Genomic DNA, 119,015 nt, shown 5'->3' on the forward strand with positions numbered 1-119,015 from the left:
CCCCTCCACGTGGGCACTCTGTGGCTCTGTGGGTGTCCTTCCCACATTTGTAGCAGCTCCATTTCTTCCAACCCTTATCTTTTTGCTCTTCCCTCATTCAGAAGGTCTTCCTCTGGGCAAAGAAGAACTGGCTAGGGGCCACTGTGTTCCTGCCAGTCGCTTGCACCCACAGCTGTCTGTGGAACTGATACTGGGTGTTTTCCACCTCTGCTGCCAGGCAGACCCCTCCTGGAGGGCCCAACTTAGGATCTCGGGTTGCAGACCACCTTTGAAGTAGTCTACTTTGGTTGCTCTGGACCAATCTAAGATCTTGCCAGCTAGGGCTTTGAACTCTATGGCATATTCTGCCATGCTCCTCTCCCTCTCTCTCAGCTGTTGCTTGGCTGTCTTTGCCCTGAGTTCTCTAGTGGGTCCTTGAAGCTCTCCCTCAGGGTTTGCACGAAGTCCTTTAGACTGTGCAATTCGGGGGGCCATGGCATCATGGAGTTGCACGTACCAATCTGCCACTGCCCCCCTTAATTTGGCCCCTACTTGGCTCACCTGTGCATATTCTGTTGGGAAGAAGCTTCCACACTCATGTAGATGAAGACATTCATCACAAAGAATGATAGCTGTTGCGGGTCTCCATTAAATTTGACTTGTAGCTCTCTAGGTGCTCCCTTCAGGGGGGTGGTCACTGGTGGTTCCGCAGTCAGGTTCTCCCAAGTCACCGATGTCGCTCTGCTCTGACAGCTCCTGACTGGCAATGCTGCCCACCAGGGTGATGCCATGGGGTGATGTCCTCCGCTGCAATTGAGCAACGTCCTTGGGGAGCAGTTGGTTGACCCCTCATCTTGCTGGAACACCAGGTAGTTGATTGCCTTGGACATATGCTGCATCATCTCCTCCATCGCAAGCATTCTTGCTTCCAAGCCCTGGACCTTCTGTGGAGTAGCCCCCTTTTTGCTCCCAGATCCCTGAGAGCTTGGGCTCCAAATTCTCACTTGGACTTCGATGGGTTGAGGGGGCTTCGCTGCCTCTTGTGTTGCAGCCGTCATGTGCACTGGGCTTAGAATAGGTATTTCAGGGGTTCGGGGTTCTGGAGCCAGGTCAAGGCTGATAAGCGTGCTCTCCAGCTCAGCCGTGTAGTTTGCCACTGTTCCCGCGCTCTCCTCGGCCCCATCATTCTCTGCCTCTTCTGACGTCTCCTCTATCTCTGCCACTGCTTTCCCATAGAGGATGGTCTTGTTGGTGTCCCCTGAAGGTGAGGACTCAGTAGTCTTCATTGTCAGGGCTTTGGACATTTTTCTGCGACTCTCAACTGGGGCTTCCCCAGGAAGAATTTTGGGTTGATGATTCGCAACTTTATTTAACTTAATCCACACGCTTGAGCATTCACTCAAGGACAGTTCTGAGACTTAGGCTCTTTTTTACTGTTTAATGAAGCGAAGCATCTGGTACAAAGCAAAGTTGCGAATGGCTTCTTTCCCACATGTTCTACACTTCAAAATTCACATTCCCTACTTTTCCCCCATTCTACCCATCAAAGCATGTACTCCCCCCTCTGCCAACAGATGGCCTGGATGGTACTCGGCCAGATGGCCTTGGGCCATAAATGCCTAGCCTAAACAACCCACTTCACACTCCAGGTCAACACCCCCTCCCTTCTGGGTTTCTAGCGACTCTCAGTCTGTTGACACGGGTTCAATGAAGATGGATCCGAGTCCAATCAGGATGTTCTGAGGAGATTGTGATTGGGGAGTATGACACCAGCTCACGTTAAGCTTGCAGTCAACAAGGGAGCCCAGATCGCTTTCACATGGAGTATTGCCAAACCACATTGCCCTCATCAGATTTCTCCAACTCAGATGCAGAACTGACATTTCTCCCCATTAGTTTCCTCCCATTCATTTCAGTCCCTACTCAGGCCCATCTAAACCTTTCAGATCTTCTCTTCCTCCTCTAAACTATGAGACTTCCATCCCAGCAAACTTGATAAGTGCCCCTCAGTTCTCTCATCCAAATCCAAAAACTATTTATTTATTTATCCAGCCAGCCAGCCATCCAAATGTGGAGGCCACCTGACTCCTTAACAGCTCTGGGTGGCTTACAAATAAAAACAATGTAGGGAGAAGAACTTCAGCAAAGGATCATTACCTTGTCATGGTGCTGGAGCTTGAGCACCTCAATGATGCCATGAGCTAAACCATGAAGGGCCACCCAAGACGGGAAGGTCGTGACAGAGAGGTCAGACTAAATGCGATCCCTGGGGAAGGTAATGGCAACCCACCCCAGTATTCTTGCCGTGAAAACTAAATGGATCAGTACAACCAGAGATATGTCGGTATAACATCGGAAGATGAGACCCCCAGGTCGGAAGATGGTCAAAATGCTACTGGGGAGGAACAGAGGATGGGTTCAACTAGCCCCAGACGTGATGATGCAGCTAGCTCAAAGCCGAAAGGACGGCTAGTGGCCGATGGTGCTGGTGGTGAACGGCGAATCGGATGTTCTAAGGATCAACACACCATTGGAACCTGGAATGTAAGATCTATGAGCCAGGGCAAATTGGATGTGGTTATTGGTGAGATGTCAAGATTAAAGATAGACATTTTGGGCATCAGTGAACTGAAATGGACTGGAATGGGCCACTTCACATCAAATGACCACCAGATCTACTACTGTGGACAAGAGGACCACAGAAGAAATGGAATAGCCTTCATAATTAATAGTAAAGTGGCTAAAGCAGTGCTTGGATACAATCCAAAAAACGATAGAATGATCTCAGTTTGAATTCAGGGCAAGCCATCTAACATCACAGTGATCCAAATATACGCCCCAACCACAGATGCTGAAGTAGAGCAGCTCTATGAGGATCTGCAGCACCTACTGGACAACACACCTAAAAGAGATGTTATTTTCATCAGGGGAGACTGGAATGCTAAGGTGGGCAGTCAAATGACACCTGGAATTACAGGGAAGCATGGCCTGGGAGAACAAAATGAAGCAGGACATAGGCTGATAGAACTTTGCCAAGACAACTCACTCTGCATAACAAACACTCTCTTCCAACAACCTAAGAGATGGCTTTATACATGCACTTCACCAAATGGATAACACCGAGATCAGATTGACTACATCCTTTGCAGCCAAAGGTGGCAGACATCTATACAGTCGGTAAAAACAAGACCTGGAGCTGACTGTAGTTCAGATCACGAACTTCTTCTTGCACAATTTAGGATCAGACTAAAGAGATTAGGGAAGACCCACAGATCAGCTAGATATGAGCTCACTAATATTCCTAAAATGAAGAATAGATTTAAGGGACTGGACTTAGTAGATAGGGTCCCGGAAGAACTCTGGACAGAAGTTCGCAACATTGTTCAGGAGGCGGCAACAAAATACATCCCAAAGAAAGAGAAAACCAAGAAGGCAAAATGGCTGTCTGCTGTGACACTAGAAGTAGCCCAAGAAAGAAGGAAAGCAAAAGCCAACAGTGATAGGGGGAGATATGCCCAATTAATTGCAAAATTCCAGAGGTTAGCCAGAAGAGATAAGGAATTATTTTTAAACAAGCAATGCGCGGAAGTGGAAGAAGACAATAGAATAGGAAGGACAAGAGACCTCTTCCAGAAAATTAGAAACTTTGGAGGTAAATTCCAGGCAAAAATGGGTATGATCAAAAACAAAGATGGCAAGGACCTAACAGAAGAAGAAGAGATCAAGAAAAGGTGGTAAGAATATACAGAAGACCTGTATAGAAAGGATAACAATATCAGGGATAGCTTTGATGGTGTGGTCAGTGAGCTAGAGCCAGACATCCTGAAGAGTGAGGCTGAATGGGCCTTAAGAAGCATTGCTAATAACAAGGCAGCAGGAGACAACGGTATCCCAGCTGAATCGTTCAAAATCTTGCAAGATGATGCTGTCAAGGTAATGCATGATATATGCCAGCAAATTTGGGAAACACAAGAATGGCCATCAGACTGGAAAAAATCAACTTATATCCCCATACCAAAAAAGGGAAACACTAAAGAATGTTCAAACTATCGAACAGTGGCACTCATTTCACATGCCAGTAAGGTGATGCTCAAGATCCTGCAAGGTAGACTTCAGCAGTTCATGGAGCGAGAATTGCCAGATGTACAAGCTGAGTTTAGAAAAGGCAGAGGAACTAGGGACCAAATTTCCAATATCCACTGGATAATGGAAAAAGCCAGGGAGTTTCAGAAAAACATCTATTTCTGTTTTATTGACTATTCTAAAGCCTTTGACTGTGTGGACCATAACAAATTGTGGCAAGTTCTTAGTGGTATGGGGATACCAAGTCATCTTGTCTGCCTCCTGAAGAATCTGTATAACGACCAAGTAGCAACAGTAAGAACAGACCACGGAACAACGGACTGGTTTAAGATTGGGAAAGGAGTACGGCAGGGCTGTATACTCTCACCCTACCTATTCAACTTGTACACAGAACACATCATGCGACGTGCTGGGCTTGAGGAATCCAAGGCTGGAGTTAAAATCGCTGGAAGAAACATTAACAATCTCAGATGTGCAGATGATACCACTTTGATGGCTGAAAGCAAAGAGGAACTGAGGAGCCTTATGATGAAGGTGAAAGAAGAAAGTGCAAAAGCTGGCTTGCAGATAAACCTCAAAAAAAACAAGATTATGACAACCAGCTTGATTGATCACTGGCAGATAGAGGGAGAAAATGTAGAAGCAGTGAAAGACTTTGTATTTCTAGGTGCAAAGATTACTGCAGATGCTGACTGCAGTCAGGAAATCAGAAGACGCTTAATCCTTGGGAGAAGAGCAATGACCAATCTCGATAAAATAGTTAAGAGCAGAGACATCACACTGACAACAAAGGTCCACATAGTTAAAGCAATGGTGTTCCCCGTAGTAACATATGGCTGCGAGAGCTGGACCATAAGGAAGGCTGAGAGAAGGAAGATAGATCCTTGTGAACTGTGGTGTTGGAGGAAAGTTCTGAGGGTGCCTTGGACTGCAAGAAGATCAAACCAGTCCATCCTCCAGGAAATAAAGCCAGACTGCTCACTTGAGGGAATGATATTAAAGGCAAAACTGAAATACTTTGGCCACATAATGAGAAGACCGGACAGCCTGGAGAAGATGCTGATGCTAGGGAGAGTGGAGGGCAAAGGGAAGAGGGGCCGACCAAGGGCAAGGTGGGTGGATGATATTCTAGAGGTGACGGACTCGTCCCTGGGGGAGCTGGGGGTGTTGACGACCGACAGGAAGCTCTGGCGTGGGCTGGTCCATGAAGTCACGAAGGGTCGGAAGCAACTATATGAATAAACAACAAAGGGAGAAGGAGCGAGTAAAAAGAACCCAGGCCAACTGGAGAAACCATACACTAGGCCATTTGACAGACATAACAAATGTAATGAATGTCCACCCGCCCCATCCCAAGGCCTGGGAGAACAACCAGGCTTTTAACAAAAATGTTGTTAAAACAGCAGAGGGTCTAGGATGGAGCCCTGCAGACTGCACTCAGAACCCCCTCCAAGCTGAAGTGGAACCAGTGCCCCCCCCACCAAATCTCAAGGCTCAGCTGGTGTTCATTGCTCAGGGTCAACTGAGTTCTCCCAAAGATAAAGGTTTGCAGTTGAGAGACACTGCTGGAGTCCTTCCTGAACAAGGAGAGCCTTGCTCCAGTGACTCGTGACCTGGGCCCCTAACTTAATACAGCTTGCTGTGGCCTGGGATTGGCATCTGCGCAAGTGTGGGCTTTGGCTGACTAGTACCGGGTCCTGGATCCCAGGCCAACTGTGAATCTACTAGATTACTGTAATGCGCTCTACATGGGGCTACCCTTGAAGAGTATCCGGAAACTACAGCTGGTCTAAAATGCAGCTGCCCAGGCGATTTTGGGTGCTTTAAGATCAGCACATATTACCCCGTTGCTGTGCGAGCTGCACTGGATGCCAGTTTGCCTCCGGGTCCAATTCAAGGTGTTGGTTATCACCTTTAAAGCCCTACATGGCATGGGTCCAGGTTACCTAAGGAACCGTCTCATCCCCGTTACATCAACCCGTCCCAACAGCTCATGCAGAGTGGGCATGCTGCGGACCCCGTCTGCACGAGAACTCCATCTGGTGGGGTCCAGGAGGCGGGCCTTCTCTGCAGCAGCTCCCGCCCTTTGGAACACCCTTCCCCTGGAAGTGAGGCAGGCCTCCTCTCTTTTGGACTTCAGGAAACGATTGAAGACCTGGCTTTGTCACCATGCCTGGAGTGGGAAGAGGAAGAGCCACTCTTGGGATTGGTTGGCTCCCTAGTCCTGCTGAAGCCAGTCTTGTTCCCCTTTGTGTGGTATTAGATCTGCCATTACTTGGATCTCATTACATTTTATATTTATTTATTGATATTGATTTTTATGGATTAATGATATTATTTATTCTTTTATTGAATTTTAAACTGTTTTATTGTGAACTGCCCAGAGTCCCCTGTATGAGGGAGATGGGCGGTAGTAAAAATATGATAAATAAATAAATAGATAGATAGATAAATTTGGAGAGCCTGGGAGTCTAAGTGCAGGCCTGCAACTAGGGTCTGTGTCACCCGGGGCAAACATGGACTCCGTGCCCATTTTGGAGCCCCCCCAGAGCTCATTTTGGCACCCCCCCAGCACAGTGCCCAGGGCACATGCCCCACTTGCCCTCCCCCCCAGTTGCAGCCCTGTCTAAGTGTCTTCAGGGGTGAGACTATGGGGTCCGCAGCCAAGTCTAATGACTGCATTTTATTGTGGTCTTGTGGTTTTACATTTTAAAATGTGTTACATTGCAATTTGAACTTAGGAACTGATTGAAGGATAGGATATAAATCATATAAATGATACAAAAGACAACAGCAGCTGTGTCCATCTCCCAAATCAAACTGTGCTGTCCACAGTCCAGCTTGGTATCAAAGTCATGTGGAAACTTTGAATTCCCAGAGTTCCTTCATCAGGCAACACAGGGAAGAAAAGAAAAACTCGAGCCAAAGGGCCCCCCTGGGAACATTCACAGTGCCACCTGACTCTTGGCTTGGCAGCAGCAGTGTTACGGGCTTCCCATCCTCCCCGCAAGAACTGAGGCCCCATAGCTTGATTGCCTGTGCTACCCCACCCTTTCATTGGATCCTCCAGCCAGAGGGAGACAGCCCAGGCGTCAAATTTAAAGCTTCAGCTCTGCTCAGAGCCTGCTTGAGGCAAGAGCCAGCTCCCATGGGTTCCTTCGTCTCCCCAGGCCGAGATGGAGGTTCCGATTCCCAAGTACTTCCTGAGCGAGCGGGCCAAGGTGCTGCAGGAGCGGCAGGAAGTGCTGGCAGGACTCCTGGCCCGCGTAGGGCCCAGCAGGACCAGCACAGTGAGTGTCTGGTGTGCCCCCCGCCTGGGAAGGGGGAAGACCACTGGCCACCGCAGGCCAAGCTGTCCCTTGCGACCTCTACCGGTGGGGGCCCTCCCAGTCTGGCACCTTGACCCACCACCTACCCCTCCCCTGACCAGACCCTCTTCTCCTAGCCCCCCCATCTGATGCTGCGAGACGAGGCAGTGAGGCTCATCCAGATGGCGGAGAGGATGCGCCAGGGCCGCCTCCGGGCACACTTCATGTGGGAGATCCGGAGGGATGAGGAGCGTGAGCGGAAAGTGCAGGAGGGAGGCCCAGCCGAGCCCAGCCGGGACCTGGCTGCCACATGCATCCAGAAGGTACAGGGCAATCTTCGGCTGCTCCAGGTGGATCCTATTGAACCTGTGCTGCAGGCAGGGCTGGGCAAACACCTGGGCCTTGCTACAGGCTCTTGGAGAAGGGAACTCATTTGGGGCATTTGCACATAGAACCAGCCTGACCATCCCAGCAAGATGCAGAAGGGGAGCAGAAAATATGTCAAGGAACACTGTTCCTTCTGAGCCCTGACCCTAACCCAATCCTGTTCCTTCCCAGCTTCTGCACACACCCACCCCTCACCCCCTGGGGCCTCCCCCCACTTCCTCATTTACAGTTGTATACCTGGGATTCATCAAGTTGCTTCAATTCCCTTCATTGCTGCCATGTAGTTGAGGCCAGCCATCCTCCAGATCCCTCCTCATTAGAATGTTTTTCCCTTAAAAATATCTCTTTTGTTCCAATGCCAATGTTTTGCCAAGGACCAAAACATCTTCTGCAAATCTAGTGGAATATTCTGCCCACAAAGCATTCATTCATTCATTCATTCATTCATTCATTCATTCATTCATTCAAAAAGATGTGTATGGCCACCCATCCTCAAGCACAACTCGTGGCAGCTCACAATAATAAAACCATAAAAACATTAAACAGAAACTAAAAACCCAGCACCTCAGTCATCCTCCTAGGATGCCTCAACAACCCCCCCATCACTCTACCCCAGAACCTGGGTGAGGAGCCAAGTCTTGATGGCCTTCTGGAAGACTAAGGGGGGGGGGGCTGCCAGATCACTGGGGGAGGGTGTTCTGCAAGGTAGGGGCTGCCACAGAAAAGGCACACTTCCAAGGTCCCAGTAGATGGCAATATTTTGGGGAAGGGACCTGGAGATGCCCACCCTATCTGATGTAGTGGGACAGGCAGTTACTCTCAGGGAGAGACATGGTCCTGTGCCATGTAAGGCTTTAAAGGAAGGTGATAACCAGCACCTTCCTTTGCCAAAAGACAGTGATAAATTCCACAGCATTTTTAAAATGAAAAGCTTTGCTCCAACATCCACTCATTCCTTTTCACATTTCATTACTGACACTGCCTATCCCTACAGTAGATTATTCCCAGCAGACTCTCTTTCCAGTCCAAAATCTCTGGGTTTGCACAGCCAAACACAAATCACCCCATTTTTGCACTTGGCACAAATGAAAACCTCCCTGTCACCAGCAGCCTCCAGCCCTGCCCAGGAGCTTCTGGGACTCCCGTGCCCAGCAACAGGCCCACTGGCATTCGCCCAGCTGCCCTCCTGAGGATGTTGATGTTGGATTATGGGGGTGTTTATTTCTATTACAAAGCAGGTTGATCTGCAGTTCTACTCTGGAGCTTTACATATAAGAAATGTAATAATGGGGTGAGTAGGGGACTTTTTGGAGATTGCAGATTTATTATCAGTATAAAGGAGGCTTGGATTGCTAACAAGGGACAGTACCACCTAGAGTGGATGCCAGATACTGCACAAAGGCATAGCATCAAGGGAGAGTGTAGGCTCCCCACCCAGCCAGTGGACACATTCCTTGGGGATCAAGCAATAATATGCTGGAGTAATTGAGTCACTTTCCTTTATGGTGCATATTCTGGGCAGAAAAGCCTTAGGATCATTTGACAGCTGCTCCTGTTTCCACCTAGATACTGAAGAGGTTGTGGTTCTCTCTTGGAAAACCTTGATATGGGGTGGGGCAGGGAACCTCTGCAGGAGGTGAAGCTACTCCCAGTCATTGACTAGGCTGGCACATCTCCCTGGGCCATAAAGAGCTGGTGGCGCCTATTGTTGCTATTGCATGTATAGCCTGTGACTTGTTGCTGACTTGCTGGTTAGGACAGGAAGCTTCCTCTGCCTTCCGCCAAAGCACCCCTCCCCCCCACCTCCCAAGTCCTCGAGGGTGAAGGGCTTTGAGGAAGCCTCTGCCCCATCCTGGGTGCCTTCTGCTAGCTGGTGGGTTGCACTGCACAGCAGCCTTCTTAAATTGATTTCTAGCTGAAAAGAAGGAGGGTTTCCCAGCCCAAGGTGAAATAAGGAACAATAGATCATCACCTTTGGTGTCCTCAAAGGGGGACAGGGCAGAAACTGGCAAGAAGTGGGGAAGGACCTGGACCAGACCCTGTGCAAAATTGGCTGCTGAATTTCACTCTTCCCTGGTTCTCCCTCAGAAGAGTCTCTTCCCTCCTTCAGAGTCCCAGGAGCACGCAAAAGTTGTCTTCCTCTTCATATGCAGCTATTCTTGACTCCCTGGTGTTGCTTCACAGCACAACTGGAGTTAGAACTATGCAAACTAAACATATAATGATGGGTGTGTGAAAACAAAAATGGGGCCAGGATAAAAACTAAGAATTCATCTACATTTAAATATAATTAAAATCAAATTCCAGTAATAGAATTATTCCCCATCTTTTAATACTTTTCCTCTCAGTCACATGACAAGTACAATCTGGGGGCAGTTTTGCAGGGCTCCAAACAACAGTTTGTGGCCAAGAGTAACAGGTTACACACTCCCACCTCGTGAGGATCCAGTGTGCCACTGATCCAACATACGGGCCAGGCAGATGAGTGCTGCACGTGCCAAAGCTTGGCTGAGACAGCCAAGTCGCCTCCAGGAGAAAGGGACCATCTTCCTGGAGGCTGAACAAAACACCTTTCCAAAGAAGGCTGCCCCTTTGCCTGTCCTGTGCCCTTCCAGAGCGGTGCTTCAGAGCGCCCTGCAAGGATGGTATTGTTGGGCTGAAACTTTCCACCTTTCTTGGCTGCCAAGGGCTTCCCATTGCCAGCCCAGCCCAGCCCAGCCTGTGGGTGCTCTGGCTCGCCTCGCTGGTGGACTTGGCGAGCACCCTTGGGCCTCCACCGCAGCGAGCAAGCGGAGGGCAGGCGGGGGCTCTAGCTGCTTTAGCTAAGTACGCCTTGGTCCAGGCTGAGTGCAGCTGGCAGTCTATGGACAGGACGGCCGACCGGAACCGAGGGGAAGTCTCTGGCCTGAAAAGGCCAGAGCTGGGTCAGGTTTGGTCCTGGATCGCGGCACCCGAACGGAAGGGGAGTCGCCTTCGGCGCAGTTGTGACTAAATCGTCAGTCTCCACCTACCGCTTTCAAGCCGCACATTCCTGGGGATCTAACAACCCGCAGGTCGGACGTTCTAAATCACTGCTCGTCCCGACCGAGCCGTTTCCATCAGGGCTCCAAGAGTGCTAAGATTCGGGATCTCCCCGGCGCCCAAGAGTCCAGGACTCGTTTTCTGGCACACCCCGCTTGACCGCAGCTCCCGCTGTCAGGAGGATCATTCAAGGGCCCGGGAAGGATTTCCGGGCCGCCTTGGCGGCAGCTACAGCCAAACTCCCCAAACCACCCCCGTTTCGGTGCCCTTCTCCGCGCAGATCTGGAAAGGCCACTTGCAGCGAAGGCTCACCCGGCTGGCGCGCCAGGCCGAGATGAACTTCATCGGCATGGTAAGCGCTCTCCCCTCCCCGTTGCCGCCGGCCTGGCGCGAAGGGGCCGCCCGGCTCTTTGATCGCCATCCCACCGGCGGGCCGCCCGGGAAAGCAAAGGTGGACCTGGTGGAAATCGGGGGCAGTAATGATTCAGGGCAAGCCTCGACAAGGCGTACTGTCGGGGAATGGACCGGGGGGGCGGTGCTTGTGGCCCCTTGCGCCGGCAGGCTGGAAACCGAGCGGAGGGCGCGGCCAGCAGCCCTTCCGCCGCGCTCGCCCGCCGGGCCCCCAGTTGCGGAAGGAGCGGCCCCTCCCGGACCGCCGCCGCCGCCGCCCCATTAGCGAGTGTTTAGTTCAGCGTTTTAAATAATTGTGTCCTCGGAATGATATTTAAAATCCATTTGGGGAGCAATGAGGCGGGAAAGTGCCTGCGCGCTGCGTCCGCTGCCGGGCAGGGAAGCGCCGCGCGGGCATATTACAAACTCATTACGGGGTAATTTACACATCCGCGCTCGGCTCCCGACTTCATTTCTCCTAATGGCCTCGCCGGCCGCCGCGCCCCGCCCCGCCCCGCGGCTGGGCGGCGTGGGCGAGAGGCGGCGAGGACCGCTGGCTGCAGGAAATGGAGCCGCAGTTGGTGGGTCCCTCCCCGGCCATGATTCGGGCCCAGCTGGGCGAAGAGCTCCGGCGCGTACGCCAGGCGGACTACGAGGCCGAGTACCGGGAGGCGCAGGACCACATCCGCGAAGCCCTCTTCGAGCTGGAGGGGCCGAACCTGCGCGAGCAGCTGCGCGAGGAGCTGCGCCAGTGGTTCATCGAGTGCCAGTGAGCGAGAGCGTGAGCGCGCCGGGGCGGCCCCGTCGGGCCATCGCCTCTCCCGAGCCTGTTGCCGGCCGGGCTGCTTCGCAGGCCGGCAAAGCCAGGGGCGAGGCGAGGCAGGAGAGGGGCTGGCGGGGCAACGTGAGGGACGGGAATGCGGGGAGGCGAGGTGAGGCCGCCCCTCCCCGGCCCTTTCCAGCTGGCGGCCGCCGGGGTAGAGGTTGCGCGCTGCAGCGCTGGACGCGAGGGTTCCCGCCACCAGCGGTTCGCCCAGGCTTCTCCAAGAGCAGAGGCCGGCCGCGGTGCCCCGCCCTGCCCTCTGACCCGAAGCTTGGCCTTTCCTGCTTCCCGCAGCGACCTGGTTGGCCGCTTCCCCGACTACCCAGAGGAGGAAATTGAGGGCTGTGAGGTCCTTTTCGCCCAAAAGACCCCAGAAGAGGTAGTTATGGGCCGACAGTCGGGGTGGGGAGCCTTGCTTGGGGCTGGCCTCCCCAGGAAGTCCATGGCTGCTCCTTGCCCAGCTGATAGCTGCTGTCTGTTCAGGTGCGGGCTGAGCTGGATCTGGCCGAGGTCAAGGTCGACACAAAGAAGAAGGAGAAGGAGAAGAAGGAGGAGAAGGGGAAGGGGAAGAAGAAGGAGGAGGAGGGCAAGAAGGGGAAGGACAAGAAACCGGTGAGAGGATATCCTTGGCCAGGCTTCTCATCTGTGAGGCTGTTGGCAGGGACAAGCCTGGCCGAAACGGCCTTTGGGCAGAGCTCAAACGGGGAGAATTAAGGGACTTGCAGTTCTCCCCAGGAGGAAGATGAAGGGCTGAAGCTGGCTCCCTCGAAGTTCCTGACCACCATTAATCAGGGATTCCTGCGGTACACGGGTGAGGAGGAAGCGGAGGCGGGGCGGGTGGGCTTCTCTGGGAGCTTGGTCCGAAAGGGCCGGGCCAGGAGACGGAGGTGGAGGTGGCCATCCCTGGAAGCGCTGTGCTTCCCAGCTCTGCATGTGGCAAGGACTGACTCCTAGCCCAGAGAAGGGAGCAGCCATCAAGGACCTTCTCTACTTGGAGGACTCAGCCCTCGCCCTCTCGCTGACATTGGTGCTACATGGGATGCCAAATTGCCCCAGGGAAGACTACCAACAGTGGGTAGGGCTATCAGACCGCTGGCATGTAGGGTCCAATGCCCACCATGGGCAGGCCAGCCGAGCAGGCTTGGGATCCTAGGACAGTTCCCTCCCCAATTTGTAAGTCTGGGGTGGTGGGCTGTAGGGATGCACATGCCTTGCCCCTTCCCTAAGGCTGCTGGAGCGAAGAGGACGAGGCCATCAACTTTGAGCAGCGCTGCCAGCTGAATCTGATCAAGGCTGAGAAGAGGAGAGAGGTGGAGGCGGAGATCCGGCTGCAGGTGGGGGCGCCTGGGTGGAGAGGAGGCCAGGCAGGGCATTCAGGCAGCGCTGGAGAGGCAGTGGGGATGCTCTTCTGGAGCCTCTCTCCCCCAGGTGGACGAACTGATGCGCGAGGAGCTTCGGCACCTGCGGCTGGCCATTGACCAGGAGGAGACGAAAACTCTGAAGACCCCCAAGTCCAAGAAGAATGCCAAGGTCAGGGGGACTGGGGTCCCTTCCACATGAGCATGGGGGGGCTACCAAGGGCACTGAAATCCTTGCCCGCCCCCTTAGGTTGATAGAAAATGTTCTCTTTGTTGAAGCAGAAAAAAGGAAAAAAAGAAAAGGACCTGACGCCAGAGAGGTACTCCCTCCCTCCTGCCTTGCTGGCATCCTGAGGGACTTGGGGTGGCAGGGTGGGGGTGGTTCCTTCCACCTCCCACCCCACAGCTCCTTCGCTGTAGCGATCACCTGGCAGCCAATGACAGCTTTGCCTGTAGCAGCTTGCCTGTCTTTTAAAGCCATCCAACCTGCAGCTTTTCTTGACCCAGGCTTTGCCCAAGAACTGGGTCACAGTACTGTAGATTAGGATTCAGGCCAGTGTGCATCGTGTAAAGAACATTAAAGATTCTGGTTGTCATCTCACCAGATAATGTTCTGTGTGTCTGATGAAGCGCTGTGTCATCTACAAGCCCATGGGGCATAATATGTTTCTTAGAAAATGATTTCTTTATGCTTTCACTACAAAAGACTAACAGGGCAGATCCCCTGGAAATTCTGGCACCCCCTTCCTTTGCTTTGTCCTGAATCCTGCAACATTTCTGAACTTCAGATCTTTTATGAATAAGTTTAAAAGTGCTGGACTCAGTACAGATCATGGTGAGACCTTTCAATTTGCATCCTTCTGTGTTAGGAACTCTGCTCGTTTCTATACTTTTCTTCTGTGGGTCAGCCGAAGAACCTTGCTACATTCCTAGCCACCATCTCAGCCATGGTCAAAGGGTTCTCTGTGGACCACCAGGTGGTCTGCAACAGCCCCCCATTCTCTCACCTCTGACAACTTTTAGAAGTTACCATGGAGCCAATTGTGAGTCCCATCCCACACAAGCAACCCAAAAGGAAAACTGAGTAGGAAAAATACTGCAGATACTAGCTTGAAATGGGACTCCATTGGGCTCAAGATATGGTCGCTCCTCGGTCCAGAGATTTCTCCTGAAAAACACTCTTGACCAGCAATTTTGTGTTAAGAGTTATGGTTGTTATGCTATGGAATATTTAAATTAATTCAAGTAGTAAATAAATACTACATTTTGGATTTAAAATGTTGGTACAATGTTTATTTTAAAAAGGTCTCTGAAAATTGAAGGCATAAGAAAACATACTCAGATGCCAAGAAAACTGTGATCTTATTCACCAAATGTGTGAACTCCTTGCTGTTAAAAATGGAACCACAGGGAGGAGGGGTTTGGGTGGGCGGCCCCTGCATCTCCCAAGTCTTTTTGTGGTGGCCTGTGATCGCAGAAGGTTTAAGAACCTGCTCTAGCAAGCCCAGGGTCCTGCTGAGACGTTCCAAGGCTCCCCTCCATCGAAACTCATCAGCAGGATTCTGATTCCACCATAGCAACAGCAGCCCATTAGAGCCTCTACTTGCCTGGTGTTGACCCTGCCCCTCACCCCCCAGTGCTTCTTCCTGTCTGCTCCAGGGGTACTTTGCTGGCCTGTGTGGGAACACCCTTCCTGTTGCTCAGGTCCACCCTATGGTGTTCCCATCCTCCTTGCCCAGCCAGCCGCTGGAGTGGGTGGGGCTGTAGGTCTACACAGGATGCTTCTGCACTTGGAGGCTGAAGCTGCCCTGACGTGGGTGCCCATACTCCTTCTTCTTCAGAACCATTGATTCGCTGTATAAAGAACTGGTGCTCCAGGGCATTGTTAAGAAGCCCCAGAAGGTGCAACTGGCTGAGTACTCAGGTCTGTGGCCATCCCCCACCCTGGGCTTCCCCTCCTTGCTCTGGTCATAAGACATCCATGACCGGAAGCCATTGCAGAAAGCGTGTGGCCCACAGCCGTCTTGTTCTGCAACTGGGGAGTGTGCGCTTCCTGACAAGCAGTCTGGAACATGGGAAGCGCTGGCTGTGTCCCCCTCACTTCTCTTCCTTGGCGTGGGCAGGGGCTCCATGTGGCTTAGCACTGGCCTTTGAGACCCCACTGCTGCCTCAGTGCTTGGGTGGCCCATCAGGGCATTCATGGCCGTGACTCCTTAGTAGAACCTACGCTGCTTGAGGACTGGCATGCCATCTTGGCGGGAAGTTGTGCAGCTGGTTGATGCCTTGGATGGAGATGCACGTCCTGTTGCCTGTCCTGGATTTCTGCCTGTTGGGATTCTTCAGAGGCTGTTCTGATGTTTAGGGGTGCTGGTGTCCATTGGGTGCACCTCCCCCTTGCCTCCACTTTAGATGTCTTTAGGAATTATAAGCTCCCCAAACTTCTACCTTACCCTTCAATACAGTGACCAAAATGCTACAGGGTTGGTTAACCCTCCGCCCTATTTGGAGCCAGAGTCTCACCTGGGTTTAGCTTCAAGTGCCCAGCCTCAGCCTTGGCATATGCATCTTAAAGCACAGACAGAGGGCGTTTGCCACTTGGGTTTGTGCAACACACACATCCTGGGTTAACACCTAATCTACTATGCTGAACAATCCTTGTATAATGGCTTGTATATGTCCCAGCTCAGCCAGCATCCTGCAGCCCTACCTGAAACGTGAGGACCTTGCTCATGCAAATTGTGCCCTTGTCACCCCAGGCTTAGACTGCTACAACACTCTCTGAACAGTGTGCCTTTGGAGGCCCCCTGGTGCAAAGGGTGGGGGCTTACCAGGGAGCACAGTCCCCCTGTCCTAAAGTAGGCCCACCTTGGCTGCCAGCAGGTTCTTGAGGGCCCCGCACTTCCTTGAAGTCAGGGTTAGGACAGCCTCTGCTCAGGCATCAGCTTGGCCCCAACCAGTAGCCCTCCAAGAGCAGTAGAGGCTGCCCTTTTTTCTGGAGGGCCTCTGCAAATGGCTTGCTGCTCTTGGTAGTTATGAAGGATCTTTACAGAGCACTTAATATTGTTAGTAAATTGTTAGTAAATGGATTTTAATTGTTGATGTGCTTAGCCCACACATACAGTGTGTGAATATTTCTGTCCTTTGTTGCTCTGTGGAAATTTTAGTTACTATTCTGTAAAGCACCATGAGTCTAGATTTGGCAGCCTAGAAATCAGTAATTTGGTTATACCAGTCCATGGGTGGATCCCCACCACATGTGAACCCTAACCATCCAGCTCTGTTTGAAGCCAGTCCAGCAGTCCCTATGAAGTCAGCCATAAAGTCTGGGTGCTAGAGGGCTGCCCGTGGGCTGCCCAGGCTCCTCTCCCTCAGCCCCCCTGCCCCATTTAGCCTGTCACAGGCTGCTGGTGACAGAGCCTGACCTGCCCTCCTTCAGTTGGGTGCCCACCCAGCAATGCAGGCCGTGCAGTCAAGCTGTTTAGAAGAACCCAGCAGGTGGCATTCAACTGGCCCTTGGAGAGTGCTCAGCATCTCCTCTCCTACCAGGGGACTTCTGTTACCTGGGAGCCATCTTACGCCAGCAGGAAATCGAGCCCATCCCCTCTATGCTGGATGTTCGGCAGAACATTGCCCTGTATGCTATCCTGCCTCTTGGTAAGCCAGCGCCCTTCCCTCCAGTCTCTTGGGGTTTGAGGCAGCTGCCTCATGCCAATCTGGGCCTTTTTGCCTCTGCCTCGCCCAATCTCTCTCTCCCTCTCTCCTCCTGCTCCACCAGGTTCTCAGACTGTGCATGAATTGGCCCCTCAGGTGAGGTCAGTCCTCCTGGCCGGTCCTGCAGGCACTGGGAAGAAGATGCTGGTCCATGCCATTTGCACTGAGACAGGTGCCAACTTTTTTGACCTTTCGCCAGACAATGTGGCTGGCAAGTATCCTGGCAAGAGTGGCCTCCAGATGCTGATCCACCTGGTATTCAAGGTACGGCCCTGGCAGTAAGTGGTGGGAGGGGAGTTCCAGGTTGCTTGCAGGGAGAAATTAGAGCACATGGTGCATGGTGGGAGAATGGCACAGGGGATGTCCTGTCTGCCCCTCTCCAAGGCATAGAAGAGACAGGATGGTGCTGCCCTCCTTTTCTCTCCCAGCAAGTTGTTGGTGCTTGAGGGGCATCTGCAGAGAGACACTGGCTAAGGAAGAGCAGCGGGAATTGCCTGGGTCCTTGACAGTCCTGGTTTGTCAAGGCCCCCTGCCGATGGCCTCATCACAGTCCTTTTGCCCCTCGGTCTTTTCCATCCCATTGCCCAAATGCTCCAGGGTCTTGGACAGGGAGCAGTCTGAAGGGAGGAGGTAGCAACCAGGATTCAGAGGCAGAGCCAGGCCTGGGGCTTGGGAGATCTCCCTCTCCTGTCTTTATGGTAACACCTGGAGAGTGGTTTTCAGTGAGGTTTAAGCTTATGTTCATTTATGCTTAAAATCTGGGAGTTGGTTGGCTGGCTGGCTGGTTGGTCAGGTGCCATCATGTCAGCATCAACTCTTAGCAGCCACAGAGATAGATTTTCTCCAGGAGGGCCTGTCTGTCCCTAACCTGGTCCTTCAGGTCTCCCAAGGGTGCCCCCATCGCTGCTGCAACTGAGTCCCTCCACCTTCTGATGATCATCCTCTTCTTCTCTGTCCTTCCAACTTTCCTAGCATCAGAGCCTCCTCTAGAGATGGGAAAGCAAAATCAGGGGGGCTTCTCTCCAACTGTGCACTCTGAAGCTATCCCAAACCTTGGCTGCGGCCCACTCAGTAGCACAAAGGCCTGCAGTGCCGTAAGATGCTGGAGGGAACTTACAAATCATGCAGAATGTCAGACACTTAAACATACTGGCTTTGTGGAGAAACAAAAGGAGGCTGCGAGTTCTAGTTCTGCCTCAGGCATGAAAGCCGGCTGGGTGACCTTGGGCCAGTCCCTCTCTCTCAGCCCAGCCCACCTCACAGGGTGGTGGTTGTGGGGAAAATAGGAGGAGGAAGGAGTATTAGGTATGTTCGCTGCCTTGAGTCATTTATAAAAATAATAAAGGCGGGATAGAAAATAAATGAAAAATGAAACAAAAATAATTTCTTTAGTACTCAACTTTCACAGCTATCAGCAGAAAGGTGAGACAAGAGCAGCTGTGTTAGAAAAGCCACTCACCCACACAGAGTGAATCCTAAGTATCTTAAGAAATGGGTGGACAAGTAATTCAGGTGTGCCATCCATTTGACCTTCTCCCTTTGGTGTTTTTGCTCCTTGGGGACTTGTCATTCCAAGTGACCTACAAAAGGCCACAGAGGGGCCTGCCCCTTCCCAGAGGTAGCCAAGGAGGCCTGTGGGGTAGCTGAGCTACCACCCAGGGGAGCCACTCAGTCAATGAACTTTGCCTGATTTCCCTGAGCAACTTGCCTGAGTGAGGCAGTAGCCAAAGGCCTCCTTCACCAACCAACTAAGTTAGGATTTGTGTAAACAGCCACCCCACCCCCACCCCCAAGGCAGCTGGTTGCAATTGTCCAGTTAAGCACTGATGTGGGGCATAAAGGCACAATGTGAAGACGCCAAGGGAGGCTTGTTAGAGTTTTCTGGAAAGCCTTTGGCCCGAGAGATCAGAAAAAACACACACCAGGCATTTCTATAAAAATAAATGTATTTACAGAAAGCATAAAAACATAAACAGTTTCATATCCAGATATCCTGGATAGGCTCAAAAGCTTCTTACATAAACATATTTACAAGCTCATGCATTCACACGTGCTCTTGAGTATGACTGGAAAGAGAGGCAGGTAGAAAGGAAACTGAAACAAGTCCAGTCCAGCTTCCTCTAGGCAAATCAGGAGCTTTATCTTATATGGTCATTCTTTTCACACCCAAAAGTGAGGATACTTAAGTTTGACCTGTTCACCCTGCCAGAGTGATTTGTTACCATAGTAACTTAATGGCTTGCTCCTTGCAAAAAACAAGGAAATACCAACAAGGCTTGCCTATTCCAAGGGAGGGGGGCATCCCTGGCCCTCTGGGTAAAGCATCCTCCATCCTTGTCAGGGTCACCTATAGGTGCCTGCTTGCTTTGACTTTCTATCCACGCCCCCCCCCCGCCCAAACACAGGTAGCCCGCATTTTGCAGCCATCCGTCATCTGGGTGGGGAATGCAGAAAAGACGTTTTACAAGAAGGTCCCCAAAGAGGAGAAGGAGGTGAGTGGGGCTGGGGCAGCTGGCTTCCTCTGTCCCAGAAGCCTTTAGCCAGAAGCTGGTGGAGGGCAGACCTCAGAAATGCCAGCTCTCACACCCCTGCCAAATCGGGCATGGCAGGTAGAGAGGTGATGGCAGAGGGGGTCCTGGCGCTGACCAATCCCTGGAGCTTCTGGCCAGCCCTTGGCCCAGCCCTGATGTAGAGGCTGGCTGTCTCCTCCCCACAGCTGGAACCCAAACGGCTGAAGAAGGACCTGCCGAGGGCCCTGAAATTGCTGAAGGCTGAGGACCGCGTGCTGCTGATCGGAACGACCAGCAAGCCCTACCTAGCTGACGTCAAGGGCCTGTGCAAGGCCTATGAGAGGGTCCTGCTGATTCCCCAGCCGGATTATGCGTCTCGCTATGGTGAGAGAGAGTGAATGCGGCTGCGGCTGCTGCTGGGCTGCCCTAAGTGGTCTGATCTTGCCTGGGGAGGAAGAGGAGAGACATTCAGTGCTGCATGGAGTGAAGAAGAACATTCTTGCTTCCTCCTGTTCCTCTTCCTCCTCTTTCTCCTCCTGAAGCCTCCCTGGACCAGGCTGTTTTGGATGCTACAACTTTCTGGTTGGGGAGAAGGTTGTTAAGAACACAGTGGGAGCCAGTTATAGAGTACCCTAGAAGACATGGATTATCCAGGCCCTTTTTAGTCTGGATTCAGACCCAGACACAGGGCACAGATGGCATTGGCAGCTTGACCTAGATGGTGCTATCTTGATCTAGATGTGGGGGAATGCCCTCTTCTGGCCTTATTAGACCTCTCAGTAGCATTCAGTATCACCAACCATGGTATCCTTCTGGAGCACCTGTGCCAGTTGGGAGGTAGGTTGACTGTTTTACAGGACTCTGCCTGTTCCTGAGCAGATAGTCCAGTTCCGAGCAGGAGAGCTCAGCCCACCAGGCACTCACCTATCAGGTGCTCCAAAACTTGATTCTGTTTGACACTTACAAAAGGCTGCTGGGGGATGTCATGCATCGGTTCAGGGTATGGTGCTGATAATATGCTGCCTGGGCAGAGATATAAAGAAATCTTGACCTGATGTCTAGAAGCTGCTAGGGCCTGGACAGGCCAAACAGAGTGAAGTTGAACCCAAGTAAGACAGATCAGCTGCTGCAACTCAGCTCTAGCTGTAACTCTGGACTAGGTGGCATTTCTCTGAAGGTGTATATCTGTGGCTGGGTCCTCCTGGAATTATGGCTCCTGCTAGATGAGCAGGGACCTTATCAGCATCAGCTGAGCCCTCAGCAGGAGGTCCTGGCCACAGTGGCTCATGTACTTATCCCTACATTACTGGACTACTACTGATTTTCTTCACGGAACTTGCAGAGGAGTACAGGAATAACCTTGAGGAAAGTATGTCAGCTGTTAGGAAAACATGAACTTACCCCTGGAAGACAGGAGAAGGTGAGGAAGAAGCTCAAGATTCCCCTGTCTGGCATAAGAGGGAGGGGGAGAGAAACTCCATCAGGCTTTCAGTGGTCTGTTGTTATACCCAGTAGTTCATGCAGTGTCTGTTTTGTGGCCTTGGAGAGCCAACAGGACTGCAGCTGGTGCAGAACGCAGTGGCCTGCTTGCTGGTGCATAAGAGTTGCCATAGTCACATGATGTCTGTGCTGAGGACCCTGCATAGGTTGGCCAGAAGTTTCCAGGTGCATTTCAAAGGGCTTGGTTTCATGTGAAATCATCTCTGCTGGTGCCTGCTCCCAGCAGCCCCCCATTACTGGAAATAAGGGGCAACTTTGGCTTGGGGCCAAAGTTGCAGGCTCCATGCAATGGAAAGCCACCCAACTTGGCCAGATTGGTGCCCTCCCTCATGGTCTTCCAGAAACTGGTAAAAAAACAGCTTTTCCAGAGCACATTTGAAAAATTATGAAGGCATGCCATTTTGTTGTAATATATTTACCTGTGCCATTAGCCTTCATTTTCATAGTCCTTTATTCAGGGACCCGCATGGAAGGGGGGAGGAGGTCAGAATACTGTAACAGGCAAGACCAGGCAGCCAAATCCCCATTCCTTTTAACCTATGCTGTGCACATCACAGGAATGCAAAAAATGGTGGGGCTTTGATCTCTGGCTGCACCCACTATTTTGATATTGTTCTCACACCCGCGCACCGGCCGCCCTGCTTTTATGGGAGTGAACCACCAGGAGGCCCATCAGTTGTGGTGGCCTACACCTGACCCCAATAGACCAACATCCCCACATTCTTGGAGTTGGGCTGCCCTGAATGGCCTGGGGTGCCTCAGCCTTGGATGCGGGATGGGGGCACTGAGCTCAGCAGGGCAGGCCTCTCTGGGGCAGGGGTAGCCCAGGGGACCAGAAGGCAGTTTTTGGAGCCAGGGATCCGTCCTTGCATTGACCCGGAGCTCGCCGTTCTCCCCAGAGGCCAGCCTTTCCCTTACTTACGCTGACAGAACACAGCAAATTTGTAATGGTGCCACTGGAGTAATCCACTGTGGGAATCCAATGTTTGGAGAGGGGGACCTTTCAAAAATAGGCCTCATCCATGGTCAGCCCTTCAAGGTAGGCCAGCTCAGGCTTGGCAGAGATGCCAGGAATGCTCTTCTTGGCTGCAGGGTAGAAGGACAGGACCCTGAATTTCTCTGAATTGCCGCCTCTTCCACCAAACAAGCCGAGGAGGCTGTTCTTGATGTGGTTCTTCAGGCTTCGGGGATCTCCGCTGTCCTGCAATAGTTTGCTCGCTCCTTCACCCCGGCCTCCCCTTGCACCCCGCAGTGACGTGGCGGTGGCTGATCCGGAAGCATGGGGGCATGGTCACCAGCAGCCTGGACCTCAGCGCTCTGGCCAAGGTGTCAGACGGCTACAGCCAAGGCAGCATGGCGCAAGCTGTGAAGCTGGTCCTCAGCGAGCGGCGCCTCCTGCAGCTCCCCAAGAAGCCGCTGTGTGCCGGGGAGCTCCTGCAGATGCTGGCCAGGGCGGACCCTGTCTACCCCGAGGAGCAGGACCTCCTGAAGGTACCTCTCTCCCCCTCCTTGGCCGGGCACTTGTGGCAGGCCCCACAGAGGCCGGGCCCTTCCACCACACACGCAAAGGGGGGCTGCCGACTGTGGTGTGCCGTGGTGTGCTTTTTCAGAATGGGTGGTGGGAGCCTAGTCCTTCTGGTGTGCAAGCCAGAGTTTGTGGCTTGTTCAATAAGTCTTTGTTTTAAACCTAGTTTAGCATAATGTGTCCACCCATATTACAGAGTTATTCATCAGATTGCTGAAAATTTCACTTTGTCTCCTTATCAGCTTCTGTTTAACAAATCACTTTAGGTGTTTTAGCTATCCACTATTTGGAAATAGGGCTTTTCTCTGCATTTTTTCACACCTTTTATAAGGCAATTTGATGCTGTTTCCACTATTTTAAGGATAAATCGTGTGTGTGTGTTTGTGTGTGTGTACACACATCTTCATTCAATGTTCAGGGCTATGTTGAATTGGATAAAAGAGAAGTCTCAAAAACAATACTCTGCATATTCTGATGAGAAAGTTTGTTTATGTATCATATTTATATAGCTGCCCATCTCACGGAATGTGACTCTGTGTGGCGTACGATAAAAACACATCATAAAAACTAACAAAGGAAAAAACACCTGCGACTAAAAAACGTTCTGAAAAAAGAGCACCAGTCGGAATTACTAGTAACCGAGTGGCGCAGAGAATTATTACAATAGGCCAAACAGCCATCTCGCAGTTCTGCACTTCCTTGAGATCCCCAAGCCTGATGACCCAACCATGTTTTAAGGGACTCCTGGAAGGATGTCAGGAAGGTGAGGCAGGGCAAGTGTGCCCTCGGGGAGAGTGATGTTCCACAGGTCAGGTGCCACGGCCGAAAAGTCCTGTTTTCTTTGACTATCCTTATCAAACTACTTTTGCATGGTCCCAGAACAGACCTTACATAGATTTAAGGCCACTCAGGGTTTTATTCTTGCCTGCTTCATGCCTGTGTGGCAAACAGAGAGTTATTCTTGGCACCCTTTCCTGTTTTGTAAGGACAGTGCCCATCAGTGCCCAGAATTATTAAGCCTAAGCCTGAATTTGAGAGGGCTGATGGCTCTGGAGAAGAAATACCTCCTCCCCAGAAAAACTGAACATCTCTATTGGAAGGTCTGGCCTTCTGGCCAAGCAAAAAAACTAAATTGACTCTGAAATCCAATTATGGGTATTTCTTCCCTTCTTTAAATAAACCTTGCATACTGCCTGTTATGGCATAAAGTTCCAGGTACTGTACAATACTCAAATGTAAGTTTACAAGGATTAAAATATGATGAACAGTAAAAGATATTGAGCCCTCTAGACCTGTGGCCAGGAGCCATGGAGCAGTGTCATTATGAGATTGGACATGCCAACTTCAGCAGGAACATTTCTGACATTGTGCCCAAGCTGAAATAAAATGGGTGCCAGCTTTGCCTCTGCAGCCGGCTGCTTCACTGGGTCAAGGCGAATAAAATCCATAGGATCGAGTACAGCCTGGGGATGGGGATCGCAATGGGGCACAGCTCCATGGGGGAAAAGAGATCCTTCAGGCATCCTTGCGCACAGTGGTTTGGTACCTGCAGAACCTGGCATCTGACCAGGAACAAACAGGTTTGTTCAAGAGCCCAGCAAAAGGCTCTGGTGCTTTTAAAAAGGAAGACAAAGAATGTTGGAAAGAGAGAACTAGAATGTTTTCTGAGCCCTTAGCTTGGTCCTTTTCCAGGGTCTCCTGCTCCCGGCCCGCTTCTGCCCATCCCCTCTTTGAAGACGTTCCTTACTTCAACCCAGGCTGGGCACTGCCAGGCCTCTCCTCCTTTTAAACCAAAAGTCAATTTAAAGAAGGCCATCAGTAGGGGTTCCCTTTTGAGGGCAGGCTGAGCATGCCTTGCCATGTTCCCTTGCACAAGACCAACGTGGCAGCTCTCCCCCCCGACATCGCCAGAGCCTGGGCACAAATGGCCCCCAGGGTAGGCCAAGAGCGCCTGTGTGATGCCCCCTTGGTGTCTTTCTGCAGGAGTGGTACAAGAAAACTCCCCTGGGCAAGAGAAAGCTGCAGGCAGAGGAGGAGAAGCTCAAGCCAACAGAAACGAAGGACAAGAAGCAGCAGAAGAAGTAGAGCCGTTGGGTGGTGGCAACACTGTGGGCATTCGTGGCAAATAGAGTGCATAGGTGTGGAGGAGTGTGTGCACGTGTGTAACACCAAGAATGACCCTGGCATAGCACCCAGGACGAGGAACCAAGGTCCTCCCCTGGGCACTGGTGCTGCCGTGGATTTGTAGTGGGGAAGGGGGGTCTCAGGAGGCCCCAAAAGGCACCCTACAGCATCTGAGCTGCCTTGAGAGGCAGAGTCCTGGGAAGAGAGGGGCTGTCCTCCACATAGAGGGCGGGCCTCTGCGATGACCCCCCACTCACCAAGTGGCCTGCATTCCCCCCATTGCTCGACTGCAAAGGAACAGAAAGGTCTAGTGCTGCCCTGATCTGGGATTGAAGGTGGGGAGGGTAGTTTGTGGGGGAGGCAGCCTGCTCCCCACGGTCATGGCAAGAGGACCCCTGCCCCTCCCTTGCATCGGGTCCACCTTCCCCCCAGGGTGCAGGCAGGCGTGATGGAGACCCACATGTGGAGCAGATCCTGAGGTGGGTTTTGGTGGGAAGGGGAGATGGGAGGAGGCCGTAAGGGAAGCAGAGGTGCAACAGAGTGGCCAAGCGTACAGGCCCTTGTGGGGAGCCGATGGGTTCAATCCAACCTCCCCGCTTCCTGCCAGGAGTGAAGCCTGATCCCCTTGCAGTTCCCTGGTAGGAGGCATGGCTGGGGTTCACAGGGCATGTGGGGTTCACAGGGCATGCTTACCCATGCCAGGCTACTGTGTGAGCAGGACCAGGAGCCAGGTGCGAAGGCAGTCTGGATGGGCTTTTTGGTGTGACCCAGGCTTATTTGCAGGGGGTGGAGGAAATGACCGGCTGTGTTGGCCTTGCAAGTAACCCTCATTACCTTTTTGGTGGGCCTAGAAACCCTTTCCTGGGGCCCCTACCAACTCAGAGTCCTGTGGCTGTCCCTGAATCAAAGCCCCTTCCCCACTGGACACCCAGAAGCCTTTCTCCCCACCTGCCCCATCAGTCCTCCAAGGATGGAGAGCAGCGGTTTTAGAAACCCCCCAGCATGGCCAGGAGCTGCCACACCCAAGCAGTGCCCTCCGCAGCTGCTGAGCCAGTCGGAAGGGGGTGCTGTGCAGTACAGACTCGCCAACCTGCCCCTGGCGCACAGCCCCATGGGAAGCCCAAAAGGCCTGAAGGATGGTGGGACTCAGCCTTCCCAAAACAGGCGTCCAACTTGCACTGCCAGTTCCAACCTGGAGGCAGCAGGACTTGGCTGTGGCAGGTCTGGATTCAGCCCCTTGTCCCAGGCAGAAGGCCAGATTAGCCGAGGATTTAACCTCTGGCCTCTGGCCCTGTTCGGCCACCCCATTCCACCTCCTCAGAAACAAGGGTACATGCACTGAAGAAACGCCATTCCATGGACCGGAGTCCCTCCTTCCCTGTTACCGTTCCTGTCCTCCCACCCACCCAGCTCCAAGCTCCAGGTGGCCCCAGCTCTGCCTTCAGGAGGCCTTGAGACCGGCCCTTCCAGCAGGCCCTGGTCTTCTATGCTATGGGCATTTCAGATGTTGCCTGTTACCCTGTTCTACTCTGTTTTTAACCCTTTTTATGCAGTGCCTCAAGTTGCTTAACGATTGGGCAGCTTTAGAGCTACAAGAAATGAAAGAGGATGGTGGCTGGTGCTGTCTTCATAGATGTCATAACACAGGACAACTTATGAAAAGCAAGGGGGGGCTTTGCCTGCCCCGCCACAAAATGCCACTCTTCCTAAGGTGGGCTGGGGGAAGCTTGCTTCACCAGTGGTTCCAGGGGCAGGTTTTGAGCAAGTATTTTGCCCTGATACATTCAAAGGCAGCTTGGCCATCCGCTCCCTTCTGCACATGGCGCTTGCATTGCTCCCGAATAGTGCTGCTGAGGAGCATCGCTAAACCTGTGCCTAAAAGTGACCCTGGAAGCATTGAGGGAGGGGCAGCAATTCCAAAGCAAAACACGGGGGTGGGGCAGTCTAGGAAATTTCACTGCTGAAAAAATGCAGAAAAGGTGTTCTGCTCTACAAAAGGGGAAAAAAACATTATGTTAACCACAGTATTGACAGATCCCATGAAGAGGGCACTGCTTGTGTGTGTGCGCATGACCTTCCTCTGTGTTTCAGTCTACATGGGCTGTTCCTTTTTCTTTAAAACCAAGAGTTTTGAAGGGAGAAGAGCTCTCCAATGATTTTAATTGGGGAGGGGAAGAATTTTAGAGACTTCCCTGCCTAATATAGTTTAATTAATTCGACTTAGACACTGCCTGGCTCCCAGAGATTTTGAGTGGTGTAACACAAAGACACAATTTATTAGCCCAAGTGATGAGGGGAACGAGGTCAGCTGTGAACAGTGTCCCTCACACCACACTGCAGCTCCAGTCAGTTCCTCTTGTGAGTTTCTCCACTACAGTGCCTTAGCACTGGGACGCACCTCCCAGAGAGCTTAGTTTTCTTCTCCAAAGACAGGTCAGCCGGAGCTCATTAGGAGCCCACATGACAACTGAGAAGCCCTTCAGAAAGCACCAGTCAGGCCTTACTGAGGCAGGCGCCCCTGCAAAGCCACCCCCGCCAAAAGGGCCATGGAGGCCTGTGCCCACACCGCCTCCAGCAGCCTACGAGAGCTGGGCAGGCCACAGCTCCTGGCTGTGTCATCGGCCACCAGGAAGTGTGTCTCTGGCAGGGAGTCTATTGGGAGGTGGGCCCAGTGTTACTGCCAACGGGTTCTTCCCCCGCCCCATAAACACAAGGTGGATTGTTCCATTGGCTGCATTCCTCCTCCTGGCACCTAGCAGGAAAAGGCAGACAAAGGTCGTCTTGGTGCGCTGAGGGCAGGAAAAGAAGAGGGAGGCATTGGGGTCCCTGCCCTCAAGGAATGGTCAGTGGCCATCCTGGCACTGGGACAAGACGGTTATGTGGATCAGCCCAGAGCCAGTTGTTTCTTCTATTTCAAAGACACCTCCGTGTTTCAACTCTGGTTTCTCTGGTAGAGAAAATAAGTCTAACCCACAAAACAGAGGCCGCACCCCCTTCCTCCCCGTCTTTGACATGTGACTGGGTCAGCCCCAGCTCCCCACTTTGCCTAATTCCGTCAAGCCCAAACTGACCCTCCCGGCCCAGAGGAAGCCCTGCCACCCCGCCTGAGCCATGGAAGAGGTGCCCCTCATGGGTCGCAGCAAGCCCAGGGCAGCTCTGAGGAGCAGCTGCGACATCGCGGCAGGCCGAGGAACCCCAACATTCCACCCCCCTGACACGCCCCCCCCTTATCTCAACAGTCTACCCGCTACCCAAGGGGCTTCCCCAGCTCTGGTGCCCCCACCCCACCCTGCAGAAGGGCCAGTTTGCCGTAGTTGTGTGGAAGCCACCTCAGAAGAGGACAAGTCCCTCCTGGCCAGAAAGGCCCATGGGATGAGCTGTGGCTGTTTGACCACCACAGCTGCTTTTGCGCACCTCTCCCCTTCCCAGACTGCCTCCTTCGATGGGCCAGCGAAGCAATCCTCTCCTTAGAATTAGGGAGATTCTGAGAGGCAGAGGGGGGCCTGGAGCTTTCAGGGCAGGAAGGCACATTGAAGCATCGCAGGCAAACAGCTGTCCGGCCTCCACTTGAACCCGGCCACTGCCCAACTGCTTCCAACCTGTCCCTCTCAGCCAGCTCTTCTTGAGCGAAACCTTTGCTGTCTTCCCACAGAACCTCCTTTCTGGTCTTCAGAACATCTTTGTTGCCCCCTCTGAACCTCTTCCAGCTGGTCTTGAGTCTCTTCTTAGAGGGGGTGACCAGAACTGGACAAAAGTTTCCATGTGAGGTCTGGCCAAAGCAGACTAGAGTAAAAGTTCCCCTGACTGCACTTTGGTTAGCACAGCCTAACATTGCATCTGCCTCCTTTGCTGCCTCCTCACACTGCTGGCTCCTGGTCACTTGCACACAACTACAATTCCAAAACCAGCCAGACCGGCCCCACTCTGTGCTTGTACATTGGAGCTTTGTTTCCAAAGTGAAGAATTTTGCTCTCTTTTCCCATTAACTACTACTTGCATCCCATTTCTCCAACTTACCAAAACCATTTTGAATTTTATTTCTATCTTACAGTTTATTAGCTATCCAACACTATGTTGTATCATTTGCAAATTTGATAAGCCTGCACTTCATCCAAATTATTGAAGTATTGAAGAGCAGAAGATGTTGAACTGATGAGGAATTATTGATGAGCACACAATGAGCATGACTTTTAAGCCTGTTAATTCAACTTTCATGCCACCCAGCCCATAGTTAACTAGCTTGCTAATCAGCATGTCATGGGGTATTTTGCCAAATGCTTTGCTGAAGTTAAGGTTTATTATGTCTCCAGCATTCCTACAATTGATTAAAGAAGATACTTGAGCAAAATACCCAATGAGATTAATCTAGCAAAATGTGTTATTGACAAGCGTTGATGCTGCAGTGGACCCTGTGCTGCACAAGTGTTGGGCTAGATGGATTGGACTGTCCGATTAAGTATGATTATGCCGTTCCATGAGATCCGTGCTGACTTCTGTTTTCAAGGGGCTTACAAATCAACCTCTCTGTTTTCTGAGCTAGAATCTTCCTAGGTGTTGATAACAGACTGATCTGCAACTGGCAGATTCTCCTTTTTCTCTCTCTGAACTTCTAATACTTTCAGAAATAGACTAGGAGGAAAAAGTATAAAAAATCCAAGGCTGTATGCCTTCCCTTTAAGAAGGCACTACTGAGGCCTTACTTCTTTCAAACTGCTTCACCATCATCGCCATCCCCTGCCCACCAAACACAGTCACAGCAGGGTTTGCCCTAATATCTGAAAGGGAAGCTACTGGATTTCAGACTGTTCCTCAGGCCTGACTGTAAGGGGTTGCTTGTGATTTCTCATTGCTGATTAGAAGGCACTCTGTACATGCTTGGAGGCACTTAAGATTTTCCATGCTGTAAGGTCCATTGAATTCCATGGAGCACAGAGGGCAAGGCCTGGCACAAAACTCATGCTGCCTTGGCACAAAAATGGAATATATTTTGGGAAGCGATGACCAACCAGCAGATGATTTAATTGCTGTTGCCAAAAACGCTATTTATAGGGGCTGCATCAGGCCTGAGGTGCAAGAAGACGCTTTGTGTGGGGGTTGCAGCTTGCTCCAGGCAGCCGTTCCTCCAGGAGGCCCATGTCACAGCCCCCCTCCTTCCCGCAGCCTTCCAGCAGGCCCTGCCAGGAGCTCAGGGAGAAGCGAAGGCAGTGGGGGGAAGAGGGTGCTGAGAGGCCCAGGTCGCTGCAGAGCAGGAGTGTGCAGGAGGGTCCCCTGGAGTGTCGGGACGTGGTGGTGCAGAACGCCCTGTACACAGGGAACCTGGTAGAGGTGCAGCGGCATTTCTCAGAGCGATCCACAGTCAACCTGGTCATCCACGCAAAGAGTCAGGACCTGCGATGGACCAGTCAGAAATGGGGTAAGAGCAGGACTGAAGATGACAGGCCTCGGAGCCTTTGGGAGTGGTGCCGCTGGACACTGCACCACAGAAAACCTGGTGGTTGCAAGCAGAATATAATACCCAGTGGGCAGGCTAAAATGCACCCCCCCCCCAGTAACGTTCCTCCTCCTCAGACAGGTACTCTGGGTCAGAGTAGCCATTGCTAAGTCCCTGGTCCAGTCAGTAGGCAAGCAGCAGGCGGCTCGGAGGGGAAGCAGCCTGCCACAGGAACACACGCACCCCCCACCCCACCAGGAGAGGGGGCTGGAAGCAGCTGCCTTGCTGCAAAGGCTGCACAGCATCTCTGCTCCCAGGGAGAGAAGCTTCAGCAGGAGTGAGCAGCAGACCCCTCAGGACCCCTGCCCATCCCTCTCAGGGAGCAGCTTGAAGGGGCCCATCTGCCTTTCCAGCCCCTCCACTTGGGGCAAGAGTTGCTCCCTCTCAACGGGGTGGGGGGGCATTCCTTCCTCTGAAAGGCACTTTAGGCAAACTGCCAACAAAGCTGTAGTTTTTCCCTCAAAATAGTTGAGTTTTTTAAAGCACTTGCTTTAATAATAAGCTCAGGCATGCGGAGGCCAAACCTTGCTGAAGGAGAATCAAAATGCTTCTTCAGAGGAAACTTATCTCTTAGTAACCCTTGAGAGAGTCAGGAAGCAGGTGGAGAATGCTCTGCGTACGCTGCCTACCTTCTCCCAGCGTATTCAGCGTCATTAATGATTAACCCATTTGCTTGGTTCACACACAAATGAAATGAACAGACTGAGTCCCACAAGACACTTGGCCACAAAAACGTGAACAGAGACTCAAACTAACCAAGCTTTATTGGGTTGTGTGAATGCGGCTGCTGGGTCTAAGTCACCTGGTGAAGTGTACCTTGAAAGGTGGAAGGTCCCCCGTGCAAGCACCGAGTCATGTCTGACCCTTTGGGGGGATGCCGCTTTCGCGACATTTTCTTGGCAGACTATAGAGCAGGGTGGTTAGCCATTGCCTTCCCCACTCGTCACCTTCCCCAGCAAGCAAGCTGGGTACTCCTTTTACTGACCTCGGAAGGATGGAAGGCTGAGTCGACCTGAGCTGGCTACCCGAGAGAGAATTCAGCTTCCGCTGAGATCGAACCTGGGTTGCGGGGAGAGTTTTGGGTGCAATGCTGCCACCTGCCACTCTGTGCCACACAAGGCTGTGAAGTGTACCTTAGGAACCCAGAAACAGTTGGCCTGGAGGACTCTTGATGGAATCCCTTCTCCAAGATTCCTGAGCAAATTTAAAGGTGATGAGGGAGTCCTGGGGGAGGGCCTGGACAGAGAGCAGAGCTCAGGTCAGCAGATTTGAGCCTGTGGTCTTTAAGGGCACCCCAAGTACAGCAAATTGCCATAATCCAAGCGAGGGCTGAGAAGGGTGTGGGTGATGTGTGCCCTCAGTGCCCCATTCCAGGAGAGACTGCAACTGGGCAAAGGGCCTCCTGGCCGCAGCCCCGCCTGCTCCTTGATCGAGAGCCATGGCCAGACAGTCCCTGAGGATGTAAGCTTCTCTTTTGGGGAGCATCACTCTCTGAGTCCATGATGATGCAGTCCTGGAGTCGGTGGCCTTTTGAGTTGGCTGCCACTCATCTGGCTTGAGTGGAGTCTGAGCCTGTTTCTCTCCATCCAGGACCTGGATAATCTGGATAGAGATAGATAACTGGCTGTTATCTGCATACTTATGGTATCTCATGAACTGGCAGATGATCTCCCCCAGCAGTTTTGCAGAGATGTTGAAATAAAATGAGGGAGAGGAATGAGCCCAGGGGTTAGGGCTCTCTTGCCCCATAATCACCCACTGGAACAGTTAGGAAGGAGTAGAGCCAGTGCCCTCAATTCCCAACCCTTGCAAAAAGATGCTATGCTTGACAATAGCAAAGGCCAGGCTTTGGGGTCAGGACATTAGCATGGGAGCTCTGGCATGAGTGTGCAGTATGCGTCTAGTGGTTTTGGGCTTTGGTTGGGTTTTTGTTTCAATTAAATGTTCTGTTTTTGTTTTGTTTGACACCCAGAGGTTCTTGAATAGATGGGCAGCCATATACATTGGATAAACAAACAAATGAACAAACAAATACCACATGGGGCAAAGGTCCAGCCAACAGGTGGCAGAGTCAGTTTCACAAGGACCTGTCCAATTCCTCAAGTCCTGCAGGCTCAAAAACCTCCCTAAAACTCCATCCCTGCCAATTCCTCGGATGCTGAGTTCGTCCAGCTTCCAGCTCCAAGTGACTATCTGTGCTTTAGCCCCCAAATACCACACCAGACATTCACAGCAGGGACTTGAATTATCTTCTGCCCATCTTCCCCTAATAGGGTCTGGGCTTCTCTAAACAGTGTTTCGGACTGACAAGAAGGGCACTGCTTGCCACTCTTAGCCCCCCAGGGTAGGCTCAAACCTGAGCTTGTGTTTAATTCTTTGTTTCTTGCACCCATGCCCAGTTTTTATTTATTTATTTATTCAAATTTCTGTCACCGCCCATCTCCCCCCAAAAAGGGTTATCTTCACTCCTCATCTACCAGCATCACTTCAGGTATCTCTTCATCATGACCTGGGATGATATGCTGTGGCAACTGGATATGAAAATCTATTTGCCACCAAGGGGTCAGGGGGCAAAACTGTAAGGAGCAGGGCCTTCAGGGAAATCTAGAGATGACCGATCAAGGTCATCGGGTGGCTTCCTGAAAGGCAGATAGGAGGGAAAGAGGAATGCCCTTTACACACTTCGGCTGTGTAAGACTGCTGACAACATGGGCACAAATCCAGATGGGAGGTTGCAACCAGATGGACGCATTCCCGGGTGCCACTCCAGATTGTCCCGGGACGTCTCGCTCGCCTTCTGTGGTGGCAGCAGCGAACGGGGCAGGGACGCTTCCTGCGCTCTGTCCCTATGCGCACTTGGACGCTGCTTCTTGCCCTTGCTCTCCTGCTTAGGCGCTCAGTGGGCAGCCTGGAGACTGCGCGGGGACGCCTCCATCTCCTTCCGGGTTGGACGTGTCACCCACCCCCTTTCCACCCAGGTTTTGCCTTTTCCTGCACTCCAGGCTAGGTGCCCTAGAATAAGTCACCCCGGAGCGAAGGAGGAGCGCCCGACCAAAGTTCTGCCGGGGAGATCCCCACCCTGGCCTCTGGAGAACAGGCACAGCCATGGAGCCCATTGCGACGAGCATGGTGCGGGGAGCGGCGCAGGCCTTCTGGCAGGCCCTGCTGGCGGGGGACGGGTGTACCGTTCTCTGCTTCCTGAGCGACCCCGAGAGCGGCGTGGGCCCCAACTCCGTCTTCGACACCAGCGATTCGAACGAGTGGCGGCAGTATCGCTCCAATTCCCGTTGGCTGAGTGCGCCCAGAGAGAGTGGAGCGGGCTGGGCAGTTTAGTGGAGGAAAGGGCACTGGCAGCTATGAACGCGGGGGTCCAGGTGGCCGGCCCTAGGCTTTTGTCCCCTCCGGGGGTAGGCAGCTGGAGCTGCGAATGAGGAAGAGCGTCCCCTGCCCCTCACAGAGCCGGGCTAGACCGAGGCCAGTGCCAGCGGGCTGCTGCTGCCCTCGCTTTGCGTCGCTCAGGCCGCCTGATCCTGTGGCGTTCTCTCCCCAGGGATTTGGTCTCTGACCTACCAGCAGGAGCTCACGACACCGCTGCACATCACGGCCAGCCGCGGCTACCTGGACTGCTTGCGCCATCTGCTGCTGCGCGGGGCCGAGGTGGACCTGGCGCCGGGCGGACAGACGGCCCTGCACGCGGCTTGCGCAGCGGCCACCATCGACTGCGTCCGGCTGCTGCTTTCCTTCGGCGCTGACTCCGGGGCCGTCTCAGAAGGCGGATTTCAGCCGCTCCACCTCTGCCGGACCCCTGGCTCTTGCGAGTGAGTAGCTTCGCCTTGCATCGCGGCGCTTTGCGCCCTGCAGAGAAACAGCCGCGGGCTCGCCCTGAGCAGCTAGCCGCGGTGGAGAAAGGGGCGGAACAGGGCAGGGAGAGGGCTTCGGGAAGCTTGGGGGCCTTGAAAGTGCCCGGCACCAGAAATAGGCCCCATTTTTCACCCTTCTGGCTTTTGGGACGTTGAAATCAGACCTAGGAAACGGAGGTGGGAAGAGATCCAAAAGGGGCAGCCGGCAGGCTGTGGAAGCAAGAGTCTGACCCACTGGACCGCGCCAAATCTGCAGCAGTCTTTGGATCGGGCTTCTTCCAGGTGTTGTGCCCGGGCCCATCCCGGCGGCGCTCGTGAGCCCTCGGACCCGCAAGGGCGGGAGGGGGCGGCGGCCAAGTGGAAGGGAGATGCAGCTAGCCGCGGGTCTCAGAAGCAGGAGCGAGGCTTCTGTTCTGTTGTAAGGAGACCCACGGTGGTGGGCGCGAATGCTCTCAGGGACGGCTTCTCCACAATCTGCGCAGCCCTGAGGTAGCTCACCCTGTCCACGCGGCCTCCGGATCTGGCTGAGTGGCTCGCTGCACGTGGGACTCCTTTTTTTCCTTTCCCGAATAGTGGAACCCCCAAATCCAAAGGGAAGCGCAGGAACATCCGCTGGTGATATCGTCCAGCCATACATGAAGTGAAGAAAAGCCTGGGTTCGTGGATAGTATTTTGGCCCAAGAATCGCTGAAGGCCGCTAGCGGGAGCTGACCGTGGCTCCCTCTAACTGCCAGACCCTCCAGCCGCCCTGGTGCGATAGAAGAGTGCCGAGGAGCGGCTTTCCGCCGCCAAAGTGATGCCGGCGACCCTCCGGGCCTTCCTTTCCTCACTACCGGCTCGCGGAGGTGGGGAGTAGAGGCGGGTAGGAACTGGTGACGGGGATAGCAGTTTCACCTCGGCCTTTCCCCGCCGCTCTTTGAAGCGCTCCCTACCCATCTTGGAGTAGGGGGAGCTAAAGGGTGCGACGCTGACCTTCCCATCGCCTCCTCTGTTCCCAGGCACTGCCCGGCCTCGGACTTCGCTTCGGGGGGTGTGGGGGGGAGATGATTTGGGCACGCGAGGGTGGGGGGGTGGAATTAAGGGAACGTCGTGGGGCCGCTGCAAAAAAAGGACTTTGCCAAACGGCAGATGGGTGGATGGCCACCTTTTCAGATCAGCAGCTGGGAAAGACCCTTTTAGGAGGCTGTAGAGCTGAAACGGGGTGCCCGCTGCCCCGTTCGGAAGATCGGCCACTTGCCAGGGCTGGGAAGGGGGAAGAGAGGCGAGGCATTGTCCTTACAGCTGCTCTGAAGGGCCCGTCCTCGGCAGGAGCCCCACAAGAGGCTTACCGCACCTTCGACGGTCATCAACCCTTCTTACGGCGGTTTAAACCTGCCTTCGCAACTCTGATACCGGCTCGAAGACGAGTCCGCGTCCCGCGCCTTTCCTTGCAGGGTTGGGGGTGACGAGAAAGAAAGGCCTGCCAGCCCCGGAGCTTTTGAGGCACCAGAAAGACCCGGTAGCTCAGCACCTTTCCTGTGGTCTCCCCTATTCCAGCTGCGCTCGCCTGCTGCTGCGCCATGGGGCCGTTGTGAACTGTGTGTCCGAGGAGGAAGAGGACACCCCGCTGCACGTGGCGGCTCGGCTGGGCTTGGTGGAGCACGTGTGCCTTTTCCTGCACCACGGGGCCGACCTGGAGGCCAAAAACGCCGAGGGACAAACCCCGCTGATTGCTGCTTGCACCCTGGCGCACTCCGCCCAGGCCGCGGACGACTACTACGACGTGTGTCGGCAGCTGGTGGAGGCCGGTGCCCGAGTAAACGCCGCCGATCGCGACCGCCAGCGCCCTCTCCACCAGGCCTGCAAGACCGCCAACCATCGCGTGGTGGCGCTGCTCCTGGCCCGCGGGGCTAGCGTCAACATCATGAGCTACAGCGGCAGCACGGCTCTCCACAACGCCCTGCAAGTGGCGGCCTACCGCCTGGAGCACCAGCCGGAGCTGGCGGTGCGCCACCTGCTTAACCACAGCGCGGTGCGCGTCTGGCCCGGGGCTCTGCTCAAGGTGCGTGTTGACCAGCCTCCACGCGGTCGCGGGGAGAGACGTGGCCCACGGAAGCGCCTTCTCCCCTGGCTCCAACCTCGCGGGAGCCGGCTGCTTGGTCTGGCTCCCCCAGAGCGCCCTTCAGCGCTGCCATCGGCCGCTCCTTCCTGCGCCGAGGGCAGCGCAGGCTCCCCTTGGCCCTGCACCAGCCCCTGGGGCGGAGACGCCCCGGCCAGGCGGACTGCTAGCGACGTAGGGGCAGGAAACCACCCCGCCGCCCCCCCCACACACACACCGCTCGAGTTAACGGCTGTTCGGTGTCCGGCGCGGCAAGCTGCCCTCTGGGAAGGAGCGGGAAGGAGTAGCAACCTGCCGGTGCCCTCTGGATACCGAGGCTCCTGCACTCCGCGAGGCAACCTGCTGTGTTCGGCGCCGAGTCCATCCCAGAGCGGGAAACAGCTGGAGGCAGCCGAGGCCCGAGGAAGCAGTCGGCGCGAGCTCGACCTCGTAGGCTGGAGCCGGGCGGCTCAGGGAAGTCCAGGCCGCGCAACCGTGGAGTGCCCGGCCGGGGTGGGGCGCGTATCTGCCGCAAAAGTGGGTCTTTCGCGGTCATAATGACGGAGATGCGAACTTCGGGGTTCGGATACTCTTAGCTCTGGGCAGGAAATTGTCTGGGGAGGTATCAGAGGAACTCGCGGATAGCCGGGATGTTGCTGCTGCATTGCCTCCGTACGCGGCCTTGAGAGAAGTGGGAGCCAGACTTGACCGGGCCCTTTCAGTCCAAAGAAAGTTCGGGGCCCTGCAAGGCTGCCGGACAACGCGCACCTCACTCTTGGCTTTCCAGCAGCCGAACCCCAGCCCCAGCCCAGCTCAGCCTAGCTGGGTCCGAGGCTCTCTCCCTCCAGGCCTCGGGGCTGAGGGTCAAGCAAGATCAATGATGCGGGTGAGAGGGAGCAGGACTCCCAGGGACGGGAGCAGCAGGGCATCTCTCGCTGGCTAGTGGAGCAGGGCGGCAGTCCTTAGGCTAGAGGCGGCCGGAGGCTGGACTGGAAGTTTAAAAACATCCGGAGAAAGGCCATGGCAAACCGCAGGCACGTGGCACTAGCCAGGGCCAGCCAAGCTCAGCCTGCGAGGGGGGAAGTGCTATTGGGTTAATTTAGGAACGGTGTTTCAGTCAACCAGGGCTAGCGTGCATTGCGAAAGTCAGAGCTGGTGATTCTTATGGAGCTGACTCTTTCATCAGGGGTTGATCTGCTAGGAGCAGGGCCGCCGGCAAAAGGAGGGGGTGGGTCGGACATCCATCCTCTAATAGGCATCCCAGTAAAGCAAAGGCAACTGTTCTCATCCCGAGATCGGAAGGCAACTATTCCTCGGGCTGGTCTTTAGGCCTGAGCCTCGGAGAGCGAGGCCAGACTGGGAAAGGGGTCACTTCTGCACTCTGTAGGTCTGGCACCAGCGCAAGCTTCAGGCAGGGACCTTTCCAGGGGACTCGACCTCCGTGCCAAGGGAGCCAGCCTGCGCTCGGCACTAACGCAGCCTCTCTCTCTCTTCCTCTCCCCCACCCCCCACGCCCTCGGCAGGTGCTGCGCCACTGCTGTGCTTCGCCTCGCACTGTTGAGGTCCTGCTCAACTGCTACATGCACGTGCCCGTCACGGAGGCGTGGCAGCAGGCTGTCCCAGAGGAGCTCGTGCGGGTGAGTCAGCGTGCGCCCCGGCCCGGAGCCGTGGCACGAAGGTCCCGAGGCCCAGCGGACGGCCTGATCCACGGGTGGCCCGGGGCTTCCGAACACGAAGGGGCACGTGCGTGGGCGTTGAGTTGCCTGTTCTCATGGCCTCTGCTTCCCTCCTTGCAGCAGCACCCGCGGTTCTTCCAGTCCCTCTTCGCCCTAGGCCAGAGCCCCCGCGCCTTGCAGCATCTGGCCCGTTGTGCTGTTCGCAGCTGCCTGGAAGGCCGTCTCCTCCAGGCCCTGCCTCGCCTGCAGCTGCCGCCCGCCTTGCATCAATTCGTGCTGCTTCGCTTCGAGGACGTGCTTTACTAGTCGCTCGGCCCTCCTCCTCAGCTCGGGATGGGGGGAAGTGTGCGCCTCGAATCCAACCCAAGCGAAGCGCCAGCACCCTCGCCCTTCACCCGCAGCCTGGCAGGCCCCGCGTGGTCCCACTTTCATGGGGAACCCAGTGCACCTCCACTCTTCCGGCCGTTTCTCAGAGGGCCAAGGCAGAGGAAACTACCCTCGCGGCGCAGGGAGGCGGCAAGAGGGAAAATCAAACGGGGAGTCCCCCAGCTCTCCCCTCACGGGGGTAAGCTCTCCAAGGCGAGCCTGGAGAAAGATCCATCGAACCTGCCGCGAGGGAGATTGAAGGATCCCCCCTGCCTGCTTTAGGGGCCCGTGCTCCGGCAGGCTGAGCCGGCCCGGCGAGGCAGAAGCCCAGGCGAAAGTTGCCCTTGTGTTATCGTCCTTGACTGCCAGGTTCCAACCTGGCCCTCCTTGCAAGCCGCCGCCCGCCCCCTCTGCTTTCCTGGCAGAGCCTTGGGGTGGCACTGGAAGCTCCCTCGCCCGAGAGCGGACCCCCCCCCCCCCGCTTCCCTGAATCCCCAAACCACCGTGGGGCACCGCTGAGCAAAGGCAAGTGGCCTCTGCGCAATCCCAGATCAAAGCAAACTTGGCGGAGACCCCGTCCCACATGCCCGGAGAAGTCACTTCTCACCCCTTCCCACCTCTCTTTCCTTTCCTTTCACTCTTTCTTCCCCATCCCCCACTATTTCTCTTGCCTGCTGAAGAGATCCGGGAAGCTTGCAGCTATTTTGTAGATTGCCCGTGTGTGTAATAAAGATACTGCTTCTCTGTGGTGCGTGGCTGTTTCTGTGTGTTGTGGGGCGGGGGTGGCACTCCACTGCCAGTCGGGCCTTTTCTCGGCTCGGTTTTTGCCAAGGCCTGGCACAGCCTAATGAGCAACCTCCAGTGGCAGCCCTAGAGGCAGACGAGCAGGGTCTGGCGCCCCTTCCACAGGTCACCGCCAGGCGACGCTGCAGGACCCAGATGGAAGGCAGTTTGCGGAGGGCCCTTTCCGCCAGAGGAGTGCCAACATCGGATCAAAGGAAGGGTGCGGGGTCCTGGCGGTGACTGAGAGAGGGCCGTGCTGCTACCGTGCGCGGGAAGCTCTCTGCGGGAACAAGAATAATGTGCCTGCAATAATCCCAGGCCATCGAGGCCCTCCGGGTGATCCAATGCACGCATAGTCCTTTTGCGGAGGCCGGCGGGACAGAGTCTGAGGCAGGAATCTGTTGCCGGACTTCAGGATGATGCGGCTGGGTGGGAAACTGTTAAGTGGACGAAAGACAGCGTGGGGGGCTTTCTCTGAGCACTCAGGGAATCCACCACCTCGGATCTTCCACCTGGCTTCGCACCCCCCACCCCCCACCCCCCGCCCGGCCTGTTATCGGAGCAAAGGTTTCAGGGAAAGGCCGCCGCAGCGCAGTCCGGGAGGTGTCTATCGTTCTCCGGGGCGCGAGAAGGGATCCCTCGAAGGCTGATAAAGACCGGCCGGACAGACTGGGCGCAGCAGGTGCGGGCCAGGTAAGCGCCCTTGGGTTGCCTTCTCCGACCGAAAGAAGACGAGAGCTCCTCGGGTCGAGACCGCTGTGCCCTCCCGGCGCCGGCAACAACCGAGTGGTCCCCGTCCTGCGCGGAGCTCCAGCCAAGATACCTTGCTCTGGCAATCCCAGGTAGGCAGAGGGTGAGGCGAGCCCTGCGCGCTTCCTATCTGTGGAAGGAGAGGTGAGGAACGAGGGGCTCGAGGCTGCCCCTTCGCCTTCCTCCTCTAGGCCCTGGTCCTGCAGGGTGGATCGGCGGACAGAGCTAGGGAGGGCCGTCTGTGCTGTGGGCATCTTCCCCCCAAAAGGATCTGGTGTGGCCCCGGATCAAAGGACCTGTCCGGTTTGGCTGGCCAGCAGCGATCAGCTCTCGCGGGAAGAGCCCAGCCCTAGGTTAGACCTGTTGAACGGCCGAGCCGGCCCTGCTTCGGGATGAACTCGAGCGGGAGAGCGAGGGGGGAGGATCGAGGCAAGGAGAGCAGGGGTGAAGGGCACCATGCCAGTAGCCAAAGGGAAGGAGGGCTCCAGCGACCGGACCGAAAGCCCGGAAAGGAGGCTCTGCTGAGCGAGGAAGGCAACGTCAAAACCAGAGATTGAGAGGAGGGGAGGCTAGCACATAACTGGGCGATACCCAAGCGACCCACGGACTGGCAAATTTAGCGACGCGACTGTTAGGTATCCTGGCTGCGAACAGCGGGAGTCGGTGGGAAGAGGAGAGCGCCGGAGAGGGTGACCCCGCGGGAGTCGATTGGTGGGAGAGTCCCCGTACGACCCCTCCCTCCGCCCGCGGGGCAGCTGGTCCCGCCCACCCCGACAAAAGGCCCTTGTGCGCCCGGCCGGTAATTGGCAATCATCAATCACCAGTCATAATGGCTGATGAGGCGGGAGGGGGCGGCGCTTCCCAGGGGCCCCTTGGCCGCTCCAGTGGGAACCCGCCGCTGCTCCCTGGCCCGGCCGTGGGGCGGGAGGCTCTGGGGGGAACTCAAGCGGAATTTGAGGAAGATGGATGAGCGCAGAGGCAGGGCGACACCCCCTTCCCCCTCCCCTGCCATCTCCTCCCTCCTCGCTCGCCCGCCCGCCCTCTCTCGGCAGACAGCGCCAGCCAAGCGCCAGGGCGGCAGAGGGAGGGACGCCGAGGCAGCGGCGTGGCGGCTCCGTCGGAGGTCCCGGAGCTCAGGAAGGAGCCCCGGCCGATCGACCGGGGGAACGGGAGGCGCCGCGCCTTCTCCGGGGCTGGAGCTCCGGGTCACCCGGAGTCTGGCGCCCAGAGAGGGTCTGGCGGGGGGGCAGCCAGGCCGGTAAGTGCCGGTGGGCTCGGGCCAGCCGCCATGCAGAGGCCAACCAGCGGCCAAGGCACTGCTTTCTCCATCGATTCGCTGATCGGGCACTCGCCGCCTGCCCCGCGCTCCGGCCCGCTGCTCTACACCGGCTACCCGATGTTCATGCCCTACCGCCCGCTGGTGCTGCCACACGGCCCGCTGCAAGCCGCCACCGGGCTGCCCCCGCTGGCCCCGCTGGCCTCTTTCGCCGGCCGCCTCACCAACTCCTTCTGCGCTAGTCTCGGCCAAGCCGTCCCGTCCATGGTGGCGCTCACCACGGCCTTGCCAAGCTTCGGGGAGCCCCCGGACGGCTTCTACCCACCTCAGGAGCTGCCGGTCGCGGGGCGAAGCAGCACCGAGCCACCCTGCCGCCGACGCAGCGCGGCCGACGGTCTGGACAGCGGCGAACTGTCTCCCTCCCGGGACAAAGGACCTCTGGAGCCACCGCTGCACTTCCCGGATCCCTTTCCTGGCCTGGCAGGTGGGTCGCTCGTCGCGGGCGGCTGGTGGGGTGGCGTGCGGGGAGGAAACGCGGGATGGACCCTCTGGCCGTTGCCGCAGTTGCTGGAACTTTTCTAGCAGCGGGAAAGTTTGCTCAAAAACCGGGAGTGCCTTAGGGGGCAACGAGGGCGTGGGAATGGACCGAACTTCCGGGGAGGGTGAAGGCCATGGCCAGCCAACCTGGTGGCTCGGCAGCTTCTCCGGGTCAGCGCGGTCCCTTCCCCATTGGCCAGCGGGCATCCTGGAGCTGTTCGCCGTTCTCCCGCGCCTGCCTCGTTTGAAGCCCTCGTAACTTCTGGTCTCTCTATCGCCGGGCTCCCAAGCTGATCGGTCCGGTTCCTGCACCTTAGTCCCCGCCGCCGCCATATCCAAACGCGCCGGCGTAAAGTCTCTTCCCAAAGGGCACTCCCCTCTTGAGCACGGAGGAATGGTGGCCTCCCGGACTCTTGTCCAGCACCGCCCTGTCTTTGCGCCGACAGAATTGGTCTGGAATTGGCCTCTGGCTCTGTGCACCTCCCGCCCCGCAGCTGGGGAGCTCCAATGGACCTCTCCAGCCTCTGGCGAAAGAGCTGTCTCGTGGGCCGGCGGGGGTGCCATCCGGAAAACCCCGGGCAGGAGGGACGGAGCTGGAGCTGTCCCTGGTGCTGCGGAGCGGCCGAGCCCGGCTGTCCGTGCCCCATTCGGGACCCAAAGGAACCCCAGAACGGAGGACGAGAACCGCTTCTCCTCCGCAGCCTTCGACTTTCTCTGTTCCAGAGGGCCAGGACAGCGGGCTTTTCACAAGGCTGCCTCGGACCCGCGGTCAGATCGGAGCAGCCGTCCCAACCCCGGCAGGAACTGGTCCCCTCTCGAGCTGGGGCGGCGAGATGGCCGGCGGGTTGGAAAAGAGGCGCCCGAAGCTTTTACTCCTGGCTGGGCGTCCCAGAGCCCGCAGGAGTTCCGGCCCGGTGAAGAGCGGCGGCGGGAGTTGGCACTTGCAGCCACGGGATCCGGCGCTCAGAAAAATTAGCGGAAAAACGGCAGGCGAGCGGGCGGGCGGGTCGACCCAGGCAAAACCTCGCTCGGCAGCGTCTTCTGACAGCGGCGGGCCGGAAGGTCTTTTCGGCGCTTCTCCTCCCGAAAAGGTGAAGAAAGAGCCAGGGCCCCAATTCAGGCCGGTTTGTAGGAAAAAGTTCCAGAAGCTGAGGCAGTGAGCCACCAGTCGACTCCTGAGAAGAGAGACGGCTATTTCCGAGTAGTCCCTTCGTTCAATCCGGTGGGCTGGACTCGGATCTCCCCGCCAGAATCTGGTGTGACCCGCACCTCCGGTATGGAAGAAGGGAGGGGAGCAGCCCATCCTGCGGCTCACCGCCTTGTTCGGCGGGGGGCGGGGGGCAAGGAAGATACAACCTTGCTGGTGCCCCCGTTTCCCTGCTAGGAGCCCTCCAGGGCAGAGCAGCAACTTAGAGCGGCTGCCCCGGGACGCAAACATTTAATACCCACCTAATTAGTGGAGGAGGAAGAACACCCTAATCTCCCCCACCCACCCGCACCGTGGAATTTCTATAACCCACCTGCAGGGTGTGTGGGCCATTTCATGCACTTCGGCAGTGAGTCCTCGGGCTCCAGAGTAGGGGCCCCTAGCCCGGACAGAACACTGGCATGACCTTGACCTTGACCATTGTGTCACCTCCAGGAGAAACGGCCCGGCCCTCCTGGAGTATGTGTAGTGGATGGCCCCCACCTCCCCACAGCTGTTGGGGGGCCTGCATTGAGCGGAAAGCCCTCCCAAGCAGAGCAGGGCAGCTATGGAGGAAGGTCCAAGTCCTGCGGGAGAACCTGGGATCCTCTTGGAGAAGGCGGTGGCCAGTGACGAACCTGGCCGCAGGGCTTCCATGCAGGTTTCTAGGATAGAAGTTTGCCGACTTCGGGGGAAGGGGTGCTTCGGAAGAGGGAACGTTTCTTTTTCAGCACCCCCACCCCAGGAGGCTTTGGACCTCGGCCTCCATCATTCTCTCCCCAGCAGGCGAGGCCAATCTAGGCTCACCAAGGTGGCGCTGCTTGCTAAGAACGTCCCTGCCAAGGCGCGCCGCTTCCCGGCCCGGGTATCCCCTCGGCCGGGTCAGATCACCCTGGAGCTGCCCCGTTCCCGGCACAGTGGCGGCTGGCCCTGCAGCCCGGCGAAGGAAGCAGCGGCACCTGCCTTGTCGCCCCCTGCCTGCGTCCGGGCCTGAGCTGCTTCGGGCAGCCTTGGGCTGCCAAGGGTCACCCCGACACGCTTAAACCCCGGGGGGCGGGCGGGCGACGGGGGATTTTCAGCGCCGGGAGCGATGAGGTCTTTGCCACGTCGCGACCGCCCGGAGGAGAAGCTCGGGAGTTGACTGGACCGCTGGGAGGGCAGCCAGGCTTCCTCTTGTGCTTGCCTCGGGATCCCGTGGCTGCCCCCGCCTCAGCAAGTGCGTCCCGGCCATCGCAGCGCTTGCCTGGGGCTGCGGCGCGAGCAAGCCCGGCTCTGCCCTGCCGAAGGGAATCTCCGGGGGCTCTCGGTAGGCCAACGGGGGTTTGGGAAGACCCCCAGGCTAGTCTGGGAAGGTAAAAGACATATCGGGGAAGGCAGTGCTCCGCCCCTCGGTGTGACGGTCCAAAACCACCTGGCCGAGTCCAGAACGCCACGGGAGCCCCTCGACAGCAGGAGCCCTTTGGAGGAACCTTCCCCTTCCTTCGTGTCGGCTGACAACCTGCCTGGCGCAGCAGGGTTTTCCTTCGCATCAGGTCCTTATTCGGGCATGCCAGAAAGACACTCCGCTTAAGCCCAGAGGCACTCAGCCGTAGATCATCCCTGGCATTCACCTCTGTGCTGCTTCGGCGAGGATGAGGCAGAGAAGGGGGGGTGGGGGTTGGCTAGCAAGGATACCGGGATATCCAAATTCACACAAGCAGAATAACCGGACTCATTTACCCAGACCGGGGGCAGCCTCTCGGTCAACCAGCCCCACCCCGGTCCGGCCTGAATCCTGAGTCGGGAGTTCCCTGAGCCTCCCTGGCTTGCAGACGCGTCTCGCCTGCCTGGCCTGCCGGGGCCTCAGATCCCGTTGCCGGGCAGCTCCCAACAGCAGGGACCGTCCAGCGAAGGGCTCCCAGGCCACGACTGACCGTCCAGGGGATGCGGCAGCTGGCTAGCCAGTGCCAGAAGTCTGCGAGGAAAGGCCTGCGGGGCCTTGGGTCCCGGAAGGTCGCGGAGGGCAGGCCTCGTTCCCCGGGCGCGGCACCACCTTCCAAGCAAGCGGTCTTTCCTTGGGAGCCCGCCCGAAGCTCTGACTGCTGGCAATCGGAGCTGGGGGAGAGCTGGTGTCCAGCAGCCTCCGGCTGTTGCCAACCAAGCGACGGGAGGACGGAGACAGAGGCAGCCGTCGGTCTCCTGCCGCCGCCGCCAAGTGGCTGCAGAAAGCGCGGCGGTGGGACGAGAAGGGGCAAGCGGCTGAGAGGGCCGCCGCCTCCTCCTGGCAGAAGATCCAGCCCAGCCAGTGGGCAAACCACTGAAGCAGGCGGGCTGCTGGAGAAGAGTTACCTTTCGCGGAGCGGCCTTCTCGCTCTGGCCAAAGGCGCCAAATCCACCCCCGCCCGCCGCCCGCCACTGACAAGTCCGACCTCCTCCGCGGGACCTTTTGGACGGGCCGGACCTGCCGCGCAATAAGCTGCCCGGAGCTTCCCTTTCTCCCATCTGCTTTCCGTGCCGCGAATGCCGCCTGCAGGCGCAGCAGATGGGCCAAAGGGCCGCAGGGATTCTGCCTCTGCTCAGCAGAACCACCGCCTCTCCAAGCAGCCCCGCCCCGCCCCGCCGGCCTTAAGCAAGCCAGCGGCCCTCGGGTGCTGGGCTCGCAAGTCCCCTTCTCTCACCTGGGCTCGTGCCGGTTCCAACGTCCGTCCTGCATCTAAGTTTCACCGGCACTTCCGCCTGCCTCTGCCGGTTGTCCCGCTCGCGACGCTCCCGGGGAGAGGGAGGGGGTACCTTGCCGATTGCGCCTTCTGCTGCTCCCCATCCAGCGGCTTGCGAAAGCGGACTGCCCGGCGCGGTGGCGGCGGTGCGTGGGCACTCCCAGGCCGGGGCTGCCGCGGGAGGACCCAATACGGCCTGGGCGCCCCTCCCGCAGTGTGGATGGCTCCCAGGAAGGCCTCGGCCTCGGCCTGCGCCGGGGCCAAGGCAGGCCAGCGACGGCGTGGAGAGCAGGGGCCTTCGGACCGACGTGGGGAGGAGCTGAGCCTGGCGCCAGCCCCGGTGCTTTGCTCCGTTGCCTGCTCGGGCGATGCGGGGTCTCCAGCAAGGGGCGGCTGTTCTCCCTCGCGGAGCCCCCACTCCTCCCTCCCTCCCTCCCTCTCTTTCCCGCAGAAGGCAAGGCCTACAGCTCGGACGAGGAGAAGGCGGACGGGCGGGCCGGGGAGGCGGCCTGTGGCAGCGAGCACGAAGAGGACAGCTCGGCGGAGGCGGAAAGCGAAGAGGAGCCTTTCCTGGAAGGACCGGGCGGCGGGTCGCTGGCGGCTAAGACCAAGGCTAAGCGTGGCTCGGGCGAGCCGGCGGCGGCGGCTGCCGGTACCGCGGCGGCGGCGGCGGCGGCGGCGGCGGCGGCGTCCTCGTCGGGCCCGGGCAAGAGCCGGCGGCGGCGCACAGCCTTCACCAGCGAGCAGCTGCTGGAGCTGGAGAAGGAGTTCCACTGCAAGAAGTACCTGAGCCTGACGGAGCGCTCGCAGATCGCGCACGCCCTCAAACTCAGCGAGGTCCAGGTCAAGATCTGGTTCCAGAACCGGCGCGCCAAGTGGAAGCGCATCAAGGCCGGCAACGTCACGGGGCGCTCGGGCGAGCCTGTCCGGAACCCCAAGATCGTGGTGCCCATCCCGGTCCACGTCAACCGCTTCGCCGTGCGCAGCCAGCACCAGCAGCTGGAGCAGGGCCAGCGCCCCTGACGCCCTGCGGCGCCCCCCTGTACAGCCCCCCTTATTTATTCGGTGTAAAGTTGTACATACGGGCGCGCCCTTCCCCCCACCCGTGCCTCGGCCTCTTGTACATAGGTATCACCAGCCCCGCGCCCCGCATCTGTTCCGTGCAGAGTCGTGTATTGATCAATAAATCTATTTTCTATGGACCTGGTACCCGGAGTAGTCGACTCCCGCGGCGGCAGAATCCTCCTCACCCACGTGGGCGGAAAGCGGAGGACCTTCGCCCCCCCGGCCCCCCCGGCCCGTGGCTATGGGCGGAGGGACTATCCTGACAGCTCAGAAATGGCCTGGGAAGTGGACATTTCTGCCCCCGCCACAGGCGAAGCTGCTGCCTCTTAAGCTCTTGCCCGGACTTCTCACGCCCTCCCCGCTTATTTCCAGAAAGCACTTGTAGAGGACTTACTCCAGTACGGAGTATTTGGCAAATAAACCATGGGAGGGGGTAAGAGGTTGCCCCCGCTGCTGGCTGTCTAAAGTCAGCCTCCGGCAAAGAACGCGGTGCTCCTTTGTTGGCTAGGCCTGGATCTCGGTTCAAGCGACAAGAAGCGCAAAGCGCAAGGACGAAGGCGCCGGCTGCAGCAGCTACTGGCCTTGTGCGAGCCCCCCACTCCCATCGTAGGCATGCGTGAGACCCTCTGCCCCCCTCCCCATCTGCAGCTGTTCTGGGGGACAGTAGGGACTAAGCTCCAGAGTGAAGTGGAGAGGGCTCCCTCTGCTTCAGGATCCACAATGCAAGGGAAGGGGTGGAAATAAATGGGGGGGGGGGACCACCCTGCAAGGGTTTCAGATTTCAAGAGGAGAGTTGGGAAGGCCCCTCTGTTCCCTGATCCCTTACTAGGTGCACAGGGATCAGGTGGGGTTTGTGCACTCCACTGGCAGATCTTCAACAGCCCAACTCTGGGGGAAGGCTGTCCGCTGTGGCCCCCTCCCCTCCACCCAGGATCACAAAGCCAACTGCAGAGGTCTTGGGGGAAGTGGAGCAGTTCCTTTATTATGCAGCTTCTCTGCTGTGGGGACATTCTCTCACACTTGCACACACAGACACACCAACAGGGCAGAAAACCTTATTTACAGACTGTCATATAAATATTTCCAATGTACATTTTATACACAACTGACTTGAGACAAGTGATGCTGGGAAATGTCAAGCAGCATTGAAACTGCCCCCCCTTCCCCCACGAGTCCTCACACCAGGCAGAGGACCTGCAGCAGGTCCTGGCAGAAGCAGAAAAGTGGGTGGGGGAGAAGCAGAGAAACGGGGGTTGCCAAGGGGGTCACCTGCCCAGGCACCCAAAGTGGTGTTCATGTGCCCTTTTTCTTGGGGGGTGGGTGCAGAGTGCAGAAGGATACCCCCATCCCCTCCAAGAAGCTCCAGTCTCTCCGGGCCCCAAGAGGATGGTGAGGGTCACAAGGAGGCTGCCCAGTGAGACCATGCAGCGACCTGCTGAGAGGGCCATGGGTACAGGAGCTGCCAACTTCTTAGAGGCTTGGACCAAGTGCTCCTGGGGCCCCAACAGGGCAGGTCGGCTCAGAGAGCGGAGTGCCGGATGCATTGTTGTTGATGTTGCGGCGAGGCAAGCTGGGGGTGAGACTGCCTGCAGCGGCTTCCCCAGGGCAGCCATGTTGGAGCAGGATGTCCACGCATTCTTGGCTGCCAGCGCAGCGCGCATAGCCCAGAGGAGTCAGGCCCCGGGCATCTCGGCTTTTCACGTCCACTCCATACTGCAGGGACGAGAATGAAGCTCAGAGGTCCTTCCAGGCTTTGGCAGGGTGGGGGGAGGGGTGGGGTGGGGAGAAGAGGGAGGCCAGCAGAGGGACCTTCTACTTACCCAGATGAGGAGTTGGGTGAAGACCACGTTGGCCATGGCACTGGAGAGGTGCAGGGCTGTCCGTCCATCTCCATCCCCGTAGGTCTCGTTCACCTCTTCCTTGGTGCCATGGGCAAGCAGCATGACCACCGCCCGCAGGTCATCCTCCACCACAGCCCGCAGCAGCTGCTGGCCCAGGGGCACATCCGAGTGGGGCAAGGGTGCCAGAAAGAGCTTCTGCTCATACTTGGCCCGAATCCAGCACTCCTTCTCTTCCCTGCAGAGGGGAAAGGGGCGTCACGGGTGGCCTTGCCTTGGGCTGGCCAGCCCCTCCAGCAGAGCCATCCCGAACACTGCCTGCCGCCTGCCTGCCCTCCCTCTGGAGACCTCCGCTATCTGGAGTCCCCAGCTGGAAAGGCTGGGATGAGGGAGATGGACGAGGCACCAAACCAGCGCTATTATCGTGGCTGCCATCTCCCACCGCACAAAGGGGCGCCGATCGATGTGGCCAGCACCCTGCTATCTGCCTCCTATTCTACCCATCTGCATTGGCTCAGCACAGCTGCTGCTCACCACTGAGCATGCTCAGCTTCCCCCGCCCCTGACCCCCACTTGGCCGCTGATAAGGCCCAGCAGAAAGGGCTCTTGTCTGGGTGTCCAGATGAGTGAGTGACAGGACAGCCCAGACAAGGCAGTGCCTCCCCTGGGCCCACTGCGGCCCGGCCCGGCTTAACCCCTGCTGTCCCACCCCAGGCAGCGGGGAGGGAAGAGGCGGCTCCTGCTTTGGCCTCCCCTGCAGGCAAGGGGGCAGGCTACTGTGCAGAGCCCCAGCAGCTGGCCATGGGGTTGCCCCATGCCCAGAACTTGGAGCAAAGGAACGCAGCCCCCCTCCCCATTTGCGCAAGCGACCTGCGGTCAGGAGGAGAGGCCCACTCATCTGGCGCCTCCCCCACATGTAAAGTGCAGCAAGCAGGGCAGGACCCCTCCTAGCCCATCCCTGGGTTTGTGCGGATTCACCAGACCTGGCCCAGGAGGGCCCCTCAAGGGAGAAGCCTGAAGAGCACACCGGCAGGAATTGGCTGCAGCCCTTTCCCCCCACCCCACACTCTGATGGCCATCGTCTTGGGAACCCCACCCAGGGTGCTCCTGAAAACAACTCTGTAAGGCTTGCCCAAAACCAGAGCAGACCAAACACACAGCAGCTCTTGGCCACGGACAAGACCACACTGCAGAACCGTGGGCAGAGAAATCCCATCAGCCACCTGTTTTCCTGCCCAAGCCCTTGCCCGAACTAATTGCAGAAATGAAGGTTCTGCCTTTCTGCTTTGAACAGAAGTTCCTCACCCTCCTCCCAGATGAAGAAGAGGTCCACCCACCAGCCCAGGGCAGTTGGGAGGAAACCACTTTGCTCTCCTCCCTTTTCTTCCCTTGCCCGCCTTCCCGTAGCCAAGGTCTCATGGGCTCCCTGGCAGCTGAGCCAGGAGTTCTGCAAGAGGCAGTGGAGCGGGCCCTGGGCAAGAGCCACAATCCAGACTTCTGGAGCAAAATTAGCTCTCGAGATTAAAACTGTCCCAAAGGACTGTTGGGAGGCTGGAAGGGGAGGGGAAGGATCATGGATGCCACCTTTTGCTCCTGGGAGGGAAGGCAAGGTTAAAACGGAGTAAGACCTCCTCACACCTCATCCTTACAAAAAAACGAAAAAAGCCACAACACACAACACACAGGTCTTCTCCTGCCGGCCTTGACCTGCTCATCCTGTGCGGAGGCTCCTGAGGCTCAGCCAGGCTTGAGGTGTCCCCCTCGGCTAGGACTGCTTTAGAGGCCCTTGGGTCCCCTCCACCCTAGAGCGTCCCAGCAGCTGGATGTCCAGCCTCCCCTTAACCACATCCAAATAAGGGAGCCCACCTCTCCCCTGGGACTCCGGTCCTACCATGGACTGGCTTTTCCTGTCGGGAAGCTTTTTCTTCTGTTCCTGCACCTCAAATCACTGGTCGGTGTCCTGCACTCAGGAGCACGAGAGAACAAACAGGCCTTGACCTCCTGCATGGCATTACCCTTCCTGGGCTGAAGAGTCCCACCTGATCTACCCCACCCGTCTCTCTTTTCCAGATGAAACATGCCCAGCTCCTTCCATTTCCTGGTTTCGAGTGAGCTCCATTGCTGCTGCCCTTCTCTGAACCTGTTCCGGTGTCTCTGGGTCCTCCTTATAATGTGGGGGCAGGATCTGGATATAGTACTTGGGGTGTGGTGGGGCGGGGTGGGGCAGGGGAGTCTGACCAAAGCAGTAGACCAATTACTTCCTGTGATTTGGAACTTATACTTTGGTTGATACAGCTCAAAATTGCATTTTCCCATTTTTCCAGCAATATCATAAAGCTGGCTCGTGTGCGTGTATGCCTTTGAGTCGGTGTGGACTTCTGGTGACTGCCTGGACAAGTCTCTGCAGTTTTTTCGGCAAGGTTTCAGAAGTGGTTTGCCACTCGCTGCTTTCTGGGGCTGAGGGAGAGAGACTGGCCCAAGGTCACCCAGCCGGCTTTGTGCCCAAGGCGGAACTAGAACTCAGGGCCTCCCGCTTTCTAGCCTGGTGCCTTCACCACGACACCAAACTGGGTCTCCAATGCTGGCTCGTATTCACTCCGTAATTAATGGCAGTTCTAACATCTCCCTTCACAGAGACGCCTACCAAGCCAGACATTACCCAGCCTATTCCTGCACATCAGATTTTTGCTTCCTAACAGAATTCTCCATTTGCCTTTATTAACAGTTATTTTCAGTCCATTTCTCTAACCTGTCAGAATTGTTTTGGATTTAATTTTTGTCTTCTGGAGTCTTAGCTATCCCACCCAGTTTTATATCATCTGCACACTGATAAACCTGCTCCCTACCTCTTCATCCAAGCCATGCATACTGAAGTTGGGTGCTCTAGGCTGACCGCTGTGGCACTTTCTCCAGTCTCTCGAGGGACCACTGCAAGCATGGCTTGAGTACAATTGTCAAGTCACCTATGTGTCTTTTTATATATCTATATCGCTATATATCTCTATATAATATATAATTTTTAAAAGTCAGCTATGTATCTGCTTCACTGTTATGCCACTCATCCCACATTTAACCGGCTTGCTAAGAAGTGTATCACAGAGTACTTTGTCAAAGCTTTGCTGAAGAGCATTTCCACGCTCCAGAACAGAAACTACACAATAAAAAAATGAGGTAAGTTTAATATAGTGAGATTTATTCTCCACAAATCCAGGCTCACTTCTAGCAATAATGACATTGTTTCTGAGGTGCTTCCAAGTTTAGTGCATAGCAATCTAAAATACTGCCTGGTATGGACGTCTGACTGTGGTTTCCTGGACCCTCCTTGACCCTATCTTCAAAAAGGGGGACATCTGGGACTTCACCAGTTCTCCAGGATTTCTCAAAGACAGTACCTAAGGTTTCAGCCAGGCCATCAGCTTTTCTTCAGTATTAATTGGATCCTCGAGATTTAAAAACAGTTTACAGAGGTTTTCCCTGACCGTGTGTGCATCACTCTGAAGCTTTCATCCTGCCCATCCTGCTCTTGACCATTTCCTGAGGAAACCTTCCTTATTTTGTTTGGAGAAATCAGCACTGGAAGTTCCACCTTTTTGATATCTGCGAGCATTTTGCCATCTTCACTGAGCCACTGGTACCCTGTGGTGGATTTGTTTTTGTTTTCTCTTGTTTTGGTCTTTTATTTCAACATATCCTTTGCTCAGCTCAAATGAATTTCTTGGAACCCAGATCGCCCAGTATACCTCGTGGTCACATTCTTCAGGCTTTGGGGATTAGCACTGTGGGACTAAAATCCCGGTGTTCTGCAGACGTTTCACTTTGTGTCCCTCCAAGGCTTCCTTGGTGCAAGTTTGGGGGGGGCGCCTTTAGGTATTTGCATCAGATTTGAACTCAGGGGGGTTGATTCTGACACCATCTGTAACCTTCTGGGCTCCTAGTCTTCATTCCTCCTTAGTGACATGGCCCTCTTTCTGTATCCTAGGTGTGTCTTTTTTGTGTTCAGATATTCACTAAACTTTTGGTACAGCCTCACTGGCTTCTTCTGTAGGCCCCCATCCCCCCCACCCCTGGAATCGGAGTTGTTTGGGTTGTGCTTTTAATGTCCTTCTTTAGGGATTCGATCCATGCCTTGAACTCTCCTCACTAGCTTCCCCTGTCATAGAACTGTACCTGGCATAGTTCTGAACTTACCCGCTTTTTTGAAGTCCAGGGTCTGTGTTTCAGTACACTCAGAATCTGATCAAGTGCTGTCAAATCAGTGTTGTCTCTTAGTGGCCATTTAGGTAGACTGAAGAAGCTGCTTGGACAAGCAGCGAAATGTTTCTACCAAAAAGAAAGAAACCCAGTTGCCATGACTCAACCTACGGACAATTCCACCTGGATGACTGAGAATCTTCATCGACATTTAGGTAGACTTTTTCCAACATGATCCGTCCTCAGTTCAGCCGTGCAGGTCTCTCAATGGTGCATTCACTGCCCATGTAATAAAGTCCATCTACCTTGCTGCTGCTTGTCTTCTTTTCTTCCAGTTTTCCCAGCATTATGGACTTCACAAGGGATCTGGATCTTCACATAACGTGTCCAATACAAGATATTTGAGCCTTGTCTTTGTGCTGTGAATGAGAACTCTGGATTGATTTGTTCTGTGGTCCATTGGTTTGTTTTCCTAGCTATCCGTAGTATTTTCAAGAATCTTCTCCAACACCGAAGTTCACAAGCATCAAGACTTTTTCTATTCTGCTTTTTCAAAGTCCAACTTTCACTTCCATAGAGAGAAACCATTGCCTGCATGATTCTGATCTTTGAAGGGTAGACATACCATGGAATCTGAGGACCTTCCCAAGGCCAAGGCTAGACCACAGTGTGTTTCTTAAAGCTATCCATCACTTCAATGCCTTCATTGCCAGTTCCTGTTGTATCTATAGCCATTAATTTGGTCTTCTTTATATTTAATTGTAGTCACATTTTTCCACTGGGCTCGATTTTCATTCCAAGAGCTTCCAGGTCATTTGTATTTTCAGCTTTCAGAGCAATGTCACCAGTACAGTGCAGGTTATAGGTGGTTCTCGCTTAACAACCATTCATTCAGTGACCATTTGAAATTACGACAGTGCTGAACGAATGGTAGTTATGGCCAGTCCTTGAAGTTACAGCCGTTTCAGAGCCACCATGGTCCCGTGATCAAAATTTGAGCACTTGGCAGCCTGCCCACATTTACAACCACAGTGTGTTCTTCAACTCCCCCCACCCATCTACCCCCATCTCCACCCTTTTGGCTGCCCTGCCTTCCACCACTGCCACCTACCCCTGCTATCCCCAGCCGACTTTTGCCATCTTCTTCCTCCTGCTGCTGACAAGGCGCATTTGGCCAAGTGAGGCCTCCACAAGGCCATGGAAAGGCCTCGTGCAGCCTTGTGAAGGGCCAGCAGCTGCCTCAGCCGGATACGCCTCTTCAGCAGTGGGTAGAAGAAGGCAGTGAAGGTTGGCTGGGGCAGATGGGGCGGTGGCAGTGGTAGGCAGCAGAGGTGGCCAAAAGGGCAGAGAAAGTGGGGAGGTAGGTGGGTGTGGAGAGTTGAAGCGGAGGTGAGCATGGCAGTGCAGGAGAAGTGTGAGGTCCTCGCCTAATTATGGCATGATCCTCGCTTAATGACAGTGCAGTCCCCGCCTAACAACCACAACCAGGACTACAGGAACTGCCATCACTAAGCAGTGAGATTATGCAATGTTTTGCCTAATGACCACTTTGCTTAGCAATGAAAATTCCTGTCCCAATTAGGGTAGTTAAGTGAGGACTAGCTGTATTAGTACTTCTTTCTCCACTTTTAAAACTATGTTCAACTTCTTCCAATCTAGCTTCCTCAATGTATACTCAGCATGTAAGTTGAATAAATAAGGGAAGAGCATACAGCCTTGTCTCACTACCCTGCTAACTTGGAGACAGTCTGTTTTGTCATGTTTTGTCCACACTGTGGCTTCCTTTCCTGTGTACAGATTTCATACGTGGTGTTATGTTTTGCCGGTGCCACTTTCCTAAGGACATTCCACAACCTGACATAGTTGACACAATAGAAGACCTTTCCCTAGTCAGTGAAGCACAGACTGGCTCCTTTTTGGTGTTCTCTGGCTTAGATTATCTTCTAAGGTATCTTGGATGTTGACAACCCTACCGTACGGAATTTCAGTGCATACCCTCAATCTTCTTTGAATTAGTTACCATCTGTCCACTGGCCTTCTTTAGAATACACATTTTAGGTTGGGACCTCCTCCTGAGGTTGTAGATCCCTTGGAAACCTTTCCTTGTTTTTCCGTGTCTGTCTCCATCTTTGCTGCCTGTACAGAAGTCCTTGTAATGCTGCTCCCCATCTTTTGTAAGGGCTCTCTGAAGCTCTCTGTTGAGTTCCTTCCTGAGAACTTCATCTTTTGTGGCTTTGGCTTCTCTTCTCAGCAATTTCCTCCGTAGACACCCAGTTCGTTTTCTTCTGTTTCTTTGGCAATCCCTTCACCCTCATCCTTAGCAGTTTCTTTGATTTTGTTCCACAATCTCTCTGGTTCCCTATCAACGAAGTTCAGAAGTTCATAGCAATTCCTAATGTTCTGGGAAATGGTATATGCTCAAGATCATACTGTGGAAACTGGCTGGCTTTGTTCTTTCACTTTAGTTTGACTTGGAATTTGCCCATGAGCAGTTTGTGATCTGTTCACAATAAAAAATAAAATAAATGATAAAAATAAATAAAAACAAAGTATTTGCTGTTACAACTCAGCTCTTCCATCTTCTTGTACTAATAATATAGTCAATCTGATTTCTGGGTGCTCCATCTGGTGATGTCCATGAATATAGATGTCATTTTGGTCGTGTGAAGAACGTGTCAGTGACGAAGGAATCATCAGGAAGAAACTGGTATGTTTCCTCATTATTTCCATCTTCGACATTCCAAACTACAAGCAGCACATCTCCAACTGAACTCATCAGCTTCCCTTTTTCTCTATCAGTGGCTGGGGCATAAACCTGAATAACCACCATATTAAAGGGTTATCTGCAAAATCTGATATTACACAGTCACTGGCTGCATTGTACCCAAGTACCGTCTTTGGTATATCCTTCCTGACTATGAAGCAGTATGTTCCTTATGTCCTGAGTAGTAAACAGTGTGAACTTCTGACTGAAAGCATCTAATTCCAGTCCATTTCAATTAACTGGTGCCCAAGGAGTCAACGTGCAGTTGATTAATTTCCATGTAATTCCCACGGTTATTCTATCTTTGCAGCTTTAGATCTTTTCTTGCATGGCAACATCAGCAACTAGACTTTCATCTAGTGGCATCATAAACACCATCTGTACTCTGAAAGATCTCCAGCTCTTCCTCAGTAGCATGATGAGTGCCATCTGACCTGAAGGGCATCGTTTGACACTACTTTTCTTGGTAAAATACAGGAGTGGATTGCCATTTATTTCTCCTGCACAGCATGAATTGATGGCTTTGCCATTGCCATTAAAAGGATCCTCTGCCTCCAGCATCTTCCCCTATCGCTGCTGCCCAATATAGGTGCCTGCTGGCTTTAGCTGGGCAGCTGGGATGTCCTCCACACCTTGGGTGACCCTGCTGGGAATATATATTGGTGGCCTACACTCTGGTGTGCTTTGCTTGTCTCTCCCAGGAACATCCCATTCCCCTCTGCCATGATGAGGCAGCAGAGCTGGACTTGTAGGGCACTCAGCTTCAGTTCCCTTACGCTCAGGAACTCCCGCATTACACAGCCCCCTTTCCCCAGTGTTCCTGCTGCTTCCAATTGCACAACAAAGCCTCCCTGCTGATGATGGTCAAGTCAAGGATAGGCAATCCTCTTGGCCTTCCTCCTCCTCCGAAAGAATGAAGCGGTCAGCAAGGCTAGTCCGGAACTTCCTGGACGGACCAGGCTCGGCGGCGTTTCTCTCCCAACAGATGTCAGGCGACCGTCTCCCTTCGTTGCAACTTGTGCCTCTTTGAAAGATCTGCAGTTTGCATGTCTTTTGGAAGGCACCATCCTCACCTTGACTGGTTGGGTAATAGTTGATGCCAGTATTGCTTTCATGGGTTCCTCTGCTTATTTTAACCCAGAAGCTCTCCATAGCATTGTCAAGTTCATTCATTTGGATTTCTGAACAGGAATGGATGCTTTTAACATACAGGTAGTCCTTGTTTAACAACCACAATTGGGACTGGCAACTCTATCACTAAGCAATACAATGTATGTATGTATGTATTTATTTTTCAAATTTCTATCACACCCATCTCCCCCAAAAGGGGGGACAATTGTTAAACAAGACTTCACGAGTGCAACTTCTGATTTTACTGCCAGCTTCTCCATTGACTGCTTGTCAGAAGCTGGCTATGAAGTATGCAAATGGTGATCATGTGACTGTGGGACACTGTGATGGTTGTACATACCTGCCACAGTTGCAATGTGGCCAAATCTTGATCATGTGACCATGGGGAATGCTTCAACAGCCTTTAAGTATGAGGACTGGTCGCAAAGTTACTTTTTCAGCACCATCATAATTTCAAATGGTCGCTAAACAGGACAGCTGTTAAGTGAGGATTACCTGCACCATGTGACTCTTCTTCCTATTGCTTCTATTCCTTTTGGAAAATTGCATCTTTCAATTGCTACAGTGTCTCACAATCAAATCTCTATAACCTAGTTATTCTAACTAAATTGTGTTTCCCTTTCCCTTCCCTTGTGTTTCCCTTTCCCTTTCCCTTCATCTTGGTTATTCCCCATGCTCTGAGCATTAGTGTACATACAAGGAAGCCATGAACTTTATGAGCCAATGTTCTTATTTTTCATTGAGTGGCTTAAGAGACATCATTTCAGCACTGCTCACACTTTCTGCAGTGCACAAGTTTTATCTATTTGATGTTTCTGTTTTCACCTGTAATAATTCAGTTTAATCTCCCACCAATATGCCCTGCAAACTTATCAATGAACTTACTCTCTGCAAAATGGTTGGCTTATAGTCCTTACAGTCTCTGCTTTCTCAGTAGGTAATGTAAATAGGAAGAATACATAAGCACAACTTGTATTTATGCTCACATGTAGCTTCAAACCTTGCAGTTCCTTGAAAAATCTGTAAATATTTTCATGCCATGTTTCAGCTGTCTAGCGTACCCATGTGGTAGTACATATTTAATTTTGGAGTTTTGTTCTCATGTTTTAAAAAATTTCTTCTAATTGGCTAGACTTGGACTATATACATATACCAAACCTTAGATTCTAACTTGGGGTAGCCCCATAACAGGTTTGATAGTCCATGAACTACTGGGTTAGCAATTCCTAAATGCATTGTCATATAAAATAATACTTGGCTTTTACGATTTCGAATATACATAGGGGGCAAAGGATGCAGGGGGGACTGCTGCCTCACCACCTCTTGGTTTCACCTCTGACACCACTGGGCCTCCCAAACCCCTGGGCAAGATTTTCAGGGTAATTCCCAATTTTGACAATATTACATCGTATAATCTCCATTCTCAATCTCTACCTTGCCTGTAATCACTCACCACGTCCCACCAACACCTGTGTCTCACGCTCCTAACTCTGCGTTTTGACCTTCCGTGGTTCCACCCCCCTCCCAATCACGGAAGTAACCATCTCCCCCTCCCCAGTCAGAGTAAGGGCTTGCAGGAGCGGAAATGTAAAAGAATCAAGAGATGCGGCACGAAGGTCTGAATGCCAGGAGCGAATGGACATGGGGAAGACCTTGTTCGTGAATCCCAATTCACACCACAGGTGAGAGAAACTAACCTGACAGATTCCAGTTCAGCGATTCTGTGGGGTATCTTCTTTGGAGCCCCCGGCCTAAGGAAAGCCAGGCTTCCCAAAGAAGAAAGCTCCCTTATCTGGAGGAATGGCTCGAAAGCAGCTGCCACCCTCCTTACTTACATGCTTATTAGTATCATCATCATCGCCACTACCACCACCTATAAACATACTTATACGAATACTTACGTATGTGGGGAACTGTTTAGAAGCATGGCCTCCCCGCATCTTTCCTGGGACTGCAGGACCTGCTTCTTCTCCCACGGGTTCCATCCCACTCAGGAAGGGGAACTCGCCCCAGTGCTCAGCTCCTCCCACACAGTACCAGAGCCCCTCCTCACTGCAAGCTTAGACACAGGCTTCTCTGAGGACCCACGGCAGCTGGAATCTGCTGATGGATGGGAGGGCAGGCACACTGGGCGGCGGGGGGGAGACTGACCCAAGAGATGCCGGGGGAGAGGCTTGGGACCCCATCTGAGAGGACATGGGCACAGAAGTTCACTGGCATTGTTGTGAGACAAGAACAGGGTGCTCTCCTGCCCATGCTGACCTACCTGCAGCTCTCAGGACCCGGCTTGGGGTAGCTCTTAGTGGCGCCTTCCCACACAGAGTTCGCCAGGGCGTTTCCGATGGCCGTCATTACCATCACCAGCTCCAGTGGCCAGTCGTCCAGGTCCAGGGAGCGAACGCGGGAGAGGTGCGTGCCCAGGTTGCGGTGGATGCCGGAACACTCGATGCAAATGAGCGCCCCCAGGTTCAGGCTGGCCCAGTCGGGGTCTGTGCAAGAGGCAGGGGTTGACCAAGCAGCTGACCCTCCTCCTTCAAGCCCCTCTCCCTCTCTCCAAGCTTCGCCCTCTGACCACCAGAGGACCCTCGGAGCTTTGCCAGACAAGCCACCCTCGGAAGTCAGCGCATGTGCTTCTCTAGCTGAGCCCAGTGGCCTCTTCACAGCCCCCCATCCAGCAGCTGCTTTGGTGGCACGTCCCCGAAGGCCTGCTGGTGCTCCTGGACTCCAGAGGGGAAGCGGCCCAGGACCCAGCACAGTTGCAAGCCCACACTGTGGTGCAGCCCAGGCTCCAAGCTAGCTCTCCCCCATGGGTCCACTCACGCCCCATGCAATCTGCAGAACCCCTGCCCGCCAGCAGACCTGCCAAGAGCCTGCCCCGGGAGACAAGGCCCCCCCGGGCTCCCCACCCAACTCACTGGCCACGTCGCAGTCCACGCAGAAGCTGTTGCCGCGCACTGTGCGGATGGACTGGATGGCAACCGCATCACTGTGGCTCCCCAGTCGAGACTGAAAGAGACGTCCCCGGAGGGTCACGCATTTCCCCCAATGCTCCTGAGCAGACTCGGGGGTCCACATCCAGGTGCACTGTGCAGCAGAACTGCCCAGGCCCCGTGGGGGCATTTTGCCAGGATCAGATACCCACTGGACCTTCGCCCCAGCAGCAGCCTTCAGCAGCTGACGGACCAGAGGAGGAGCCCAGTCCAGGGCCCGGCCCTTCCAGCTGCCTCTCCAACTCCAGCGAGAGCCGGCACCCGCTGGCCTCGCCCCTACCCCCGGCCCACCTTGTTTTTGCTGCTCTCGCAGCCCTGGAGGCTTGCCAGGATCTGGCTCTCAATGGCTTGCACCCAAAGCTCTCGCTCCTCCGCCGTGGAAGCTTCGAAGAGCCAGGACTGGCCCGTCAGGGAGACCACGATGAACTCAAAGGACTCCTCTTGCTCTGGAACAGAGGAGGGGCCTCAGTTTCCCTACCTGGAGCTATGGGGGGTGGGGGTGGGGGCGGGCAGCTTCCCTCAGAATCCCAGCCCTTTTTCTACAGCAGTCCCCCACCATTTGGGGGAGTTGGAAGCCAGAGCAAACGTCGAAGGCTGCACCCCAGAGCAGCTGCTAGTTTGCCCCAGAGACCCTTCTCTGGCAGCTTTATGAAAGGGTCTGAGGGCCTGAGGCCCGGGCACCCGGCGATTCCCCTGAACTGTGTTCTGAAGGGGCCGAAGCATCTTATGGTACAAAGGCAACCAGTTTTAGGATGGTTTAAGACAGGCAAACTTTTAAAAGGAAAAAAGGGCACCATTCTGAATGGTGAAACAGACTCTTCGTGCACATCCAACCTGCATTTCTCGCATTCACACATCCATTGAGCCATGCTTATTTATTACAATGCTTATAGCAAGGAAATCAGGCTCGATTACAATCCACAAGAGATGTAAGAGGTCTCCCAAAAGAACAAAGGTAATCAGGCCCAGCCGAGCAGTGCCCCACACGAGTGCCAAGAACGCCGCCAGGTCTTTGCATGGGGCTGAAAAGCAAAACAAGTTAGATGGAACTGGGCTTCAAGGAGACAACCCAGAAAGAGAACCCCACCCCACCCCTCTTGGCCTCGGGGTCCGGAGGGCCTCCCTAATGACGCTCAGCAGGCTGGTGTCGCTTGGGAAAGCCTCTGCCTTAACCAAGGAGCCAGCGGCCCTACAGGGGGCACCAGCTGAAGCTTCTGAGCAGCCTTCAGGGACAAGATCCAAGCAAGGGCCACTGCTGCAGTCCAGCTAGGGGAATGGTCTCGTGGGGCCAGGCTGCCCTATCCAGCAATGGTCGCAGCTGAGGCACCAACTGAGGCTTCTGGCCAAGGGAGGCTTCTGGGCCTTGGCAGGCAGAAGGGAACAGCAAGATTGGTGGTTTTGCTGACCTTTCAGGGGCGCAGGCTCAACCTGCTGCACCAGGTTTCTTCCTTGTCTCTGCAGACTGGAAAAGGAGCACCACCAGAGGGACCAAGAGAAGGCAAGGGCAAAGCTGCCCTGCGGCTACCAGCTCTGGAGCCACGTTGGCTGGGAGCCAAGGCTGATCCCTGGTGATGTCACAGCTCTGGCTCACAGCAAGGCCCCCTTGTTAGTGCTCGGTTCTACAAGAAAGCTTCTGTGCTCCGCTAAAGGGTGGCACAGCGACTCTGTCCTGCCCAGTTTCAGCTGAGCAGCCATGCCCCTCTCGGTCCACTGCCTCTGGCGCCCGAGACCCTGAAGCCTCTCCTCTGTTGGGCCCTTGGAGGAAGCGACAGGTAACCAGAGGAAGGAGCTGCTTCTGCAGCAACTGCCCAGAGCAATGGGCACAGATTTGGCATGTGCCTCCCGCTGCCCAGTGGTGAAGCACCTGCCTGTGACATGAAGCTCAGGAAGAGGCAGGAGGTGGCCCAGCCTTTAAAGGGCAGATCCCCATGAGCACCCCGAGGGCTGCTTCCACTTCCTCTTGGGAAGCAGAGATGCCCACATGGCTCAGCCTTTTTAGTGACCTTGAGCTGCCCCCGTCTCCCTGCCCCTGCACGGAGCCCCTCAGGCACCACATGCATTGCACACAGGGACTGGGGCAGCCGCATTTTCCCACCACCAAGGCTGCTGGGGGGGTGGAGGGGAGAAAAGGGTCCCCTGGCCCGAAGGTTGCTGCTGCTTTCCTCATGCCACCCTTGCCACCTCCTCCTCCCTCTCCCCCAGGCTGCCCAAATCCTACCCGTCAAATGGCCTGGAAGATCGTCCCAGCAATCGTCCAGTTCAGCCCCCCTTCTGCTTACTGAGGAGCATCAGGACACTGTGTCTTGGGGGGGTTCAAGGTGCCCCCCTTCACAGAACACTCAAGGGTGGGGGCCACCCTCCCCCTTGCCCAAGAAAGCAGGCATCTGCTTGCTTGGGCCCCCCTCCTTTGCAATACACACTACTTCCACAGCCAAGCGCCCATGCCCCACGGCCAGGGTCCTCTTGCCGGCCATGCCCTCACCTATGTGCTGAAAGCAACACCCCACCAACCCGCTGCATAGGCTGCTGCGACCACCACGTCCTCGGGGACAAGCGGCTTGTTTTGCAGGAGGCCAGAGCTGAGGAGGGGGAGCGCACGCGTGTGCACAGCCAGTGCCTCATTGCGCAGCCCTCCCCTCCCACCCCCTTGCACTGCTTTCCTGCGGGCCCAGGGGCGAGCCCCCCCTCAACTCATTAGCTCGGTGACTGACCAACTGAGAAATTAGAGGAACATTTGGGTAATTTGATGGGAGAGCGGGAGGGGCTGCCGAACGAAGCGAGGGGCTGGCACTCAGGACGCGGCACCGCGGAGCCCCCTCTTGGGGTCTGCAGCTAGGGTGGTGGCATGCCCCGGGAAGGCAGGCAGCTCCCCAGGAACCGGTGGGCAGTGGAACGCACAAGCACCAGCCACGCATCTCCTGATTACTTTTTGATGATGCTTTACAGGCTGAAGGGGCTGGAGTGCTGGCAAGGAGGCGAGGTGGCGCTGCCGCCGCTGGCTGTTAATGGGTGTTAACCCCACGACCTCGCCTCCCACACCGCCGTGGCAACAAGCCCCCCAAACAAGGGGGAAGCGAGTGAGGGCACTGCGAAAGCACAGGAGCGAGGCCAACCAGCTGCCGCCTGCCACCACGGCCACCAGCCAGGGCGCTTCCTGCAGCTGTGCCCATGGGCCTTCCTCCCCGCCCCAGAAAGCTGGACCGGGGTGGGGCTCTCCCTGCTTCGGCCCTGCCTGGCTGCCAAGCCCGCCCCGGCTGGTCTTGCACAAGGCCCAGCGGGGCCCCGGGGGAGTGCCCTGCCCCGCTCCTTGCAGCCCCACAGGTGGGGTGGGGAGGGGCAGGGCAGGCTGGGCTCTCCTGACAGGTAGCCAGATGCACAAAGGCTTGCCAGGGACTCCACAAACAAATGGGTATTGGGGGGTACGTGTGAGGTGGGGGGCCATTCATAAATGTCACTGTGCTGCCACCTCATTTTGCAGCTCATTAAACCCAATATTCCGAACCTGTATTAGTGCACCAGGGACATCCCCTCCTTTCCCCCCGCCAGGCAAGCTGCAGCAAAGGGACACTGGAGAGCCCAAGGTACCTGCAGCTGGCAGCCACAGGAGCCCACGGAGCAGGTGGGAGGGAGGGAGGGGGGAGGAGGAGATGGGAGGACCAGCAAGAGGGCCCCCGGAGGCACCCAGCAGGGAAAGGTGGGTGGTCGAGGTGGGAAACCCTGCCCAGCTGAGAGCTGCCACAGGCGGGTGGCTGGCCCACAGAAGGAAGGGCAGCTGAGAAGCTGGGGAAAGGCCGCAGCTCAGTGGTCCTGAGAGGTGCTTGCCAGCCGGCCGAGACTAGGAACCAGGGGGTGCTGAGCTGGGCATTGCTTCTGCTGAGGCCTCTTTGCCCAGCAAGACAGAGTGCCACTGCCAGACGAGGGCTGTCAGCTGGCCCTCCTGTCCTTATGCCCGCAAGGGCACTGGCACACACCACAGGGGCCACCGCTGCTGCAGAACGGCCCCTATACCTTTCCACATCTCTCTCAGACCCACCCTGCCACACCCCGAGCTTTCTTGCACGGCCATCTGGGGATCTGGCAGACGGATGTTCCTGGACCTTCCCTGCCTGTGGGAGGCTACTGCGTCTAGGGCCAGCACGGCTTGTGGACCGCTGCGCTTTCCAGAGGATCTCTAAGCCGCTTGGCTCAGTGCGCTGGCGTTGGTGCCAGCAGCAGCAACATGCCCTCCCTTTAAAACATGGCCATGTAAAAGAGCAAGCGCTGTGCGTGTGATTTATGATCCTTCAGAACAACGAAGATTCATTGCGTTGCACGTCCGCCTCTGATTACCTCCTAAATGAGATAAACTGATGGCAATTCATCCCAAGGCCTCGCCCGCTCTCCCGGGTGCCAACCTGAGGCTGAGGCCTGCTGGCATGCCAGCAATGAGAAGGCGGGGAGGCAATTTCCCCAGCCCCAAAGCCCTCGGCAGCCTCCCAACCAGCCTCCTGGGGGCGAGGGACATGAGCAAAATTAGGGTACGCAGCCTGCACGGCAAGAGGATGCTTTACACTTTGGAATCAAGGCTTTCAGGACATGGGGGGGCAGGGGGGCTTGCTGGTTTGGTTTCCTGCTGCTTGTATACGCTGGACATCTTCACAAAACACTTCTAGGTCAGCTTTCTCGCAACTTAATGCCTTGTGTGAACGTGGCTTGTCGGGTCAGTTTACGTTTAATCAAGTTGTGTGAACCCAGAGAACGACGCACTCCATTTTGTCCCTTCAGAAACCTGAACGACAGTGCCCTGCCCAGTTCCCCACATGCTGCCCGCGTCCAGCTGATCTGCAACATATTGGCCTCTGGCTCTGCCGACGTGAATCCGCCCCCACCTGCATCCAAACCCCAGAGGACGGCCCAGATGCTTGTTCCCTGTGCCCCTCCTTCACCTAAATGGACAGGCTGAGACGGGGCGCTCTGCACACGCACACAGGCTCTGCAGCAGAGCAGGAAGAGAAGAGGCCGGGCTCCTGACAAGGCCAACGGTGCCCCCTGCCCTGGAGACAGCTAGCCCGTTCCCTGCTCCTGCCACCGGGGAAGAGGCCCCCAAGCTCACCTTCAGCCACGGTGCCTGCCCCATCAGGCCGGCCCGTGCCCGTGCTCTTTTTCCGACGGTGCTTTTTCCGGTTGGCATGAGGGGATGGCGGGGGCTCCAGCTTTGGGCTAGCCGTGCTGGAGACGTTGGGGCTGGAACTCAGGGAGTCGCCGGCACCATTGGCTGAAGGCAGAGGAGAGAGAAAGAAGTCAGACCCCACTGGCCCCCGTCCCCCCCCACCTCCAAAGGGCTCCCGTGCCCAGGCAGGGCCGCTGCAGACCCCTGCCAGGGGAATGAAGAGACACATCTCTAGCTGCCACGCGCCAAATTTATCCTCAATCATACTGTTCCTTACAATTAATAGCAGAATTAGAAACAATCAGGGAGCTGGCTAATTACTGTCAATTAGAGTGCACTAATCAAGCTCGATCACACACGCGCACACGCGCACACACACACACACGCTGCCACGGCTCTCACCATTAAATGTCAAATTTCATTAGAGACCAGCAACAAAATCAGAATGCTGACATTCAGTTCCACCGCGGTGCAGCGAGTGCCTGCCTCCAATCAGCGAAACAGCGGAAGCTGTCCCGCCAGGAGCGCTGGGCCCCTGGGGCCTGCCCACCCCTCTGCTGGCCTGGAACCCGGGCCACCCGCCCAGGGAGCGCAGGGGCAGGGAAATTGGAGGGGCCGAGCACCATCCCTCTGCTAGCACTGCCCTCCCCCAGGCACTCCTGTGCTGAAGGCGGGGGTGGGGGGAACGGAGGGGGCCTGTTCTCCCAGGGCCTCAGCCCTTCCCAAATGGCAACTGGTGAGTGTTGTGCCAGATGGCATGCCCTGGCAAAGGCCCCAGGGCTACCAGTGAGGCCCTCCCCTCGGAGCACCCAGGCAGGCAAGGTGGGTGCAGAGCCCAGGGAAGGCATTGGGGCCGAGTCCCACAAGCAGGGTCCTGCCAAAGCACATCCTGGGTGTGGCAGGTCCAACTGCATCCAGGGGCCACGCGGCAGGGAGCAGGAACAGCAACGGATCCTCCTGGCCTCTAATGGAGGTTCGAGGGCCAGCAATCCAACTGGCTGCTGTTGGTTGCTCCGTTTCTCTAGGAGACCGGCCCAGCTGCTCCCTGGGGACAAAGCAGGCTCCCGCGTGGGCAGGTGCATCGGACACCTGGAGCAGAGGCAGTCCGCTACCCTCGTATCGGGACAGCAGACCCTGGGCGGAAGGGGTCCCTGCTGCTCTGCAGCCACCTCTGGGCGGGCCTCGGGAGGCTCCAGGCAGGCTGGCCCCTAGCTCCCCACCCAGGTGGCTGGCTGCGATTTCCTGGGCGAGTGCTACCCCCACATCAGGTCAGCAGGCAGGGCTCTCCTGGCACCGCCACCACCCAGCTGGCCTTTCCCAGGGCCTCCCTGCAGGAATGGCCCCCCATCTCCCGCCCGCCTGGCCCCAGAGCTGCACGGGAGCGCCTGCGAGCGCCCCTTCCGGCACTCTGCAGCAGGGTGCCCTGGGCCCTTCCAACGCGGGCCAGGACGGGCCCTCTGCCGGGCCTGCCCCGGCTGGCTGGCTGGCTGGTTCTGCCACCACCGCCCGCTCGCTCTGCCCCATCAGCAGTAACAGTCTGATTAATTCACTTCCAGCAGGGAGCTGATGGGCCCAATGATGGAGGCGCTGCATCAGGCGCGCTGAAATTGATAGTTTTTCACAGTTACAAATGAGGAGCCTCCCCAGCTCCAAATGGCGGCGGCGCAGTCGGACTCCGGTAATGATCATAAAGAGGCTCTCTTTAAACTGCGAAAGCCCCTGGGAGTGGGGGGGGTGGGGGCGGCTGCCGCGCTAATGAGAACGACAAGGGGGCGAACAGGCATGGAAATGGCTGCTCCACTCTTGATGTGCATTTAACTGCTTTTTTACTGCGGCGGTAGAGCCAGGAAGCACCGAGTGATGGATGCCGCACAGAAGCATTTATTTTCCAATTCGGCAAAGTGGCTACATTGGGAAATGTATGAATTATTTTAATTCACTCAACTGTCCTGAAACACCCGTGCTGGAGGGAGGCAGGCAAGCCAGAGAGGCGCTGGCGGGGGCTTCTGCATGTTCTGCTCAGCCAGCTGCAGGCCAAGCCCACGTTCAGGCAGCTGGAGAAGCAGCTCGCCCGGCTTTCCAGGTTCTGGAGGCACACCAGCCCGCCCACCAGCCCTCCCTGCCCAGGGTTCAGACCAGACGAGCCTTCCCCCTCCTGGGCTGCACAGAAGAACGGCCTCCCCCTCAATAGCCCACTGCAGGCTCCAGCTGGGCAGCAGAGACTCTTCCCCACCTCCTCAGTGCCAGTGCCACAGGTCCTCCAGATGCAGGAGTGTCCCTGCAGGGCACAGAAGGCACAGAAGAACAGGCCGTCCCAGGAGCACAGGACGGCAGGCAGAGGGCATGGGGTGTCCCCAAACTGGCCAGTCTCTCTGTCCACCGCTAGCCGAGATTGATTCCTGCACAGAGAGTCAGCAGGGACGCATCCACAGGTTCCCCAGCCCTGGAGAGCCAAGGGGAGACACCAAGTTGCCAGTGCCCTCCTCTCCTCCCCTCTGGACACGCACAAGGGTGCCACTCACCTGGGTTGGGCGTGCCACTGGGGATCACAACCACTTCGCTCCACTGGTCCGCGCTGGAGACAGAGTAGGAACGCTGGTGTATGCCGCTGCCTTCCGGCTTCAGGCTGAACCCCCCCAGGTTCGTGCCGCTGCCCGAGCGTTCCGAATGCAGAGAGGTGCTGCTGGCTGAGTGGGGAGCACCTGTGAGGGGGACGGAGAGGCTGGCTAAAGGCACAGCTGCCCCAACAGCACCTAACCCCTGAAAGAAGCTTCTCAGCCAGGCCAGGCTAGGCTAGCATGTCTGGGAAAACGTCTGTCTCCTGGCCCAAGCAGGCTGGGAAATTGGAGGTGAGGCAAGTGGGGCTTGTCCAGGGCTTAATCACACCACCCACCTCCCACTTTGTGGCAGGACATCCAAGGCCCCACCTCAGAACCCACGTGGGTGGAAAGAATAGAACTGGGGCCAAGCTGAAGCAAAACAGCCAAGGTCCCACCGGGCAGCAATGCCCAGGACACCCGCACCCAAGAGTTCAGGCCAGGACCCTTGGGAACGGCTCGATGGGGTGCTCCGTGGCCTGGGTGGCATGGCAGCAGCAACAGGCCATGGAAGGGCTCCTGCAGCCCTGCGGTGACGCCTTCCCTGTGGGGCCAGGCCCTGCCGCAATGGAGAAGGCATTAAGTCACACTGTGGCAGTGGGAGCACTTGGTTTCTTTACAAGCAGGAGCAGCTCTGAACCCCAGGAGACTGGCTGCACCATGTGGGCTGTGCTTTGCACACTCCCTCGCGCGCTTTGGCACAGCTTCTCTTACAAGACAGCCAACTTCAGACACAGGGAGGCTGCAGAGAGGGCTACCATAATCAGCAGGGACACTGCTGTTGGGCAGGGAGAGGGGCTGACAGGGATCAGAAAGCAAGCTGCACCCCCGCCCCAGCCGGGCTCGAGGGGCAGCCAAGCCCACAAGGTCCATGGCCTCCCAATAGGGTCCGCCCCCGGGACCCCATGCCTCTCTCTGCAGGAAGTCCACCCACAAGGCTCTGAGGAGGGCGAGAGGCTGCATCCCCCGGCGGCCAAGAGGGATCCAAGAGACCGCTCGGCAAGGTGGGGGAGCTGCAGCCCCACAGGCACCCCCACCCCTTAGTCTCCGTCACTGCCAGGGTGGCAGCGACCTGCTCCGCTGCGCTCCCCCCACCCAGGTTCAGCGCCTCAAAAACATGTGTAAAACCATGACACTGACTTTGCCTCTAATTAGCCCTTAATTTACAAGACAGACTCAGAAGGGTAATTAGCTGACGCTCAGCTCCCGACTCCGCATCCATCTCTCTTGCTGCCATCCCTGGCAGGAGGGTAAACCCAGCACCGGCACCAGCCACTGCCACAGCCGCCCCCGAGTTTTACGGTCAGGCAGCCTCCACAGCGCTTTGTGCCCAGCCCTCTACCTGCGGGGGTCTGGATCCGGCCGATCCCCATGAAGGTCTCCTGGAAGAGCACCTGACTGGAGGCTGCACCTTAAAGCCCTTTCTTGGGATGCCAACGCCCCCCCGCCCGGCTCTTCCAGATCCAGTTTTGGTGCTGAGAACACCGTCTCCCAACCCATTGCTCTGGGCCAGCTGGGGAGTCAGGCCTTCCTCAGGCCGGTTCTGGCCAGGGTCACACTCCAGCAGGGAATTCCCAGATCAAAAGGCCCTGGAACCCAGCATGGCTGGACCACGTGCAGGATGAAGGGAAGGCAGCCTAGTGGGAGTCATGAAGCACATCATAGTGGGGTCTTGCAGCTAGCAGGGGGTTGCACTAGATGACCTCCAAGGTCCCCTGCAAGTCAAACATGTGATGGCTCTACAAAGGGCCACACGCAAGACCAGATTGAAGTCCTGCTGCTACAGGCCGGAGTGTCCTATGAGGTGAGAGGATCGGGGCAGCAACAGGAACCTGGAAACACTCAGTTCCCCAACTTTGGCCTATACGCCATTCCGTTTCTGGAGACTCTGCGTATAGCAACATAAATTGAAGCTTTAAAAAACCCATCAGTAACCTAAAGAGAGAAGGCACGGATGAGTCCCCACAGGTGCCCCACAGATGGCGCTTTCCCAGACTAGGCATCCTAAGTCACCTTAACCCTCTCCTGGATCATGCCGGACAGGCAGATTCAACCCAGAGCAGGTGGTCTCAGAAGTGTCCGGGGCCCGAGCCACGCAGGACTTGCGAGGTGACGACCAGTGCCTTGAAGCACACTTGAAGCAGACCGGCAGCCAACATGGCTCCAAAGTAGCTGTGTGCCAGAGGGAGAGTTCAGTCTGCCCACAACGGCAGCCACAGCTACATGTCAGACTACCAAAGTCTTCAAGGGCAGCCCACGCAGGGCAAAGTGCAGTCATCCAGCCATGAGCTACCCAAGCACAGCTCCTCCTCCAGAATTTGCCCCATAAAATGGAGCCTTGTCAAGACCTCCTGGCTACAGCACTGACCGTGTGTCAGCTGGCTGAGCAGGCAGAGAGGTGGGCATGTTCCAGGAGCGTAAGCATAGGCAATCTTTTTTCTCTCTCTCAGGCCTGGAAAGGCCACAGGGAAGATGGGAATAAGGGAAAAAGATCTCACAGCCTGGGATAGTTTTTCTCAAAGCATGTACTTTAAGCAAGTAATTTGAATGCTCCTGGTTGGGGCCAGCGTTTTAGTTAAAAAGAACAAGGAACTTCTGCTGAAAACTGGCTTTATTTTTTACGCCCTCTGGGAGGCCCCCACAAACAGGGCTGGGGGAGTGCAGGCACCCCCAGACCAGGTGAGGGCACTCTGGCCTGCCAGGCCATTGCGTGGGAATCCACCTGGCTGCCTGGAAGCTGGTTAAAATGACCCACTCCCACAGGACGGGGTCCATGGTCATCCACTCTGTCATCCTGCCTTGACTTCAACCTGGCAATGGTAGTTTGAGAGGGCATCCCCTGCCACACCTGTGCTTTGCGCCTTTTAGCTAAGATGCTTGTGAGGGTGGGCAGCCCAGTGCTACAGAGAGCCTCGCCTCCAAAGAGGGCCCGCTCACCAGGGCCAGCAGCAGTTCTCAGGGGGGGAGGGCGGTCAACCCCCTCTGTTGTTGGGGAACCGTTTCCTGAGAGATGCTGGACTTGGAACTGAGCAGGGTGATCCACAGGCTCTGAATGCTGCCCTTGGGGAGAGGCAGGAAGAACCCCTGCCAGCACAGACCGCCCATGGAGAGCAGAGTGGGGGTAGCGGCTGAGGGGCCCGGATAGTAGAAGAGAAAGGAAAGACCGAAACTGGGCTCAGGAGACACAGCTGCAACTGCATTTGCAAGAGCCCAATGCTGCTACCTTGAAGATGCAAACGTATTATTAATTTCAGTAAAGAGGTGTTCTGTTTGATGCACCTTTCTCTAAAAAGGTAATTTCTCTTATTTTCACAAGATAGCACCACTAATTGCTGGGTGCTGTTCTGGAGCCCAGAGAGGAGTACCTTCTGTCCAGGGCCATGCACCACCATGTGTGCCTGCCCTGCACGTAGCATAAGGAAGGTTGGTCTTCCTGAGAGAGGCAGAGCCTCGGGTCGCTCTCATGCTGCAGGGACCAATGAGCATCCAAGGGGAGCAGAGCAGCACGGCTCTGCCGGGTCCCTTGGTCTCCAGCAAGGAAGGTGAGCCACATCACGCCCGCCAGGGGAAGGACTGCGCTGGCCCTTGGCAGGCCCACCGTGGAGGGAAGCAGGTCTTTTCACCAAAAAGGCAGCTAGGGAGAGCCAATCCTGCTGTTTCAGAAAAGCGTGGGGGGTGGGGGGGCTCCCAAGCAATCCTGCTGTGCAGAAAGGGGCCGGTTTCTTCCTCCACTCAGAAGGAAGGGCAGGCTACATCTCCCCCATCGCGCCCCACCTCCCCACTTCTCCTGTCCTGCTTCAATGTCATAACCCCCGTAGTGCACAGCGAAGCGCTGGCGAAACAAGGAACCCTTTTCTTTGTTAATTCTTCCCTCATTACATTTGAAATTCCACAATCAGTGTGCACTGTAATTGTCGAATTTGATGCTAATGATTAATGAATTAAACATGGATCCATCAATTAGTCCTTGGAGAATAATTCTGCATAAAGCAGCGGATAATGTAATTACAGTAACAAAGATAATGAGATGTTAACATCGACGGAGCCCTACGTGACAAGATCGCAGCAGGCAAGGCAAGCAGGCTTGGGGGAGCCAATCGCACTCTCTGCCCCTGTGGCGCTGGGGGGGGGAGCGTGTAGGGGGGGGAAGCTCGGCCAGGGCGAAGGGCAGAGCGCCTGCCAGAGATGCTCCTTCAGAACGGAGCAATCCTGCAAAGGAGCATCAGCCTCGCCAGGGTGGCAGCCCTCGAGCTTCCCCCAGCTGTGCAGGGGACCCCCGGTCCCCAAGGTAGGGACTGAGCGCGAAACCCTGGGATGAGCTAGGCTTGCAGGGGGCGAGGAGGGGGATAGAGGCTGCACAGGCCAGCTTCTACAGAGGGAAGGAAGACCAGCCCTCTCTCCGCTGGGCCCTCCACAGCTCTTCACGGAAAGCAGGTCCCCCTCGTTCGTGACACTGCTCTGTACAGTGCCCTGCACCTGGCAAAGGACTCAGGGGGGCAGACACCCTGCTGCTCGACCCCGAGGCAGCCCAGCCAGGGCAGCAGCACGCCGGTGCACCCAAAGCCCAGACCGTGGAGAGCTGAGCAGATCTAAGTGACACAAGATCCTGGAAGGGGGGAGGAGGGGAAGGTGGACCTGGGGGGGAGGGGGAGAGCTCACGCAGCTACAGTGACTGGCACAGGGACCTACAGCCTCAGAAGCAGAGGAGCCCCAGACCCATTGCACCCCAAGCTTTTTGGCTAGGACCACGGCTAAGTGAGCTGCTCAGACGCCCCGAAACGGGTCCCTGCAAACTGCTGTGCTATGGCAGCCCCAAAGGCAGGAAGGGGCTGTGCGACCCATGGCAAGCCAGAGGCCCTCCTCCCCTTCTGAGAGCAAGAAGGCCCAAGCTGCCACAGCTGCCATGCACTGGGTCAGGATGCCAAGCGGAGGCTCCTCTCGGCCAGGGACCCCCCCCCCTTTGTGGCACCCTGCCCCCTCCTCAAGCAACGGCTGCGTTGGCAGGCAAAATCAAGCTCCCGCTTCGCAAACTTCCCAACTTCAGAGGGCTTGGATGCTCAGCCGTAATGGGGCTTTAATGCTAGTTATTTGCATTTAATTAGACACGGAAAACTGTTAATAGAGCCAGCGCTCAGCTCATCTTCTCCTCCCTTCCCTCCATCACGCCTTCGACATCCCATTAGAGGAAAGCTGGAACTGCCGAAGGCGTGCGCATTGGGCCTGCCGCCGGCCGCCCCCCACCAGGAGCTGGGCCCTGGTCAGGCTTGGCCACTGCAGGCAAATCGAGTGCAGGGAGGCCCGGAAGCGGCATAGTAGCTGCTCCTGTGGTGCTGCTGGCCGGCAAGGCCTCATTCGCCCCCTGGCCAGCCTCTGCGCCATCTGCAGCTGAAGGGGCCAGGAGGGCCACCGCGGCCAACAGCCCCCTCCCATGAGCCACCCCCCAGCCCGTGGCTCTTACTGGATCCTCCGGGGAATGGCAGGGCGCTCCTCTCCTTGGCCAGGCCGTTGGTCTTGGGGCTGGCACCAGGGGCAGAGGTGGCGGCGGCGGCCCGGGGAAGCCTTTTGCCCGGCACCTTCACAGTGGTCCTCAGCAGGTCTATCTCCTTCCCGTGGATGTTCTGCATATAGTCCTGGGGGGAAGGGGGGAGGGCAGACAGGTTGGATTGGCCCCATCCCCGATTGCTTCCTCCCCACCAGACTTCAGCTGTCATGCTGGGGCGGGGGAGGGCAACCCACTCAGAGGCCTGGAAAAATTTCCTGCCCCAGCCCCATAACTCTGAAGGGAGGGCTGGAAAAAGCTGCTGCTCATTCACCCGCTGTTCGAGGCAGGGATCCTCAGGCTGCTGAGACCATTATAGCCCCCGCAGGGGAAGGCGATATTCTCAGACCCAGGGAGTTCGGCCCCACCCCCTCCACCCGCAGCCTGGGCTCCCACTCCCTGGCTGGGACCTCCGGCCTCCCGACGTCTTCATTGCTGCGTCCAGGGAGCAGCAGACAAGCCAGCCTGAGGACCGCCTGGTGAGCGCTTTCCTGTCCCTCCCAATGCCGTGCCAAGAGGGCGGGGGCCAGGTCCCGCTTCCTTCCAAGAGAGCAGTGGGGAGACTGCGCCAGTTCACAAGGAGGCTGCCTTCTCAGCAGCGTTCCCCAAGCCAGCCCGCCGCCACCTCGGTTCCACCCCTGCCAGGGGCAGCCCCAGCCCGCCTGCTGCCCAGCCCCACTGCCTCCTCCAGGAGAGTCGGAGGATTTCCCCTGCCTCAGCAGAACCGTGGCTGGGTGCTCCTGGGCTGTCTGCCTGCCTGCCTGCTGCTGGAGAGCACCACCCTGCCATCCACCACGGTCACCAACGTGCGGCATTTATTGCCTGCCATAAAACAGCAATTTCTTCCCAAGCCTCCTCGCTAATTACCCAGCCAGTTCTCTCATTTCATTTTATTACTGGAATTAACAACGAGTTCAAAGCGTGGAAAGCTATTAAGATGTGTGATTAAGCCACATTCAATTAGCTTCTACAAACAATTTAATTGATGTTGCAGATAGAATTAACAGAAGGTGATTGTGTGAATGGCTTCAATGGCTGCAAAATGGGAGGGGCTTCCCTGGCACCACTGCCACCCCCTCTGCGTCTTCGCTACTCAGGAGGGAGGAAGGGAGGAAGGAGGGCAGAGGCGGCCCAAAGCGGCCCGGCCAGGTGCAGGGATGGTGGCCCTCCCTGGAGAGAGGGCCTGCTCAGTCAGGGGGGGTGCTCCCTCCCTTCCTGCGAAAGGTCTCCCTTTCCTCAGGCACTCGTGGGGTGCCCCTGGCCAGGGTGCGGGGATTGTGCTCCCAAGAGAATCCGGAATTGGCCGTTGTGCTGCCCTGCAGTTTGGGGACAGAGAGGAGCTCGGGGAGCAGGGCAAGGGCTTCTGCAGGGCCCCGGGTCTCCTGCAGCCTCTTCAGAAAGCGCCAGACTTTTCTCCACCACTAAGGGGACCAAAGTGGTGTGCAGTCCATCAAACTCAACACATGCCAAGGCACGCCGACTGCAGACAGAAAAATAAACAGGCCTGGCGGGGCCCACGGTGGCAGGGAAGGTGGCGGGGGCCCACTGGTCCCTGGGATCAGGCAAGGTGGGGGCCACTCTCCTCTGCCCTGTTTCGGGGGCAGCCGCACCTCATCTGGGGCACTGCAGGTAATGTGGTGGTACTCGGCCTTGCCCACAAACTGTGCTCGGGAGCAAGCTGAGCAGCAGCAGAAGCCATTAGCAACCCAGTGGGGGAGCAGCAAAGACGGATGGGGTGACACAGGTGCCTCCCTGGCACTGGTGACAAACAGCCGACAAGGTGCCGTGGCACAGCCGGCCTCCATGGCCCTCTGCAAACAGGAGCCAGGCCCCGGCATTCCCACGAACACTCACATGGAGGCTGGGGTGGTAGGTAAGGACTCCATTGTCACACAAAGTCACGTACTTCTTCTTCCACTCCTTGTTGAGGGATTTTCCACTGCGCTTCAGGAGGACTCCCTGCGGGACGAAGAGCACCGGGCATCAGCAGGATCCCTGCCGGGTCTCACCTCCCCTGCCAGGCCCTTTGCTTGAGGGCTTCCACATGACAGCCTCCCACCTTCTTCCTGCCAACCCGACACCAGCCCCACCCCAGCCTCTTGCGGGTCTCCCTGGGGTCACTCAGCAGGGCCCGCTTCTGCCCCACAGCCCCTCCAGTTTTGTGGGAGGCAGGCTCCCCGTCTGCCAGAGCCTGAATCCCAGCTTTGCTCTGGGGTGCAGGTACATGGGCGATGCCAGCATTCCAGCAGGAACTCCATCTTCCAGCCAGAGGCCAGCGTCCTACTCCTGTCCAGGACTAACTTCCACCATATAAATCCTAGATCCAAGCCAAGGAATTGCCTCAAAACTGCAGCTCCGCAGGGCCAACCTTCTTCTCACTGGTCCCAAGCACCAGCCTGCGTCAGTCTTGCCAAGACAGGCACGCTGCAGAGAAAGGCTGCCGCCAGCGGGGCCCCGATGCTCAGCCCAGAGCATTTCATGGCATGCCTTCCTGGTTCTTGGCTGCCACGCCAAAAGCAGGGATGCCCAAGCCCCCCACCCAGCTTTCTCCCCCATCTACTTGCACCTCACACATCAACCAGAACAAAAGTTGGGCAAGGCATGTGTTTTGAGTGACCCAGATCTGCCATCTCAAGTAACAGAAAGAGGGTCAGGAAAACCGGTTCATGTATCGAACCAAAATGCTGGCAAAGCTGAACCTCTGCCTGGTCTTCCCTGTGCCCCAAATTGAGGCATGAGGTCCATGAAGGTGCCGTCAAGGGCCGTTCCGCCGGACAAATGTTGGCCCGCTGCTGCTGCTGCTACAGCAGGGCACCGGGATCAGATGCCCTCTGGAGAATAAGGCGGCAGCAGAGCAGAGGTAAGGCCCTGCCTTGGGCTGCCCCGAGGGACCAGTTCCCTTGGTCTGGCCTGGGGGCATCCTGCAGGCCTTCAGGGGCGCCGTGGTCTGCGTCTGGGCGAATGCACACAGCAACTCCCAGCCTGGACCTCAGCAAAGCATCCGCCAGGGACCAGCGCAGCTGCAACCCTCCCCTGCTGTCTCCCCAGTCAGAAACGGGCAGATTCTCAACCCCCTGCACCCCTTCCCTTGAGCAGCAGCCAGAAGAGCTGCTGGCAGTACAACCCACAGGACCTTCCCTCTTGTGCTGCAGAAGCCCCAGATGCAGCCCCAGAAACCAGGTTTTAGCCTCTTCTGTCCCAAGTGTGTGCAAAAATAAACCGCCCCAACTTGGGATCCCAAGCAGGATGCTGCCAAATACCAGGTGTGGGTGGGTGGGTGGGTTTTGAACAAGCAGCATTTTAGGGTGCAACAGATTCTGCACCAAATTATGGTCAGGCGGGAAGCTAGTGGGTGACTGGGGGGGGCGGGGCGGAATGGGGACACTTCTGCCAGCGCCACCAGTGGGGCTGAGGCACAGAGTGGCCAGCAACCCACAAGTTGCCCAGTGCCCCCCTGCTCCCTCCTCTCCTCCCCTGGCAGGCGCCCAGCACAACCCTCATGACCGTCCCCTCCTCAAAGAGCAGCAATCCCCCCCACGGGGGCTTCCCCCACGCCTGGCTCCCTCAGCCCCCGCCTGCACAGCTGAGGATGGCTGGAGGACTGGCATTGGAGGTATCAGCCCCCCCACCATCATGGAGGCGGCAGCAGCGGTGGCGGCGGTGGCAGCAACAATATACGGGGTAATGAAGCAGGGAGTGCCAATGGCCCCCACAGGACTCGTTTCCTCCACAAATCTCCCTTCCGCTCACTTTTCGCTAAGAATTTTAACACCAAACTTAATTGTAAAGTCGCGTATTGATTGGAAAATGCAAATGGCAATTTAAATGTAATCTAAGCTCCCAGCATGATCCCTGCTCCCTCCAAGGAGGAACCCCCGGCCCAGCCTGCACCGGAGCCAACAGACTGGGCAGGGCCAGGCTGGGGGTGCCAGATGGGGCCCCAGAAGAGGCCAGTGACTGGCCCCCCCGAGGGCCGCCGCCACCCCTGCTTCCTGGCCCATGGTGGGCCCACAGGGACAGGGGGTGGGAGAGCATCAAGCATCCAGACACACATGTTGTGTGTCCCGTGGCCACAGGGACTGGCCCTGTCCTGTCCCACAGCCTTTCTAGCCAGGCCAGAGAACAGTTTTGCAGCAAATGGGGGGGGGGTCTTTACATAGCAAGGGGAGGTCCCGCAGAGACCAGACTAACGCGAGGAGATGGGAAGACCAGAGGGGGAGGGGCTCCCACTCTGCAAGCCCAATTCTCCCCTAAAAAGGCTACCTGCCCCCACCCCAGGAGCCATCCCAGGCAGGGCAGGGCTGACGGCCTTCAGGAAACTCCACAGACCCCCTGCTTCCAGTCACCTGCCTGCAGGGAGGCCAGACAAGCCCCCCCACTTTTTCCCTTTCTGGAAGAGCCCAGTGGAGCCTTTCACCCAAAAAGGTCAGGAGACCCTCCCTCCCCCAGTGAGCTGCTGCACAGAAACTTGGGCCGGGCAGAAACTGCAGCCACACAGTGGTGGGCATGGAGCATTGTGGAGGTGGAAGAGAACGGCAGCTCCTGCCTATAGAGGGTCCCAAACTGGACAGGGCTGTGTCCAGCATGGCCAAAGCAGAACCGGCCATGGAGAAGACCGAGCTGACAGGGGGTCCCTCCAAAGAAGAGCAGTTGCCCCCCAGCACCGCCTCCCGGGTACAGAGGCAGGAAGGCCTCCGGAGCCCCCTGGCACAGCCCCCAACCTGCCCACCACCCCCATACCCAACATTCATGAAGGCAAAGCAAAGCGGGATGGAGGCCCGGAAACGTCCTTGCCGATTGAGTGCTTGGCACGGCTTTCCAAGAGCACGGTAAAGGCACGTGGCAGAAACATACATGGGCACAGAACTGGCAATGCAAACACGCATGGAGAAACAGGGCCAGACACGGAGACCCCTCACCCCCCCGGCTTTTTTCCCCAGCCTGCTGCTCTTCCTCCCATCTCCAGGGTCGACCTGCTAAGCCACCAGGCCCGCTGCCAGGCGTGACGGGGCAGGGAAAAATGCCAACCTGCTTAATGGGAATGGCCCGCCCGCTGCCAATCGTGTCCGCCTTACACTCTGGGGCCTTCTTCTCCCGCTCGATGTCAGTGCCTTTTCGAGACTGGAAGAGAAGAAGAGACACGTGAGCGTTAGCGCCCCAGGGCGAGGCAGGGCCGGGAGGGAGCGGACCCACCAGAGGGTCCAATAAGCTGGGCTTCCCCACCCCATCCACCCAGCACAGGCACCCTGGCCGCCCTGCTCACACACGCACGCACACGCACGCACGCGCACAAGGCCACGGGAGGCAGTGGCAGACGAGAGCAGGATGGGATGGAAGCCGAAATGCAGCAGCAGCGAAGGCAGGGGTGGGGGGGTGGCGGCAGCAGCGGGAACAGACCTGGCGGAAGCCAGAAAGAATGGCACCAGCCCTCCTAAATCCAACAGTTTATTTGGTGAACACACTGGCACCTTACAAAGTCTGTCGCAGATGTCACGAGGCTTCTGCCAGCCTCTTACAAAAGAGCATCAACATTAAACAGCTAACTTTACATTTAGAACAGGAAGGAGGACAGAGAGAAGGGAGGGGAGAGAGAGAAAGCCAAAACTCGAGTTCATCACCATCATCCAAATAAATAAATGGATCAATAAATAAAGCTGGAAATGTACAGTCCATTGAAGGTGCTCAAGACACAGTGGAAAATATCGCGAAATTCACGGCATGGGGCGCAATCGATACATTCAGAACCACACGAATGGCAGCAGCAGCGGCTTCATCCCTTGGCCATCCATCGTCCAGCAGTCCCAAAGCTCGTCCGTCCATCTGTCCGTTCCTCAAGGCAGCCGGCCACTAGCCCTGCCGCTCTGGAGGGGGCCCTCTCGTCCCAACCGACGAACTCAGAAGAGAGGGGCACTCGGAGAGCTGCAGACAGCCGCTTTGCTCAGAAGAGGGGGGGAGGGGGGAGGGGAGGAGGAGGAGGAGGAGGAGGAGGAGTCCATGCAGGAGGAAGGAGGGAGACGGAGAGCAAGGAGCAGCGGGCGCTAACGGCAGGCAGCCCAGCGCGGTAGCAAAGCGTCCCTTGGCCCCTCCGTCTCCTGGCACTCTCGGGCGTTTCTGTCCATCTTCCAGAGGTGCCGCCGGCAGGAGACTCTCCGCATGCCCACCAGTCCCAGGTTAAAGTGCAGCGCAGGCTCGCTCTCAGAGACTTTACAGAGGGGGGAGGGGGCAAAGGCTCCTGCGCGTCTCCAGGAGGAGGGGGACCCGAGCGGCGGGCAGGGCAGGCCAGGCCACTAATCTGAGATCACTCCCAGTGCCTGCCCCTGATCCGGCCCTGGGGAGGCAATCAAAAGGGAAAGAATTGGTACTGAGCGGCCTGCTGGGAAGGAAGCCAGAGGGATCTTCTAATTTGGAAGGAGTTGGAAAGGCCTTTTGGTTGATGAAAAGTTGGAAACAGTGGCACATATCTGCAATATCGAGAGAATAGAGAGTTTGGCAAGTTAGAACACGGACGCGTGCCTGGCGGTCTGTCTGGGGCTCAGCGGAGGCAGCCACCGGCAACAACCGGCCACCGCCAGAGCCGGAGCCGCAGGGGTGGCGGCAGAGCGGTGGCTGGCTGGCGGGGCGGGCACGTCGAGCAGCAACGGCAGAGCGCAGGCATCTGTCTCCCCCTGCCGGCCAGAGGCTCCGCCGCACTGTTGCAGAGAGGAGAGGAGCCATGCGGGGAGAGGAGGAGCGAGCTGGGAGGGGCAGAAGCAGCAGGGGGTTGGGGAGAGGAAGCACATCAGTCCCAGAACAGGGGCACAAAAGCAGGGGGAGGGGAGCTCCGGGACCGCCCACAGGGGTCCCCCCTTCCAGAGAACGGTTTGCGCTCCCCTCTGGCCCAGTAGCCCGAAGACCCAGCTGCGCCCCAGCTCCGGAACCACTGGCCATGGCAACTGGGTGACGGCTCGCCACATCCATGCAATTGTAGACAGGAGCAAGTGAGGTGCAGTTGATGGAAGGCCGGGAGAAGCGTTAGGTAAGGCAGGGCGCTGGCCGCAAGCCATTCCAGCAGGGCCCATGCAGAGCAGCTGCTGCCAACATCACTACCACCAAGCAGAGCAAGCGCAGCAGCTGGAGGCAATGGGCATAAGTGGGACCAGAGGGAGGGAAGGAAGCACGTGCAGTGGGGCACCATGCAAGCAGGAACAGAGGTGAAGGTGGCTGTGGCTGCCATCAAGGCAAACAGCAGCCTCAGCAGAGCCATAAAGAGCAGAGACCCAGTAGGCAGCCAAGTACTGGGGGGAAGGTGTTCGCACAGCACTGACATCAATGCTGGTCAAGTGCGCTTGAGGGAATCTTGCAAGAGAAAACAGGAGGCCATCTACTGCTGCAAAGGCTGCACCCCCTCCCAGCTTACCCAGTTCTGCCCTCCAGCCCGAGGGGAGGCAGCACGGCTGACTGCAGGTCCAAAGGCTCTGGGGGAAAGCCCTTCCAGAGCCCACCCATTCCCACGCTTCAACACAGTCACACTGGGGGTCTCCTCCCCATGAGCCCGGGCCCACCACTACCCCAGTCTCAGGCTGCAGGGCAGCCTGATGCCCATCCTTCAGAGAGCCTGTCCCCACACACAGAGCTGGCTAGCCAAGGTCCAATCGTTGGTACGCTTGGTGATTCAGAAACGGGGAGAAACCTCCGCGTACCCAAAGCACCCTGTTCCACAGTAGATGGGTCTCTCCTGCAGAGCCGCCAGGGTACTTTCCCACTAGGTCTGTTCTGACCTCCTTGCAGCAGGGAGCATCCGGTCTCCTCCCCACAGAAATGGGTGTGTGTGCCAGACGACCCCAGATACTGCAGCACGGCCGATTTTGGAAACGGGCATGAAAGCCAGCCCTTGCGGATTTCCTGCCTACGGGATGGCTCGCTTATTTATGGATTTCCGAGGGCCTGGCAAATCCTACCTCTTGCCTTTCCCCAAGGCCAAGCTATGTCTGTCTTATCTAGCACAACAGCTTCCTTCCCACCTACACTCCTTAACTTTGGAGCTGGACCACTTGCACCTCCTCATCTGCAGGAGACGGACTGAGGGATGGAAGGACCAATCTTGTTCCTGCCCTTTCGCAGGTCTGGCAGCTATGCTGCCCATGCCCCACAGAACCCTTTCACTTCCCCAGCTCCCACCCTGAAGCTCTGCAACCTCAGTGGGGCTGGCAGTTCACCCCAGTTCTGCACCACCTGCAGGCCTATTTCAGGCTGTGGCCAAGCCCAGCACTGTGCAGTAGGGTGGCTGCCAAAGCTGCTGCCCCCTACAGGCAACTGCCCCACCTCCCTGCAGTCATGCCAGAGCCACTTGGAGCTGCCCATCCCTGTCCCAGAACTCACTGTGAAGATATTGGACCGGCGCTTTGACTGCTTGCGGATGGGCGTGGGAGTGTTGGAAGCAGCAATGGTCTCGATCCGCAGCTCTCGCTGGCTGATGCTCGGGGTAGAGGGCACGGAGGAGGAATAGTCGCTGAAGGCCCCGCTCCCGTTGGCAGCCTGGATGCAGCAGCCGAGGAGGAAGCGGTGAGCAGTGGGATACCTCATCGGCTCCTCATCACCATCCACACCTTTTCCCTTCGCTGGGGCTGCCATCCGTCCTAAGCAAGCACCCCCAGAAAACCACTCCCCTCTTTCTTCCACTTTTGGGGGAAGCTTCTGTCAGCGTCCCTCTGGGCCTGCCAGCCACTGCGCCAGCCAAGCTTCCCTCACTCAGATTTGGGGGAAGTGGGTGATGTGCATCTTGGCAGTCCTCCAAATAGCCGTGCAAGGCAGGTGTTGTTCTCCCCATGCTGTGAGGGGAGGGGGACCCGGGCTGAAGCCGGGTGACCGTCAGATGTTCTGTGAGCACGAACCCTGCCTTACTCTAGGAGCCTCCCCAAAGGAACCCACTCCCAGCAGTCAGGGAGGCCCAGGACAGCTGTGTTGGGCGCCAGAACCCGCCAGGACAGGGCTCACCAAACCAGATGTCTCTGCTCTTCCCACAGGAGATCCCCCAGCAGGATCCATGGCGTGCCCCTGCCTGGCATTATGCCTGGCAGAGGTAGGGTGGCCCAGAGACACACAGGGACCCCTGGCTCGGGGGGCCAAGAGGGAACAGGGAACTGCAGCCTGGGAGGCTTAGGGGACAGTGTGGGCACACTCCAAGCAGGGATGGTGCAGTTCCCAGGGCCCAGTTTGTTTGGCGGCAGCAGGGAATTCCGTAAGCCCAGCTGTGGAGCAGAAGGGAGCCCAAGGTCCCAATATGGTCAGCCCTGGCAGTGGCCACGGGTCTCCTTCACCTTGGACAAGTCACACACAGGGTCTGGGAAGCTGCATTGTCCCCACCTCGCCCTCACCTCGCCCCCAACACGCCTGGCTCAGAAGTAGTCCCTCTACCAGCAGGACACCAACCTCCGATCTGGCCATCTGCCAGCCCCTACCTGGTTGATGTGGACGGAGGGTATGGAAGCAGCAGAGACAGAGGAGTGGCTGGGCGAGTTTGGAAGGGACTTGCAGGGCCCAATGGAGAGCTGCTGTTTCTTGCGCAGGGCCACCACCTTCTGAGCCACTGGACAGAGAGAGAGATGGAGGTGAGCTGGCCCTCTCCCTACCCAAGCCGCAAAGGAGGGGAGGCCTTCCCCGCAGGGCCCCTCTCTCTCCCCTACCGTCCTGGAAGACGCGCTCCACGTTGAGCCCGTAGGTGGCACATGTCTCGTAGTAGGTGCAGCGCTTCAGGTCATTGGAGAGCTTCCTGGCTCGGGAGTCATCGATCACCCGGGGGTTCGTGGCGCTGATGGCATCTGTGGCGAGGACGGGGTCAGGCGGGAGGGGCAAGGCCTCCCGCAAGGAGAAGCTGCTGCTGCTGGGAACAGGGGGAAGACCCCTTGCCTCTGCCCCACCCCATGCAGCAGAAGAGCTGGGGCACGCAGGGTCCTGCTCCCTTGCCAGAGGAGGAAGCAAATGGAGGGCACATGTGGAGGGCGGGGCTGGGAAATGGCCTGCACAGCAAGGGCTCCAGGAGGCCACCATCAGCAGAACCAGCCCTGCAGGGAAGGCAGCCTAAGCGGGCTGAGCAACTGGCCCAAACCCTCAGCAGAAGCTGAGACCCCAGGGAAGGGTGGGATTAAGACCCCCAGGAAAGGGTGAGATCAAAACAATCCTCCCCGCTTGCATCATGGCTGACAAAATGAACCATGGAAAGGGGGGCGGGAGCCAGCCAGCCCTCTTCCAGAGGAGCTTGCCCCTCCCACTCCATTCTCCCCCGCTCAGGGTGGCTGTGGCCAAGGTAGGGAGGCGGGAACCCTGCATGGCCAGCCAGGTGCCAAGTGACCCTTCCTGTCATCCCTTCCAACAGAGCCCCTGGGTGCCCCTGTGCTCTGGCGGATCACCCAGCACCCCCTCACCTTGTGTGCCCACCAGCACCATGGGCACCTCTGAAGTGTTTCGGTAACTGCAGAGGCGCAGATAGTAGTTGTAGACAGTCTGGAAGCTGATTTCATCCTCCAGGCTGAAGACAAAGATGACGGCATCCACCCAGGCAGCAAACTGGAAGACGGAGGCCAGGGAGGGGTCTCAGGGCTAGACAGGCACCCCGGGGTCATGCAGGCAGCTGACCAGCACAGCCAGCAGGCCCTGTGCTGCTGAAGGAGCCTCTGCCTCAGACCTGCCCAGGAGCCCATCTGCAGAGGAGCTACCCATATCAGCTCAGCAGCCGGCAGGCCCCTCCGTGCCAGGGAAGGGTGGCACACGCCTTACTTGCAGCTCTGGAGGCCCCCCTTCATCGCGAATCAGCAACAGGTAACTCTGCCCGTCCACCACAATCTCCTTCTTGAATCGGCCTCCTGGAGACACGAGAAAAGGAGCCGGGTGGGTGTCTGGGCCTCCTTCCCCTGCTGGCTTCCTGCAAGATATGTCCCTCCCGGGCAGGAGCTCCAGCTTTGGACTTGGCAGGCCCAAGACCCTGGCCCCTGCTCTGTCAGGGAAGGGAGTCGATTCCTGCACAAACGAGCCAGACTTGCAGCAAGAACCAATCCATCCTTTGCCTCCGTGTCCAGGTGCCAAGAAAGCCAAGAGAACTCAGCCCCCGGCTTCTTGGGCATTTTGCCTCGGCACCTCCTCTCCACCCAGGTGCAGAAGCTGCCCCTCGCTGGGATTTCTCTGGCCCTGCCCAAGAGCCCTGGAGAAGCCAGGATGTGGAGGAGCCGAGGGCATGAACAGTCCCCAGGCCTGGCTCAGAGGTGGCGGCTCTGGCTTGGCCAGGCTGGCCAAGAACCACCTCTGCTCACAGGACCACAAGGGACCCAGCAGAGAGGGCTGGCAGCACTGGGGAGCTGGGCCAGCTGGGAAGGGTCCCCAGAGCCAGGTGCAGCCTCATAAAGGCTCCCGGGGGAAATCTGTGCCCCGCACAATGCTAAAGAGCAGGAAGGATTCCACCCAAATGCAAGCCCCCTGGCAGGGTTTGGAAAATAGGCCCCAAACAAATTTCAAGGAGGCTTCTGGAAACTGGACAAGCCCCACCCCCGCCCTCCTTGACAGGGGAGCCATTCCAGGAAAGGGTTCCACTTCCACGGGCTGGGCAGGTAAATGAGAGTTGCTGAGAGACAGGCTGCCCCCTCGACAAAAGACACAGGCCGGGGAAGCCCATTCCCTGCGCAGAGGCTGGAAGGGGCGCTGGGATCCACTCTCACTGCTTCTCCGCGGCTCTCGGCTTTATCCTGGCCATGTTACTGGCTGATGTGGGTTAAGTCGCTGCCTCCAGTTGCAGTGAAAAACTCCTCAGTGCATCCTTTTCCAGGGTGGGGACAGCACCCCATGCCACCCTGCATGTGAGACACACTGACCTTCCGGGGACTCCTCCTGCACGTAGGTCCCTGTGAGGTAGCGATGCACCAGGGCGGACTTCCCGCTGGACAGGTTGCCCACGATCCCCTGAAAGACAAAGGGAAGGTGGAAGACCACCCCTGCCTGCCTGCCTGCTTCTGGCCGGAGACGTCCACTACGAAGCCACAAGGCAAGAAACCAGTTAACGTGCGGGAAAGGGGGAAGCAGGAGGGGCCAGGATTATTAAATTCCATCAAGAGAGAATTGCACCTCCCTTCAACAGAGAACCAGTGGTTCAGCAGCTTCTTCCTAGTATGCAATTAAGATTCTTATCTAGCCATGGATCAGCCCAGAGCTGCCAAGTCAAACACCTGAGAATTGGGCCACCGAGTTGGATCACAAGTGCAAGATGGCACAGGAACGTTTTCCCTGCAGGTGGCACAGCCTGCACCCCAACCCAAAGTGTGTCAGAGCAGGGCTGCTGCACTGCTGCAGAAAGACACATCCTGGGCTTTTATGCCAACCTCCTGTGCCCACAGGGCAAACAAGCTGCTCCTTGGTAAAGGCACCCAGGAGCTGCTGCAGGCCTGGTGCCTCTCCCAGAGCCACGTGTCCAGGGGAGCCGAGCAGCAGGAAGCGAGGGAGCATCTTTTGAGGTGCAACCCATGGCCAAGTCCTTGCAAGGCAGGGAAAGGGGGCAGGGGGTTTGCTAATTGTATGTGTGTGGGGAGGGGGTGGGGCATGTGCACACACAGCTGGCCCCACCCCTGGGAGCAAAGGGAAGAGGTGGCAGAAGTATGCCCCTCCTGGCCACCAGTGGGCATGAGAGCCCCTGCCTCTGCAGGAGGGCTGGGTCACCTGCCCCAGCAGCCATCAGCCCACCCCTCCACAAAGCGTGTCATGGGGAGGAAGTGGGCGCCCCCTCCCAGTTTACTCACCACTTTGAGCTCTGGCACAGAGCGACTCAGCGTCCACTCCTGGCTGTTCACAAACGAGTCTGTGGGAGAGAGAGCAAGGGGGGTTACACGCAGGGTCCCATCCTCCCTTGAGGCCTTCCAGAGGGTGGGGGGGCCTTCTTTTTCTTCGGAAAGAACCCTAAGATGCCCCAGATCAGCATCCGCAAAGCCCTCCGTCAAACCTCAGAAAGGAACAGTCTTCCTAGAGCCAGGCAGAGGCTCGGCTGGCCAAAGAGCTCAGCAGTGCCCAAGCAAACAGGGTGAGTGGAGGTCACTGGGCTGTGCGGACTGAGGTCCGCCCCAAAGAAGGAACTGCCCGAGTCATGGCCCAGATGTCATGAGTAAGGATGGCGAGCAGGGGGCTCCCACCCAGACTGTCAAGCGCATGCGTAGCACTGAGGAACTGTTCAGCCATTCAAAGAGACACAGATCGGGACCGCCTTAACCTTTGGGGTTTATATGGCTGGGTTTTCCCACGCCTTCTCAGTTTGTTAGGATTCTTGTTAAGTACTACTAATAAATATTAGAGACCAAGTCCTCGTCTCAGTGTGTTTCCTGGTAATCAGGACACCAGCAGCAGCCAACCCCTGGCTCCTCCCTGGCTGCTGCACAGCCATCTGCACCAGGAGGTCCCCTCTGGCCAGGCCTTTGGGCAGAAGGTGGGCAGCACCTTCCCTCCTCCCCTCCCCTGCCCCTCTCCAGTACAGACTGGGGTGGGAGCAAGGAGTGGGGTCTGGTTAGGGTCCTGGCCCCACCTCGGAGGAAGTGGCCGAAGCCTAGGGAGGGGACTGAGGGGGCCAATTCAGCCAGTGGCTCTGCTGCACCTTGAGGTCGCCCCGCTTGCTGAACAGCCTTGGCGCCTCTGCCCGCCTCGACGTCCACCAAGCAGTGCCACCAGTTCCCAGGCCAGAGCGAGAAGGCAATGCCCTTTGCAGCGGGGAGGGCAGCGGGCCCCACCCTTGGTGGCCAAGCTAATCCAAGGAACAAACCCTCATCCTAGCATGGAGCCAGGATCGGGAACTAGCAGCTAAAATCGTAGTTGCCTCCTCTTACCAAACTAAAATGAACTTTTACTGCTTAGAAACGCAGAACCCTATAAAAATCTGTGCACTACGGACCCTTCTTCCTGCAGCATGAGGCCCGTCCACCCTTCAGCTAAGCAAGCCACCTGCTTCCTTGCGTCTCTGGGGAAGACCTGGGAGGAGCCTCCCGTCCAAGTGAGGGTTCCTCAGCAAGGAGGAAAAGGGTCTTTGCAAGGCGACTCGGAGACCCTTCGGTCGGAAAGGGGCCTCCTCTGCCACATCCCTTCTGAAGGGCCCTTTCGAGAGGGTGGCCGTCCCACAGAGGCTCTTCCGGGTGGGCTCCTCTTCTTGCAGAGACCCGGCCAAGGAGGGCTCGGGGTGGGGCGCACACAACATGGTTCTCCCTGATCCTGGATTAACAAAGCGCGCAATCTGCTCTTCCCAGGCATAGCCCAGAGCCGAGCTCCACGTGGTGGCCTGAGCCACAAGCAACTCCTCGCCAGTTCCTTGCGTGGAGTCCTGAATCCCCCCTTCAACCCTCTGATGTCAGTTCTGCCATAAGGACCCAGGGGCTTGGATTCCGCCCTTCAGAGACCCTCCTCTTCTTCCCCCACAGGCTCTGCCTCCACCCCCACCCCCCCACACAAAGCATGCCCACGTTCCACTGAGTTCACCCCACAGGCAGTAACTTCCCCCTTGCGCACCCGGGGGTCCGCCTCTGCAATTCACCCGGCCTGGGCCTGCTGGGGCCTCTTGGCAGCAGCCCCTCCCCATCAATAAGCCTCCTTTTCTGTTGCAAGTTACTCCACTGCCTCTGCCAGGGGGCCCTAAAGCAAAGCAAGGATCGTGGCAACCCATCATAGGGCAGTGGAGCTGGAAGGGACCACAAAGAACATCTAGTCCAACCTCTGCCATCTCCTTCAGGTGGGAAGCATCTGGAAAGACTCACTGGGAAAGGGGTGGCTCGCGATTAGACATTGTACTGTGCTGGCTCCCTTCTCCGTGATGGATGCCACGCCTTGCGTGCCCATGTGGACCAGCCTGGCAGGGCAGTGGCACAGAAGCTGACCTACTCCTTTTGGGTAAAGACTGAAATACAACGGCAGTGCCACCCATCCTGCCCTGACCAGCGGGGTGCAAAAAGAGGGACAGAAGACACCCCCCTGCAGGACCCGCTGAGGCCTTCAAAGATGGGGCACAGCATGAACAGCCCCCCGCATAGCAGGGGCAGTTTCCTCGACCTCCCAGAGGACACAAGAGCTGGGGCAGGGGGGCCTCACGTAACACCAGATCTGAAGAGATGGGGCAGAAATCCAACCCCTCCCACTGCTAGCAATGCCCCACCACCCCAGTCTTTATCACGGGCAGCCGCTCACACAGACTTCTGGGTCCTGGAGCAGGAAGGGAGGATGCCATGCAGCCTCCTGGGCACAGGCCCAAACCCCAGAGCCAGCCTGTGCTCCCCCCCTCTCAGCCCCCCGCCCTCTCCCCCCGCCTACTCTGCCTGCACAGCTCTTGTGCTCCAGCTGGGCCGGTCCCAGGTAGCGCCAACACCCAAACTGGTTCCTCAGGTCTCCCTGCTGCTGAAGCAGCAGAGCCTCCCTGCCCCCCTTGCCCCCCCCCAAAGCAGCAGGCAGGGCTGCGCTCCCCACCACAGGAAGGGGAACTTCCATCTGCCATGCTGACTGTGGCGAGGAGAGTGGAACTCTCCCTGGAGCACTGCCTGGGGATTGAGGCTGCCTGGGGGACAGCCGGGAGGAAGCCATACCTTCAGAGGGGGGGTAGGGGTGTTGGGGAGCCCCTCAACAAGGCTACGCCCCTTTGAACTTTGGAAACTTCCCCAACCCCTTCAGGATGGGAAGCCTCTCGGGATCCAGCCCCCACTTCAGAGGGCGCGTGTGCAGGGCATCTCGGCACATACTTCTCTGCCAGGTCAAAGAACCTGCTTCCCCTGGGCCTCTGCTTGACCACACCCCGGCCCTGCCCAGGCAGGCCCTGCCAGGCTGTTACTTCCACCCATACCGCCCCCCCCGCTGCCACCTCAGTAGCTGAGGCCCCACTGGGTCATTCTCCCCAGAAGGCAGGAGAACGAGCCAGCCCCCGCCCTGCCTTTAAGAGCCAGCTGGGGAAGGAAGCTTCTGCACTGGGGAGAGGAGCGGGAGGAGGAGGGGGGCCTCCTGGCCCTGAGGCAGGCAGGCCAGTGAGCCCCAACCAGCTGGGCAAAAGCAGAGGAAGGCAAGGTCCAGGGAAGACAGCAGCAAACCACTGGCTGGCCTGCCATCCATCCAGACTGGGGCACTGCCATCCAGCCTCCCTTCCCATCAGATCTGTCCTGACAAGCAGGAACCACACCAAAACGAGGAATAGGTCTCTAGTGTTTTATTACTGCTACAGTAGACAGAAAATCCTAACAAACGGAAAAAGTGTGAGAAAATCCATACAGATAAACCCCAAAAGTCAAGGCAGGTCTGTTCTGTGTCTCTTTGAATGACAGCTCAAATTCTCACTACTACGCATGCGTTTTCCCCCCTGGATAGGGGCCCCCTCCAGCTCACCATCAGTGCTCATGACAAGGTCCACACGAGAAGCTCCCTGCCTGCCCCCCCTCGCCTGCCACCCTGGCAAATGGCATCACCCCTTGGCAGTGGCAGCAGCAGCAGAACTGCCTGGGCTCGTCCTCCCTCCTCCACCACCTCCATCTTCCTTCCTGGACCCACCCCTTGGCACTCAGCCTCTCCCTCATCAGCCTCCCAGCAGATACATCTCCTGGCATTTAAGGGAAGTACCCTCCCAGAAGATCAGGCCTCTGCAAGGCCATAGGGCATAGGACCTTCTCCTCCCCAAATGGGGAACCCCGCTCCAGGATGAAGAGCCCCTGAACAGGTGAGCCTGATACCCTGCTGCCTCCGAGGAGGCCCACCTGCCCTGTGGCCCGGCTCAGAGCTCCCCTGGGAGGCAGGGGAGGGCAGTCAGCCCCTCTCCCCTTGCCTTAACAAGGACTTCTCAGGCAGGAGAGGAGCTGGGAAGAAGAAAACACAGGCCACACTCCCTCATCTTTCTAGCCTCCACAAACACTTCCACTTTGGCATTTATACCACCTCCCTCCTGGTTCCCAGTTTTTGATATCCCTTCTGGCCTGCAAGGCCAGCAACTTTCACATAACCAAGGACTGGATTACAACTCCAAAATGGGCCTCTGGGGGGCTTCTAGTCCCATCCTCAAACCCCTGCAGGTACCAGGGATGCCTCGCCTCCCCACCACCTGTGTACTTTGCAGGATTCCCCAACAATACCCACACGGAGTGAGCCCCTGCATGCACTGGGGGGGGGGCGCTTTGGATGTGGCAACTGTGGTTGGCCATGACCAGCAAGGAGAGGCAGAAATCTTGACATCTCCTACCCACCCCAAGAGGGCCAGGTTCAGAAAAGCAGTGCTGGTGCCTAGGATGACGAGGCTCTCGTCCCCACCGCGGACGCACAACTTCCAGCTGGCCTTTTGGGGGCCTGGTGACCGGCTGGAGCTCTGGCCAGCCTCTCCCCCTTTGGAGGCAGGGATCCCCGTCCTTTGGCCCACGCGGAATGGTGCCAGGACAGGTGCAGCCAGGGCCCAGGGCAAGCTGCCTGGCTAGAGGTCCTGCCAAAGGCTCTCCGGGACCCTGTGCTCAGCCATGGACCAACGGCTGCCTTAAGGACACCTTGGCCATCACACCACAGCTTCCAAACACTTTAGAGGCACCTATGATTTCTGCTGGCTTCTCTTTTGACCCTTTCTCCATGGAATCTTCTAGGGAAAAGCAAGAGGGAAGGTGTGAAGGACTGGGCTCCAGCACTGCTGAAAACAGGAGCAGAGTCCCTGGCCCTTGACAAGCAGAACAGAGCAAGCCTCTGTAGGCCCATCTTGGCACAGCAAGAGAGCCAGGCAGCCCGTTGGGGGCGGGCGGGGAGAGGTGGAAAGATGCACAGGCATCTGCAAGGCACTTGGGGGACCAGGACCTTATGCCTACCACCACCTCCAATCCTGCAGAGGTGCTGGACTAGAAGCCCTGCATCTCCAGCCCCCGCTTGCTAGCTCCGTTGGCAGCAACTCATTAAACAGGGAGCTGCCAGGGGTCCAGCCTGACAGCACAGGCTTTTGGGCTCCGAGAAGGGCCACCCAGGTTGCCAGGGGCTGAGGCCTCCTTTCCCTCAGGGCAGAGAGCAGTCGCCAAAGCTCCTCCCGGGGTGACACAGCCCGGCCCCTGCCGACCAGGGCCAAGGCGGACCGAGGGGCAGAAGCAGGGAGGACGGCCTTCTAACCGGACCATAGAAAGGCAGCGCCGCCCCGCGGTAGCTCTCCTCCCGCCGCCTCCGGGGCCCCGGGCAAGAGCCTCCCGCAGCCACCCGCGGCGCCCGAAACGCAGAGCCCGAGCTTCTTACCCGGCCCCCTCGCGCCAACGCCGCCGCTCCCCACGGCGATCAGGACGGGTTCGGCTCCTCGCCGGCTCCACAGAGAAGCCGCGCCGCCGCGGGGCTCCAGGTCAGCGAAGGGCCGACCGGCGAAGCGCTCCCGGCGCCGGAGGCGGCTGCCCAGTAGCTTCCAGAAGCCGCCTCCGCCCTCCGGGCGAGGCCAGGCGCGGGCCTGCGCGGCCTCCGAGGAGAGCAGGTCCCGCTTACTGGGGAAGGCGTGCAGGGAGGTGGCGTCGCCCTCGCTGCGGGTGCGGAGGCGCGCCGGGCGCAGGACCCCGGAGCCGGCGCGCTGCAGCTCCTGGCCGCGGCGCAGGCGGAAACTGAAGCTCTTCCGCAGGCTACTGAAGCTCTTCTGGCCTGCCCCGTCGCCGCGGCCGCCGAAGAGGTTCCACCGCCGCCGGCTGCCCCAAAGCAAGCCGCCCCGCAGGAAGCCGCCGGCGCCCTCTTCGCTTGGGAGGGCCGCGGCGGCGGCCGGGAAGGCTGCACTGGCGGGGCGCGGCGGCGCCGGGGCTCCCGAGTCCCGCTCGTCGGGCTGGCGGGGTGAGCGCAGCCGCAGGAACTCCAGCAGGCCGCTGCGGGCCCGGGCCGGCGGCCGCGCGGCGCAGAGCAGGGGGCTCCCGGGGCCCAGCCCGTTGCCCGCGGCGCAGAGGCTCTTCGGCCGGTGCTTCTGCTTCTCCGCCGCCTTGAGGGCGGCCTGGACGGCGGGGACGCCCTGGAGGTCCAGGGACTCGCAGACGCTCACGGCCCGCCTGGGGCAGGCGCGCGGAGTGCCCGGGGGCCGTCCGGCCTCGCGCCAGCGCCAGCCCTCCGCCATGGTCCGGGAGGGCCGCGGCTGGCGAGGGGAGCGCGGCAAGGCTCACATGCCGAGCGCGGCGGCGGCGGGCGGCCGCCCAACTCCCCCAGCTCCCCGGCCTGGCTTCTGCAGGGCTAGCTAGCTGGCTGGCTGCTCTGCCCGCCTTCACTCCCTCCGCATCTCACGCGCCCCGACATGCCCAAACTTGGCCCCGCGGCAGCAGCACCCTGCAAGCGCGGCGCGGATCCCGCCCTCCTGGGAGGCCCAGAGCCGCAGCAGCAGCCGCGCCCCAGAGCAGCTCGCGGTCTGGGGTTCCCGGGACGGGCTGCGCGGGACTGGAAGCCCCCTGCTCGACTGCCCTCTCCTGGGCTCCTTCCTCGCGGGGGGTCCCCCCTTCCGCCCAGCTTCTACTGCTTCCTCCCTTCAGTCCCGGGACGGCCGGCGGGCGGCGGGGTGGGGGAGTGTTGCTTAATGCAACTCTCATCCCCGACCAGGCAGCGGAGGGCGGAACGGGCGCCCGAGAACTCTCCCCGGCCGGCTGTTCCCAGTGCTTCAGCCGCCAGGCGCTCCTTCCCCCGAGACCCGGGGAGCCGCTCTCCATCTGCCCAGCAGAGAGCTGCCAAGGCCGGTTCTTTCAGAAGCAGGAGCCGATCTAGGTAGGCTCGGAACAAGCCTGCGGGGCTGCCTGCCTGCGGGCATTACTCTAACTACCAAGGAGATAACCGGACTCTCCAGGGAGGGGCCAGCTTCTCTTAGCGGGGTGTTCAGGGTGTTTGCCAAGACTGGGAACCAAGGCCAATGGAGATACCACCAGGAGTGGCCATCGCTGAAAGCAGCAGGCCTCCACTGTGGGTGGCGTGGAAGTGGCCCACCCCCTGGCCCTGTCACCCACCCAGCCAGTTCATGCTTGCCTTCCACTCCCCCAGTCAGCGCTCCCCAGGTGGAAGTTGGAGAAGCCCTTCCTCAGATTTTACCCAGTACTGGGGAATGGGGAAGGTGAACCAGCACTTTGAGTGACACCAGGAGGTCCCCCGTGGAGATCCACATTCAGTCCGTCCAAGCACATCCAATTATTATTTCAACAATTATGTGTACTTATGAAGAATCTATAAAGCAAAATTTCCTCTAAGAATAAAAGTACAATAAAAACCTGACGATGAATCTAAATACATACAGTATTGCAAACCCACACCATAAATCCAAATTTGAAAGCTGTTGGAAACTGGTTGCCCTTCAGGTGGGGAGGGGGAGGCAGCACCCTTCCAGAGAGGCTTTAATCTGGGGGAGGGTGCACACCCTACAGCCCTTTCCTACTCTAGGATTCTCTCCTTCCCTGACAAATGTGCCGTTTGCCAAAGGGGCCTGGTGGAACAGGAGGCGCTTCACCCTGGAGGGGGCAGGGGCAGGATCAGAGCCAGGGCAGTGGCTTGGGGCAAAAGACTGGCACGCATAGCCAGCCTGGGAAGCTTCAGAAAGAACCTGGGAGCCAGTGCCTGAGCCCAGGGAAGAGCCTTCTGCCACCTCAGTGCCTGGCCCTCTTCCAAGGAGCCCCTTGAGAGCGGTCCTGCTCCACCCTCCCAAGAGGACAGACCCCTTATGCCATCCAGAGCTTCAGAACCTCAACCAGGCGCTCCCAGTCAAGTTACTCAGCGAGATGCAGTGCGACCCTCTCCAAAGCAGGCCAGACAATGACCCACCAACCAAGAGTACCCTGCCCCCACCAAATGGGCCTCAGCTTGCTAATGGACCCAAAGTACTAGTAGCACCACTGGGTGCTCTTCCTCCTGGTGCATCCCACAGCCTCCCCTGGCATGAGGAGCAACCTCACTGGGGATCACCAGCCTGCCGGGTGCCAATTCCCCAAAAGTCCCCCTCTTTGCCTGGGGAAAAGGATGAACCTCAGGCATCCTGATCAGCAAAGGGGCTGTGGCTTCAGAGTACAAGTGGGCTCGCTGCCCAACAGTTCCAGCTGCAGCCTGGGCAACCACCAATTTCAGAGGCCACCGCACACACAGAGATTCTCCCTTTACCTTCCTGGTCTCCCTTGTTCTTGGAGGCCAAAATGGGGCTCCAGCTGGAAGGAGCTTGGGGAAACCAGACTTGCTGCAAAGGATCCCAACAAAGCCACCAAATCCGGGGCCTCAAACTGCCCAGCTGAAGCTCCCTCGCTCAGCAAGGCGAGGAGGGCAGTCCCTGGCCTGGGATCACAGCCTCTGATGTCCAGGGCTTTTGTGGAGCTCCCTTCTGAAGCCCTTTTGGGAAAAAGAAGCCCCTTCCCAGAGCAAGGAACAGTCCAGGGCTATGTGCTGGCTCAGAGGGTCACCACCCTGTTCCTTCCACCACACTGCCTGTCAGCTGACAGGCCAGGTTTGCAGAGCAGCACTGTGGCCACCTGAGGGCAGCAGAGAACAGTAGTGGAAGAGCTCCTTTCCTGCCAAGGCAACCACTGCTTGCCAGTGCATTCCAGGGTGCAGACTGCGAGGGAGAAAAAGGGTGGCTTCTTCTGGCTTGTGAGGGCCACCCCAACCCGTCAGAAGGTGGCCTTGGTTGCCACCTGCCCCTCCTACCCTGGTGAAAAAGGGTGGGGGGGGGTGTCGCAAAATCGCTCTCTGCTACCCAAAGGAACAACCAGCAAGCAAAGCAACTATCTGAACATCTCAGCAGGGAGAAATAGCAAGAACCGGAGGTGGAATTGGCTCGCAGATGAAGCCCCGCAAATCGAGCAGAGGGTGCTGGACCCTGCTCTAATGGCCAAGCAGCAAAAAGGTACTGGAGTCCATAGGCCAGAGTTGGCCTCCAGGGGCAGGGAGGGGGCTGTTTTGCATGGTCAGCTAACAAAAGATGGGAAGAGATTCGCCAGTTTCAGAAGTTGCTACATTGCACAGTGCCTGTGGCCAAGGTAGAGGCACCTCTCTGGGAAGCCAACCACTGAAGACAGGATTAATAGGGAGAAATGCCAAGGGCTGCATCAGGATAGGGGAAATGGAAGACTCCACCTGGCTTGGCAGTAGGATGCATGGAAGGGGTCTGGGTGCAACGCAGCTGCTAAAAGATCCAATGCTATCTCGGGGAACCTTGATGGGAGCAGAATGTCCAAGTCAGGGGACGCCCTTGTCCCCCTCTACTCTGCCCTCTTCAAACCCTGTTTGGACACCGTGCCCAGTTCTGGGCACCAGAGTTGGCAAAGGACGGCGACCCCTTGGAGCCAGCTCGGAGAAGAGCTACCGCGACGGTCAGGGGTCTGGAAACCAAGCCCTGCGAGAAACGGGCGGAAGGCTCTGGGGATGCTGAGCCCCGGAAGAGAAGAGAAGACCGAGGGGAGACAGGGCAGCATCTTCCAACTCTGAACGGTTCTCCCACAAAGGGGGGTGGGGGTGATTCTCTGTTGCCCGGCAGGCAGGGCCACAACAAGTGGGTCAGAGCTGCACGCAGGAGCTTGAAGCTCGGTGCCAGGGACCCCCCGATTGTGCGAACGCTCAGGCTGGGGAACAGGCTGCCACGGGAAGCGGTGAGTTCTCCCCCAAACAGAAGCTGGACGGTCTGCCGCCAGAAATGCTCCAATGGATTCCTGAACTGCGTAGGGAGTTGGACTGGATGGCCTTGAAGGCTTATCCTAACTCTAAGATGCTTTGTGTATGTGTTCTGTTGAGGAATGTGGAGGACATTCCTCAAAAGCATTTTCCCCTTTTTCTGTTCGTTTGAGAAACACCGAAAGAGAGGAAATTCCTATGGTGACTCACAAGGGATGTTCCACATTTGCTTTCATAATTGAAGGCAACAAGAAACAGACATACAGCCAGTGTGAGCTCACTGCCTTCTCAGTGTGATAAGGGGAAGACAAAACTGTCCATCCTGCAGGTGGGAAATACTTGGGTCAAAGATAGGGAAGACTGCAGGGTGCAACAGCACCATGGAAAATAGAAGAAAGCCAGGTGGAAGGGACAGAGATGTGACAGAAATGCCGTCGGTGGTCAAGAAGAGTTCTGCTACTCTACAACCTCCGAAGAGATTCTGGGGCCTCCCCACTGAGAATGCCTCTGGACCCCTGGATGAAGAGCAGCTGCCACGGATAAAGGATTCCTGCCTCTGCCTTGAACAGGAGAAAGTGATGGGTGTTGGGGGGGGAGTGATCAGAGGCTCCTGGCTGAGGAGGACAGAAGTAGCAATCTGCCAGCCACACTGCCCATCAAGACCCTTCCTGGGTCACACATTCTGGAGGAGATGGAAAGACCTCCAAGGCTCATTACACCTGCTGTCAAATGTCCCTTCCGACTGATCCACATGAGAACAGAAGACACAACCAGGAAGGAGCTAATACATGTGGAAATACAGTTAGAAAGACTAAAGCAGAAAGGGAACTTAGGCTGCAAGGGAAGCTGCAAGCCACAGAAGGGGCTTTCCTGACTATTTCATGAAAGAAAAAAGGGGTGCCCCCCTGCTTAAAGATGGCAGGATGGTCACAGGTGTGGGGAGAGGGCCGAGCAACTCTGCGCCTCCTTTGCTGTGGTCTCCTCCCCAGAGGGAAGCCGGGGTCGGAAGGGCCCAACCAGCAGCCTGGTTGGAGGAGAGACAGTCAGGGAGCCCTTGGCTACCACGAGTGAGTCGGAGGGTCCAGCGGGACCAGGCCGATTCCCGGTGCCAACGTGGAGCCCCTTTCGCAGATCTTGGAGACACCGCAGAGGACAGGCAGGTTGCCAGAGGCTTGGAAAAGGGTGAACCTTGCTCTGGTCTTTAAAAATGGGGGGAAGAGGAAACCACTGGCCAGGCAGCCCAACACTGAGGCCTGCAAAACTCTGAAGCCATTATTAAGCAGTTAGCTTGTGAGCACTTAGATCCAGAGGAGCTCCATGGTTTACCAGGACATGAAGCACCAAGGAAATGCCTAAGTGATGCTGTCCAAAAAAAGCAGCAAGTCCAACTGAACACTGGTAAGAGCCCAGCTGAGGCTTTTTGTGCTGTACCTTGTCCTAATATCTGACTGACTCCTTGTCCCGCCCTCAGGTGCCGTGGAGAATAGATCAACTCCCTCTTCCCTGGGGCAGCCCTTTGGGTATTGGAAGACGGCCATCATGTCTCCCCTCCATCTTCTCTCCCTTAAGCTAAACATGCCCGGTCCCTTTAGCCGTCCTTCATAGGATTGAGCCTCCAGACCCCTGATCATCTTTGTTGCTCTTCTCTGCGCTCTTTCTAGGGCTTCAGCAACTTTTTTGTAATGTGGTGACCGGAACTGGATGCAGGATCCCAAGTGTGGCCTCACCAGTGCAGTATAGAGCAGTACTGCCACTTCCTGTGATCTTGATACTATCCCTCTGTTGATGCAGCCCAGGACTGCATTGGCCTTTTTGGCAGCTGCAGCACACAGCTGACTCATCCTTAAGCAGTGGTCCACCAGGACACCCAGATCCCTCTCATAGGCACTACTGTTGAGCCAGGCACTGCCTATCTTGTTCCTGTGCATCTGGCCTAAGCGCAGGACCTTACATTTCTCACCACTGAACTTCACCTTGTTGGATAGGGCTCAATGGCTTCTTGAGACTGACCACTGCCCCAAGCCTGCTCCCCATCACTAGCCAGGAGGCATAGGGATCCAGACCACCACTGGCATTACTGAGGCTGCAGTGAGGCCCATTGATGTTCTCAGGACTCATGCAAATTCAAATTCATCCCAAATAACCTCACAGGATGACGTGTCAGTCACCTCTTCAAGACTTGCCCAACGTGCACTCAACTCCAAGTGGATCTGAGCAACTCTGTCCTCCAGATGCCTAGAAAATTCCTCCCAGTGGCCCACCAGATGACCTCCCTGCCCCTCCTCCCTTAGGAGGGCTGGCTCACTTTATACAGGGCTGCTGGATGGCACTCTGTGGATGCAAGAGGAGATGCTGCACTCTGCCATTCCTATTGCCACCAAGGAGGCCTGACTATGGACTGCTGCTTGTGTTTGGCCTGATTCTCTTTGCCTTATGCCCACGGTCCTCCGGGTAACCTCTGATGCGCTTCCTCTCTTTGAGCCTCTCAGAGAGCTAAGAACCTCCTGTAGAGGTGTGCCACTTTGCTCCCTATTCCAGCAGGCAGCAGAAGCCTCAGCAGGACTGGCCATCATACCTCACGGAACTCTCCAAGTGCCCTCTGGAAACCACATGGCTCTATTAGGTGCCTTGGGTGGGCCAACCAGATGGGCCCGTCCTACCCAGTATCAGTGGCTGGTTAACTCCAAAACAATCAAAGAGTGATCTGACCAAGGGTAATATCCCCTATCTGTCGCATCTGCCCCAAAACAAAATCCAGATCTAACCCATGGTGTTCAGCCCCAGGCAGGCCCTGGGTGCTCTGGGAGAGATCCATGAACTCCTGAGTTGCCTCCCGTAAGGAAGACAGGGTGACATCCCCCAGTACCATCAGCCTGAGAATCCTACTGCCAACCCTGTACCAAGGTCAAGGGCGAGAGCGTCACAGAGATGACTGGGAGGGAAGCAGGCAAGATCCGCAACCGAAGCACGGAGGACTGAAACGTTCCGTAGGTCCTGGGAAGCCAGATAGCATTTGGAAGAGACTTAGGCTGATGCCTCCCTGATTCACTGTGATATAATAGGAAGGGGAAGTAAAGCCCAGTCAGGCTCTTAGCACTGGTGTTAGCCTGACAAGGTAGACCAGGTCAGGAAACTGGCTCTGCAGGATCTCTGTTTCATTGTGATGGGCTGCAGTAACAGCGGCCAGCTCGGGAAGCCACTGGGCAACGGAGGGCCAGCACAACAGCAGCATTCCCAACTGCCCCCATAGCCCAACTTCATGGATAAGGCCTCACCCCCAGTTCTCTGCCAAACACCATCAGAGTCTCCTGGGTAACAATTGCCACACCACCTCTCCACCCTGAGCGCACATAAGTTTACTCTGGGTCATTAAATGGCCCCATCGTTTTTACTGATGTCTCCTCTCTTGTCTCATTCTCATGCATCCGCTTGGGTCACCTGGATCATGTTCAGAAGGCCCCCCAAAACCCACCTCTGGTTCTTCCACTAGCCCCAGTCCCTGGAGTGTAACATGCAAGCACCATCAACACATGGAGTCCTATTTTTGGACACAACCCCAACAACTGAGATGGCACCAATTCATACTTTGTGACGTGCACCTTAGCCCTTCCATTCCCAATTCACTCAACCACTTATTCAATCCTATTCTACAAGATCAGACCAATTTGGGCAACCGATTGCATCCTTCCCCACTCTCAGACACAGACACCCAACGTAGCTATTTTCCTTTCTTGCATTTCGCTCATCGAGGCATGTCCTTTAGCCTTTGCTTTGCTCGCATTCCAAGTCACGGTCCTCCACACGCCACAGCTGTCGCCAGATGGGCCCGCAGAGAGTGACTTCTACTACCTATCGTGGGTTTGGTCAACCAAGTTTTTCACATCATATTTTTTAACAAGACCAAAAAAAGTGTGGATAAGGCTGTATTGCATCCGTGCCACATGCAGCTTTCACTGCACCAATTTGATGTTTGTTTTACTTATTTAAAAAGGCTTATAGAGCCGCCCACATTAAGAACCACAACCCTGGGTGGCTCACAGAATGATAAAAACAGTGGACGAACAACCCACCACAAGAAAAACTTCCGGCACCCGGAACAGCCCTCTCCCACACATCAGTGTTCCACCTTGCTGGGCTCCAACCTCACCCAATCCCAGGGCTTGTGGGAAGAGCCAGCTGTAAAGGCCTCTGGAAGGTGAGGAGGGTGGGGGCCTGCTGTATCTTGGGGGAGCCACAGGCCCAGGCCACGACCGAGATGGTGTGCTTCCCAGGCCCCACTAGATGGCAACATTTAAGGGAAGGGACCTGCAGTGCCCCGCCCCCATTTGACCTCACAGCACACTTGGGCCAGGACACCACAAGCATCAGGACGGTCCAGTTTTCCTATGCACGTGCTCAGAGCTTCCTGTGCAAATCAGGGTATCTTCCTAGGCCAGAAACTACCTTGCAAAGCCACAAGCCGTTACACCCATTCCATCAGTAGGAAGTCCATGCAGTGCACGACAGACTTGAAGGCTTTGAACGTAAAGACAGGCTGGTCAAGAGAAATGCGATGGCCACGGTGAATGCTTCTGGGCATCGCTTCTCTGAAGACCATTGTGGGAGTTTACAACAGGCCACCACCCAGGCAAAAGACGTGGACACAACCCAACTCAGGAGGGAGACTTTGGTTACCCCACTGCCTGGTCAAAATCAGTTCAGTTCAGACTGGGAGGCCCAAGCCGTTCCTGATCGACCTTGCCTGACAACTTCATTTTTCAGGAGATGGAAAGAAGCCAGAGGCCCAGCCTTTCTGGGCCTAACCCTGACCAAGGCAGAAGAGCAATTCATGGTGCTGGGGTGGCCATCACCTTGGGAAGAGCCAGCATATCCTGTTGGAGTTCAGGATCACCAGGGAGAAAGAGCTGGGTCACGCAGCTTGGACTTCAGGAAGGCAGATCCGAAAGCCCCAAGGAAAGGTGGGCAGCATATCAAGGCCTGAAATCCTGGAGGATAAAGACACCCGACGGGTGGCAAACAAGGAGCTTGCCCTGGAGCCCTTGCACAAGCCCATCCTGCAAGGAGGAGAAACAGAAGGTTCAGGAAGCCAACCGGAGCAACGGGGAGCCCGCCAACAAGCGGAGGTGCAAACAGGAGATGTCTGGGAAAGGGGCGCCAGGAATGATGACCAACAGAGAGGCTGAGCCTGCAGGAACGGAGACTGCAGGGCTGAAGCCCAGCACGAGACGAGGCTGGCAAGGAATGTGCGCCAAATAGAGAGCGGGCTGGGAATGTGTGAAACAAAAGAGATGGTTGGCCTGTGGTGCAGGGAAGGTGGGGAAGTAATAATGGAATAGGATGGAACTGCTCACACCTACTTTGCACCTGTCTTCTCGAAGAGATGGAAGAACACTCAAGGCTGGTAAAAGACTCTAAGAGCTCACATTGTTACCTTAAACATTCAAGTCCCCAGGGCCAAAGTAATTACACCTCAGAAAGTCAGATGAGCACACAATCACAGGCTGTAGTTTTTGGAAACTGGAGAACCGGTGATAAGAGCAAAAAGGGGTCCCGGTGTTCCAGAAGGGGAAAGGGGAGGACCCAGGAAACCACAGGCCAATAAACTTAGTCACCATACCAGGCAAGGCACTAAAAGAGATGGGCTGCAAGCATTCAGACTAGATTAGTAGACCAAGGGAATGCTAGGGACGTAGCATAACTCAAACTCGGGACAAGGCCTCCCATGGCACCCTTACGAAAAAGGGTTGGCTGGAACCATCCATCCTGCCTTGTCCTGGAGTGAAAGATCAAAAGATCAAGTGGGATCTCCCAGGGCTATGTCCCCAGCCCAGTGTGATCCAACATCTTTACAAATGTTCTATAGGGCAGCATGGAGGGGATCATGAGCTTACAGATGACACTGCACAGAGGGGATCAGTGCACATCCCAGGTGTCCAAGTGATGCTTCAAAATGAACTCAACAAGGTTAGGCTTGAACCTTGGGCCAAATCCAGAAGGATGATGTTCCATGAGACAAGTGCAAGGTCCTGCATCTGAGTGGGAAAAGTCAAATCCATAGGACAGGATTGCATTTTTGCCACCAAATCAAGAAAAATGTACAGCAGTTTATAGTAATCCGATAAAAAACTTAAGTCAATTAAAATGTCTATAGTTAAAATCATTCAAAATCAAAAGTGTAAGTAATATGGAACTAAAACAGCAGCAATAAGGAAAAACAGGTAACACCAGAAGCCACGAGTTAAATTGATATTAAACATTAATTAGGCACCAAACGGTCTCCGGAGCGGCCCCGTCTTAAGCGGCTTCTGTAACCTTAAGAGTGACGGTGGAGTCTTGACTCCAAGGAGGCTCTTCCACAAGGCTAGGGAAGTGGCTGCGAAACACCTCCTGGCCTCCACTCCCCTTCCTCACAAAGGTGGGGAAGGACTGGGGGGGGCACCTTCAGGTCCTGGGCTTTGTAGGTCAGAACCGGCAGGCAGCCACGGCAGGGACCGAAGCACCAGTGCCACGCACTCGTGGCGGGTCATGCCCACCAACCATGGGACTGCGGCATTTTGCATCAGTTGCACTTCCCAGTGGCCTTCCGAGGCAAGGAGGGCACACTGCAGTCGGCTAGTCAGGAAGTGATGAAGGTTGCAAGGGTGTGCACGTGGAATGGCTAAAAGCCAAACAAACAAACGAACAACTGAATGAATGATCCTCTGCCCTGCTCAGGGCGCCTTGGGAGCAGCTGTTCCAGTTCTACACTCCAAAGCAGCATTTCTCAACCTTACCTACTCTAAGGTATGTGGACCTCAACTCCCAATTGTGGGAGTTGAAGTCCACACACCTTCAAGTTGCTGAGGTTGAGAAATGCTGCTCCAAAGGGACACAGAAATAGTTCCAGAGGAGACCGAGAAGGAGGATCGGGACCCTGGAAACTCAGCCCGAGGAGGCCCAGTCAAAGGGACCAGGCACGTCTGACAGCTGAGGAGGATGGAGATGGCCTTGAAGAAAATACGCCACAACCGTTGCAAAAAGACGAACTTAGCCCAGGAAAACGGGGAAGGGAGAGGAAGAAACTGAAGACTGCCCTGCCTTGACTCTCTTTGGTATAAGAGGCAGGGAAGGAGAAATGCAGCCAGACTTCCAGCATGTTCTTGTTAGATCAGTAACGCCCAAATTCCAGCGATTCTTGTGGCTGTTTCCCGACCCGGTCAGTCTCAAAGGGCCTGCAGAAGGGAGAGACCAAAGGCCGACCCGCCAGCACTGTGGGAAGGCCGTGGGGGGCAGGAGGGGCAGATCTGCTACCACTGAATCCTGGGGGGACAAAGGCCAGGGGGCCAAGCCAGGAGAGGGCGGAATGTCCCCCGAGAAGAAGGGTGGCCTCTCCCTTGCTGGAGGCTTCCAAATGGGGCTGGGGGGCACCAGTCACGGATCGGTGCAGGAGTCCCTACATGGTGGGTCATGAGCGCATGAAAAGAGGACTGCAGTGTTTCTGGGAAATCATCAGCTAGCCTGAAGCGCTGTTGGAATGCACTCTGGGCATTGCGCAGGCAGAGCATCCCTGCGAGGCACAGATGAGCATTTAATTGTTAAGAAGGTACCCCGTTTTCTTGCCTAACCCCAATAAAGTCGTTGGTTGATTCACAGGAGAGGCAAGTTGCACAACTTCATTTACCATTTTTGGGGGCAACAGCAGCACAAACTTGGAGAAACCCGACATTTCCTGATGCCTGCCCTGAGTGAGGGGCTGGACTAGGTGCCCTTGAAGAACCCTTCCAACATTCTATGGTTCTCTGAAGGTGGGGGGTTCTCAGGGAAACCCCAGCCTAGCCCAGGCTAGAACCCTCACAGGCCAAGGCTACCCTGCACCTTAAAGCAGCCTCCCCTCCAACCAGAGCCCTTCCCCACTTTCACTGCAAGGGTGGGGGGTGCTGTTTTTGGATCTAGGGGCCCCACAGAGCCATCCTGACTAGCTCTGCCCCCACCCCACCTTGAGGGCACAACTGTGGCTGGGAGGGAGGGGCTCTACGCTGAGCAGGAGGGCGGAGAGGAAGAGGACACGGCCCCCCATCTGGGGGGACACACAGAAAACCTTCCCCAGCCAAGGGGCACTGCAGGGGAGGGGCCCTGGAGGGGCGATCTGGGCTGTGGGGGGGCGCTTTCCATGAAGCCTGAGCCAGCCAGGTGCAGGGAGGACATGACAGTGCCTGGCATTACCCCAGCCCCTGCCCACACTGCCAAGCCACCACACTTCACCATTGCTCCAAATGGGGCAACTGATGCGCTCCCTCCCACAGGCTTAGTATCTCTGGGCAGGGGGGGAATCTCGGAGGCACAGGCAGACCCCACTGTGCCTCCTTCCTCAGGGAGGGACCAACCTTCGAGTAGCTCTTCCCAGGGGGCTCCCCCTCCTCCGGGGGGGCACACGAGGTACATTCAGCTCCCAGCATAAGAAGGCAGATGGGGGCCAAGGTGGCTTGAGCTGGCCAGCAGCCCCATAACTTTTCATCTCAAACTCCGCTCCAGTAAACCCCGTGACCAACTGTACAGCCATTCCTCACCAAGGTGGTGGGGGGCTGCCCACACTCCTTCACACCTACAGAGCAACACATCCTCTGAACAGAAACACGCCTGGAAGAACAGCCCCTCGACTAGCAGGAAGGCATGGGATTCCCACCTGGCACTGCCGGATGGGACGGTCCACCATGCCCGGCTGCATGTAAAGTCTCTGCCTGCAGGGGCAGCTACCAACTTGCAAACACAGCTTTCAAAAGTCTGGGGTCACTGCTTTTTAAACTATGTGACCGGGCCAGGGCTCTGTGAGCAAAGGTCTAGGCCGGTGTTTCTCAACCATGGTAACTTCAACTCCCAGAATTCCCCAGCCAGCATAGCTGGCTGGGAATTCTGGGAGTTGAAGTCCACACAGCTTGAACTTGCCAAGTCTGAGAAATGCTGCTCTAGGCGACGCAGGGATGTCACCTGGGCTCCCCAGATGCCTCTGCTTGGCTCCTGCAGAACTGATTTTTCCCCAAAGAACTGTGTGAGCCCCAGGCGCCCCCAAGGCCTCCCCACCAGCTGCTCTGGCCCAGCCTCTCCAAGACGGCTGCTTAGGCAAGGACTTCACTTGGTTGGCTTTGCCTGTCTCCAGGCCGGACCCTTGGGGAGGAGGCCCAGGCCACCACGACAGGGCACGAACGTGTCTGCCGCCCTCGAGTTCTCCCAGGAGGACAGGGCCACTCCAGATCCCCCCCATCTCGGTCCAGCTCATTTCAGCAGTTCTGCCAAATCAATGGTTCAAGGCTACGCCAGGGCACTCTTCCCTGTTGGCTATGCATGGACATAAAAGCAAGCTATGCGTGAAGGAACCACAGAGGGACATGAGACTCCCCTGTCTCAGAGTAACTGGAGGATGCCTCCTTGGCCACAGCTCCCCCCAGAACACACCCCGCCCACCCCCAAGACAGGATGGCCCCTCTCCTGTCATATTCAGGAAAGCAGTAAAAACAGTGCTCTGTCCCAAGTGGACAGCAGGATCTGGGGCAGCTGTTAACTGGCTGGTCGTGTTTTATGTGGTCTGAATGGCCCTGTTTTCTGACTGCAAGCCACCTAGAATCCACGGAGCAGGCAGTATACAATGCCTAAATACACACCTGTACATACATGCATAAAACGAACCGATAGACACCAGTCTGCACCATCCTCCTTGCAAGCTTCCTTTCCTACAAGTATCTTTGGCAACTGCACTGGGCTCACCTTCAACACTGGCACCGCTGTTTGTTCATCTCTACCCAAAACGTTGTACAACCACCCTCCCCTCATCCTCACCACCACAAAGGCAGCAGCATATGGAACTGATCACACACGTTCCCCAGTGCTGAACATGTCCCATCATCCCCATCCCCAGCTACATCAACAAGGACAGACAGGGCCAGAGTTAACCACCCTGGCTTGGTTCCGGGCTGCCCATCCGTCACTGAGCTAGAGCAGCTTCTCTGGGCAGGCCGGGACACCCCAGCAGCAGGCATGCCCTGCAGCAGCCGCGGGGAGGAACCACTTCACTGCACGGCCCTGAACAGCCTGGGGTTGAAGATGGGCTAAGCCGCAGAGCTTCCTGCCACTGCCCGCAGGGCTTCCTTTCTGCCTTGCCTGGCAAGACGGGTGTCTGGAGAGGGCCTGAAGCAGGCTCAAAACCCACCCGGTACTGCCCCCGGCCTCCACTCTACGTGTCCCCCCTAGTCCTGTTCTAGCCCTCCCGTGGAACCGGCCCTGATGTGGCCGCTGCTGCTGCTGCTGCTGCTGCGGAGTGGCTCGCCAGCTCTGCTTCTGCCAAGTGCTGGGCCAGGAGGACGTGCTTGACAGCTGTCTTCAGCTGTGGCCCTTGGGGGCATCCTTGCCTGGACCCCCCCCCCCAATAGGCAGAAAGTTCCTGGCCCCAGCACAAGGTCGAAGCCCCACCAGGCTCCCAGTCTGGGCTCCAAATGGCTGCCCCGCCCCCACCCTGCTCTGTGAAGGCAAGGCTCTCCTACCCGAAGGCGGCTCCCCTGCTGCCCTCCGTCAAGGACATCAAGGAAGGGGGGGCAGTGCCTGAAGCCCCCTCTTGGTGACTGCAGCTAGAAAGGAGGACATGCCTGGGGCGGCTGTCTTCCTGGGAGGGGCCGCTTCGCTTCTTTCTCCCTCCAGCCCCCTCCCATCAAGACTGCCTGCCAGAGAAGGGTTTCTATAGCAATGGCTGCAAAACACAAGCAGAGCCCATGGAGGTCCAGTAGGTGGGCGGGGGGAGCAAAGAGACCCCTCCTGTCTGGTCAGCAGCGCCAGTCCAGGAGGGAGGCAACAGCCCAGTCAGCAGGAAGGGGGAGCCACAATCGCTGCTGCGGCTGCTTCTACTCCAGGGAAGGGGGCTCTTTCTGCCATCTCCCTGACCCCTCCCCACAAAGAATGGCCGATGGGGAACCAGATCCAGCAGCTGCCAGGCCCAAGGCAAGAACATGGAGATGGGTCAGGCCAGGCCCCACCTAATTCTCCCCCACCTCCAGGTCCTGCCCTAACCCTGGCCCCCTCAGCAAGGAGGACTGCCCCTTGGCCGAGTCCAGCCTCAGCTCCGGACTCGCCTGACCACTTCTCTGGCTCGGTGCTCCTCCAGCTTGGAACATATTGACCTTGAGTGACCTCCTTGCCCTTCTAGGGAGAGGGGTGCTGCACTGCCCATCCCCCTTTTCCAGCCCCACAATGCCTGCTGTGCTTGGGAAAGTGCCCTGAGCATCCCCCCCCCCCGTCCTTCCCTGAATTGCTGGGGGCTCCTGGTCCCCCACTGGGGTTTACAAAACTCCACGGCAGGCGCAGGCACAACACAGCAGGCGCAGGCACAGCATGACCGGAGCTGCAGTACGTGTCAGGGCCCCAATCCAAGCAGTCTTGCGTCTAAGTAGAAGTTCTGCCACATGGCTTTTTGAGGCCGGCTCTCTCTTGCCCCCCGTGGACTGCCAGTCACCCTCTGTGCTCGGGCACCCAGCAGGGGCGCCCCAGAACAGGCCCCCATGGCAAGATGAGGAAGAAGGTGCCTCTGACAGCAGACCGGCTGGGCGGGGCAGCAGACGAGCCCGACCCAGACCACAACTATTAAGGAAGAGGCCAGGCCCTGTCAAGAACCCCAAGTCCTTGCTGCCCCTTCCTCTTAGCCACCCAATCCAGGGGGAAGGTGCCTGGCAATCCAGCCCCTTTGCTTCTGCCACGTGCCTGGGCTCCAGCCCTTGCTGGCAGGTGGGGAGGCCAGACAGGCTCATGGCCTCGCAGGCTTTCCCAGCAACCCACCTGCCTCTCACCAGGACAGGACTACCAGCCATCTAGGGCCAAGTGGCCAAGGCTGGAACCAGCCAAGGGTCAGAAACCAGAGAGGCAAGCCCTTTTCCAACCTGCCAGAACTCAGGGACATCCTGGAGCAGGCATTGGAGGAATCCAAAAGGGGTCCTCCCGCTGCAGGATGCTGTAGGAGGCCTCCTGAGCTCAAAGCTGTTGGCAGAATCCCTCATGAGATTCTCCTCCATAAAAAGCATTGGGCTACTGGAGATGACCCTTGTTGTCCCTTCCAAGGTTCCAGGTCTGGGATTCCCTGACCCTGGCGGGATACAGGCTGGGCGATGTCATGTTAGAGGAAATCAAGGGCGGCTGGGTAAATGGCAGCATCCAGGGAGGACTTGCAAAGTGGCATCAGGGTGGAGGGAAGGATCACATCCCTGGGACTGTTCAGCACTTTTATCAGCAACAGAGAAGGCGACTGGGGGAACTCTCGTCATGTTTGCAGAGACACAAACTTGGAGGGGTGGCAAATGTTTTAGGTCAGTGTTTCTCAACCTTGGCTACTTTAAGAGGTGTGGACTTCAACTCCCAGAATTCCCCAGCCAGCATGCTCCCAGAATTCCCCAGCCAGCATGGCTGGCTAGGGAATTCTGGGAGTTGAAGTCCACACCTCTTAAAGTAGCCAAGGTTGAGAAACACCGCTTTAGGTGAAAGAGGAGACCCAAAAAGATCTGGCAGGTTTGAGCTGTGGGCTGAACTGAACAGGATGGGACAAACACCACGGTCTGCTTCTAGGTAGGAAAAACTAAAGGCACTAATATGGGACGGTGAAGACCTGGCTTGGCAGTAGCACATGTGAAAGGATCTGGGTATCGCTGTGGACTGCAAGCTGAATAGAAGTGCAGAACAACTGCTAAAAGCCCAAAGTTGCATTGGGGGGCATTAACCGGAGCACAGAGTCCAAATCAGGGGAAGGGTCCATCTCGCTCTATTCCCCCCTGGTCAGACCCCATTGGGAGAGCTGAGATCACTTCTGGACACCACCATTCAACAAGAACACTGACCAAGCGGAGGCAGTTCAGAGGAGGGTTGCCAAGACGGTGGTCTGGAAATGAAGTCTTAAGAGGCAGGGTTAAAGTTTCAGGCCGTGTCTAGCATGGAGGGAAGGGTGGGGGGTGTGGGGGGCACAGGGCTCTGCTCTGGGCCCTGCGCCATTCAGTATTTTCCTCAGTGACTTTGGGAGGGAGCCAAGTCTGCAGATGACACGGAGCCAAGAGGGGTGGCTAATAATTTGGAGGAGAGATTCAAAAAGGTCTAGGCAGACTGGAACAGTGGGCTGCAGCGGATGAACTGAGCAGGGAGAAATGTCAAGTTCTGCTCCTGAGTAGGGAAAAGGGAAGGCACAAGAGTGGCATTCATGCCCTTGTCTGCCAGCTTCCAAGGATAGCACCAATAGCCCAAGCAAGCTCTTTGCTCCTGCTGCAACCTTCCCTCCCCCCAACCAGGGCCGTGAATGTTGATTTAGTTTGTTTTATGGAGCCTGCAGGTAGTCAGCTTCCCCACCAAAGCCCTTCTTGGTGATGTCACCCAGCAGGCCCCGAGGTGGGGACGTGGGGCGCAGAGGCAGAGGGATCCCACCGCCCTCTCTTCGCTGCTGCTCTGCTGTTCCCTGCCCACCTCCTGCAAGAGGAGGGGGGCTACTTCTCTTGGCAAATCAGCTTTGAATATCCCACTTCCTGGGGGGGCAGGTTTGGGCAGTGCTCATGGCAGCCGCCTCCCCAACCCAGAGGACTTCTGCAACTCTTCCATCCCATCACAAGCCGAGGGCCACCTGAGGCCCTCCTCATGGCACGGCATCCACCCCAGACCAGCCCCAGCGGTGACACCAACAGCCGGGAACAGGCTCCGGAGCCTCCCTTCCAGCCCCAGCCCTGCCCCCCACCGCATCCTGGTTCTAGAGGAAGTCTTGGAAAGGGGGCAGCAGCCATCTCTGTTGCTTGGAAACAGTCTGGCAAAATTAAGAAAACACACACACCCTTCCCCAATTACGCCATTTGCTAGTTACTCAGGAAGAGGCAATGTTTGAGTTCAGAGAGTGGCTGGGAAGAGCCTCGTGTCGTCCAGTGAGGAAAGAGTGACCGTGATGCTCTCATGTCCAGAACCCGCAATCGTCTTGGGCTGACCACAAAGTAAATCCAGTTTGTTCGATTTGATTTTGAAAAACCAAATTTCCCCAAAGCAAGAGAACTGATGGGGAGGGAGATGAACAAGAACGCCAAGAGGTTATACTGTTCCAGGACATTATCCAACACCGCCATCACGGAAGCTCGCTTAGAACACACTGCTCAGATTTGGAAAGGTGCTGCTGCATCCCAGATGCTAAGAAAGCACCAGGATAACTAAAGGGAAGGGTCTGAAAATCTGTTTGAGGCAACCGGCTCCTTTCAGTGAATGGAAGCCTTTGCCCCAAATTGAACGCAAACTGCCCCCAGCGCAAGAACGAAGGCAAGCATACAAGAAGGACGCTACAGGATACCAAGAGAGACCCACGCCCCAGGGAGCCAGGAAGACTGACACCATCAACACCCTTCCATCTACTTGCAGCAGGAATCAAAATGGACCTGCTTCAGTCTGACTGAGCCCCCGGATGGCAGGAGGTAGACAAATGCCCAGCCTGCGCTGGTTTTCAGAGAAGGGGGACCTGGAGTACTCAGGCCAACCGGTGACCAAGTTAAAGGCTCAGACACAAACTGAAAATAAACCAGTCGCCCAGGTCCGTGCAGGAGTTGGTAAAGAACTCAAAAGGGACATTGAAAGGGATGAATCTGCTTCCAACAAAACAAAGCCTCCTTAGAATTGACTTTCATTCCAGAGCCCCAGCTTAAAAAGACAAAAATATTAAGTGTGGATGGAGGAAACTGGGATCCAGTTAGCCAAATGCCTGTCCTATGAAGGCTGATGGGACTACATTGGAGGGAACTTGCTGAAGGAGGCAGAAGAACAGGTCATACGGAAGAACCATCCGTAGGGCTTCTTCAGGGATCAGTCTCACCCAGTAAACATTCTAGCATTTTCCGAGGAGCATCTCGGACTTTCAACCAAGCTCTCATGCCCAGTCATGGAACTGAAGAGGACAGGCGCTCCCCCAGACCAGCAACAGGGAACCATATTGTGTGGTGGGCAGTTCTTAGGAATCTCCACCGGGAGAGGGATCATGCTGTTCCTGCTTGCTGCTGTTTACAGCTTTATTGTTTCTTAGTACACCATTCCTTGTATTGTGTGTTTGATTTTGCACACCACCTAGAGCAGCATTTCTCAACCTTGGCAACTTTAAGACGTGTAGACAGACTTCAACTCCCAGAATTCCCCAGTCAGCCATGCTGGCTGGGGAATTCTGGGAGTTGAAGCCCACCTGTCTTTAATTCTGAGAGTTGAAGCCCACCTGTCTTTAATTCTGGGAGTTGAAGCCCACCTGTCTTTAATTCTGGGAGTTGAAGCCCACCTGTCTTGCCCACCTGCCACGGCTGAGAAACAGTGGCCTACAGCCTCTGGAGTGAGGTGGCTTAAAAATCTTGCACTAAATAAACACCTGCCTTGTTTGCCATTAGCCAGAATGACTAACAAGGAGACCACACAGGCCGATCACCCCCAATTACTCAGAGTATTGAATTAGAATTAAAATGCCAAGCACAAATTAATACAAGCAAGTGGAACCCAGGGGACCTGTCATCTTGGCTGCCCCCAGCAGAGCAGGAAAGGTCACGATGGGCAGCTCATTGAAAACAGGGGCCCAGTGGGTGGCCTCTGCACAGAAGAAAGGCAACCTCCACATTGGAAATCAGGAAGAAATCAGAATTAAAGCTGCCAGCATCAAAGTGCCATCCCACAACACTCTAAGATACGTCCGGAATTAGGAAGATTTGGTGCAACTCCAATTGCCACAGTTGAAGAACAGCAGCAGCACAAAGGTAGAGGAGCATCTCTTGGATTGCGGCAGCAGGGGCAGAAGGGCACAAAGGGCTTCCCAGATGCCTTCTGCTCCTGCTGTGCTGAAGTACCAAAAATGGCTGGGCCTGGGCCTGGGCCAGGGCTCCACTTGCACCCTCGGCAGAGCATAGCAACGTGCGCCAGCCCTCCATGAGGTCAAGAGCCAGATGCACAGACCCAAAGCAAGACGAAGGGAAGGGACTGGCTAATGGGCCTCTGCCAAAAAAAGGCCCCTGCGAGAAACAGGTAGAGACCATCTAGAACAGGGTTTCTCAACCCTGGCAACTTTAAGATGGGTGGACTTCAACTCCCAGAATTGCCTAGCCAGCATGCCTGGCTGGGGAATTCTGGGAGTTGAGGTCCACCCATCTTAAAGTTGCCAGGGTTGAGAAACACTGATTTAGAACCTGCTGCATCCAGATGCAGAGGGCAATTCTGGAGTCCATGGGGCTGGTGGGAAACAAGGAGCAAGTGCCCAGAAGCCGTGTTCAATTTCCTTTCCACATTTCCCCTTTGAAGAAAACAGGTCTGTAATGGCATGGAGTAATGGCAAGAGAGTTCAAAAGAGCCCCCCCCCCATGGGAGGTACCCTCCTTCTCCATGGCCAAAAGCCCCCAAGCCACCTCAACCCCCTGAGGAAGAGCCACCCAGGACGACACAGAATTGTGGGTTCTCTCCATCAGGGGTTCTTTCATTTCCACGCATTCAGTTTGACCCATCGGGGCAATCTGGCCCCACATTGAGCTGAATTCAACCAGGGTCACCCCCGCCGGCCTGGAGGACAAAAAAAATGCCCCTCCGAGGACCAAGGGTGTCACAGAAGACTTCCCCTCACCAGGCCAGATCAGGGCAGGACAGCTGCACTGACCCAAGACACACACCTCCTTTTCCTGCCACTCACAAAAAAGCTCCCGCGGGTCCTGCAGGCTGGTTTTCAAGGTATGCCGCTGGAGCCAACACTGCGCTCCTCTCTGAGCCAAGGGACCCGAGCTAGGGAGCTAGAGGAAGATGCCCCCAGCCACGCAAGGGACAGCTAAGCACAGCCTTCCCATCCACAGCAGGGCCCTCCCTCCCTCCCCCACAGGAGGAGGAGGTATCCCGGCCTCTGGACCCCACCGGGCTGGCCTCTGCACTGCAGGCCTGGCTCTGAAAGGGATGGTGGAAGTGCTCCCTTGGATCCTGAACTGAGCCAGGGGTTGAACTAGATGGCCTTTCCTGCCCCCTCCAGCCTGATGATCCCAGAGACAAGCCCTTGACAAGAAGCAGATGGTACTCTCCTGGTCACAGAGGCCCCTGCCTGGGATGTGAGGCCCCTGCCATAGGCCCTTCAGGGAGCCACAAACCGCTGAATGCCTCCCTGAGCTGGAAGGACATGTGCAGGGGCAGAAAAGGCAGCGGAGCCACAATGGGCAAGAGAGAGGAGGGACTGAGCCCCCTCCCCCTTCCTCCCCAGCCATGCCCTCTGGCCCAGGCAGCAAAATACCTTTGTGTTTGGAAAGAAGAGGGCCAGGGCTGGGCACTTCTGCCTCGGAGCAAGTGGCCCACCGCTTCTGCCACTGCTCCTGTCCCAGGACCAGGGGCCACACCAGCTGTGGCCACCTGGGCGAGCCCAGAGTCAGTCTCCCTGGCACCAATTTGCTTCTTCTGCTGCACCCCTTTGTCTACCCAAAGACCTGGGTGCCTGAGCAGACCCCCCAGCTCTTCAACCCAACCCTGCAGGTTTCGCAAGGTGCCATTGCCTACCACTAATGTGCCACCATGGACTGACTGATGTCTTGCCTTCTGAAATTTTCCCAGAAGCAGAGAGGCCCCTCCCAAAAGGCCCCAGCCCCAAGCAGGACAGGGAGAGGCAGGGGGGACACTGCAGGAGCCATGCCATGCAGCCATAGCTGCAGCATCCACTTCCCCCAGGGCAAGTTTTCTGAGTCAATCCGCCCCCAGCCGCTGCCTCAGGAATAAGGCAAGGCAGAGGTGGCTCACATACACACACCCTTCCAGCAGAGCACCCAGGCTGGCTTCCACCCCCTCAAGCTCCTCAGTGGCTTGGCGCTGCCGTGCGGCTGTTGACAACAACAACAAAAAAACCGCACGTGGGCAAGCAGGAAGGCTACTTGGCCCACTGACTGGCCAGCCCCGGTGCCCACCCGGCCCTTTGGAGCTTCTGGTCAGAGGCAGGCCTCTCCCGCACAGGCCCTGCCACCCTCATGAGGACTGGGTAGCTGCGGAGGCAGGGAACCTCTGGCCACAGCCTAGAGCAGGGCCTCCAGCGAGCATGCCCTGAAGGGGGGAGGGGGCCGGACCAGACCCCCAACCGGGCCTCCCTCCGCGGTTGCACAAAGCAGGGTAGAGGGAAGAGCCCCCTACCCGCTCTGGATCCCCAATGGCGCCCCAGTCAAGTAGGGCGGCCCGGGGCTCCTCCCTCTGGCGCGGGGTGGGCTCTTTTGCTGATGGGCATGGCCTGGGCACCACTGGCCGCCAGTCCCGCGGAGACAAAGCGCTCGCCTCCAACTCCGAGCGTCCTTCGCGGATGGAGGGTCGCCCCAAGCCCACCCATCCATCCTCGCCGGGAGGAGGAGGAGGCGGAGGAGGCCGGGCCCCGCCCGCCCGCCCGCAGCTCCCCCCTCCCGCCCCCCGCTGCGCCACGCGGCCCGTTCTCGCTCGGTGGCCGGGACGGCGCGGCCCCGGCCCGGCAGGGCAAGATCTGTCCCTGCAGCGGGCGAGGCGGCGCCACCCCGGCGCGGGCAGGGCAGGGCTGGGCAAGGCAGGGGGCGGCTGGCCGGGACCCAGGCGCGCGGCGCCGCAGAGCCGCCCCCGCTCCCCTCGGCGCGCCGGGGCTCCATTTTTTGCGGCGGCGGCGGCAGCGGAGCCGGGCGAGGCTTTGTCCGCAGTGAGCCCTCTCGCCCGCCCGCCCCTCTCGCCCGAGGCGCGCACCCACCCTCGATGGAGATGACGTGCTCGCGGATCTGGTTCTGCAGCGCCAGGTCGTCCACCCGCTCGATGAGGTCGTAGATGGCGTAGATGTTGGGGTGCACCGACTCGAAGCGCCCGATCTCCGCGCGGATGGCCGCCGAGTTGGAAAGGCCGAACTGCGGCTGCGGCGCGCCGCCCGCGCCCGGCCCGCCCGGACCCCCCGGCGCCGCCAGGCTCGGCGGGTCTCGCGGCGGCGGCGGCGGCTGCCCGGGGCTCTGGCCGGGCCCGCCTGGGAAGTTCATGGCTGGCGCGAGCGAGGACCGAGGGCGGGCGAGGGAGGCGGCTCAGCGGCGCGCGGCGGCGGCGGCGGCGGGCTGCCGGCGCTGCATGGCCCCGGGCTGCGCTCGCGATCGCCCCGCCCGCCCGTCCGCCCGCGCGCCCCCTCCTCCCCTCTCTCTCCTCTCCCCTCCTCTCTCTGCCAGCGGCTCCGCCAGCGACAGCCGCGGCGCGTCACGAGCCGCCCCCGCTCCGCCTCCGCGTCAGCGCCGGGCTGGAGCCGCCCCCGGAGGGAGGGGGGAGGCGGGCCGGGGTCGCGCGCGGCTCTGCAGCCCAGCTGGGGAGCTCCCGGCGCAGCGCAGCCCGTTACCTCGGTCCCAGTGACCGCCAGGCCGCGGCAGAGCAGCGGGCCGCCCCTCGCGCTGCGCGCACGCAGAGCCGGGAGAAGCTTGAGGGTCCCCCTTCTCCTTAGCTTCCGACCTGCGGCGAGTCGCGTCCCCGAGACACTCCCGCCGGGCCCGTTTTCCTCCGACCTGCGCTTGACCTCCTGAAGCCTCTTCGTCCTCCTCCAGCGCTTACCTGCCCGCCCGCTCGCCCGCCTTCCCCCGGGCCTCGAACGGACCGCTGGCGAAGTCGCTGCCCCTCCCGCCTTCGGGGCAGTTCTTGGGACCCCTCCTGCCACTGGGGGACGGTCCGTCCCCCCTTGGTGCTCCCGTTCTGCTCCAGGAAGACCTGCCCTCTCCCGTGGCCCCTGCGGCTGCTGGGGACGCTCCCGTGAAGGATGACCCCAAGGTGCCCGGGTCCAGCCAGGTGCCAGCCAGCGTCCCCGAGAAGTTCAAAGCCTTCAGCCTCCTCCTCCTCCTCCAGCAGCTTCTCTCCCCTCTCTCAGGAGCACTTTCAACTGGGAACTTTTTCCCAGGAGTCTCCTGGCACCTTTAGAGGGCCAAGGACTTCTAGTGGGTGCTCTTGGGAGCACGACCAGCCTCAAAATGCCCATCTGGCAAAAGGCAGATGGATGCAGTTGCTTCTCACCCTCTTTCTAGACCCCTTCCCCGAATGGTTCTTACTACTCAGCTGACCACATGGCTTTTCATGTCTGGGGGGGTAGGGCTTGCTGGTCACTAGCAGAGTTGCCTGGGGGTATCTTAGTGCCCACAGGTGCTGCATTGGAGGGCCCTTGAGTCCTAATCCAAGAAATTTGTGGTCTCTTGGACTTGGTGGCAATTTTTCTGATGCAGGATGCTCATTGTAACTGAGCTGCTATCACTGGATTTTTATTAGCTCTCCTACATTCTCAAGGGATTCAGATGTCTGCAGATTGTCCTCCAGCTCCCTTTATTCACCTGTGCAAAGGTCAGGGTGCTATTTTCTTTAAGTGTTGTGACTGTCACCTGGTTAGAACTGAGTACATTAAAGGGAAATAAGCATTAACATGCCATAAAAGCAGTAGAATATACAGTGAGGGTGGAAGGGCTGCATTTGGCAAGGCCAGAACCAGCAATTCTCAGTTTAGGCAGAACTGTTGTGTAAAGCAGTTGCCTCCCAGCCTTAGGGTCAGGAAAAGGATGGCCCAACTTGCACTGACTTTCAAAAGTGGGAGGGAAAGACCTAGGATTTAAGCCGAGGAAGGGGACATGTCTAGGGCTCCATCGCTTGCTTCTGCAAGAGTCTGCACTGATGTGATTTCTTTCTGCTCTGCAGTAAAACAGCTGGCATTGCTGAGTCACATCTGTGAGGGTTTGTTGTAAGCAGCTCCCTGAGTAAGCGATTAAGGAGTCAAGAGTTTCTGCCACGCCTGGCATGAACTCTGACCTACCACAAGGATTTCCTGAAAATAATGGTTGAGGTCAGACAAAACACTAATACAGGCTAAAGTGGGGTGTTGTGGGAAACAGCCCATCTCTTTCAGCCATAATTCATTGTTTTCCAGATGAAACATGATATGCAGCCATTTCAGATTTAGGTTAAGCCTTATGAGCATGTATCTGGGTTGTGACTTGGCTTGTCTGCCAAGTTAACCCATTTTGGAGTTAGGGCTGATCGCCTGAATCATAAGCAGATCCAGTGGGCTGGGTTACCCCACCCTGTGGAGCCATTCTTTAACTGATCTGCTTAAGCTTGCCTGTGCCAGCCTGGCCAGGAGATAGGCTGTCCCCTGCTTGATAGCTCTCACAGTCAGGAAATTCCTCATTTCCGATTTGGATCTCCCTCCTTCCACCCACTGGTTCTTGTCTTACCCTCAATAGCTAAGGAGAATATATCCATACCCTCTTTATCAAACACCTTAGGGAAGTCTAAGTACCCTATGTTCACAGCATTACCTTAGTCTACTAATCTAATCACTTTGTCCAAAAACACGAACAAGAGAAGTAACATTTCTCTGGTATGACCTATTTTTAACAAACCCATGCTGCCTTCTAGTAATTACCTTGTTCCTTTCTAAGTGCTTGCAAACCCTCTGCTTGATTATCTTTTTTAGAATTTTCCCAGGTATCGATGTCAAGCTGACTTGCCTGTATTTTCCTAGGTCCAACTTATTCCCTAATATTCTCTTTCCCATTTTTAAACTAGTCCTTTTTTTATTCTCAGGTTATCAGCAAGCTCTTTATGCAACCACCCCAATTTTGTCAAGTCTCCTCCATTTTTCTTTCTCCTTGGTATCATTTGTGTTTGGACCAAATTATCTCATTTTCCAGAATTTCCAATCCTCCTGAACTTTTCTCCCTTCTGGATTTCCATCCATGGAATCCTATTTGAGATTCTAGGAAAGCTGACCATCAGGGAAGGATTCCATGAATGGAAATCTTCCTTGATGAAGTCAGCTTTCCTGGAATCTCGAACACTGATCTGGTTACCTTCAGTTCTCAGCACACAATATGGTGAATTCCAGGATGACATGCCTACTGTCTCCCACTCCTCAACTTTTTCTTCCCAGGAGTAAGCATTAAGTCCAGAATACCTAATCCCCTAGTTCCCCCAATGAAGTTGTCTGCAGATCACATCACTTGCTGAGGAGTTTGATTCTGGTTCATGTGGCAGCCTGTTCCTCTGTCTGACAAGTCTGTACAGAAACTTCTTCCATGTATTTAGTTTGAACCTCCTTCCTTGACATGTTAGCCCCTGGTTCTGGTCCTGCCATCTGGGGCAATATAGAATCTGCCTAGTCCCCTTTCTGTGCAACAGCCCTTTAGACCAGCGTTTCTCAATCTTTTGACCCTGGAGGAGCCCTGGAAATATTTTTCAGGCCTCAGGGAACCCCTGCACATTCAGACTCAAATATAGGTCAGAAGTTGCAAAATTATTATATTCATTTCATGTGCAGGCCTGTCTATATGCATGAACGGTGTTCTTAAACTAAAAACAAAGAATGAAGCTTACCTCTTGAATGGGAAGTTGCCCAAATTTGAAATAATTCTTTAAATAAATCATGATCACCCAGGGAACCCCTAGTGACCTCTCGCAGAACCCGAGGGTGCCACGGAGCCCTAATGGAGAAACCCTGCTTAAGATATATGAATACTGCCCTCCTGTTTCCCCTCAATTCTCTTTTCTGTAGTCTAAACATCCAGGTCATTTAATCATTTCTTGTAAGGCTTGAATCCAGACCCTCACCATTTTGGCAGGCCATAAAGCCCGGTCATCAGCCTTTCTCCTGTGGTGTCCGCTGGACCAATAAGAACCGACAGAGCCAGCATGCCCTGGGTTCCTTCAATAAGACAGTGTCGTATTTCTGGATCCAGGATGCACACCTTCTTTATTGCAGAGCCTGTCCTCTGGAATAAGGTGTCCCCCCACCAGATCCAGGTGGCACTCAAAAGGCCTTAGACCTGGCTCGGGGTAGGGTGGGTGGAGCCCCTCATTAGCTGTGCTTGACCTAAGTTGCATATGTTTTGGTGTTAGTTGTCTGGATTTCCATCTTATTTACTTATTATATTTTTATTTTCTTACTGTCCTGGTATCTTATTTTTTTAAATACTGAGAGCTGCCCAGAATCATTTTGGAATTGGGTGGTGCCAAAATCCAATTATATAAATATATAAATAATACTTGGTAGCCCTTCTCTGAACTTGCTCCAATTTTTCACTGTCCTTTTTGAACTGTAGTGCCCAAAACTGGACCCAGGACTCCAAATGGGGTCTGACCAGTTCAGAGTAGACCTTGCATCCCTCTACTGAATACTTCCTTCCAAGATTAAGAAGAGCCGTTCAGGAGCCCTCTGTGGATGGGCCATTCAGCCAGCTGTGGGTCCACAAAATGGGGGTCATCTAGTCTTTTTTTTTTTTGCCCTTCTCTCAAGGAGACCCTCACAAGATTGGCAGCTGAGGTCCAGGTATGCTGTGTCTATGGCATTCATGGGCAAATGGTAGCCCATGGGCAAATGGCCAGACAGACAGAAGAAGGGAGGGGACTTCACACCCTGTCCCAGGATCTGTCTGGCTACTATTAGAAAAATGAGTCTCTGTGCTTAAGAAGCCAAAGGAATCTTCCTCCTCCTCCTCCTCCTCCTCCTCCCCTGTCTTGTACATTTCTTATTAATCTACTTCTACTTCAAACATCCTGAATGCCTGGGAGCATTCATTGGTAGCCAGGCTAAGCCCATTCTCCATACACGGGACCTCTAAGCTATGAGCATTTTTCTTTTGGAGAGGGATCCAATGCCACTTAATTACTTGGTATTCTTTTACCACTCTGCATATGCTCAGGAGCATATCCTGCCAGCAAGTGACCAGAACTCTACACCTGTCATACTCCCCGATCACAATGTCCTCAGAACATCTTGATAGGACTTGCATCCATCCTCACTGAACCCATGTCAACAG

The 119,015-nt window shown here is 56.7% G+C and overlaps 4 protein-coding genes across 9 annotated transcripts; 3 read left to right on the forward strand and 1 right to left on the reverse strand.

The window, feature by feature from the left end:
• The first annotated feature begins 11,412 nt into the window (after nucleotides 1–11,412).
• IQCA1L (IQ motif containing with AAA domain 1 like) lies at nucleotides 11,413–24,862 on the forward strand. Of its 4 annotated transcripts, none has more exons than XM_063303153.1 (14): nucleotides 11,413–11,937; nucleotides 12,286–12,370; nucleotides 12,475–12,603; nucleotides 12,727–12,802; nucleotides 13,219–13,325; nucleotides 13,420–13,521; nucleotides 13,629–13,669; nucleotides 15,191–15,273; nucleotides 16,896–17,003; nucleotides 17,125–17,324; nucleotides 19,466–19,552; nucleotides 19,777–19,954; nucleotides 22,251–22,561; nucleotides 24,579–24,862. In XM_063303153.1, exons 1-14 carry the CDS (start codon nucleotides 11,735–11,737, stop codon nucleotides 24,678–24,680), a joined length of 1,812 nt encoding a protein of 603 aa, XP_063159223.1. In that variant the 5' UTR covers nucleotides 11,413–11,734; the 3' UTR covers nucleotides 24,681–24,862. The 4 variants fall into 4 exon arrangements, with proteins under 4 accessions (XP_063159223.1, XP_063159224.1, XP_063159225.1 ...); XM_063303154.1 differs by having other exon boundaries at nucleotides 13,632–13,669; XM_063303155.1 differs by having other exon boundaries at nucleotides 11,415–11,937; nucleotides 22,323–22,561; nucleotides 24,579–24,861.
• Nucleotides 24,863–29,842: 4,980 nt separating this feature from the next.
• On the forward strand, nucleotides 29,843–38,470 carry ASB10 (ankyrin repeat and SOCS box containing 10). 2 transcript variants are annotated; one of them, XM_063303157.1, is made up of 5 exons: nucleotides 29,843–30,132; nucleotides 33,761–34,028; nucleotides 35,607–36,111; nucleotides 37,671–37,784; nucleotides 37,944–38,470. In XM_063303157.1, exons 1-5 carry the CDS (start codon nucleotides 29,853–29,855, stop codon nucleotides 38,127–38,129), a joined length of 1,353 nt encoding a protein of 450 aa, XP_063159227.1. In that variant the 5' UTR covers nucleotides 29,843–29,852; the 3' UTR covers nucleotides 38,130–38,470. The 2 variants fall into 2 exon arrangements, with proteins under 2 accessions (XP_063159227.1, XP_063159230.1); XM_063303160.1 differs by having other exon boundaries at nucleotides 37,947–38,470.
• Nucleotides 38,471–41,010: 2,540 nt separating this feature from the next.
• Nucleotides 41,011–46,557, forward strand: GBX1 (gastrulation brain homeobox 1). Its single transcript, XM_063301902.1, has 3 exons — nucleotides 41,011–41,447; nucleotides 42,693–42,702; nucleotides 45,829–46,557. The coding sequence occupies exons 1-3, from the start codon at nucleotides 41,011–41,013 to the stop codon at nucleotides 46,438–46,440; spliced, it is 1,059 nt and encodes a 352-aa protein (XP_063157972.1). The 3' UTR covers nucleotides 46,441–46,557.
• An 886-nt stretch (nucleotides 46,558–47,443) lies between these two features.
• AGAP3 (ArfGAP with GTPase domain, ankyrin repeat and PH domain 3) lies at nucleotides 47,444–114,352 on the reverse strand. 2 transcript variants are annotated; one of them, XM_063303161.1, is made up of 18 exons: nucleotides 113,945–114,340; nucleotides 85,437–85,495; nucleotides 84,519–84,606; nucleotides 83,434–83,519; nucleotides 83,082–83,223; nucleotides 82,344–82,478; nucleotides 82,119–82,246; nucleotides 81,040–81,195; nucleotides 77,710–77,802; nucleotides 74,536–74,640; nucleotides 72,601–72,772; nucleotides 67,068–67,247; nucleotides 64,489–64,650; nucleotides 59,688–59,842; nucleotides 59,322–59,412; nucleotides 58,673–58,895; nucleotides 48,303–48,558; nucleotides 47,444–48,195 (listed from the first exon to the last, which is right to left on the reverse strand). In XM_063303161.1, the coding sequence occupies exons 1-18, from the start codon at nucleotides 114,219–114,221 to the stop codon at nucleotides 47,953–47,955; spliced, it is 2,751 nt and encodes a 916-aa protein (XP_063159231.1). In that variant the 5' UTR covers nucleotides 114,222–114,340; the 3' UTR covers nucleotides 47,444–47,952. The 2 variants fall into 2 exon arrangements, with proteins under 2 accessions (XP_063159231.1, XP_063159232.1); XM_063303162.1 differs by lacking the exons at nucleotides 47,444–48,195; nucleotides 48,303–48,558; nucleotides 58,673–58,895; ... (5 more) ...; nucleotides 74,536–74,640; nucleotides 77,710–77,802 and adding an exon at nucleotides 78,111–79,142 and having other exon boundaries at nucleotides 113,945–114,352.
• Nucleotides 114,353–119,015: the final 4,663 nt, after the last annotated feature.

The sequence above is a fragment of the Candoia aspera genome, chromosome 4 (assembly GCF_035149785.1).
Source record: "Candoia aspera isolate rCanAsp1 chromosome 4, rCanAsp1.hap2, whole genome shotgun sequence".
NCBI classification, from domain to species: domain Eukaryota; kingdom Metazoa; phylum Chordata; class Lepidosauria; order Squamata; family Boidae; genus Candoia; species Candoia aspera.

Excerpts from the sequence above, each read along its gene's own strand:
- GBX1 (XM_063301902.1), top strand. The coding sequence starts at position 41,011 with ATGCAGAGGCCAACCAGCGGCCAAGGCACTGCTTTCTCCATCGATTCG.
- AGAP3 (XM_063303161.1), bottom strand. The coding sequence starts at position 114,221 with ATGAACTTCCCAGGCGGGCCCGGCCAGAGCCCCGGGCAGCCGCCGCCG. Across the intron at positions 85,496-113,944 it reads GCACGTCATCTCCATCGAGG|ACTCGTTTGTGAACAGCCAG; the intron begins GTGGGTGCGCGC and ends TCTCTCCCACAG. Across the intron at positions 82,479-83,081 it reads GGTGCTGGTGGGCACACAAG|ATGCCATCAGCGCCACGAAC; the intron begins GTGAGGGGGTGC and ends TCCTCGCCACAG.
- IQCA1L (XM_063303153.1), top strand. The coding sequence starts at position 11,735 with ATGGAGCCGCAGTTGGTGGGTCCCTCCCCGGCCATGATTCGGGCCCAG. Across the intron at positions 13,670-15,190 it reads AAGGACCTGACGCCAGAGAG|AACCATTGATTCGCTGTATA; the intron begins GTACTCCCTCCC and ends CTTCTTCTTCAG. Across the intron at positions 19,553-19,776 it reads TCCCCAAAGAGGAGAAGGAG|CTGGAACCCAAACGGCTGAA; the intron begins GTGAGTGGGGCT and ends TCCTCCCCACAG.
- ASB10 (XM_063303157.1), top strand. The coding sequence starts at position 29,853 with ATGTCACAGCCCCCCTCCTTCCCGCAGCCTTCCAGCAGGCCCTGCCAG. Across the intron at positions 36,112-37,670 it reads GGCCCGGGGCTCTGCTCAAG|GTGCTGCGCCACTGCTGTGC; the intron begins GTGCGTGTTGAC and ends CGCCCTCGGCAG. Across the intron at positions 37,785-37,943 it reads TCCCAGAGGAGCTCGTGCGG|CAGCACCCGCGGTTCTTCCA; the intron begins GTGAGTCAGCGT and ends CCCTCCTTGCAG.